At 42.0% G+C, this 144,179-nt stretch overlaps 3 protein-coding genes across 4 annotated transcripts in view; 1 reads left to right on the forward strand and 2 right to left on the reverse strand.

Annotated features, from left to right (window-relative positions):
- Positions 1-9,891: 9,891 nt before the first annotated feature.
- SDCBP (syndecan binding protein) lies at positions 9,892-28,996 on the forward strand. Its single transcript, XM_068397050.1, has 9 exons — positions 9,892-10,024; positions 14,125-14,190; positions 17,263-17,341; positions 19,919-20,028; positions 20,345-20,503; positions 21,975-22,150; positions 26,586-26,757; positions 27,316-27,407; positions 28,272-28,996. The coding sequence occupies exons 2-9, from the start codon at positions 14,140-14,142 to the stop codon at positions 28,324-28,326; spliced, it is 894 nt and encodes a 297-aa protein (XP_068253151.1). The 5' UTR covers positions 9,892-10,024; positions 14,125-14,139; the 3' UTR covers positions 28,327-28,996.
- Positions 28,997-31,138: 2,142 nt separating this feature from the next.
- NSMAF (neutral sphingomyelinase activation associated factor) lies at positions 31,139-71,777 on the reverse strand. Of its 2 annotated transcripts, XM_068397047.1 has the most exons (31): positions 71,441-71,777; positions 60,610-60,699; positions 60,433-60,511; positions 60,273-60,340; positions 60,147-60,183; positions 57,897-57,947; positions 55,412-55,483; positions 54,980-55,027; positions 54,808-54,863; positions 54,159-54,288; positions 53,107-53,178; positions 52,143-52,251; positions 49,486-49,662; positions 48,483-48,562; positions 46,977-47,067; positions 46,820-46,883; positions 46,651-46,702; positions 45,492-45,612; positions 45,069-45,200; positions 44,618-44,660; positions 43,975-44,138; positions 42,400-42,508; positions 40,968-41,026; positions 40,196-40,263; positions 38,456-38,523; positions 38,112-38,235; positions 36,406-36,489; positions 35,368-35,518; positions 34,873-34,975; positions 33,741-33,850; positions 31,139-32,754 (listed from the first exon to the last, which is right to left on the reverse strand). In XM_068397047.1, the coding sequence occupies exons 1-31, from the start codon at positions 71,491-71,493 to the stop codon at positions 32,660-32,662; spliced, it is 2,760 nt and encodes a 919-aa protein (XP_068253148.1). In that variant the 5' UTR covers positions 71,494-71,777; the 3' UTR covers positions 31,139-32,659. The 2 variants fall into 2 exon arrangements, with proteins under 2 accessions (XP_068253148.1, XP_068253149.1); XM_068397048.1 differs by lacking the exons at positions 52,143-52,251; positions 54,159-54,288; positions 54,808-54,863; ... (6 more) ...; positions 60,610-60,699; positions 71,441-71,777.
- Positions 71,778-143,912: 72,135 nt separating this feature from the next.
- The window catches only part of TOX (thymocyte selection associated high mobility group box), a 234,374-nt gene continuing 234,107 nt past the window's right edge, over positions 143,913-144,179 (reverse strand). Inside the window, exon 9 of the mRNA XM_068396986.1 lies at positions 143,913-143,949. Coding sequence (XP_068253087.1) covers positions 143,913-143,949 — 37 coding nt within the window. The remainder of the gene's footprint in view (positions 143,950-144,179) is intronic.

Consider the following 144,179-nt stretch of genomic DNA (forward strand, 5'->3'; position numbering starts at 1 on the left):
GATGAAAAGACTTAAGCAACAAGTAGAAAGACAAAAATGAAAACAGAAATACACAAAAAGAACATGGAAATATAGGAATTAAAAACTGATGGGTGAGGGATGACAGCTAGGTGTTGCAGAGAACAGGAGCTGAGGAAGATAATGACAAAACACGAGGTAAAAGACAGAAGCACAGAAACAGATGGAAAGTTTACAAATGGGAATAAATGATTGCTTTTCTTAACAAATTGACAAATATCGGTGCTCCTGTAGCCATATGACTCAAGACTCTGACCTCATAAGTTAAAAAGGTTTGGTGTAGTCAGAAATGCACGGGCAGACTTCCAAAGAAAACACTCCTGAGCTACGGAAAGCATTTGACTTGCTGAGTCAGTGCGGAGACAGCTCCCCAGAAAAGCCAGGGCGCTGTGCCAACACCAAGACGTGCCTTCAGATCAGCTGTCTCCTGATCGCTCATGGCCATTCAAGTTCCCACAACAGTCTCCCCGAAAATTTTCAGGTTGGTCTAAAGACTTCCAGTGGTGACAGACGTGAAAGGGAAATCCTAATTAACTGCTCAGCTGTGGTAATTTGTGACCGAGGAATGATCTGGCATGGAGGGCAAGGAGGCTCAACTGCAAGAAGGGATTAAACTATCTGGAAGCAGGAATGCCAGAGACAGAATAGACTCCTTGCAAGGGAGTGAAGTTTCCCTTGGTGAGGAGGTAAGAAACAGCCTCAGCATTGTCTTGTAACCGTCCTGGAATGGGAGCGCTCAGGGGCCCAAGCTCAGGGGTCACCACTGGGTAGCAGAGCTGGGCTGGGGGATGGACCCACAGCGGGGCTGAGGTGCCCCATGCAACCACTCTCGGGACTGGTGCTGGTGCAAGTGTATATAAGGAATCTGCTTGCGATGCGTCTTTGCAGATTCCATGTAGAACTGCGTAGTATTGTGGTGGGACTCTGCCTGATGCGCTGTTCATTAAATTTTTCTTTTGTATTTAAGTGCAAACATGTGTTTAATTCGCCTTGAGGGGTACCACAAAAATTCTCCAACAGATGCCACAGGTGACCCTTGCTGAAGCATTTGACGTCACTACCGGCCCCAGCTGTCCTTCACCTCTTTTGCCAGAGGTTACAGCCCAAGTAGCCAGAGCAGCGCAAGAGGAGCACCCACCTCCATCCCACCACCCCAGCCCAGAGGCCGGTGTCTGCTCTAATTTATCATTGGCAGTGTTTTAAGACAAAGTGCTAGGCTCCCATTGAGGCATCAGAGCTCATGTTTCCTCATGCCACACTTGCCACAAGCACTTGTGCCCTATGTTCGCAAAGTGTGAAGGAGAGGTGGCCGGGGTGTCCTCCCTGTGCATACTGGCAGCCACCTCAACGTTTACTGAACGATCTCAGTGGAGATTCTTGGTCAGTAGCATTCAAGCCCATCTAAATTCCTGCTACATTTTCACTTTCAGCTGACTCCAGTGTGACTCAGTAAAGGCAGAACACAGAGGTATGCTCCACCAGGCTATTTTATTTACATATATTGAGGGCAGAGGGATCTGTCTGTAGTCCTCTAATCTGGCTCCATGCATCATCTAGACCACAGAATGTCACTTAAATTAGAGACCATAACCTCAGCCTGAACTAGACTGTATCTAATGTGAATGTATAAAATGTTGGTTTAGAGACACTAGGAGAAAGGAAAAAACATTAAATCCCTGGTGAAGCAGTTAAACAGGAAAAATTACCGTTACTGTGAAATATATGCCTTATTTCTACTATGCCTGCCTTCTGTTTCTAGTCTTTACAACATGAAAACGAAGAATACAGATTTTTGAACATTGAAACATGTACGTCAGAGATAGGAAAGAGCTGTTCAGGCTATTTAAGTCCTTTCCAGCGAAGTCCCACTTGTGGATAAGGCACAGGAAGAGCACAGTCACCCCTCCCGCCTGCCTGCGTAGAGCTCAAATCCACCCCTTCGTCTGCTCTCTTTCCTGTCTCCTCTCTCCTAGGACTGATGCAGGGTCGTGCATGAAGGAGCCTGTTGTCTGCAGGACCTCTGCCTCATCTGTTGTGAAGGTTGGAAGGTGTCTAATGAATGAAGAGAGAGGAACATCTTACTGCTCACGCCCTGGATGGGCAGGCTGCAGAGTTGGATGCTGTTCCCACCTCTGCAACAGAGCTCTCCTGTGGTGACAAACAAGTCCTCTCGCCAGGCTCTCCACAAGCAGTTCTTGTATTTTCCTCATTTTCCAGTTGCCCCACAGAGGCCCTAGAGTCTAATTTGCAGAAGTGTTGGGCGCACGCAACGATAAGTGAAGTCAGGAAGTGGTGATTTAACAAAAAATATTCTGTATTCTCACAAACATGAGACACAAGTTAGTAGAACTGAGAGCTCACAATAATGCATTATGAGCATATTCAACTTAATTCCCTGTGTCCTGGGAATTATGATAGAAAATTAGTAATTGTTTGCACAGCGTTTGGACACTAGAGTGTTACTTAGAAAAGATGGTGACAACATTAATATTTCCATCTTTAGAGCAGAGCTTGAATAGCAGACAGGAAATCAGGCATGAAACTGCCAACTGAACAGTGGAAAATTATACACTCACCGAGCACCATCCACCCTGTGGGCTGAGGAGGGAACAATGAAAGTAATACATTATATTGCCCTTAAAAGATGGGGTCAAACATATATGAACAGGGAGTCAGAGCAAACTGACCCAGGCAATTTTAATTCCAGCAGTTTCTATTGTTAAGTACCTTACTGGAGCAAAGATCCCGTAATGTAATTTCTTCTGTACAACAGGGTTTTATGCTGAAATTCTCATTTCTATACGCAAACTCCAAAAATTCTTGCTTACTAAGTCTAGAGGTGTATCAGCACAGCTGAGTGCAATGCAGCACAGTTACTGAAGCCTGTTTGAGGCAGGTTTGTTCTAGAAATACAAACAATACATCAGGACACTCCTTGCACCTGGCTTAGAGCAGGACCCGTTAACTCCCTCATAGCTACCCCAGATACAGAATTGCTTTAATACAATTATTCTACTTCCAGTACTGACAGGGTGTTATCTTGCACAGTTTGTACATGTTTTGAGTGACCATTGATAATGTCTCCCTGTTGAATGGGTGGAGAGTTTCCTAACGAACAAAAGCACAACTTGTTTCCAGCTTCAAAGGAGAAATGTGAATTTTTGGGTAACAACCATGTACTATTTTATTAAGATTTTGCAACAGCTGATACTGATCAGTAGGTGATCTTTGAATGTTGGCACAAGATTAGTAAAAAAACAACAAACAGTATATTGACAATGGAAAATTACCACACTATTGCCCATGGGTGTTCTAATTTCAACCAGCAAAATCTGATAACTTGGCCATTTGTTCCACCTCTCTCAAACAATAGATAATTTTTTTGCAAATACCTCAGGAACTAATCAAGAGCCATTTGTTTGGGCGATTCGCCTCTGACTCTTTAGAGCTCCCCAGTCTCGCTGGAGTTCTTAGAAAGATACGGGAGGCCCTTCTGCTGCCCCCCTCCAAACTCGGGGGCGCAGAAGTATCTCCCTTGTCCCAGGTCCTCAGTTCACGTCACACAGTGACTGAGGCACGTGCCATCCCCTTCCAAGCTTTGGTTTCCCTGAGAAGGAAACAAGACTAGAAGAGTAGCTGGAATTGCCTTTGGTCTGTGCGTTTGAAGGATGAGGACTCTGAGACATGCCAGACTGCACTGGGTGCACAGATTAGACACAGCCATTTTCCAGCAATTAGTCTTTCTGGTTTACTACATTTTGTGCCTATATTTAAACGAACAATACTTTTGAGAAAGCTTTTCAGTACACCAAGGTTAATCTTTCTCTGTCCAAAAACTGTTCTTAAGCAAGAAGCAGCAGCCTCATACTGTTCTTCAAAATCTTTATTGAAATTGTGTTTCATGATACATTTGGAGATGAAGATGATGAGATTCACTTTTGTTACCAAGGTGGATGTCCTCTAGGTGGACGTGGTGCCAGAGCTACTGCCTGTAACCTGGACTTTGTTCTTAGATTACATATTGGTAATAGTACACACAGAGTACGCCCAACAAGTAATAGACTATATGGAGCCTAGTGTTCAGGTGAGGACATCATCATAAGCAAAATGAAGGTCCATTACAGCCTCATGGGTAAAATCAGGAAATGTGCACTGATAGTGCAGGTCTGACACCCACTGACAAAGGCTGCTACCTTGATAGCAGGCTGTCTCGAAAGACCACGACAAGAGATAAAGCAAAGCAAAAAACAGCAAATAACAACCTAGCTTTCTCAAAAAAAGAGCAGTGTCTTCTCAATAGGAGGGGCATACAACGTCAAACCAAAAGAAAACATTCCCCTTCAGCTGTCAGCACCAGCGTCCAGCAGAATAGCATCACCTGGTCAACTGTCAACTGCACATCCATAATTTCCATGCTATATGGACACTACAGCAGTCTTGATTCTCCAGGGTGGGTACAGGGCTTCACCGCACTGAGCTCGTTGAAGGATGAAGAGTTACACCCTTGTACTGAGCATGCAAAGTTTTAAACCTTTCACTGCATTTATGTTAAAAATCACTTTTGGCTATGCAGAAAATTAACACTACAAAAGCAGTAATCATCTGCTGTTATTAAACCAGAGCTAGATTCTCTCCCTCCCTCCTGGCCCGGAAGGCACCTAAGACAGGATTTTCATGAACTCATACCCGAAGCTCAAAATTGCACTTCATATATATTTAATGATCTGTAGTTGCATGACTCAGTAGCCGATGGTTCAGGCACTGGCATACAGGAAGGTGCTGGGCCCGGCTGATCGTTGGATATAGAAAGAGGAGTCTTCTGAGCAGCTGGAGAGAGGCTGTACCGCTCTGCTGCGGCTGCTACCCCAATCCTATGCACCCCTGTGGTGCTCACCACAGATGCTGGCAACTGCAGAGGATCAAGAAACTTATGAGGACAGCGGCGGCAGCAGCGAAAGCGGCGGCAGCTACTTGAGGTTAGTGCGGGGGCGAGGGCGACATCGGGCTTAACCGGGCGGTTTTTCATACTCTGGGCCCCCCCTGAGCCCCCCGCGAGCATCAGCCCCGAGCTGCTCCCCCTGACCCCGGACCCGGAGGTTCCCGGCAACGAATCAGGAGAGGAGGGGGCGTAGCCGGAGGCACTGCGGAGGCACCGCGGGCGATTTAAGCGATTTAAACGCTCCACCCCCTGTTATCGGGTGATAAAAAGTCTCCTGGAGGACAGGGACTAGTCCCTGCCCAGAGGGGAGTGGGAGACTCAGCAGTGCCTGTGTGAGTCAGCAGTGACTGGGTGTGTCCCAGGGCAGGAGAGGCTCCTCCAGGGCAGGAGAGGCTGCAGTCCTTTGCAGCTCGTTGGGGAGGGCACTGACTCCCTCCCAGTGCACAAGGCGAGGAAGGTGCCAAGGAGCTGTGAACCAGGGGTGGCACCAACAGGTATTTCCCAGTTCAGTGGAAGAACAATGGTATCTACCCGGTGGAAGAAGACCAAAATGGATGTGGGAACCCAGACAGAGCTCCCACGGAAGGAGGCGATGGTGCAGGTTGCCGGCTGCAGGGAATGCTACACCGTCTCTGTGGTGTCAGGGGGCTGTGTGCGCTGTGAGCAAGTAGATGATCTGCTCGGCCGAGCGGCACAGCTGCAAAGCCAGGTTGAAAGGCTTCAAGCCGAAGTAGAAAGGCTTAGGAGCATTCGGGAGGCTGAAAGGGAGATAGACTGGTGGAGCCAGGCTCTGCCCTCCCTGCAACAAAAATGGGAGCACCTGCCGGAGAGCTCCCAGGATCGAGGGACCCCTGTACTCTGCCCCTCTCAGGTGGAAAACGATAACCTAGAGGAGAGGAGTGAGTGGAGGCAAGTCTATGGCCGTGGCAAAAGGCGAGTGCCCTCCTTGCCTACCTTGCCTCCACAGGTGCCTCTGAGCAATAGATATGAAGCCCTAGTGGAATACAGCCGGTCCAATGGGGATGGGGTGGAGAGGCAACCTATATCAGAGGTCCCACCACAGTCAGAAAAACCTGACGGGCGTATAGCTACCTCCTCCACAAGGAAGAAGAGAAGAGTTTTAGTGGTTGGAGACTCCTTCCTAAAGGGATCTGAGGGCCCAATATGCAGAGCTGACCCCCATCACAGGGAGGTCTGCAGCCTGCCTGGAGCCCGAATCAGGGATATCACCAGGCAACTCCCCAACCTGGTGAAGGCCACAGACTACTACCCCCTGCTGATCTTGCAGACAGGTGGGGAAGAAGCTGCATCCCGTAGTCTGAAGGGGATGAAGAAAGACTACAAGGCCCTAGGACGGTTGGTGAAAGAGTCTGGGGCACAAGTTGTTTTCTCCACCCTCCTTCCATTTTCAGGTGATGACGTGGGATGGAATAGTAGGATTCTCTCTATTAATGCCTGGCTACGAGACTGGTGCTACAGGCAGGGCTTTGGGTTCTTTGATAATGGCTGGTTTTATAAGACAACAGGCGTGACAGTGATACATGGGAAAGGTTTATGTCGTAGGGGTCAAAAGGGTTCTGGGACAGGAAATTAGCAGGGCTCATTCGGAGAGCTTTAAACTAATTCGAAGGGGGATGGGGTAGTAGCTGGGCTTGCACCACTGGGGCAACGCTCTAGTGTTGAGGTAGACCAGGAGGTCCCCCCATCCCCCTGGGGTGAAATCGGTGTGCCCAGCTCGCTCCCTGAAATGCCTGTACACCAATGCACGCAGCATGGGGAATAAACAGGAGGAGTTGGAAATCCGTGTTCGGTCGGGGCGCTATGATCTAGTGGCAATTACAGAGACTTGGTGGGATGCCTCGCATGACTGGAATGTGGTCATGGATGGCTATGTCCTGTTCAGGAAAGACAGGCCGCTAAGGAGAGGTGGTGGAGTTGCTCTTTATGTGAGTGAGCAGCTAGAATGTATTGAGTTCTGTCCAGAGGCGGATCAGGAGCGAGTTGAGAGTTTGTGGGTGCGAATTAAGGGGCAGGCTGGCAGGGGTGATACTGTTGTGGGTGTCTATTACAGGCCACCGGATCAGGATGAGGAGGGTGATGAGGCCTTCTACAGGCAGCTGAGAGCAGTCTCGCAATTACAGGGCCTGGTTGGCCTCAGAAGAAGTCAGGATAGAGGAGGAATCTGTCTTGGTTGATGAGGGCTGGGTCAGGGACCAATTAAGCAACCTGGACGTCCATAAATCCATGGGCCCTGATGGGATGCACCCGCGGGTGCTGAGGGAGCTGGTGGAAGTCATTGCTAGGCCACTCTCCATCATCTTTGCTAAGTCGTGGGCAATGGGAGAGGTGCCTGAGGACTGGAGGAAAGCGAATGTGACTCCAGTCTTCAAAAAGGGCAAGAAGGAGGACCCGGGTAACTATAGACCGGTCAGCCTCACCTCCATCCCCGGAAAGGTGATGGAACAACTTGTCCTTGGTGCTGTCTCTAGGCATATCAAGGATAGGGGGATCATTAGGGGCACTCAGCATGGCTTCACCAACGGGAAGTCATGCTCAACCAACTTGATAGCCTTTTATGAGGATGTTACCCGGTGGATAGATGATGGTAAAGCTGTGGATGTGGTCTATCTCGATTTCAGTAAAGTGTTTGACACGGTCTCCCACAGCATCCTCGCAGCTAAACTGGGGAAGTGTGGTCTCGATGATCAGGTAGTGAGGTGGATTGTGAACTGGCTGAAGGAAAGAAGCTAGAGAGAGGTGGTCAATGGGACAGAGTCCAGTTGGAGGTCTGTGTCTAGCGGAGTCCCGCAAGGGTCGGTTCTGGGACCAGTTCTATTCAATATATTCATTAATGACTTGGATGAGGGATTAGAGTGCGCTGTCAGCAAGTTCGCTGATGACACAAAACTGGGAGGAGTGGCTGACGCGCCGGAAGGCTGCGCAGCCATTCAGAGAGACCTGGACAGGCTGGAGAGTTGGGCGGGGAGAAATCTAATGAAATATAACAAGGGCAAGTGTAGAGTCCTGCATCTGGGCAAGAACAACCCCATGTACCAGTACAAGTTGGGGGCAGACCTGTTGGAGACCAGCGTAGGGGAAAGGGACCTGGGGGTCCTAGTGGACAACAGGATGACCATGAGCCAGCAGTGTGCCCTTGTGGCCAAGAAGGCCAATGGCATCCTGGGGTGTATTAGAAGGGGTGTGGTCAGCAGGTCGAGAGAGGTTCTCCTCCCCCTCTACTCTGCCCTGGTGAGGCCGCATCTGGAGTATTGTGTCCAGTTCTGGGCCCCTCAGTTCAAGAAGGACAGGGAACTGCTAGAGAGAGTCCAGCGCAGAGCCACGAAGATGATTAAGGGAGTGGAACATCTCCCTTATGACGAGAGGCTGAGGGAGCTGGGTCTCTTTAGCTTAGAGAAGAGGAGACTGAGGGGTGACCTCATTAATGTTTATAAATATGTAAAGGGCAAGTGTCAAGAGGATGGAGCCAGGCTCCTCTCAGTGACATCCCTTGACAGGACAAGGGGCAATGGGTGCAAGCTGGAACACAGGAGGTTCCACTTAAATATGAGGAAAAACTTCTTTACGGTGAGGGTGACCGAACACTGGAACAGGCTGCCCAGAGAGGTTGTGGAGTCTCCTTCTCTGGAGACATTCAAAACCCGCCTGGACGCGTTCCTGTGTGATATGGTCTAGGCAATCCTGCCCCGGCAGGGGGATTGGACTAGATGATCTTTCGAGGTCCCTTCCAATCCCTAACATTCTGTGATTCTGTGAAAATATACATTGCAACAAAATCTGTGTTTAGCTTAACTAGGGTCATAATTGTGCAGGCAGCTTACATGATAAAACAGCCTGTTAGTGCCAGAAGGAAGGGAATCACCCTTCTCTCTCATTCCCAGTTCTCCTCCCTCCTCCTCCTTTCTCCTGTTTCCTTGCTCTGTCTGGCGCTGGTGCTTGTGAGATCCTTTCATTGCTGGTTTGGCTGATTAACCCAGCAGAAAAACCTTCATGGTTTTTGGTGGATTTGATTTCTGCTGGAACAGTGAATTAAGCTGTCCCACAGAAGAGCCTGACAACTGCTGGGACTGGCTGAGGACAGGAGAAAGAGCCTGGAGGTGGGAGCAAACCTTCCTCAGTGCTGGCAAAGTGATAAACTCCTTTACTGAACGCTCTGGTTTCTTAGCTGAAGCTTTAGGGCACTCAGCAGATTTAATTATCTGTGTGATGAACAAGGTTTGACAACAGGCAAAGAATCCTAGTGAAGAAGGATTTTAAAGACTGAAAATTGATGCTAGAGAAGTTCATGCTATTAATAAGGCAAACGTGGAATAATTATGGTAATTGAGTATGAAAGCCTCCTTCCAAGCTTGTTCTGGGATTTCCCTGTCGCTGGTGTACTTTACACCACGATTTCTCCCGGGGAGCTTCTCCAGGAGATGTGCTCTGCTTCAGACGCACACCAGTGGGAGAAGGCCCACGCAGGCGCTGGACTGCAGGGCAGGTGACGTGGTCACCCCAGCTCTGGCGTGTCGCAACTGATGCCCATCCGGGAAACACGCAAAACAAAGCTGATACGGGGCAGTCAGCAGAGCGTGTTTTATTACAGGGGGAAAAATGCTGGAAAATGAATGGAAAATTATACCTTTTCCTCCATGAAGATGACAGCTGTGACCTAATGAAGGCAAATGAGTGTCGCAAAGGCGGTGCAAAAATGAAGACTGCCGGTGGCGAGCATCGCATCAGCAGAGCAAGCGACCAGCGAAGAGCGTTGCCGGCCGCGGTGGGGAGCGGGGGCCGCTTCTAAGGGAGCCGGGCCACCACCGCCCGCTTCCCGCGCCTCGCCCCACAGCCGCCGGTGGAGGGCCCCTTCCCCGCCCCGCGGCGGCCCCTTCCCCGCCCGCCGGGCCCGCCCCACTCCCGCCGCCGCCGGAGCATGCGCGGGGCCGGGACAGATCCGCCACCGCCGCCGCTCGCCTCATAGCGGCACTGCCGGGACTTACAGGAGCAGCCGCCGCCCCGCTCCGCGCTGAGGACCCCGACGAACGGCAGCCGCTGCCTGAGCCGAAGGTGAAGACAGGGGCCGGGGTCGGCTGGTGGGGCCCCCTCTCCCGCAGCCTTTTGTGCGCGGGCCCGGGGTGGCGGCCCGTCCCCGGTGGCGTGAGGGGAGGGAGGCGGAGCGGGGGGGCTGCGAGCCCGGCGGCCGGGCATGGCGAAGCGGGGAGGCCGGTGCCGAGCCGGCTGCGGGGAGAGCCTGGAGGAAGTGGCGGCTTCGCTGTGCCGGTTACGCGGGCAGTGTTTGTCCCCGGTGCCGCCGGGGAGCCATGTCGTGCTGCTGCGGGGCGGCGCTGCTGGCCGGCTCGGGCCGTGCATCGCATCGCCGGGCCGCGGGGCCACCGCTCCCCGGGGCCGGCTGGGGGGGCGGCAGCTGCCGGGCGAGGGGCACCGCCTGCCCGAGGGGTCCCTTCGGCCGCGGCTGGAGAAGACGGCGAGTAGATAAACGCCTGTGTGTCCGTCTGTGTCCGCACACTCCCGCAGTGTTGGGCTTGGGGGTGTCTTCTGGCCTCTCGTTCGGGCTCCGGGGTCATTGCGTAAGGACCGTGCTCCTCGGTCGGTTCCTGTAAGGAGGCATTTGTGATACTTTCTTTTTAGACTGGCTAAATATTGCTGCAGGGGTGGGATGGATGTGACGTGCCTTTTCGGGTAAGCGAGCCCTGCTTCAGGTCTGAAATGGAGGCAGCAGATTTCAGAGCTAAATGCATAATGAGAGCAGTTGCTGAGAGGCTAATTAGGTATGTACCAGAAGGGAAACAGTGAGTTACTAGTGGAGAACGAGTCTTGCAAAACAGTTGCTCAGTTCCTGATGTTTCAGCCTGACCTCCAGGAAGTTTTGTCCTGGATCTGCTGTAAAGGTGAATTTTTGGGTGATAGGTTTCTAACTCTTTGGGAAGTGGAAACCAATGTTTCAGTATAGGTGCTGTCTTTGTGATCTGCTGTAATCTCTCCATGAGCCACAGGCAGAAAACACTTGTGGGTGGCTGTTTTGGTGGGTTTTTTTTCCCCCCCTCTCCCCCAGCATTGGCTGATGCTGCTTTCAGAGACAGCAGTTGCTACAGGCTGGCCAGGCTTGGGGTTGAGCTGGATCCCACACCGCCTTCAGCTCTGTCGTCTCTGACCTGGAGGGTGTATCTGGAAGCCCATCTCCTCCCAGCTGTGGCACTGAGGGCAGTTGGGGATCACCCCCACCCACAAGACTTCGTGTTGGCAGCCCCAGGGTGTCACAAGTGCCGCCTTTCCATGGGTCTCCAGCCAGTGGCCCGGCACTTCCCTTTGGCAAACAGGATCCGCTTAGTGGGACATGCTGACTGGTGCTGGTGGTTGGACTTCCCAGCCAAGGGTACTGAGAAACGGGGAGAGGTCTTCACCACCAGGTTTTGCAGGTCACTAGCTGAGTTATGGCTGTCCCTCTTGCCCCACGCTCTTCCTTTGGTTTTCACTCTTGCTTTCCTAAACACTTTTGTTCCTCACAAGACATAGAAATATGGAAATAATCAGGGAAAGTTATTCTGTTGTCAGTGTATCTTTTTAAGAGAGAAAAGGAGGTTATAGTGACTCACATTTTGTGGTAGCCACTCCCCAGTGCCTAAAGCCATTACAGCGCCTGCTGAAACTCTTGTTTATACCGTGAATAACATTGCATAGAAGTCGTGGACAGGTTCTTCCTGCGATTACTGGTGGTCCCTGAGAGTGGCAATTGTTATTAAAAGGTCATATTTTAAACTAAATACAGTATTTTTATGGATCTTGCTTTACCTAACGAGGATTACTTGCTACAACTGACTGTGCAGAAGTTGAAAATGCCATATACGAAGTTGGGAGCTCACTGAATGCAGTTACAGTGGTGACGGTTATTCTGGCTATTTAGTTGGAAAACCAAAAATAGTAACTGGTGAGATTACGAGGAGGGAGCTAGCCCGGCAGCTCCTTGGTAGTGGTGCCAAACACTTGGGTTTGTGAGCCCTTGGCTGGGGAGGGGAGGTGGCTCAAGGCAGTTGTAAAGTGGCAGGATAAGCTGCTGGAGTGTCGTCTTACGTGAGCCGAGAACGAATACATGTTTAGCTTTGCTAATACTTTTCTACAGAAGCGTCACGCTCCTCTTCGTAAACTAGAGGAAGCTTGCGGTTGCTGGTCTGTGAGAAACGTCACCAGTAATCGTGTGCAGAGTGAGACTGGTCTGTGGAGGAGAGCTAAAGGTGTAAGCACGCCGGGGTTTGCGGCGTGGAAGTCGGTCACTGGGACCAGGGTCCCAGCAGACCCCGTGCTGTGCTCCGCTGCTGTGCGGTTTGTCAGAGCTCGCCATCGGCAAAGTGCTGCTCCTGTGCCCCTCATCGCCCTGTGACGGGTGACTCCTTTGGGAACACGCCGTCCTTGGCCTGCCCTCTTTTCCTGCCTGCGCGCTGCTGGGTTGTGCTGACTTTGAAGGTGTGCCAGTGCTTGGACCAGCACCTGAATGTACTAGGGCAGCTGTAGCATCGAAGTAAATGGTGAGTCTGATGCTGCGTGTGACTTGGCTGGTGTTAGCAGCAGGATGCAGCGTCCGGGCACTGCTTACCTGAGCGAGGGCTTTGTCGGGCTTGGACTTGCGTTTGCTATTACCCATTTTGGATGAGCAAAAGCACTTAGTTGTTTCAGGCCAATGCTGGATTAAAACAGTGCTTCAAACTGGTATTAAATGTGTATGTTTAACTTACAAAGCTTCCAGGCTTCAACTGTATTTAGTTTAGTTGCAACAATCAGTCAAAAATGTCAGTGACAATTAATTATTACAACATAACTGGCCACACGTTCGCAGTTTAGGTCTCAGTCACATTTAGGGCATGCTCTTTTGAAGTTTTAAGTGTAGTCTGACATGATACTGGAGCTGTCAGGTGCTCTGCTGAACAAGTGGAAAAGCTATTGATGACCTTAGTGTAATATGAAGAGATGTCTATTGTGTTACTGCAGTATCACATCAGGCGTCAGTGTGTGTGGGGTTTTTTTAAAAACCAACTTATCTTGGCATGTAGAGAAGCCGTAGCTCGAGGATTTGTGTAGTGTCACTTTTAGTCTGGAATTATTGCTAGGTTGTTACAGTCTTTGGATGGGAAAATGAACCCCAAACTGAAAGCTTTTAGTAAGGGCTGCCTCATTAAGTATGTTCTCAGTACCTTGTATAACTTCCAAAACTGTATCACATTCTGTAGCCTTCTGTTTCTGTCCCTCTCCCCCCCCATTAAAATGTTCCTGTATGTTGGTGTAAAATGTTTTATTACGGTTTTGAAAAGTTCAGCTGACCTCACTGAGAAGGGGAGTGAAGGAGCTCTGGAAAATGAGATTTCCTGAAGCCTCAGGTGCTCGGCTCTAGCCGAGCTGGGTGTCAGCTTGGTGCCTTAGAGGATCATGTGAAGCTGGAGTTTTTTTTGTTTGTTTTTGCTTGATTTCTTTTCCGTGGCTATTTTGTTTGTATTACTTCCTGATAAGTTGTCATAGGGCTCTCCCAACATCACATGAGAGCCATGTGTTTTGAAACTCACCACTGACTGAATCTGGCTGCTTTATGGTCTCTTGCTGCAATTAATGTGTTACAAGTGGACATGGGAAGCCAGTTCTCTTTAGTGGCTTCTTACTGGAACATCAGAACAAATGGAAGTCTTTAGAGACTTTGGATGACAGAGTGAAAGCTTCTGCAGTTGTATATAAAATACTGTTGCAGTTGGGAGGAGAAGCAGGAGGAGGGTGATTAGATTTTTTTCCTCTTCAGCCCTCATCATCATTGTATCCTGGCCTCCTAAAGTCTGTCTTTGCAATACTTGTTGTGAAACTTTTTCTGTATAGGCTTTCTCATTGTTGAGACCTAAACTTTGACAGTGCTAAGTATATTAAATAAAGCCTATTAGGCAAAGGCTATTATGATAATAGATTAAATGGGTAGTCTTAATGGAATTCATCTGCAGTGCCAGGTATCTGTAGTGCTAAGACTTGTAGGTCACAGATCACTTATTTAATGCTCTATGTCTGCTTTCTTTTTATTTTTTTTTTTCCAACTTGTAGTCCTAAGTAAATATCTCTGATGGCTAATGCTGTTGTTCGTTTGCTTTCCTGTTTTTTTTGGTCTTCCCTCTACCACCCAGTGAGACTGCATCAAAATGTCTCTCTATCCTTCCTTGGAAGATCTGAAGGTGGACAAAGTTATTCAGGTATGGTGGGCTTTAATAAGATGAGTTTTGATGACAATAATATATCTGATGGTATTTAATCCAAGGAAGGGGAGACTTATTGTAGGTGTGAGTTTGTTTTACCATCACGCTCTAAAAGGGGAAAGACAAACTGTTTACTTTGTAGCTTGATATAATAAGATTATTGCTTATTTAACCACTGTTGGGTATATTTATTTTGTTTGATATATTCATTTATAGTCATTTGTCTTTAATGTGTTGATTTTTTTTTGGAGTATAGATACTTGGTCTTAAGTAGAAAAACGTAGTCAGTCTCTTCTCGTAATTCAGCTCTGATGTGATGAACAGGTATTGACTGAACTAACAGACTTGCTGTGTCTCACTCGTGGTGTCCAGACCTGTGGCAGAAAGCTTTCACGGTCAGTTGGGCACAAAAAAAGAGCACTGGCTCTCTTAATGTCATCTGGAATCACAGACTTGTCCTCTGGCTATTTCATGGTAGTGAGCAGTTCTCTCACTCTACTTCCAAGATTATCAAATTTGTGTAAAACCCTTTATGTGTAAGAATATTGGTATTCTTTAAGCTTTATTGGTAGATGGTATGAAGATGAAAAAAAAAATCTGTGAACCAAAATAAAGAAAAACATTTTAACGGATAAAAAACTTAATGAGAAATTTGACATGAATGTATTTTACGAGTTTCCTTGCTTTCTTCAGTATTTTACCTAGCTTTCATTTTTCTTTCCTAAACTTAAACTGGATTCCGTCCCAGTTTAAACAACAGCAATGAGATATACTGCATTTTAAGGTGGCTGCTGCTTCTGTGCTTGTCGTTCACTTGGGAAGCAATCAAGCAAACTGCACAGAACAGCTTATTCGCTCTCCTGTGCTGTTCCAAAGTGGAGTGCCTCAGTCTCACCTGTGTTTGTATGTGTGCGGTGGGGCTCTTAAAGTTGTGGGCGCTGTGTTGGGATTTGTCCTTGTCCTGTCTGCCCACCCCACTGCCCCATTCTTATCTTTGTGAAGTCCTTTATCTACAGTCAGGTAATGCTGAACTGAAAAAAAAAAAAAAAAAAGGAAAAAAAAATATCCTGGAGCCGAGAATGTGCTCCTTTGGCCTTTTAACGACCAACTGCTAGAGTTTATGTATTACAATTAAAGATATTAAATGTGGTCTTTCAACTACTTAACTTTTGTGACCACTGAATGAAGCAGTGAGGAAATGGAAGCAGGGTATGTCTATGCTGAGTCCTGTAAACCTTGGACCATAGGTACACGTTCTGTCATTTTATAGAGCAAGGACTCTTCTTGTACGTTGTCTTGCCCATACGCTCAGTAGGGTTTATGAACTTGAGCAGAACGTCTTGTTCATGTGATTACAGCTGTAGTCTGGTATGGTGTTTCACAGACTAATAAGAGTAAACTATATGGAGGTTTCTGTAGGGAGCATAATAAATTGTTCTGTTAAGCTAGTTTTATCCTTGTTGACACTGTAATCTCAAAGTTCTGTTTTCTGGAAAAAACAACAGCTCATGCAGGACAGGTGTTTGCTGTTGTGCTTAAAGATGACTGTCCACTCAAAGTTTAAATTAGGATTTCACAAAGTTCCAACACCTGATGAGTGGGATGTCAGGCAAGACAGCCTATGAGAAAATCTGTGTAGGGCTGGGAGAGAAGGGAGGTAGAGTCAAAAGCATTTGGTTACAGATCCCCAGTGTAGAAGGCTTGGGACCGTGGCAGGTAATGGGCTGTGTCCTGAGTGTAGCTGTGAGCGAGGGGAAGTAACTACTGTCACTGCAAAATACCATTATTTCAAGAGCAAGCCATTCCATTTTCACTAATATTTTTGGTAGCAAAGGCTAAATTACTTGCCTCTTCCAAAAAGTGCATTATAAAAATGCTGTCTTTTAAATACATCTGAGAGCACTCTTAGGAGAAAAGGGGGCAGAGTACTGAAAGACAGTCTGTATCCACAACAAATGAGTGAGATTAAAATGACTGCTTGTTAAAACAAATGGACTTGTTACATTAAATATTCTAACCTGTTCTTTTTGTTCAGCGTTTGAGTTGGAGGCTATTCTTCTACATACATCTGATACTGATAAATAATGAGTCATTCTTACTCTGAAACTTTTTTCTGTAAACAACTTCCTGGAGAGTACAGGACTACGAAGTCTTCTATTTTTAAGTGTGATTTCCTTAAAGACATTATGTAATTTGACCGTCATGTTGTGTTAGATGATTTATGTGTCCTGTTCAGCATAATGTTTCACTATGCATTAGTAATTTCCCCACCACCACCTTTGACATTCAACATCAGGAGAGCCATTGGGATAGCTATTTCCATCACGCTTAAGGGCCTCTGTAAGGCAGTGTATTTCACTGGTCATGATTACACAAGGCCAAAAAAGTAGCAGCTGGGGTATTGAGAAGGAAGGAAGCTGGCTTACTTTAATACAGTCTCTTACATTTGTGAGTCAGTAAGCAATATAGAAACCAAGCTTAGTGCATTCACTAAGTGGCAGCTTCTGTAGAAAAATCATCATAGAAGGTCCATTTCTTTCAGAAGGTATTAAACTAGTAGCATTGGACTGTGTGGAACTGAACTTACAACCTATAAGGGACTCCAGCAGAATTCATGAATAACATCTGTAAATGGTGAAGAGATAAAAATGGCTGCTATCCAGCTGAAAAAAGTAATCACAAAACACTCTGCCAAAGGTCATACCTTAAAACTTAAAGTTGTAAAGCTCTGTCAGCCAAGTTTAAAATGTCTTTTAAGGAGATCTTATGCACTTTAACTTGCTTAATGACAAAACCAGAACAGACTGACAGTGAAGCCTTTCTGTATTATTACTGTAGCCTTGTCCCTGAGGAAGGTACAAGTTGATCTACTGAAATAGTTTGATACTATTACAGCATATTGTATTGAAGTTATTTATTTCAAAGAAAAAGATTGACTTCAGAGCTTCAAGATGAACAGTAACTAGCATGCACAAGAGAAAACAAAATATTTAGTATCCTGGCTGCATATTAAAGATTTCATAGATTTTTCTTGTACAAGATAACGTATGTGAGTTTCTTTGCTTTTAGGCTCAGACTGCCTTTTCTTCAAATCCAGCTAATCCAGCAATCTTGTCTGAAGCTTCTGCTCCTATTCCCCCTGATGGAGGTAAGCTCATGTACTATATAGTATCCTAATGTTGTGGAAAGCAGTTTTGAAACCCTAAAGTTAACAGTACAGTCAAAAATACCTATAAATATGTAACCTTGTTTACAAAGGGTGAGACCATGCCTTTTTGGAAATGCCAACACCCATCTTGGTAAGGTGCTATAGGAGTCAAAAAACAATGCTTGCTTATAAAAGGAAGTTGTGGCAAACACTAACCCTTCTTCTAACTTTTCGAAACCTTTTCCAAATGAGCCTGATTTGGTGTTGGTACCATTTGAGCTCTTTTTGACTCTTACCTCAGACAGTTGTCCTTATTTATCACATGTATATTTCTAAGCTTTAGAGGGCAGCATGAGTCTGAGTGCCTTCCCTCTCCATATGAGTTTGCTTAGGAACAGACAAACACAAATCTCTGTCAACAGAGAAGTGTCCAGGAAGGTGGAACTTAATCTTTTCATTCTATCAACAAAGCTTCCAGCAGATTTTGGGATCAAATGTCCAGTGGGAAGTCTATCAGACTTAAAGCCGAATGACTTGTACCCATCTCCCCTCCTTTTCTTCCATGCACATATACATCCACAAAGGCACACAGGTTTGTTTGGGTTCAGAGCTCTGGGCTATTAAGTTACACTTGGTCTAAAAGGCCTAAAGCCTCTAACGAGCATGAGCAGCAGCAGTGTTGGAACAGCTGTCAGGAATGGTGGTGGATCAGATATTAGAGCTTGGTGGATGTAACTTTGTGTCCAGTTCTCCTCCTGGGGCTGGTGTATCTACGATGACTTTAAGGCAGGAGTTTGTATAGCTCACTAGAGAGCTGCCTCTCGTAGATCCTTTGTGGAATAGGTACATACCTGGCCTAACCTCACCAGACCAGATCTGAGTTTACTTCAGCAGTCCCTTCTTGGCAGTGTTCTTTCTGCTGTCCAGAGTTTAAATTCTCCTGTAGTTTTTGTGCCTGCTGGCCAATGACATAATTTTGACATCAGCTTGTGCGTGAATTGCTCAGGAGCTGTGTGTGGCTCAAGAATGATTAATCACCTAATATATCCCAAACAAAGGGACGCCTACACCATCTATAGGAAGTGCCAAACCCACTGGGAATCCCTCTGTCCTGGCAGAGGCAGGAGAATGTACAACATGAAGAGCTTTCAGATGTGTTCTGCTATTTGGAGGTCTCTCTGTTTTGAATGAGAATGTAATACAGCCAGCAAAGATGCATACTGTGGTGTGGTCTTTGATAAAGAACAAAAGAGAAAAATAGAGCAGCTGCAGAAGTCTTGGCAGTGTTAATTGTGTGTAATCCTAGGGGCTTGAAAATGCAAGCAAAAATAGAAGAAATATTCATTAAAAGCTTATTAATTAATGTTGGAGAAACTATAAGCTGATAGATCAATCCAGAAATAAGATCAGACAGCTCTTGTGAAGCAGTATGCAAACATGACCACTGAAAGTATTAAGGAGCAAAAAAGTCTCTTTTTTTGTACTGGAATTTGCCTTGAAATGACCTTTGTTCCTTCCCAGAAAACTTACTTTCTGTTTCTGGTCAAATGTGGTTTCTTATAACAGCTGGTTTTATACATGTACCCATAAATGAAAACTAGAAACCTGAGCTTTGTGAACTGGGGAGCCTACTTGCTTCCAAGGCTGTCCGTTGCACCACCTTGCTCTCTGAGCAGCCTTTTCTGTCCTCACCAATTTGGTGAGAACGACAGGTGGACTCTGGAGAGATCTCGTAACTGCTGCTTGTTAAATGGCACCAGCTAATTATCTCTGGAATGTCAAGAGCAATATCAAGCTTATTTCCAGAGTGGTTTGACTCAGGGTCTGACAAGTCTGTCAGTTTAACTTCCTTTCCTCCCACTCCCTGCACCCCAGTCCTCTTGGGCATAGAGGAATCTCCTGCTGGATATTTTAAGGGCCGTGTTTATTTTGTCTTGTTGTGAGAAGCATATCTAAAATGACTTCATTTTGAAGCTATGAGAAAATGACAGTTACTTTCTTATCAAGACTGTTAAAGCAGGCTGCACTGTGGACCTTACAGCCAGGAGGCTGTCTTCTGCAGAAACTTTACCATGCCTAGGATCTGACACGTCCCTGGCATGGATGCCTCTTGCAAGTGCTGTCTTGTACTTGGTGGGGTGTTACTCTGGGGGTGTGTTCTCCAGCCTATGTGGTTTGCGGGTGGGAGGGAGAGTAGTTCCCCACTAATTGCCAAAAAGCTTTGGACTAAGGGCATGTCTTCATGGACTGCACAACATTGTTTTGGAACTTAGCAGGATGTGTATAATGCTTGTGCAATGAAGGATGAATTAAGAAACTGAAACTAAAAGTTCTCTGTTAGCTCTTTATCTCAGAAGTGCTGCTTATCTGGTTACTTTTGGAATCTGGGCTAGAAAACCAGTCCTGATTCCAGTGGGTCTTCCATCACAATTTTTGAAGTGAATTACTGTAGCATAAGATTTGAAGTAATTGTACATATGAAAGCAGTAACTGCTCATTCTGTTAAACCAACAATTGTATTGATTTTTTTTTTTTTTTGTGGTGTGTTTGTTTTGTTTTTTTTTTTTTCTCCTGTAGGCTTATACCCCAGGCTGTATCCAGAACTTTCTCAGTATATGGGCCTGAGCCTCAATGAGGAGGAAGTGCAGAGAAACTTACCAGTGGCAGCAGCTGCTCAGCCACAGGGTGTAGGTACCAGTCAAGCATGTTTTAGAAAGCAAAAGTATAAAGACTAAATGTATATCTAGCATTCTAGATAGTAGACTACTATTTGTCTTAAGTACCATACTTGACTGATAAATGAAATTGTTTTAAGTAACAGTGCCTATTTTTCTCTGGTCTTAAACTGAACAGTATATTTCCAGTGTTGGAGGGTGGGGAAGAGCCTGTGTTGTGACTTAATTTTTGTGTTGATTTTGTATTATTAAATATCACTTCATATAAACTGACATAGCTATTTAAATAAGTTGAAACTAAGTTGTCTGGCTATTTTGTTTTAATCAGCAACTGGTAACACGACCTTCTACTAATTACATGGTAGCTCCAGTGACTGGAAATGATATCGGAATTCGCAGAGCAGAAATTAAGCAAGGCATCCGCGAAGCGATTTTATGTAAAGATCAAGATGGCAAAATTGGACTTCGCCTTAAGTCTGTTGACAATGTAAGTATAGAAGTTTGCTTTTGCCTATAGAGATCTTACTGCTGGATTAAATTAGTGAAGTTAGTGTCTGGTCACAAATTGTCTTCTGTATAATGCTTGCTTATCCATTATCTGAATTTTAAAATCCTTCATTAGATCAGTAACTAGATTTCCAGCTGTCTGGACTAGGATCTAAAATTTACACCAACAATTTACTTGCATATGTTTTATAACAACTGAAAAATACTTGTTTTTTTTTTTTCCACTTTAGAGCATGAAATTGTCCTTGCAGAGCTGCTGTGATACTTATTAGCAGTTCAAGACTTCTATCTATCTTTGTGGAAAGACTGGGCAGTACTTAAAGTTCAGCAGTATGCAGAGGAGTGCCAATGGCTTAGAAGTAGCTCGTCTTTTATAGGTTCTTGCAGTGTGTTGCTGGTGATAAAAGTTAGGATACTGAGGATGTCATCTTACCTGTGTGTAGAGAGTAATTTCAGAGTAGGCTTTTTCAAGTTTCCCTTAACATGAACATAGCTGCAAGAAGACCCTTAAAGCTCTTAAACCTGCTCTGGAGCTTCTCCGTTTTAGTTTTTTGTTTTGTGTTTTTTTGTTTTGTTTTGTTTTGTTTTTTTCCCTTGGCAAAGCCATTTAATCTGAATGTTTTTAAAAAAAAAAATTTACTCAAGGTTTCATATAGGGTTAAAGTGCTTTTGTAGTTCTCCTAACCCAGGAAATGCTGGGGTTTTCTTAGAGTAGCATGTTTGGGTGGTTTTTTTGTTTGTTTTGTTTTGTTTTTTTTTTTTTACACCCCTCCCCCCCACTCCGCAAAGGTATTATCTGCAGTTTTCCTTGATGTGCTTTACTTGGTTTTTAGGGGTACTTTGAGTAGAAATAGTTTTTTAACACCTTGTTTTTTCACCTGAGGTGCTGGCAAGTCATAATCAATAAAAAGTTGAAAACTAATGGGGTTGCAAAAGAAGGAAAAATCTGCCATAGCGATCCTAGCATTGCTGTTCTGTTTCTCCAGCTATATATAGACTCTGATGTCTGGCAAATGAATTACTAGTTAATTGCACAAGGAGATAGGCAAATTTATCAATAGTCTTGTCTTGATCCAGTTGTTCAGATTTCTTGTTAAAACAGAATAGTATTTACCCCTTCGAGTAAGGCTTTAAAGTTACGCTCGTGTCTTTTTTTTTTTAATGCCTAGAGATCTATACAGAACAGATTTGCCCATTTCCTAACTTTATTCTAGCATTAATTACCTGTTAATCTCTTAAAGACATCTAGAAACAGACTGAAATTTCAAAAATACCTCTTAAGGAGAGATAATTAGCAAATCCTTCTATCTGGTTGGTTGGTATTACATAAAGAATGGGAAACTTTAAAGGGCTGTGTGTTCTCTCACTGGTCTTCATCTTTAAGGAAGAACTTCATCTTTCTCCACTCCTGCCCCCCCCCCCCGCCCCTTTTTTTTTTTTCTCTTTTATAGGGTATATTTGTACAGTTAGTTCAGGCAAACTCTCCAGCATCCCTTGCTGGTCTGCGGTTTGGGGACCAAGTTCTGCAGATCAATGGTGAAAACTGTGCAGGATGGAGTTCTGATAAAGCACATAAAGTTCTGAAACAGGCTTCTGGAGAAAGGATTTCAATGATCATTCGGGACAGGTAAGGCCAACTGTAGATACAGATTGTCATTATCCATCTCAGAGTAATTATGTGGGGTTTGGGTCTCCCCTTGCTTGAGCAGCACTGCAGGCATAACAAAATCTGTTTGTCCAGGTACTTCAATAGTAAAGGTCCTCAGAAATGTTCCGATTTGTGGGGAACAGTCAAAATGGTTGTTAACTTGTAAACTTCCAGTGCACACTTGCCTGGGTGTGATGAGGCATAACACTTTTCAAGGTAAACCAATGAGTGATAGCACAAGTCAAATTTAAACGCTGAATTCAAGAGTTCTGTGCTTTCTTCGGACACAACTTGACTTTTGTGTATACTAATTGAAAAAGAGATAAAAGATGGTACCAAAATATTTGCTGTATTAATGAATACATTTGCATTTTTATTTAGCATGATAGTTTTCTTGTGAACTCTCTTACTTACCTGTGAATTAATGCCAGTTTCACTAGAAGTATGCTTGCTGAACCAATGGAGATTTTTAATTGTATTAAATAATGACCTTGTAGCTAGTTGTATGGGGTAATAACAGGTCAGATTCACCATAAGGTCTGTAGGCTATGAGAAGACAGATGATACATGATATGACTAGGTATATGTCTTGAAGCTTTTTCAATGTTTATTCTTGTTTAAGAACCAAGTTTGACCCAGTGGAGGACACGCTACTTTTATCAGGGCAGCTACTTCTATTGTGTATTGAATCAAAATACTGTGGTAATACATGGGAAAGGTTTATGTCGTAGGGGCAAAAGGGTTCTGGGACAGGAATTAGCAGGGCTCATTCGGAGAGCTTTAAACTAGATTCGAAGGGGGATGGGGTGGTAGCTGGGCTTGCACCACTGGGGCAACGCTCTAGTGTTGAGGTAGACCAGGAGGCCCCCCATCCCCCTGGGGTGAAATCAGGGGGTGAATCTGGGATGAAATCGGTGTGCCCAGCTCGCTCCCTGAAATGCCTGTACACCAATGCACGCAGCATGGGGAATAAGCAGGAGGAGTTAGAAATCCGTGTTCGGTCGGGGGGCTATGATCTAGTGGCAATTACAGAGAGTTGGTGGGACGCCTCGCATGACTGGAATGTGGTCGTGGATGGCTATGTCCTGTTCAGGAAAGACAGGCCGCTAAGGAGAGGTGGTGGAGTTGCTCTTTATGTGAGTGAGCAGCTAGAATGTATTGAGTTCTGTCCAGGGGCGGATCAGGAGCGAGTTGAGAGTTTGTGGGTGCGAATTAAGGGGCAGGCTGGCAGGGGTGATACTGTTGTGGGTGTCTGTTACAGGCCACCTGATCAGGATGAGGAGGGTGATGAGGCCTTCTACAGGCAGCTGAGAGCAGTCTCGCAATTACAGGGCCTGGTTGTTGTGGGGGATTTCAACTACCCTGATATTTGCTGGGAGGCCTACTCAGCCAGCCATCCCCAGTCCAGGAGGTTCCTCCAGTGCGTTGATGATAACTTTCTGATGCAAATGGTGGATGAGCCAACTAGGAGAGGAGCGCTGCTGGATCTGATCCTCACTAACAAGGAGGGTCTGGTTGAAGAGGTGAAGGTTGAGGGCAGCCTTGGTTGTAGCGACCATGAGATGGTAGAGTTCAGGATCTCATGTGGCAGGAACAGAATAGCTAGCAAAATCACAACCCTGGACTTCAGGAGGGCCAACTTTGGCCTTTTCAAGCAATTGCTAGGGGAAATCCCATGGGACAGGGTACTAGAAGGTAAGGGGGCCCAAGATAGTTGGTTAGCATTCAAGGACTGCTTCTTCTGAGCTCAAGATCAGAGCATCCCAACAGGTAGGAAGTCAAGGAAGGGTACCAGGAGACCTGCATGGTTGAACAGGGAACTGCTGGGCAAACTCAAGTGGAAGAAGAGGGTGTACAGATCGTGGAAGGAGGGGCTGGCCACTTGGGAGGAATATAAGTCTGTTGTCAGAGGATGTAGGGAGGCAACTAGGAAAGCTAAGGCCTCCATGGAATTAAACCTTGCAAGAGAGGTCAAGGACAACAGAAAGGGCTTCTTCAAATACATTGCAGGTAAAGCCAACACTAGAGGCAATGTAGGCCCACTGATGAATGAGGTGGGGGTCCTGGAGACAGAGGATAAAAAGAAGGCGGAGTTACTGAATGCCTTCTTTGCCTCTGTCTATACTGTTGGAGGCTGTCCTGAGGAGCCCCGGACCCCTGAGGCCTCAGAAGTCAGGATAGAGGAGGAATCTGTCTTGGTTGATGAGGGCTGGGTCAGGGACCAATTAAGCAACCTGGACGTCCATAAATCCATGGGCCCTGATGGGATGCACCCGCGGGTGCTGAGGGAGCTGGCGGAAGTCATTGCTAGGCCACTCTCCATCATCTTTGCTAAGTCGTGGGCAACGGGAGAGGTGCCTGAGGACTGGAGGAAAGCGAATGTCACTCCAGTCTTCAAAAAGGGCAGGAAGGAGGACCCGGGTAACTATAGACCGGTCAGCCTCACCTCCATCCCCGGAAAGGTGATGGAGCAACTTGTTCTTGGTGCTGTCTCTAGGCACATCAAGGATAGGGGGATCATTAGGGGCACTCAACATGGCTTCACCAAGGGGAAGTCATGCTTAACCAACTTGATAGCCTTTTATGAGGATGTTACCCGGTGGATAGATGATGGTAAAGCTGTGGATGTGGTCTATCTCGATTTCAGTAAAGCGTTTGACACGGTCTCCCACAGCATCCTCGCAGCTAAACTGGGGAAGTGTGGTCTCGATGATTGGGTAGTGAGGTGGATTGTGAACTGGCTGAAGGAAAGAAGCCAGAGAGTAGTGGTCAGCGGGACAGAGTCCAGTTGGAGGCCTGTGTCTAGCGGAGTTCCGCAAGGGTCGGTTCTGGGACCAGTTCTATTCAATATATTCATTAATGACTTGGATGAGGGATTAGAGTGCGCTGTCAGCAAGTTCGCTGATGACACAAAACTGGGAGGAGTGGCTGATGTGCCGGAAGGCTGCGCAGCCATTCAGAGAGACCTGGACAGGCTGGAGAGTTGGGCGGGGAGAAATTTAATGAAATATAACAAGGGCAAGTGTAGAGTCCTGCATCTGGGCAAGAACAACCCCATGTATGAGTACAAGTTGGGGACAGAGCTGTTGGAGAGCAGCGTAGGGGAAAGGGACCTGGGGGTCCTAGTGGACAACAGGATGACCATGAGCCAGCAATGTGCCCTTGTGGCCAAGAAGGCCAATGGCATCCTGGGGTGTATTAGAAGGGGTGTGGTCAGCAGGTCAAGAGAGGTTCTCCTCCCCCTCTACTCTGCCCTGGTGAGGCCGCATCTGGAATATTGTGTCCAGTTCTGGGCCCCTCAGTTCAAGAAGGACAGGGAACTGCTAGAGAGAGTCCAGCGCAGAGCCACAAAGATGATTAAGGGAGTGGAACATCTCCCTTATGAGGAGAGGCTGAGGGAGCTGGGTCTCTTTAGCTTGGAGAAGAGGAGACTGAGGGGTGACCTCATTAATGTTTATAAATATGTAAAGGGCAAGTGTCAAGAGGATGGAGCCAGGCTCTTCTCAGTGACATCCCTTGACAGGACAAGGGGCAATGGGTGCAAGCTGGAACACAGGAGGTTCCACTTAAATTTGAGGAAAAACTTCTTTACGATGAGGGTGACTGAACACTGGAACAGGCTGCCCAGAGAGGTTGTGGAGTCTCCTTCTCTGGAGACATTCAAAACCCGCCTGGACGCGTTCCTGTGTGATATGGTCTAGGCAATCCTGCCCCGGCAGGGGGATTGGACTAGATGATCTTTCGAGGTCCCTTCCAATCCCTAACATTCTGTGATTCTGTGATTCTGTGATTCTGTGATTCTGTGATTCTGTGATTCTGTGATTCTGTGATTCTGTGATTCTGTGATTCTGTGATTCTGTGGTAGTAGATTCCCTGCTCTGTCTACCACTTCTGTGCCCAACTCCCCAACCCCTTCCTGGATTTACTAACATTTTAATACACAACTTAAAGCTTTATTATCTCTAAGGCAGTAGAATTGTTCTTGGGGAAGCCTTATACTCCAGAATCCTGTGGTCTACCTACAGTTGCTAAAAATGCCTGCACTATTTTAGCCACCTTTTAACATTTGTAGATAAAACTTAATTTTTAATGGCCGTTTGTGTGGATGATGTGTGAGTTTTTGTATTATTATTAATCAAAATGGTGGAATATCTGTAGAACAGGGGGAAACATGTAAGGTTTAGAAACAAGTTTACAAATGCACTGTGACTTCAGCCAGGAAAGAGGAGATTAAACTAGCAATTAACAAAATGAAATTAAACCAAACTACTTTTCATTGTAGTTGATGTATTAGTCTCTTAGAGTACAATTACTTTTTGTAAATCAAAGATGCTGAAATAGTGTGTGGTTCTGTCTGTGGTTTAGTAGACTGAAAAGATGTTTTTGCATTTTAAATGTCTCTTACTTCTTACAGGCCTTTTGAACGAATTATTACTATGCATAAGGACAGCACAGGGCATGTTGGTTTCATATTCAAGAATGGAAAAATAACCTCAATAGTGAAAGACAGTTCTGCTGCGAGAAATGGACTTCTTACAGAGCACAACATCTGTGAAATTAATGGCCAGAACGTAATTGGATTGAAGGTAAAATAAGTAGTGTGTGGTGGGTGTGGATAGCTGTGAACTTTGTGTGTGTGTATAGTAATTGTGTTTTGGAGCAGGAAAAGGATTATAATATGTTGGTGAACGTTCATAAAATAAGAAAATAAGTCATGAGAGGTAATTTGATTGGAGATACATGTATGTTTTGAGGCTTCTTTGCAGTTTTGTATCTGTAGGCAGGGCAGCTCATTCTCTTCCTCTCTGCTTCTACCTGGCCCTCAGTTTTTAATCTTTAGTCTGACTTTGCTGGCAAAACGTAAAGAATAAGCTTCCTCCTGCCAGCCTGTGTCAAATTCTAGTAGGAATCCTGTCGATTACATCTCTATCCCGTCTTTAGTCAGTTCGTGTAAGATCCCGATAACCAAACATCTGTGAAGTGGTATTGTAGGTTCAGTGATTTGCCCTGAAGGTTAAATACTCTAAGCAAGGAGTTGTGGGTCTCTGCAGCTGCATGAAATATCTCTAGAAAAATCTCTCAGACTGCTGCTTTATTAGTCAGCTTGAGTAATGTTGTTCATATGACTTCTTGTTTAATAACAGGACCCCCAGATTGCAGACATCTTGGCAACAGCTGGAAATGTAGTGACCATTACCATCATGCCTTCAAGTATTTATGAGTATATAATAAAGAGGTAGGTAAAAAACAAAGCAGCCAATGGTGTTAATTATAATCAAGTTGACAGTGACTATTTTTTGTAGCTTAAATGTATTCATGGTAAGACCTAATTACAAACTTAACATGAAGGCTGGAGAAGGGGTGGAGGGAGTTGGAAAGCCTGCTTAATCTGATGTTTTAGTCAGACTGGTGTGTTTTGGTTCTGTTTTTAAGCTGTTCATATGTTAGTGATGCTTCTTTGCCTTTTCTGTTCTTGAAAAACTCTTTTCTTGACATAATTTTACTAAACTTAAGTTTTGAGAACTTGCAAGTACATGGGTAACACAAGTATTTGTTACCTTGTAACTAAAATGTTGTTTCTAGTGCAACTAATTCTGGTGACGTAAACATGATTCTTGGCAGTAGTTGTTTTTTTTCTAATCCTTTGGCAGCACTGGCTTTCTACAGCTAAATCTCTCCTGCAAAAATGTTTTTGAAGTTGCTAGAAATTAATAATGCTTCAGCTATTAATTGAGTCTTTTTCTTCCACTTGCTGCTCTTTCTACAAAGCAGTTTTCAGGCTAACAGCCACCTTTCCCCTGCCCTCCTTCCCTCACGCTTGTGATACTACTCTGCTTGCACACATGCCTGCATCCTGGAAGATGTTGACGACACAGCTCAGTTACTGATAAAAACATGAAGTATCGTGGGCTTCTCTTCTGCGTGCGCAGTTTCGTGCAGCTTTTCTATAGCAACGTACTTGTTACAAAAAATGGTGGAGTAAAAGGCCAACTTTTAAATTTTATTAAAGGGCTAGCAATGACAAAGATGCAGTGATCGGAAGCTTTAGCAGTCTTCTACAGTTGTCTTACAAAACTGAGTGCCTTTTCCTTTTCTTTAGGATGGCAACTAGCATTATGAAAAGCCTGATGGATCACTCTGTTCCTGAAGTCTAAACTTGCATCATGTATGTGTGTGTACATATATATAATGATGATTCCACTAAACTTGGGCTATTATACTCAGTGATTTCTTTCTTCTGCACATGGGCCTTTCTGGAGGCTAAGAGAAGATATACTGCATCAAGCATTTGCATCAATAATGGCTGGGAATGTTACCGTTCAACATATCTCGTTTATTCACAAACTATAAAACTTGTAGCCTTATATGCTTGACAAATGTGAAATTCCAGTTGTGTTATGACTTCTTTTCATAGGTCTTATTTAGTTTACTACTACTATAAGCCATTGCAACTCAAGGAACCAGATATCACTTGCAAAGTTACGTGTTGTTACCTAGAACAATGCTGTGCTTTGTATGTTTAAGACAAATGAGTATTTTTACTGCTTTCTGTTTGCAAGAGTAGATTTGAAATAGCATTATTAGAAGTAGGGCTAGTACTAGTTAATTTTTTGTTCTAGTAAATACTGTTTACAGGAGAATGCCAGCTAAGCTGAATATAGCCAAAGGCATCTTTCAGTGAGTAAGCATATTAAATAAAAGCAGTGTACAGACACTCAAATCTTTTTATTACTTGTTATACAGATTGTAACTAATATGCTTATCTCTTGCCTTAACTGTGTTCTTAAGGATTCAGAAATAACCAAATAAATGACTGGAACTTTAGATACTCTGTGTGTGTGCATACATACTTCTTAAGATGAGCTAAGACAGGCTTGTTTAGTTGAGGTCCATTTCAACCAACAATAAAGACAAGATAGGAAATACAGTTTAAAATAGCTTTCTAAATAAGCTTACTGCCTACAATGTTGAACTGTTTTAAAAGGGTAGAGCTGGGATACTTTAGACAAGGTACACTTAACTCTTTTCATACCTTTGGCTTAACATGTGGGACAGCAGCCTAGCTGTTCTACAAGACATACATACTAATTGTAGAGTTGCAATTTTATCTTAAAGCTGTTTGCAGCTTGCTGGGTCTGCTTGGGATGGAGTTAACTTTCTCCATAGCAGCTGGTATGGTGCTGTGTTTGAGACTTGTGACTAAACAGTGTTGATAACACACTGATGTTTCTGCTATTGCTGAGCAGTGCTTGCACAGTGTCAAGGCCTTTTCTGCTTCTCACTGTCCCCTGCCTGCAGTGAGCAGGCTGGGGGTGGCCAAGAGGCTGAGAGGGGACACAGCTGGGACTGCTGGCCTAAATTGACCAAAGGAAAACTCCACACCATTTGGCATCATGCTCAGCAATAACTTGGGGGGAGGGGAGGCCTTCCCCAGTAGTTGTTGCTTGGAGGCTGGCTGGGCATCAGGCTGCTGGGGGTGGGAGGTGGTGAGTGATTGCCTTTGCATGACCTTTATTTTTTTTTTCCTTCCTCTTCACTTAGTAAACTGTCTTTTATCTCAACCCACAAATTTTCCTAGCTTTTGCCCTTCTGATTCTCTTACCTGTCCTGCTGTGGGGCAGATTAGTGAGAAACTAGGTGTGTGGGCTCAGCTGCTGACTGGAGTCAACCCACCATGCTAGGTCATAGGCATGTTCAACTGGGACTTTAAGAAGTTAAGTGATCTGAAGTTAAATACCAGTTTTGGTGAGTGATTTCCAGGTTTCAGCTGTGCAATCTAGGATTACTGAACTTCAGTGTACTGTTAAGTTTAGCAGTGCCTGTCAAGAAGAGTCAGTCTGTCTTGTGGCTTCCTGTTTCTCAAATTAATTTCTCAGTTATGGTAACTGAGGGAAAACCATTACACTCCTTCAGGCTGCAGTGGTGATTAAATTCATCCTGGGAGCCATTTTAATTGGATTGTTTGGTTACTAAATGATATGTTTTTGGAACCACTGTGGCAAGCACTTACTGGCAGTAATTGGTGACTTCATGTAGTGTTGGTATGATTCACCCTTATGGGCATAGGACCTGTGGCCTGTAGCAGTCACCTCTAAGTTTCTGGCAAGCTGGTTTGCTTAGCTATGAAATCCCTGGAGTCACAATAATGTATTATTGAAATGCTGATCTCTGCATTTACTTAGGAGTAGGTGATTGATTCAGCAGGGGTGAGTGGAGATCCACTGGAAATAACAGTACAAGTACTGTTCAGTACAAGTACTTAGTGTTTTCCTTCCAGCTGTAGCATGTAGCAAGCAGAAGTGAAAGAACTAATCAAAAAAACCCTCATGTTTTCAAGCAGAAATGAGCTTGCATTGAAGAGTAAGTAAGCTATGGTTAAATGTATGTACACAGATAAACTTTGAGTTAAGCTGCAAGAAAATACTAGTCTATATGTAATTCCTTGCACACATATGATATTAAAAAAAACCCCTAACATACTGATGATATAACCTAGTAAGAGGGTTAACCTAATTCCCCTGCTCTAAAAAGCTAAGGCTGCTTTAGGCAATGAAACAGCTGGCTGAGGGCTCTGTTTTGTGAGCATGCTTTACAGCAGAAAGCAAACTTCAGCTGCACTAAGAGCTATGCATTGTATGCATCCATATTTAACCAGAAGAAAGTTAAGGGTATTTTCTCTCTGTGGTAGCTTAAGTCAATTCAGGGGTCACAAACCTCAGGTTCATTTTCCTCTGCTGTAGATCAGTAGGAGGCTTGCTAGGGGCAAAGGGCACAGGTGTGCCCAAAATTTAGGTAAGACTGCATCAAGAAAGCAGCTGTGAAGGTGTGTGGTTTACTATTGCTCAGGTAGTTCCTTTGATTTTTCAAGCACATGGGAGTGTAACTTGAGTTGCAGACTTGCACAGTTGCAGGAACAGAATACAAAAATGGGATGTGCTAAAAGGTAAAACAAGTGAGAGTGCAACATTTAAACTTGAGCTGGTACTGTAATGCAGATGACGTAAGCCTTGTGGGCCAAGGACAAAATACAATAGGGTGGAGGTAAACAAGCAATGATCATCATGTTTAGAACAACACATAAAAAGCTTTTAACGTAATCCAGAAATCATCTAAGGCATTTCCAGGCAAGTGTAGAATGTGATTTTCTATCTTTTCTTTGCCCACACACAGATACAGTTGGGAAATAAATATAACGAAAGGTGAAGAAACAGCAAACACCACACGTGCTGCAAGGTTAAGACTAGTAACAGCAGGCATGCATGATATGGCTTAATTTTTTGCCACATGTACCTTCACCACACACACACTCATTGATTACATAAAAGTTCAGCTATTATTTGCTAAGCCAGGTGAATAATGCATCTGAAATACCAGTTTGCTTTCACATCATGCCATTACCTCATTGAAAAATAATAAGTAAGTTCAAACTCCTGCATAATAAAAAGAGGAATAAAAAACAGCCCCTAACCATAAAAATATTGTTTTACAATGCTAAAGAAACAGCCGTGCCCTAAAATAGGTGTTAGGTGTCTGTGGACAAAGGACTGACTGAACATAATGTAGAAGAATGCTTGTGCTGGGCACATTGACAGGGCATCTTAGTACCAGCAGTAGAGAATACCATCAGAGAAATAAATATTGATCTTGGGTCACAGTGGGGCAACATCACAGCTGCTTGTTGCTGTAATAAGCCATTTAAAGACAATTTCAAGTCTTTAACTTCAGAACAGCTCCTTGCAGGAAAACATATCCTTAAGGCCTACAGCGAAAGTAAGCCTAGTGCAACACGGCTTTGGCACTGGGCGAAGAGAACATGGGATTGGACAAATCTAGGAGCTGTAGCTCTGTTTAAATGCTGTATTTAAATTCCATGTCAAAGACAATTTGAATAGGAAAAAGCAATATAGAACATGTTCTTATTCTTGTCTGTGCCTTTGCAAATAGCCACATTTGGAGACTAAATACTAGACCAGACTGACCACTGCTCAGAACAACAGCCGCCTTAGTCTTTGAAGTAGTATTTACCATCGTATGCATCTTCACTAGGAAGAAAGGTTGACTACACAAGAGGTACATATACATTATGTCATGAGACATGGCACTAAGCCGCAAGCATCCTTAAAGACTTCTTAAGTTAAGAATGCAAATGCTGCTTCTTTGAAACCAGTTCAAACAGCAAGCTATGACACATTCTATGTAAATCAAACAATGGCAGCAAGTTAAGAGCTCTTTAATTACAGAAAAATAGGTCTTTAATTTCATCTCAGATTTCACTTTAGACAAGCATTTTCAGTATGATAGTCCATGAAAAACAAATGTATACACTATGGAAGTTAAGAGCTCTCAGTGAAGTCACCATAACATAGAAAGTTGAACAAAGCTTCCTATCTGGTTGAACTTCAGCAGCCATCATTGCACACAGTTAAGTTCCTTTAAAAGGTTTGGTTTAAAATAAGAGTTCATTTAAATGTCTGGAGGGAAAGGCACTTAGTATTGCAGTTTCCAGAACATGATTTGTTTGTCTTCCCCTCCTGTAATAACGCTGTTGCACTGTTCATTCATCCACATGGATGTTACAGCACCTGGTGAAAAAAAACCAACCAAACAAACAAGTGAATCCAAATGCAAGTAAAAGTGGTACTCAAGATGATGGAACAGATCTTTTTAAGAGAGTTTAGGATCATCTGATCATTAGTTTGGATTACATTGACACCACATACGCTAAGAGGAATTTTAGTAGGGTTCTAGGTGGCTGCTCTTATTCACACTCAATCATCTCATGCTACATTGCCTCAGCACACTCTGGGTACTAGACAAACAGTGCCAGTTGCAGTGTAGAATGCAGATGGCACACTGGCAAAAGGATTCATGGGGGAGGAGGTTTCTCTAGAAAGCGAGGTTTTTTTTCACTCTGCCATTTGGACTTCTCATATTAAAAGTGTATTCACATCTTCCAGCATACACCTAGAAGCCCGCTTCTAAAGATTCCCCTAGCTACAGAATGATCTCTAAACAGGTCAAGTTCCAGAGTACAAGCTTTTAAAATAACTGTTCATGAAGGCAGCCTTAAATCCAAACTGAAGAAAACTGAGATGATGATAGTTTTTCCCGTTCACACATCCTGGTGGCTAACGTACTAAAGACTATACAGATACATTTAAGAAGCCTATAAATCCCCATCCAAAATGATTTCTCTAGTGAACTTCACTTAATTTGTTGTTAGACTCACAGCCTGGACAGACTTCGACAAAGTATACAGTGCAGTCTATACTACCATTTATTAGGGCTATGAGGTAGGAAAACACTGACTTTTGTGATGTTGTGTGAATTAGAAAAATCCCAAGTCATTTACCTATGGTCAGTCTTGTAAACAGCAATATTCCTCCGTTGTTTTTATATTTCCTAGGAGGCTCATGTGGACCTACTTTTAGTTCTGGTGTTCCAGATAACACTAACATCAAGAACAGTCCACTAACTGAGCAGATGACTCTCAAATTTTTCAGTACTAACAGAGCTGGAAAATAGGAATCTTCCATTCAATATGAGAATAGAAACAGTTCACACATACCTGTATGTCCTTTGATTCTTTCAGTAACTTTTCCTCCAAGAAGGTCCCAAATCAGTAATTCACCAGACTGACTTCCTGATAAGATGGTATTTCCATCCCACTTGAAGCACCTGCAATTAACTCTGAAATCAGTTCACTTCAAGCTTTTGTATAACGAGAGCCGAACATTTCCAAACTGACTAAGCCAAAAAGAATTGAAAATGGAAGTACGAAGCTGAAGGAAACTCTGCCCCTTTTAACACAGTCTTTCTGGAAAAGTTATCCCCAAATTATTTTAATGGGTCATGACCCAATCTGGCTTCTCTGACTGTATAGACCCAGCCAGACCTTCCCCTGGCAGAAGGATGAACGATATTCCCATAACAGAAGAGGACCCAGTCAGCTGTACATATGTATGGTACCCAAGTGCTCTCATGAACCACCACTTTCACTTCTGTCACTTCATGTTCCTGAAACAATCACTTGAAGTGCAAAAAGGTCTTTCAGGGAAATAACTAAGGAAAAGAAATATATACACATGCATACACATAAATATTTATGTATACACACACACACACAAGAAACCAACAAGTGTACTCCATGTACGGCTGCTATACTTTTACTCCAGTAACTGAGTAAGCATTCCTTCTGTTTACCTGATAAACCATACAGAACTGTATGCATTTTGGTTTGTGGGGAAAAAAAAAAAAAAGTGATCACTTTAATTAGAATAGCCAATCTCTTCCTAGATTATCAAAACAAAAAGGAAGCATTGCAAAAAAATAATATCAAGATTATTGACAGAGTTACTCAAGTTTGAGAACTGTCTACTTGTTAGAAATTTCAGTAGCTCAGCTGCTGGAAGAGCTGCTTAGCTACAGCTCTCATCATCTTTTATGGAAGTTAAAGTTGTTGAAAAAAAATGTGAGTTATTTACTTAGATACTTGTTTGTTTCTCTCCCAGTTTGGACAGCTTGATCATAATGCACACAACATGCTAGAATGTCAGCCTTTGCACTTTAAAATGTAATTCAATAAAACAAAGTTGCCAGTATTACTGCCCTTTCTGTTCTGCTGTCTCCAAGAATCAAGCATTTCCACAGTTAACCAAGCTGGCCATGCAGCTTCACAATCTGCATGTTCTCAGGATTACCTCTGTGGCTCATCAGCAGTTACAGAAGATATAAGCATTCCAGTTTGTACATCTATTACTTTAAAACAACAGTCCTCTCCTGCACTGAGTAGATGCCTGCTGTCTGTACAAAAGAAAAAAAGCAAACAAAAAAACAACATCAAAAAAGCATGTTTAGACATTCAGTTCTAGTTACCAATGCAGTCTGTGATACAGCATATTGGATGTGACATTGCCTGACCTACTTATTTATAGCTAATGTACTGTAAATTAAGTCTCCAAGCAAACAATGATAAACAAAATTGGTTTAGAGTCTAGATCACCGGTCTACAGTCTAGTATGGCCTTGTATACAATTAATAAATTCTTTATAATGGAGATGTGTGTCGATCCAAAACATGCCACCATTCCCCTTAAGGTAGTAATTCCAGTAACTAAGGTATATGACATGAAATCAGGAATAAGAATCCCTTTGAAACTCCCAACAGTGCATATTAAAAACTGAAATCCAACGTACCAGAACTAAAAGCAGCACCAAACACGGTCCCAGAATGACATGGCAACTGGTGCAACACTGTTGCTGTAGTAACATCCCAAACAGTAATGGTACCCTCTTTGGTTCCAGATGCTAGTACAGTATTTGCAGCATTAAGGTCGATTGTATTTACCTAGGAAGTTAAACATCCCATGATTTTCCTATTCTTTCACGTGAGCTATCTTGAGACAGAATCAGAAATGCAAATCAACATTTCAGACAACTTTTAGTACCCAAACTCTCCGCCTAAATGCAAGACTTTACCCTTAAGGGTGAAATTCTAATTTACTTTTAAAGAACTTCCTAGTCACCAGTTGTTTCTGATTCTCTTGGGTACAGTTCTTAAACGTTATCAGAACTGTTTCAGTAAATGTCTATGTTGTGACCTGTTAAAAAACTATTAAGAAGGTTTGAAACACAGTAATTCTAAATATCCTACTAGAGTGACATCAGAGGCTATAAATAAGAGTGTGCAGTTACACATTTACTATTTAGTGCACACAATGTGTTTATATATTTACAGTGAAATTCAGTAATATATTTTATAGCATGGTAAACAACGTGGACAATTTCTTTTTCATTTGCTTGTCTTTGACAAAGATACATTAAGAAGAAGCTGTAACAATGAAAATACTTGAAAAACATTAGTCTGTTTTCAAAAACAAAGAAGCTAACAAAAAACCCTCAGTCACCCCCAGAACTTTGTGCATACAAGCTGAGCAAGACCAATTAAAAAAACCTCTGTTTATACTGTTGCTTCAGTCCCCAGGAGTGGACCTTTCAACCAGGGAAGCAGGGGACACTGGCGCCAGGACACATCTCAGACAAAAAAAAAAACCAACAAAAAAACACCAAAACAAAATGAAACAAAAAAACCCCTACACACACACTTCCCAAAACAACACACCCTCTCAGGCCCCTAAACCAATCCTTGTGCTTTACCACTAGATCTAGACTTTGATTTTAACGAGCAATTAATCTTCATATTCTGAGATAATATATCTCTATCCACATACTTACACTAACATCGTGTTCTAACTCTGCGAGCAGTTCAAAGTGGTGTTTTTTATTGCTCAAGGTCTCTCCAGGAACACAGTGCCACACCTACAACACAGATATTTAAGTTTGCTCAAGGAAGTGTTAGTACATCTCTGGATGAGTTTCTTCAGTACTGAATTCCCACATTACAAGGAGGGCTGCTTGTGTTAACTGTGGGCCTTGCCTACGTGGCAGAATAATACAGCAAATAGCACCTAAACTCGTTTACCCAAAGCAGAGCCATGTATTAAACATGACTATACTGATTCCAGATAGCTTACAGAAGCCTAACTAAGTACAGGCACTGCACTGAATGTATACTTACCAAAAGCCATACACAGAAGGCTTTGGGAAATTCATTCCTGTCTTTAACTTCCAAATTATCTTTCCACCTAACTGTAGGCATGCTCTTAGATTAGCAAGTTCCTGGTCCCCTTAGCTGAAGAATATAAGCTACATAACTATTAAACGTCAACATTTGAGAAGCCTATTCACAGAATCACAGAATGTTAGGCATTGGAAGGGACCTCGAAAGATCATCTAGTCCAATCCCCCTGCCGGAGCAGGATTACCTAGACCATATCACACAGGAACGCGTCCAGGCGGGTTTTGAATGTCTCCAGAGAAGGAGACTCCACAACCTCTCTGGGCAGCCTGTTCCAGTGTTCAGTTACCCTCACTGTAAAGAAGTTTTTCCTCCTATTTATGCGGAACCTCCTGTGTTCCAGCTTGCACCCATTGCCCCTTGTCCTGTCAAGGGATGTCACTGAGAAGAGCCTGGCTCCATCCTCATGACACTTGCCCTTTACATATTTATAAACATTCATGAGGTCACCCCTCAGTCTCCTCCAAGCTAAAGAGACCCAGCTCCCTCAGCCTCTCCTCATAAGGGAGATGTTCTACTCCCTTAATCATCTTCGTGGCTCTGCGCTGGACTCCCTCTAGCAGTTCCCTGTCCTTCTTGAACTGAGGGGCCCAGAACTGGACACAATATTCCAGATGCGGCCTCACCAGGGCAGAGTAGAGGGGGAGGAGAACCTCTCTTGACCTACTAACCACACCCCTTCTAATACACCCCAGGATGCCATTGGCCTTCTTGGCCACAAAGGCACATTGCTGGCGCATGGTCATCCTGCTGTCCACTAGGACCCCCAGGTCCCTTTCTCCTACGCTGCTCTCCAACAGGTCTGCCCCCAACTTGTACTGGTACATGGGGTTGTTCTTGCCCAGATGCAGGACTCTACACTTGCCCTTGTTATATTTTATTAAATTTCTCCCCGCCCAACTCTCCAGCCTGTCCAGGTCTCTCTGAATGGCTGCGCAGCCTTCCGGTGTGTCAGCCACTCCTCCCAGTTTTGTGTCATCAGCGAACTTGCTGACAGTGCACAGAATCACCAGTCGAGGTCACAAAACATTCCAGTTCCTTCAACAAATTGAGTTTGCCTCCAAAACGCCCACATTTAGGGTAAGTTAGAATGAATAAAATGTCTTTAAAGTAACACTTCAGCCTTGAAACAAGAGTTGAGATAAATCTAAAGAAGATATTCTAGAAATAAACTTACTGTGGTACTAGCTAAGTTATTACTCTAGTACAACAGGTACATCCACTCCAAAGCATTTGACTGTCTGAATGTTAGGAAGTGCTACCTATAACTAGTTATTGAAGTATAACAAATCCATATACAAACCTTCACAGTGGAATCCCAAGATGCAGAATATAAATGCCCATCACGCCAACAGATCTTACTGACTGCATCATCATGTCCCATTAAGATGTCTTGCTGTCTTCCAAATGCAATCGAATAAAAATATCTAACAGGAAAAGATTATAAAAGCATTATGTCTTCAGAAAATTTAAATGAAGAAAGTAACTTTGCTTCTACAGTTTGTAACAGAAATCTACTGAAAAAAAGTAGAAATATAGACACTGTGTTTTAACAATGAATTCCTGTATCATCATCTAAAACCACAAATGTAATGACCAATTACACTCAGTGTAATTCAATAAAGTCAATAGGAAGTAAATACGCACATATGATTGTCCCATGAAGAACTTATGACAGTGGTGTCTCCTGGTAAGATTAGACAAGATGACAAAGCCTGTAAGGAAAAAAAAAAAAAAAAAAAAGCAGTGTTCAATTTCTTACCCCAAACCAAATAGAAGTACATTAACATGCTTTTGATGAAGAAGAAGCATTTTAATCACAGCATTTTAATCTTCTATACACACAACATACAGGTGTTATATGAACACTAATCAAGAAAAACCTTACAGATTCAACACTGAACAGCAAGAATACTTAATCCTTGGTAAATATAAAGGTAGCAGTGGAGTTCTGAAACACATGCAGAACTGATGGATTTCCTTTTTCAAAATGCTGGTATTTCAATGACAATGGTATGTAATTCCTCACTCAGGAGAAACTGGGTCAGCTCTTCATCTTCGAAGCTGTTGTAGATCCTAGATGCAAACGGCTACCAGAAACTAAAAATGAAGGTTTCCTTTGATGTTTGTTCTCCGTGACAGCTACTTATCAGCTCAGCTCTTTCAAACAAACGTAACTATCTAATTCCTACTATTCTCAACAAGAAACATTCTTTACAGACAGCTGCTCAGGTACATTACCATCACTGGGAGCAGCAAGGAGGAAAAAAAAAAAAAAATCAGCCCAGTGCTTCTACTAATATCATTACTGGTCATGTTTCACATCTGTTCTAAAAAACAGTAAGCTGCTGGGCTGTAAAAAGACTACTGCTTCTAGCATTGCTATAACAGATCAGCACTAAAACTACAGAAAGGAGAATTAAAAAAAAAAGTATACAAGGCCTTCTCATGAAAAAAATGACTTTTGGCCTAGGAGTCAGCAAAGAGCTCCCTTTTACAGTGCCAAGAAGTGACATTCCTAAGTTTGCCTTGGCTAAAGCATTAGGAATTGTTGTGTCTAGATTCACCTGCTAGTGTGTGCCATGGCAGGCCATAGGGTCTTGATCCTGCAGCTTACTTGGGGGACCTGTTAGAGCATGCTACAGCTTCTGCCTGGGCAATCCACTTGCCTTTTTTTGTTCCCCCTAGAGATGAAGGTACAGAGAAGACTGCTATATCCTAGTGTCTTGTCTCAATAAAGGACTTTGAACATGACAACTGGGAGTGAATCTCTGTGATCCAGGTCTGGCCACAGGACTCAAGCACAGAAAATCAAATATAGAATCCCTTTCCAAGTTCTGTTTTGGAAGCAGGGGAAAAACGTTGTTCAGAGGTTGCTGAGATCACTGCTCATTGAGGAAGGATGGCTCAAATTCACCCAGCACAGATTCCACTCCCTGTGCTTGGTTTTCCTCTGCCATCTGACTCTCAGCCTTTGAACGCTTGGGAGCAATAAGGCAATGCTGGATGTGAGCACATGGGTGGAATTTAAGCTTTGTGATTCTGGTTGCAATGGCAGTTCAAGGTTGTTCAGGAAGATGCCTCTCCTCATGCCAGACTATCTTAGTCTACCACAAGCCCTTCCCTGGACAGCAGGGCAACTCAGAACAGGGCTAGCACAAAAGTAAAGTGCAACCATTTAATGCTCCCTTCCCATGTTCGCAGAATGCGCTCGGTCTCCCCTGGAGGCCTGACAGGGTCTCAGTTCACTCCACTAAATTATTCACACACAATACGATTGAGTAGGCAGAGGAAGAAGAGAAGCATTGATGTATGCTAAGAGCCATTTCTGCAATTAGCTTTCAGAAGATTCCCAATGATCTCGTTTTTATTTTGACAGCAACTTACCATGTTTGAAAAGGACACGCTTCTCTGGATTGTTTTCGATTCTTTGGAAAACATCTTCAAAGTTGAATCTGGGGATAACGGACAAAATAGAATATAAAAGGACTGTTTTATATTATAGAAGCTAGTAATTTTGCTCCTGTTTGAATATTCAAATATCTTACTATGAAAAGCAGGTATAGGTTTCTCATAGTCTTTCAGAAACTCTTTACAAAGCTTGTGACTTGAGCCTGAAACTAGCCTGTTTTGCACCAGTTACAGATGGACTCCCCCATGCCCATCAAACTCTAAGAGAACTCTGGTATCTAAAGGGAGAAATTATCACCTTCCCAAGCCTAGATACAGATAATACTGAAATCTTTGAGTCAAAATGATCTAAAACTTAACAAATTCATGTACTTAAGCTATTTCACTACAGGAAATATACATTTAACTTAATTTCTATAAGTGGCTTGCAAAGGTGACAATCCAAAAGTAGTCTTCACATACGAATACTGAAATTCCCTCAAACAGCAAGAAGGGATTGAACATGAAGTCAAAACAAGAATCTTGCATTTGGCAGAAGATTAGGGCCACTCCCTTCATGACTGTAAAAACAACAGAATTCAGTGATTCCAGAAATACCCCATTTAATGTTGTCTTCATTTTGCTCTCAGTGAAGATATTCATGGGGTTCAATCTTAACTACATTTCAGTTTCATGCTATTTTGTTCACAAAACATTAACCTGCATTTACACTGCAGGTTCTAGTAAATACCTCTGCAATAATACTTACCCTGGGATGTAGTGAAAACAGAAGACCCATTGCAAGTGACTGCTATTCCAGTAATTGCCCTGTTTAATACAAGTAAGCTTATAGGTGATTTCATAAGTTTTGAAACTTAACCACCATACTGTAAATTGACTATAGTTGAAATTTGTTATTTGATCTCTATAAGAGCTAAGACATTCAAGGAGATTGAAAGCACCACAGTGGTGTGTTATATGCCTACAGACAAAAATATACCTTTATATAATACGTGAAACACCAGTACAGGTTCCCCATACTGTTCTGCAAGAACTTCATCCTCAACAGAAAGGACATGCCCATGTGAGAGTTTCACATTCAGTCCTTCCAATTTGGGATTAGCTAAAAAAAAAGAGTCAGGAACCTGCCTACAAGCAGATACTGAATACCTCAAGTGTCAGGAATCAGAACTTGCATGTCTTTTCTCCTCAAATTGACATTGGCAAAGTCACTATAGTCTAGAAATTAAGACATATAGCTTATGTCAGGGAGTTAGTTGTTAGGGAGCACAGAGCATTCTGCATAGCCAAAATTCTGTTATACAGACCTGCTTCTAATTTTTTTCTCAACAGTCTTCAGTGAAAAAAAAAAGAATCAGAAGCTGAAATTCCAGTCTGTTTTCAGGATCAGGATTTCTCTAACCCTAACAATCTGGTAACAGAGGCCCTTTCTCACTACAAATATTACCTTGTTTTCTGGACAAGAGAATGTTTCTTTTCTAGATTGGGTTGCAGTCACCAAGAAAGTAGTTGCATTCAAGATAGTAAGAAATCCTCCTACTAGTCCAGCCCCTAGGACAAGGCATGGGGTTAAAGGAAAATCTGTTCTTTAAAATATAGCTGCTGTTGTTCATCGTTAGGTATTTTCAAAGTTCACCCGAAGTGCCCCTGCTGACTCATGGCTCCCTAGGAATCCAACAGAACAGTAGTTTGGTACCTGGATTAACTGAAAACCTATAGCTGGACACTTGGCAAACTGCTCATATAGCAGCAGCTCGATGTGTACAGCAGTTGAACTTAAGGGGTTTAGCCTTTCAAATCAAATGGGATGAAAAAGAAGTTAGGTCCTCCTGGGGTTATTAAATAAATAAATAAATAGAAGTCTTTATCTGGCTGCTGCTATCTGTTTTAGAGAAAGGTAACCAATATCTGCTTCAGGTACTAAAATGATAATGAACTTAGCACTAGATCTGTATAAGGAAAAACAACAACAACAAAAAACAAGCTGACAAATACATTTTCTGGATTGATAACCCATCATGTACTCAAAATCATCTTGTGTAATCAAATCAATGAGCTGTCTCACAATGACAAGTATTTACCTTAAATCCTGACCCATCATTCAGATTGACACACAGATACTCCCACCCCCCCAATTAAATGGAATAATTTTGACATGAAAGGAAAAGAATAGTACCTACTCTTTGTGAATTTTATATTGCTCATCTAATTTTAGTTTGGCAATATTGTTCCATGCAAGTGTTATACTTTCTTCTGTCAAATCTTCAAATGATTCTTCATTTGGAGAAACTGCAATAAAATGCCACAATAAAGTTTCATCACAAATAGAAAATAAAAAGATAGATTTCAAATAACTAGGTAGATGAAGTTGCAAACATAAATATGAAAGTACAGAAATCATGCAGAGCTCCAGGAGTAAGAATTTTTGGCTAATGCAGAGAGTGACAAGATCACTACCTTTTTTCCAAATCTCTTCCTGAATGCATTGGCTTACATAGCCAAAAACACATTTTTTTCTCCCAAAACCAGGGCTTTTAAACTGGAGACTTTACAGAATACATTTCCAAAATGGGAAAAAAAACAAAACAAAACAAAACCAAAAACCCAAAAACTTTTCTGCAGAGATGTTTTGGTGTTCCATTGAGATGTCAAGAGCTTTCCAAATGGAAAAGCACCAGGAAAGCCATCTTGCTACAATACAGTATATGCTTTTATTATTCTATTGCATTCTGTTAGGAATGGCACAACTTCATTTCACTGCACTGTTGCAAAAGTTAAAGGATAAAAACACAACAAAATTGAGACAATTAGATGTCAATTACTATAAAAAGGCCAAACCCAACAGTAACTGTTGATCTGTGAGTTAATGACTTAGGCAGCATACCACCATATCTATTTAACACATATGAACATTATTATCACCATATATAACTTTCAAAGCCACTCTTGCCATTTGGATGCTACAGGTTGCCATGCTAAGTAGCACTCATCTTCACTTCTCTGCTTAAAAATGAAAGTCATCAAAAGGTTTGTAAACGGAAGACAACTGAGAAAAACCTTTCCATGTGATACCTGGGCTGAAGATTCAGTTCAATTTATAGTAGACCACTATACATATGATGAGGACCATAGCATTTTAGTTTCAGAAAAATGGTCTAAGTTCCGCATTGAACGGAAGCCTGTGATGGCATTACATATTCTTTTCTTGAAGAAAGTTATTCAATCAACATTGTCCCTACCGTACGTAGGGAAAATAAAGTAATTTCTTTACAGATTTTAATTCGTCATGGAAAAGGAAAAAAATCCAGATGCTTAATTTAAGTTCTTAGGGTTTATTTAGACCAAGCCAATCAATCACCCCAAAGACATCCCTATTCAAAAACTGAACAAATCTTTACATCATTCAGAATGCCTGCAGATATGGTCACTGAAGCTGTTGTCATATCAGCTTGATTTTGAAGTGTCATGAAAGGCCAGGGATAATAGCCCTCCCACAGCTTCAGATGCAGAGGCTGAACAGTCCCAGAGAAGACCACCGGAACAGAAGGCAAAAATCCAGGACAACACCTGTATTTTCAAATTTCAAACTGTTCTTGCCAGTTTTTCTTTAACAGTTAGTGCATGGATTTATTTTGAGTTGGCTTATAGGGAAAGTGGCCAAGAGAGTTGTATAATGAGATCCTGTGGGAGAAAGATACAGAACTTCTCAAAATTACAAATCCGTTACAGTGTAGGTTTATCTGTTATACATTTACCTGGAGACTCAGTTACGGAAACACTGTGACTAGATGTTCGAGACAAGCTTTTCAACTTCGGTATTATCCTTTGGGGATGAGGAATTGTAAACAACTGTTTTGGCGTCTGTCCAAACTCCAAGATTTGTGTCAGCAGAGCTACTTTTTCATTGGGGTCCATAATACTTTACAAAACCAAAATATTTAATTAAGACAAGTAGGTGAGAACTTCTTTTCCTCCCCTGCCCCGAAAGCATGGGCCTGCACATGCAGTTACTACAGCACTATACGCCATCACAAATTCTTACAGAACTGATTTAGCACAGATGTGATGGACGCCCATATGACAGCTTCATAATTTTGTTTATGTACGATGACAGTATGCTCATCAATTAAAAAAAAAAAAAAAAAAAAAAAAAAAAAAAAAAAAAAAAACAACACAATTTCACAAAAGCCAGACTGAAAAAATGTTCAAGTAACAATCTTTCAATGCATGCTAAAAATGACAACCTGATGCTGGTTTTCTGCATATTTGGGAGTATAAAAATGGAAGAGCTACACCATTCATGTACAGAGCACTTTTACAGCCAGCAGAGAACCTGGAGGGATACTGAGAAATTTAGCTAGCTGCTTTAACAAAAACATTCTGATTCTTGTTAATTACCTGTTTAAATCCACTCCTCCTTCATATGTTAATGGGTGAAACACTGGGGAAAAAAAAGTTTATTTGTACAATGTAGATATACAAGGCTCATTTTCTTTGTCTTGCATACCTACTATAAAAAAAATTTGTATTTTCACTCAACTTGGTTAGATTTAAGCAACTAAGCTATTTTAGCAGACTATGGAGTTTGAGATCTTGTGTCTTAATCCTGGATTTCTCACCTGAGAAAAGTTTAGGATTTCTAAGAGAGTCAGAGAAAGTTTCAGAAGAAATCAAACCTTTCATAAAGGAAGGATGACTTATTTAAGCTTCATTAAATATTCCTCCCAAATAAATAAAAAAAAAAAGCACAGTTGCATATTCAAGCATTACAGATATACTGTTATTTACCATTCCTGCCTAATTAAAGCATCTCTGTTATTTTTGCTATTTCTATAAAGTGTTTATTTACCATTGTGAGCTGCAATTGCTTCACTTCCTTTCTGCTTGTAGCCAAATATTATGTCAATCCATTCATGAAGATGTTCTGATACATACTGACTTTCTAAAGCCTCTTGGCTCTTCTGAAGAAAGTCATCAGGACCTGACAAGAGAAACATTAATTAAAAGGGAAAATATCCCATGCAGTATTGGTATCCATCTCTGTTCCTCTTTCTTCTTGAAAAAGTAACCAAACAAAAAACACCCAACCCCACAACAAATCTCAAATTTGCTGTAAAAATTCAATGCAACTATTAATTATGTCAATGTTTTAAAGCAAAAATTTATTCAGAAGAAGAAAATAGAATGGGTGTTTTTGAGAGAAGAACCACCATCCCAGGTATCTAGATAATCTTGAATTAATTCATAATACAGTAAGTTTGACTACTATTACCTGATGCCCAAGGAGGAAGCTCTACATCTTCAACCATCTTTCCACCCTGCCTTTTTCCCAAGTCCAACTTCAAACTGTTCACTAGAAAACTAGAATCATTTTCATAAAATTCTGGAATCAACTGGAAGAAAAGAAAAGAAAAAAAAAAGAAGTTTTGAGATTAGCTTAGCTTTGATCACTTAAGTAGAATATAGTCAGTAAAAACTGAAAGTTATCAAAGTTCATATGTCAAGCCCTAAAGTAGGGTAGTAATTTTTCCAGGCTTTCTTCTCTTTCAGTAAAGAGGGACTGGAAACTTCCTCCCATTACCATTCCAACTACTTTTAGGCTTATTGAGTACCTACAAGGCAATTCTCTGAGCTAAATTCAGAGTGACATAAATATTTTTAACATTTAATGTGTGACATAAGAATCTACAATATCTAAGGATATCTTCAGAACAATAATTGCATAGCTACCTTCTTATTTTTAAGACATCAGTTAAGAGTCAAGCCAAAAATCTAGAATAAAACTAGAATGATGACAAAAGTTTCAGAGGTTAAGTCAATTTTTTAAAGACCACGTGGCTAATCAACCTTAATTCCATTACCATTAACTATAGACTTTTTTTAAAAAAAAAGTATCAGTATATTAAATTCCTTTATCAAAGAAACATTATTTAACAGCACCACTATTTGACAGTTAATCATTCTCAAAATATTCTACAAGTTATGGTGTTTATAGGGCTCAAAAAACTAAGATAAAATTTCTATAGTTTAACCTCTCCAGATGTACTGTTCTAATACAGCCAGATCCTTACAAGATTCCAGCAGACAACACACAAAATTGCAACTTTTCAGCCTTAATCCACTCTGATAATTCCCACTTATTTCAATAACATATTCAAAGTGACACTTCTGTTAAAGCCAGAAAGCAGACACAGACAAGCAATCATGGAATTACAGAGAAGAAAGAAGTAAAAAACATTGAAAGATTCATAAAATGCAGTCAATAGCCTTAAAAAACTCCCACACAACTAAAATCCACAAACAACAAAACAAAAAACTAAGCAAACACACCCCACCTCCACCCCAAACTCTCAAATCAACAGGAGACATCCAAGAACACAAAGCTTAGCACAGATACCAAGAAGGACTTGAATCATTTTCCAGCCATTTACCTCTTTGAAATCTGTTGCACCATCCAAACAGTTTTTCCAGGTTTCTGCAAGACTGGATAAGACATATTAATCACAGATTTGTTAAAAAAATATTTTTTAAGGCTTTGCACTCCCTTGATGCATATTTCAAAACAAAACTAACCTAGTTATAGACAAAATGTAAACAAACCTGTTGAACATTCTGTCAGCATGATCAAACTTTCCATTCTGCAGACAGAGCATGTATTCTGGAGCTAAGGAGAAAGAAAAAAATCATCAGCTTGCTCCATACCTTGTCCACTTTGGAGGTAACTGTCTGCTCAGAGAGCCTATAAAAGCTGTCTTACCAACTCTAACGAGATAAAACAAAACATAACCCGGAGATGAATAATGGCTTCCATACATGAACTTAGGCTCTGGCATTTCCTGATAACGTGTCTGCAACATATGAAGAAGAAAGAGAGGTCTGTTTAAAATCAGCACCCCTGCTTTCCTTCAATAGTGAACACATACACACTCTTTTTTTTATTTTAAAGACACAGATTAGGACCACCCTCAATATTTTTTTTCTAACAATAAAACAAACTCTAAGTTCTAAAAACCATGCAGCTTTATTCATATCGTAAATCAATAAGGCAAAAAAGTTACTACAACTTATCATCCAGAATTATCAGGTTTTCAGCTTTTTGTTCCTTGTCTCACTTTCACGTGTAACTGCAGTGACTCAACTTCAAAGGAGTGCAAACAAATACTTCCTTCTTGTCTTTCGCATGAAGTCTAATGAGAGTATGGAAGAACATACTGACTTAATTCAACCTGGAAGATTCCCTCCTGTCTGAAGCTCCTATGCATTATCCCTAAAACCTCTCATAATCTAAATAAAATTACTTTTACTGCAGTGAGCATGAGGCAGCTAACAGTTTGAGGAAACAGTCAGATCTTAGAAAGAAACCTTTATTTACTGTTATTGAAAACATAATATTGATCATGTTCTTACCTTCTGCAACCTTAGGAAGCTTTACGATTTTGAAATATTTACTCTTTTTTGTCAATATAATGCAGTTAGTCTGGCAATGTTTTTTTTTCTAATGCTTCGTTAAGAACTAATAAATGTTCCAAAACATTAAATATAGTTATGTTCTGCAAATGATTTTGGAATAATTAACTTACCATAGGAGACAATGATTTTATACAAAGAATTAAAAGCCAAGAAACTGAGGACCTTCTAAGCCTGAAACTATGTGTTTGACTGCTTATTAAAAGAATGCCTGACTACTTTGAGAAATTGAAAAAGTTTGTGCACCGTTATCTGCATGTGGAAATTTCAAGTTGGTGCTCTGATCTCCATGGATCCAGATTTCCTCCCTTTGAAGTACTCTCGCTCAAATTCAGCATTTTTTCTTAAATGGAAGTACTGAAGATTTCTACTACTTTGCCTTGTTTAATTCATACACATGTTTTGCATTACATATTTGAATCCATTAGTCTTGAAGTTTTATATTTCCATATATGTTTATAGCATGTCAGTGCCTGCTATACAAATGCAGTTACAATAGTTTAAAAGAAAAAAAAAATCCCCAAATCCATTTAAGTGAGGTAAAACATTTAAAAGCATACACATATGAAACAGTAGTAAGAGAGAAGAAACAGATTCAAATAATTTAAAATTAGTACTGATGAAATCAAGCTGAAAATAAATGTGGTATGTTTATAGGTAAGTTTGCTTCTGAAAAGATTTACAGTTAGTTTTAGATATCTACATAATTCTGAAACCTTGCTTGACAAAGCTCCCTTTATTGCCAATACGTACAAGGCCCAGAATGTGCAGCACATAAAAGCCAAGATGTACATACCAATAGTCTATCCAGCCGTTCCTTATTCAGGGCACCAATTGGTTTACTAAGGTCACGGAATGTTTCAGCCTTTGTCAGATCTAAAAAACATAGTTAGACTCTATGCATTCTATTAGACAGGAATGTATTCTAATCAATATTTAAAAACAAAAGAAAAAAACCCCAGCAACAAAACAAACAAAAAACACCACAGAACCCCTCCAGTAATTTTCTCTGCTCCCTAACTGCAAAAGAATAAAGTTTTACTGTAAATGGCTACTCATCTTCTTCCTTCCGAGTAGATGTAATCTCATACCTCTTGCTTAAGTACTAATAGTTACAGGTACATGACAGCTATTGCAACTAACATCACCTAGTCAATACAGGTCCTGCTACCTGAGGCACGAAGGCAGCTGGTCTCATCTTCCTATTATTCTGTCAGGCTACAGTTAAGTCCTACCAAACAATCAGATTGAAGTGTTTGAGCGGGTGCTGACGAATACCATGAGATTCCCCTACTCTACTCCTTGTAGAGGGACACAATCCTCAAAAGGACACACTTCCAACACAAACTACACTAAGACCTTAATCAAGGAGCCTATCTGGGCACAAGCCTTGCTAGCCTCTTCCTTTCAACTTGCAATGCTAAGAATTGTAAAAGAACACCTGGATTCTATACATTTCAATGCATCCAACTTGTTCCATAAAATGTCATTTTACTGGTTCTTTTGCACTTCCTAGAATCACAGAAAGTCTTTGAATGCTCAGTACTGCCAATTTTCAAAGTGACCAAGCAGTTGCTTGGAACATATTCTGTATGTGAAGAGTGAAATATTTAACAGAAAAAAAGGTGAGGTATTTTGTCCACTAAACTCCAGAGGAGGGGTAAGTGCAGAAAAAAACATCCAAGATCACTAATACCAGGTTCATTTTGATGTAACCATGAACTTTACGCAGTGTAACCCGCCCCGAGACATTTCAGGTTGGACATGATGCACTAACATGCCTTTTTGTATACACATACCTAACACTGAGCTAGAGTAGTCTGCTATGATCCAGGGAAATACAGGATACTGGGAGAGATCATTGCAGCTTCTATCAGCCAGATTGTTGAGATGAAGAAGATACTGGTAATTTGATATATGTCCTCGCTGCCATTGCAACATATAACTTTCAGCTGTATGTTCTGTAACATGATTTTCTAAAATAAAAGAAAACATTACGAGTTTTAAGGTTTGGAGTTCCAGCCCCAAATCATACTGTGATTAACATTATGCAAGGTAGTGTAAAATAATTAAGGGCATAGTTGTTTAAAAGAACAAGTCAGAATTAAGTGGTAACTTCATGTTTCAATAGCTACAATACTTTATAGATTTTTAAAGATCTGTTCAAACAGGCCTAAATCGCATTCAACAACACCAAAAAAAAAAAACACTCAAAAGGAGTGCTGAAACCAAACACAGAAACAATGGATGGGAAAGAACTTGAACACTTACGGAGGTATAGAAAAATATTTGCAGACCATGAACAGCTCTTTTGGCACTCAGGCAGCCTTTAAGATTTTAAATTTCTAAAAGTAGTTCTGCTAGAGTCAAGAAAAACATTAAATATATTTTCCTACTGGACAACTAAGGATGCCCATTAACAATGATCTGTGGAAAGAAGTCATATATGTATGTAAATAAGATTCAGTTTCAGAACCACAGAAACAGAGAGACTACAGGAAGATATAAAAAAAAGAGAGACTATAGGAAGATAAAAACTTGACCACCACTCAAGAGTGTAGGAATTATGCACCTGGAGCTTCTGTTTGAAGCATTAGGCTGGGGCTCAAGAAATTCAAAACTGCACTACTCTACTCAATAGCTATAATACAAAGGTATGCTTCTGGACAACAAAATGACCTGGAAATATTGATTTCATTCTGTCCCTCCACCTTAAAATGAAATTAGAGGTTTCTTTGTTATCTTAGTCTGTCCTGTGTGTGGCAGGTTTACCAAGAGAAACGTGTGGGGCAGGGGTGGTTTTGCACAGGGGTTTTTTTTGATTTGTTTTTTAACTGTTCCTTACAGTGATTCTGTTTACAGCACCTTGGCAAGTGCCTGAAATAGCAGAATTGAAAGACTGCAACCATGGCATGATGGCAAGAAACCATCCAAGCATCCTCCTCATGAAGTAATCACAGTGAAACCACATCCTTGCCATACAAAGTATATAACGGCACACTCCTGCATGCTTGTTTTATTGCATCTGTGTTACAGGCTGCTCTCCTCCACTTAAAAGTCTTTAAATACCTTTTACCACATGTGCTGCTGAAAGGCTACAACACAAAACTAAAGAACTAGGATTTCTATGGAACATCAATATTTCAAATAGTATCACTACAATTATTAACGAGAAGGAAAGGAATTCAGATTAGAGATATGTGGGCCTCTATATTAGCTCAACATAGGCTGGAAAAAACATATTCCAACCCTTCCTTCACCTTAGTACCTTAAATTCTACAAGTAAAAAACTATTAGCACCTTCAAAGAGAGGATCTTCTGTTTGTCAGAGACAGCTACTGAGTGCTACAAACACCTTTAGAGAAGGGCCCACCCTTTTTTTTATTTCTAAGCTCCAGCAACATCATCATCCTCATCATCATCTGCACCTTGAAATTTCATCTTTGAAAGTTATCCAGAAACAAAGTCTGAAGCAGGGTAACAGCATGGCAGTTATTTCAATACAGAGAAAATCATGTCAGAATCTATTTCCTTTTCAAAAGGAAAATCTAAAAGACTAAAACAATTCTCAGGGGAAGTGATCGTTCCTTTGTGGCCTTTCCACTTTGCTTTGTGAATAGTAGGGAAAACGTCAACTGATATTTAGAGCAAATTCATTAACACGGAACTAGAGCTCTTGATACAATAACAGTACAGAATTTACATAAACACTTTCAATATCGGCAGTAAACACAGGTTTCAATGGGTTCCAGTTGGCAAAGTTAGCATTACAGAAAAACTATTAGGTTTTTCTCCCTGTTTTTCCAGGACACCACACTAGCCTTTCAGAGAGTTTCTGTTCATGATCTGCAAAAGATATATATCGCTTCCTAGGAATTAATGCATACAACATCTAAAAGACATGAGAATTTAACTGTTCAGAATGGTAAATTTTCATCAACACTGCTAACACTGAGGAAAGTTCAGGTATTTATGGGTGGCACTGGAAATCCATCCATTGACAGGAAACTTTCTCAATAGGATTTTTACTTGGACTTAACTGGGGGCCAGGGGGATCCACCCACAAGTCAGTCTATATTCTTTCAGCAAAACACAATTTAACTGGGTGGATCTTATTTACCCCTTGCTTTGAAGACAAGTGTTTTGTGGGGGTTTTTTGGTTGGTTGTTTTTTTGAGGGGGTTTGAAACAACAGTACATATCAAGTTGCAAATCAAAAAGAATTAGTTTCACCTTAATAATGATATCTCAGCTTTCATACTCAACTCTTCAAAGACAGAACAGAATAGATGCAACTTTACACACATTCATTCTGAACTTTGCTTACTTCTATCAAAATATTTTTAGGGCTAATACATCCGTTTATTCTTCTCATCCTTCCCACAAATCAACAGAGCAAAACCCAGACAAATTTCCCCTTACAAGGTACTACAGACTAATAAATAAATACTGCAAACCTATATATGTTGCAATAAGGAAATAGAGCTCATCTCGATCTTGATAGTTGTAGAATTTCAAGTAGATATCAGAACATAGATCATTTTCTGTGCAAAACACTTCAAGTCCCTTAGAAGTTAAAGAGGGGGGAAAAGTAAATGAGAGCAATTACTGACAAGCTGTAATATTCATGTTTTTTAACAGAATATTCCAGTTACTAATATCTAAAACCTAAGACTCTAAACTGGGTAGCAGTTTTGGCCCACAAAGTCTAACATTTTTGATCTTCCCATTTCCAATCATAAAAGCACTCAGTTTACACCTAACTGAGCAAATAGCTTTACAGCTGTCCATAGATTGGCTCTGTCTAGACTGATTAAGCACAGGTAATATACTTTCTTTTGTCCTAACTGAATGGAATGAGGCAAAGAGTTAAATCTATATTTAGTTTAACTATGTTTTGAGGCAAAAATTTTGTTCAAAACTGAAATTTCAGCGCAAACACCGAAAGGATGCAACTGAGGTTCCACTGCAGCACTCTCATTATCCTGCAGTCATGTACAGCGGGACTCATCACTCTACATTAGTCTCAATCTGAACCAGTGATCAAGCTCCCTCCATGAATCAATCCAGAGAGAAAATACACCATGAGAGAGCAATTCATTCTATCCCAAGATAGGTGTTTGAGATAAATGGAATGAATTGCTCCCTGAAGGTACTCCCTTCTCCCTTCCCCTACGCTGACTGCTTATGAAAGAAATTCTTCATCCTTGACAGAGTTCACTCTTCCTGTTTTCATCTTTTTGACAACACAGGGAGCTAAAACACTTAAAAACCCAGAAAGGATCATTTGAGTGCTGTTCACTGCTTAATCTAGAGTTTAAAAAATGTGTATCTTTTACCTAATGATTCACACAGTTTCAGCTGGTCATTTTAAGAAACAATACATACAGCAAGACATAAAAAAAAAATATTTGAACTTACCAGTGGCATTAGCCCATGTCTTCTTTTATAGATGCGACGCACATTTTGCAGTGTTATTTGTACTACTGGTTTCTGTGGGGGGTGAGGGAGGGGAAAGAAAAGATGGACACAGTCTAGACGGTATATGTTCTTCTACATTAAGCTCTCTAGTCAATCTGAAATTCCTCTTGACTAGAGATATTAGCAATATGAAAACAATATCCATCCATGTCATTTTAGCAGTGGAAAAATGGTGCTAAGCAGTTAGGTTAAAAAGAGGAAGCTTGTCTTTGCTGTTGGTTCTTGTCTGAGTAGCAAAGCAGTTGAAGAATAAATAAAGAATAGTGTATTATCACCCAACTCTGTCGCCAGTTATAATAATCATGCAAGAGGAGCAGAACAGAAGAAACCATAATTAAAAATAAGGAAGCCATTAGGCTACTGGGCAAACTGTTTGCCAATGGTGCCACCCGGTGGACAGAAATTGGATGGCGTTTTGTCATCGTCAGCTGCAAAACACGTTTTCCTTGTCTGGACATACTTTTAGCATATCATTGCCTACTAGACTATCGTGTCTATTTCTGTGACAAAGTTCTAAAGCAGTAATCTGACTGCGACATGCACTCAGTTTTCCTCCAGAGAAAGAAAAGATCAGTTTAACAGAAAACCTATCTGAGATCTTCCAATATAAACTAAATGTATATAAAGCTCTCATTAGGTAGGAATAGCATCACAGAGTAAGATTAATAAATTTATCTTAAATGAAATGTTACAAAAAGTGATCTTTAAATATTAATAGAGAATGAGCAAAGGACATTTTGAGATTTGTCAGTAGGAGGTCAACTTTAAGCAAGTTAGCACAGAATAAAGCCTCAGAAGTAGAGACACACTGAATGCAACAGAGCAGCAGAGATCAAAGGAAAACTAAGGAGCTTCTGATTATAGCTGAAAATAGAGTCTTCTTGGAGATGTGCTCAATGTGCATTTAAAAGGAATAATACAGAAAATGACAACTGTCCACTAGAGGTGCAGCGTGCTCACATCATATGCAAGACCATCTATGAGGCACTTACAGGATATCCATTAAGAGGCTGGAAGTACAAGTTAGCATCAGTAACACACACATGCCCTGGATTAGTCACCAGTGGCGTCACCATTTCTGCTTTACATTCCATATGCAGCGTTTCAGAAATGCTTTGAAATCTACAAGTGAAGAAAGGGAGTAAGTTTACCTCCAGTTCTTACTTAGGTAGAACTACCCTTAAATTCTTTAGAAAGGTTTAGGTTAAGCTTATAACCTTGGGGATATCAGAATGGGGACTTCACAAAGCCTATTTTAGACATGAAGAAAGTTCTTTGTTGAGACCTCTACTTCAACAGGCACTCCAGAAAGGAAAGTTGCTATGTTCTGCACCAGTCTCAGAACAGTAAGCCAGCTCACTTTTCTATACAGAGCTTTATTTAGCATATATTGATGCCCAATTTGCAACAAATTCACAGATAAACTGAACAGTTTGGAGAGAGAAAAAAGTAACATGCTCATCTTCACAACACAGAATTTCCCATTCTCCATTCCAGATGGTTCAGAATACAAGAAAGATAACTCTCTGAACTAGAGAACTTATGCTGCCCCAAAAAAGCACATATTAAGTACCGATGCAGTAGACTAATCAATCAACAAGCTGAAAATAATTTCCCAGTAGAAAGTGATTAGAAAGATACCTGTTTTTATCAAATGAAGTTCTCAGCCAAGCGTGACTGGCAAATATAGCAGTTATCTAATGTGGGGGGAAAAAAAAAGTTAATATGGTATATGATTCAAATGCAATTAGAATTTAATTATTAAACAGCGATATCAGAATTTCATTATTAAACAGTGCTGTCAGATACTTACCATGGCAGCTTGATCTCCCATCTTATCTAGACAAGAAGCCCTGTAAAGCTAAAGAACAATGAGCTTTAAGTGAAATAGCACAAACATCTTCCACACAGCTCATAAGTCAATAGAAACAGGGGAGGCTTTGGCATTCTTGGTGACAGAATACTAAAAGAGGTATTATTATTTCTTTCTAAAGTAGGACATCTTTGTTCATTGCTACTGTCATGTTATTACTTTATCTATATACTACTGCCCTGCACAGTACAAAGCTAATATGGGCAGCTTACCACAGCTGTCAGAACTAGATGCTGTGTTCAACTGCTATGTTTTAAAAAATAGATACTCCAAGAATTTTACCTAGAGAATAAATATCTAAAGAAAGCTCTCCATTAAATATCAAAAAAGATGCTGTGATGAAGTATGCAGTGATAACAAATAACCACATACCTGATGAAGAGTTTGCACAACATCTCCTAGTTTTCCAGCAACATCCAATTGGAATAAGTGCTCTGTTCTACCCTAAAACCAAAAGTACATTTACTACAAATGAGTTTAAAATTAAGCTCAGTGAAAAAAAAAAAAAAAACCACACAAACAAACAAAAACTAAAATCAAAATTCTCTAAAGCCTGGTCAGTGTATTTTCAAAAGCTGCAGTATACCTGAAACATTTCGAAGACAGATGTTAAACCTGAATTTTTTTTTTCTTTACAAATATATCTTCCCTGTGGTAAGCTCTTTGTGCAGTATTTAGTCCGTTATTTAACACAATGCAACATAATAGCTTTGAAGTGAACAAAATAATACAGCACAAACATCAGTAAGTGTAGAACTAGTACCTGCTCTATCTATTTTAATATCAGGTAAACATACATGAATATAGAACTAGTAAATGACATGTTACATTTAAACAGCTACTGTGTATCTTTTAGACAAAAGATACCAGCCCATCAAATCTTTAAAGACTAGGATATAAAAGTTACCATTCTCCTCTACATAAATAGTTTGTAGCTGAAAGATCCCAAATCCAATCACAACCTGTTTTGACTAGTCATTTATAAAAACCTCACTAACACATCACCCAGCATATGTGGCATACTCATTTTTTCCTCTACAAAGTTTTCCCAGCTGTCTTAAGTGTTGTTTCACAGTACATATTTCTGGTTTTGACTTAAGTATATTAAACGTATGTGCATGGATCAACTGATATTAATTCTTATACATAACTCATTTATCAAAGGTGGTGGGATCCCTTGATGACCCCTCAATGTAGTATAAAACTGCATCAACACATTTCTGTACAGTTTTGTAATTTCTCAGGCTAGATGTTAAAAAAAAAGTGATCAGTAAGACTACATCAAGGCATTGATCAGTGGATACAACTGGATTAATTTAAAACTGAAGGAAAGACGACATGGAAATCTAGACAACCTTCAGTGTAACATATGTGATCTGAGCTGAACTGACAGCAATCCAAGAGGAAAGCATGCTTCAGGAAGCAAATGGAGCTGGAGTAAAGGGAGACAAGAAATTCAGTAGCAATTTAGATAAAAGCCTCGTAACGTTTCACCCAGAGCACCATCTTCCTTCAAGAGGGAAAGCAAGGCTCTCAGAAATCCTAGTGGATGGTCTACAAGGGTTGCTTACAGCCAACAATGTAAAAGCTTTTGTGAGGAGCTTTCTCTCTCTCTCTCCAGACATACACAAAGACAATCGCTCAGTATTTTGTAATTGATCTGAAACAATCAATGCAAGACATGGAAGATAAAATGCACTACCAAATGGCAGCACTCAGTGACGCATCTGGAACTGGCAGTGATCCAAGTAGAAGACATTTAGCAGCAACAGAAAAAATTCTGAAGTGACTGAAGGCAAACTAGATTTCTTGTTTTAATATGCACAAACATAGCTGCGCTTTTGTGAAGTAAATTGTAACGTTTAACTGTCAGGAATGTTTTAGGTATGAATGAATCTTGGCTTAGGAGAAAAAGTGAAAAGCCTTCCAAGCAGCCCTTTTGATTCTTTTCTTTTTCACATTGTTGGCAATGTCATAAAATATTTGTATGATAGTTAATAAATCTTGCACATGGAGGCAAAACAGAAAATAGAAGGACCAGAACAGAAAACAGGTTCAACACATGAAAAATTAATGGCATAAAGCAAACTAACAAAGAAAAATAAAAAAATCATAGTTTAGAGACAGATCTAATCACAAAACCAACCCAAAGCAGTTAGAGAGAACAGAGATCATCTCTTGCCTCTTTGCTGTTCATTACAGTAACGTAAATTTATGGACTCCATCATCCTTGAAATTTCTCACTTGAACAAATTATGTTGAGAAATATAATTCTGTTTCAGTTCTTGGGCAAATATGGTACTTAATGACTCTACATTTTCATTTGGTGTTTGTGTCTTAACCCAACTCGCGTTCCAGGTGAAAACCCCTTACTTTTATGCCTTGAAGCCTCCAGGCTAAGAATCAAAGCATACCCACCCCACCAGCAGAAAGCAACGAGAAGGAAACTCCGATTTCTGCTGTGAGCAGCCTTATCCGACATTTCTTTGAACTGTGAAGCACTCAGCTGGGAAATATAAATTAGCAGTCTCTCATCTCAGGTGTGAGCAGAACTGAGGAGAAGCAGTGTCCACTGAATACTAGCAGCCAGCTGACAGCTCTGACTGTTGAGCCCGCAGAGCTGCACATCAAGATAAATAGCAAGTCTCAAGTCTGCAGTATGTCCTCCAAGAAATATCACAAATCCATTATGGAAGAATTCAGACACTTGTTTTATCAATATGCACAATTACTTTTTTCTTTTAAGCTTTATCGTCATATTCCTCAAATGATAATTATCTTACTCTTTCAGAAATGAAAACATAAATCCTTGCAAAACATTAGCTTGCTAAGAATAGCGAAAAAAATATACACTTACTCTTACTGTTTTATAGGGTGCAATAATGTTTCTTTCTTTAATGAGAAAAACCTGAAAGAGATGATACAGTTCCAGTCCTTAAAAAATAATATAATAAATCAGAAGTACTGGTAAAGACAAAGCTAAGAACGCTGTTTAAGCAAGCAAAACACTGGGTTGCAATATCCTGCTTTAGCTACCCCAGATAAACTGCAGAAAAACAATGACCTTTTACAGCAGCTAATTGCAAGAGGGGTCTCCAACTTAGTTCAGAGGCTTACTTACTTATGTAGTTTATTAGTGGGTTTTTATTCTAATCATATGACCTTCAAGGAGTTGCAACATTAAAGCCAATATGCACAGCTATCAGTCTAATACCATTCAATGGAAGGATTCTCCCCCTCTTTTCTTCTGGTGGCTCAAGCCCTTAGGGTTCTGTCCTGATGGGAATTAAGCTACAGGGGCAACTCACAACAAACTACTGTGTAAACCTTCTCAAATGAACCCCTTCTTCCACTGCCCAACATTTTGCTTCCAGTTCCACAGTCTAGCCAGAAGAAAGCGAGTGGTATGCTTAGAAGCTTACAGGCTCAGCATGCCTCTCTAAGTCCTACACTAAAAAATAAAGGCAATTAGTGCCCTTCATCTGACATCAACTTGTACAGAACTGATTCAGGCCTAGGAGATTAAGAATCAGAGACAACTGCTCTACACTCGGATCACTCTTCTGCATGGTAATTAAACAGTTTTCTACACTGAGAGCCCCAAATTACATGAAAAAGTAGACAACACAAAAAAAAAATACGGCAGCAGAGCAAAAACTTTAGAACTTTAGCACACTTGCAGGATTTTCCTCCAATTTTATCTTGAGAAAAAATACTGAAATAAATGTCCAATTATTATTTCCATTTGCTGTATTTTATAGCCATTAGTTTCTAAGTTGCCTGTTACGTAAAGCAAAGCTTCTTATCCAGCTATGTATTAACAATTTTTTTTGAGCCTGAAGGCAAACATGTTTAAGATGTTCCAATTACTCCCTATGTGCAGTTTCCTACAAGACAGAACTTCTATTTAGACAAAATATTTATAATTAGATCATGATTTGTCATAAGTACAACTAGTGACTACTTCACACTCGAAGTCCCCTATGCCTTTTATACAAAATACCAGCATTTATCATGCCATTCAACTATTTCAGAATGTTTCTGCAGAGACAGAAGGATGACTGGCAAGCTGCACATGGGAGGGGCAGGGAGTGGAGGGTGCTAACCACACTTGCCATTTTAGAAGTAAATTCTCCTTTGCTATGAGATGTTTTTATAATAATTTGTTCTTCAGAACATATACTAATGATGTATGGTGGAACAATTGCATGGAACAATTAGAAATACCTTTTTTAAAAACACTCAATACACAAAAAAACCTGCCAACACAAGAAACCTTGACTACACAATACTCTTCACAGAAGCAGTTTCAAGATGAAATCAAATACATCAATTACTTTAACACAGTCCACAAACTTCTCCAGCACAGACAATATTAAATGCTTGAGTTTGTTTTTGACTGCAGCAGTACTTAACTGAGCAAGGCTATCAATTTTAGGCATTGTTAAAGACAGATTTTACAAAGATACTAGAATGTTTAAAAGGATATTTCCCACCTCATCTCTGTTCTTTCCTGAAATGAAAACATGAACATTTTTTGGAAACTTTTACAGCTTTGGAACACCTATCAGATGCAGTTTAACAAAGCTTGAAGTATATCCTCTTGGTTAACATTATGAACGTATCCAAGTTAATCACAACTCATGACTGAAACTTGAACCCAATATTTCAAGACAGCTACTGAAAATTATTTGGTGGACATACAGCACAGTTCAATGTTTTCACAAAGCTGAACTGAAAGGATCAAGATAGCTTTGCCATTACCACTACATGCTGCAGAAAGTAGCAAGACCAAAACAAAGATGATTAATAACCAGTTTAATTTCATTCTATTCTCCTTTTTCATTCAATTCTAAAATTGCCCTAAGGTCCATTATAAAATGTACAGTGCAAAAAGTTCACTTTATCAAATTAATGACTTAATGAAGTCATTAACAGTTTAAAATTTCCAGCATCAACAGCTTCACATTAACCTAAGTTTTTGACACAAATTAGTTTTGTTTCCAGTTAACCCCTCACCCTAAGACTCCAGCTCGGAGAAAGACACCCTTAAAGAACATAACCTCGCTCATTTATACATCAAGAATCTGTTATATGCAGGTCTTACCTGATTACATACAACAGAAATCCCTCCAGATGTATCCCTAAAATGTAAATAAGATATTTGAAGAGATGGGTGTTTCAGCTTTAAAAAGAGTTAAGAACATAGATACAGTAACTCAAATTCACGTACCGTGTGAAAGGGTTATTTGCTTCATTGTCTTCTGGGGCTTTTATACTGTTGCAGTCTCTCAGTGGTATCTGCAGCAAGTTATAAGAATACATACTCCTTCTTAAAAGCTTTTTAAAGAGAATCTTAAATTACCAAGAAATTGTGATGTTGAACTGCTTACCTTGATAATGGGTTGGATATTGTCATCAGGTTCAAAAATGATTGACTTTGAACAGATTTTTAGAGAGCCTCTGAATTTTCTAAAAGGAACAATAAAAAAGAAAGTAGTTGTGTATGTGTTAGAAATACACGAGACTAGAATGACTCCAGCAAATAAGTGTATGTAAAAGTTCTGTACCTTTCATCTCTGCAACCTTTATTTATAATATGATTAGCTGTGTGCTGTTCAAAGTAATATTCTTCCAGGTTAAGAAGCAGCAGTGAAAACCTACAAATAAATAAAAATTATGTATTCAAAAAAACCCCACCATAAAAGTTAGTATTCTTAATAAAATACATCAAGTGTTTGGGAAGTCTTCATTGATTTCTGTGCGGTGCCCCACATCCCAAGAATGAATTAATTTAAATTAACTTTTTAAAAGAACAAACCCATATGGAAAATATGTGTACACATGAAGAAGACAGATTGATGCTCTTCCAACATACAGAGGGTTAGATATTTGATTCTATTCACATCTCAGGTGGGAACTATCCTAACATAGCTAGGCTTTCCCCCCAGTAAACATTAGTTTAGCCCTGATCAGTGTATGCCACTCAAAATATTCAATGACATAAAAGGAGGGGCAAGAACTAATCACTTGCAATGGAGGAGATTAGATCTTTCTGAAGCAAAGCCAAATTACATTGGTCTAAAGTGTTCAGTGAAAACACAGCCACGGTTTTTACAACACAGCTGAGCCACTCAATGGGTACCCTCTGAGGAAGCACTACCTTCCTCTCCAACCACATTTCTGCACTTCCTCTGTGCCAGTGCCTATGCAACCACACAGGAAGCCTGTTTATGGACTAATCCAGTAGACAACAAACCTCAGCAACAACAACAAAATAATTTAAAAATTGAAGTATTTTAAAGTATTTAATTGCAGGATCATAGTAATGCCAGTGCTGGTACAAGGTAAACGCAAATAGGCTAGATCAGATATAACATGAAACTGCACTCGCGAATGACTTCACTGAAAAAACTGCTACAAGTGGTTAAAACTCACCAACTTTACGAACAGGGTGAACACACGGTCACCTATGTGTTTCAGCTGTGGGGAATGACAGGGGGTATTGGCACAGCAGGAGGAGCAGAAACATCTTATATCACTTCAGCTGGAAGTACAACAGCTTGTTTGTGTGCAGCACTGGCCTGATCTGCAGAAGTACTTAGTATTTATTCACATCCATGCTTTGAGCTTTTTGTACTGTGTTTGTGATGTGCTTCACACAAAATGCCCATGACAATGCTAATAAATGCCAAGTGTCCTCAGAGCAGTATTCAAATAGCAGTAAACATGTTGAGAGTTCACAAAATGAACTCAATGTACTGAATAGCCTGCTCGTTAAGAAAGCATATTTCACGATAGAAAAAACAGCACTATTGGAAAATACATCTTGTTCAGGTAAGATTTGTGTTGTGTCTGTGTTATATTAAACAGAACATAACAATAAAGATTTACTGTAACTACAAGTAACAGTGGGTCCATATACTCAAACCTGCTTGTAACTGATGTTAAAATGTTAGAAAAACATACACACAAGAACAGTATATGCCATACAAAACTCCTTAAGAAAATTCAACACAAATCTCAGTCTCTTCAGCCTCTTCTCCAGTTGCTGTTATTGTATGTTTCTTCACTATCTCTAGTTTCCAATGGAGTTTTAGGGGCTCTGCCTTTACGTAATCTTTCTCAGAAGACATAACTTCAGTTGCCTTCTGTTTCTCATAGAAGTCTGTTCTTCAAACTTACTGCCACTTATGACAGCATGTCCTATCAACAGGTGTAAACTGAATTTCCAAGTTTCTGAGGCCTTGGTGCCTTTGAAGGAGCCAAATCATTCATTTCATATTTATTTTGATCTCTTACCTTCAGGAAGCTAAAACAGGTGGTCTAGCTCTGTATTTTGAGGGAAAAAAGCTTCACTAGGAACAGTCTATAAGTTAAGGGAGAAGAGCAGTATGAAACCATAGCAGCTTCCACACAGTTACCATTAAATCCTACTTTTCAACGCATTATCCAGTTGAAATCATCTTGGACAAACTTAAAATTTCCAGGATTTTGCTAACTCAGATCTAGCAAGTGCTATCACATTTTGATTGAAAACTTTTTAATAAAGCTATGTTTGGATATATAAAGAGCAATTCACCATCAGAATGCTCTTCTTTCTAGTATATATAAGCATATACATTCAGCTTATTATCCACAGGTCAAAATATTTAAATAAAAGATGTTAAGAACAAAGGTGATACCTAGATTTGTTTGAAAAATATCTTCTACTCTCTTTCATCAGGGAACAGACACTATTGACAATACAGAACCATCAGCTTCACAGCAATGATGTTCATGGTCCCACAGGTTTTCTTCCAAGAAAACTGGTAACGCCTGGTCGATAGAATTAATTTCTGAAATTCTTCATTCTTGGGCTCCTTCCTTTGCTTCCACCTATTCTTTTGACAAACTCCCCATGTTTTTACACTCTTTCCAAATTCACTTGTTGGCAGCACTGATAATTACTAGACTTTCCTTTTACGTTTTTGATAAACGCAGGAATCCTTCATACATTCAAGATAAGCCATGTTTTTACATCAAAACATTGGCTCTGTTATTCACAGTAACTACATAATGCTTACATAAGCCAAAATACATAAACCAAGAGATTCTCTTTCAAATTTTTCAGGATAACCATCCCCTAGAAACTGTTGATCTTTATACTCCACACCTTCAGCACCAATTCATCTTCCCAAAATTAGAAGCTGTGGGCTACTGGGAAAGATTTGATGTATGCTTCCCCCGGCATCATTCTCACTCCTGCCAAATCCCATGACTTCATGAAAAAATAATGCACAAGGTACATGCAAAAACTCAAGGTAAACTCTTCATATAGTCTAACTAGGTACTGTGGGAAACTGTAGGTTTCTTCCTGTTAAATACAATAGTAACTAGCAGCATCCAGTTTACCATTTTGCTATTAGTCTCTCTGTGTCTTTTCCACATGTCTACTCACTATCCAGTTCTACAGAGACAGCAATGCTGTAGAACTTGTTGCTGGACACCAGCGACCTCCTACACTGTCATCTCATGCTCACTTTCTGATGTCAGCTTTTCTGTCTTGAAAAAGGGTTGTACTGCTGGCAGCTGTTACAGCATTTTTCTCCAAACATTGTACGTCATATAGGCCAAGCACATTTTCCACATTTTATCTTTCCCTCCATGCAGTTCTGCAGTCTCTTCCAAGCATTTCTGTGCTTGTTGCTACTCTCCTACTTGCAAGTCCATTTACTCTAACTGCATTTTCCTATGTTTTCAGGCTGCAATGAGTAACTTCTGCAGGTAGACAGACAGAGACATCAAATCTCCACAAACACAGTCATCAATCTCTGATCTTCTCAAGCATGTGTTACAATTGCGACAAACTTACGCCCTGTCCAAAGATTCTGTCACAAAAACTGTACCTTTCAAAATTCCACCTTTCTTGGCCATACAGAATCCCTCAAACCACATGACGTCACTGTCTGCTTCTTCACCAGGACAAAAGAACATCATAAGCTAAGAAGTAGTATTGCTGGTCTTCTCCCTGGAGCCCAGCTGCTTGTGTACACAGATCAAGACTGTGTTTTACTCTTCTTCATGATACTGCCAGTGTATCCCAGCTCCCTGGAGCTTTTCGCATGTCTTTCTCTTGCTGTTCCCTTTTAATCGCTCGTGACAATAGTCCCTCTTCACCTTCATTCTACAAATAAGTTTTCAAGTTCTAGTTACAATACCATAAGTAGAAACCAAATTGTCAAACTTACATCTCAATGACTGGTTGTGTTTGGCTAACAAATCTAGACCAGTTCAAGTTACTGCTAATTATAAACATTGGAGATCATGAAGCATGGAATATCTCAACTCATGTCAGTCCTGACAGTGCAAGTATTTAAATTTCATTTGTCTGTTAATGATCCATAGGGTTATCAAAAAAAGGAAAAGTCAAATTTCATCAGATGTTACTAGAGTACAGTCATAGCTTTTTATCTTCACAGAACAGACTTCTTCCACATAAATAAGTAGAGCCACTGATAGTTATTAGATCAACAGGGTCCCTCTTAAGAACCATCACTGCATAGGATGATACATCAGGCTTGCCAGGAGGTTTAACAAGTATTTTCAGATAGCAAGGGAACAGAACAGTCTCTGGTGTGTTGCATCAGTAGGCAAACACAGTGTTGTGAAGGCCTGAAAAAATAGGAAACCAATCACAAAAGCTATAAAATTAAAGCAATGGGGATCTTCAATATGCAACTAAGCAGTGGGACTTTAAGCTGATTGTCTTCCAAAGAGCTAAAGAAGGCATTCCAAAGACACCTGTGATATCAAGATAACTGACATACAAAATTTACGTAATATCAACTGCTGCATAGTCCTATGACAGGAATTTGTACACATACTTGGTATAGATCTAAAAATAGTAATTTAATTCTTCTGCGCATGACAGGAAAAAAAACAAACACAAAAAAACACCCAACAACCAAACCACCAAAACAAACTAACCAGTCAGTAGGAAAGGAATGTATGATACCTTGTATGAGAAACTGATTAAATCTGTAACACTGGAGAACCATATTTTGGTCTCAAGCCATTGAGCAGCTGTACTGTTCCCTGTGCTGAGTAATTAACAGCACACGCTGTAAGCCTGTGACTTAGCCCAGAAGAGCAGCCAGATCACAGAGCCAATGTCAAGTCAAGTAAGACTCAAAGTCTGTTGCCAGTCTATCCTCCCTTGCCTTCAGGTCTGACCACAAGACGTCAAAAAACTCAACCTTAGCAATTAGTCAGGCAAGCTGGTGTTCCAGTGAGAAGGACTGGACAACTTCAACAATGAAATTGGTTCCTCCCCAAAAAAACAAAGAAAAAAACCTATAACAAAATACCATTCACCCCCTCCCTCCGCCAAAAGCAAACCGTAAGTGTTAACTGGGAAACGTATGACAACACTGTCGTATCTAAAATGAAAAAGATTTTTTTTTCGTCCTTTTAAATTATCAGCAAGAACCAGTATCTGGAAAAACAGTTCTGGTTTTAACACAAACACTTGTGTTTTTTAATAAAAAGGCAAAGGTATCTTCTGTATGTGCCTGCTGCTCTCAAACCTTGTATTCCTGTAATACAGTAATAATTTAATATAAAAAACTACTCCATTTCAGACAAACACAAAGGATCAAGTATTTTTCTTAGCATCAGCTGGTGGCTCATTTTAATCCATTTTCAAAATACATAACCCAATCATTACTTGAAACTTCCTAAGTATAAATGATTTAATTAGCATTTATTAAAAATCTACTTAAGAGAAAGGTAATGTTGTATCTTATCTTGGAAAGAAACTCAAATATCTGATGATGCAAAATCCTTTGAAATCAAGCAATAAAACTCACACCTTACAGTGTATTACAGGAAATTTTTTATGCTGGCTTCCTAATAAAGACACATTTCACAGGTTTATGTTCACAAATTTTGTGGTCACCATGGCATTTAATGGCTCACAACAGACTGATGAAGTTATTAAGTCACAGTCATGTCTTCAAGGATCATTTACCATTTTCTTTTGTGTATTGAACTCGACATACTAGACTATTTTTAAAAAAGCAATATATTATTTCGAAAATGACACAGACAAATTAGACAAGATTTTCAAAGAAAGCTTAAACCCCATGAAAGTACCTGTAAGGGGTGAGAGTTTGAAAGATGTTCAATGCCTTATGATATAGCTTCTTAACAATGTGGTCTTTATCCTCAAAGTCTCGCCAATAGCAAACAAGATTTCAGAAAACTTCTGAGATTATATTTGCTTAATATATGTGATAATTTGAAAATCAGAACTTAAGGAGGAAAAAAAAAAAATCTTCAGTAGCTTTACAGTTCCAGTTGAGCCTACCAACTTGTAATGCCTCAATAACTACTTACAGTTGTGGAGACAATCCACTTCTAACTGAAGAAGCTATCACATTAGTAGACAGAAAAGACAAGCTTTCATTCAGAGCTGTGGAGTTCCTTCAAGACAGTTCTGCGCACGTTTAGTAACCTGAATCTGTCCATGGAAGGGAACAAGACGTACCAGAGACAGTACAATGTGAAGGGGTTGGGGACAAGAACAAGGTGGCCAAGAACGAGACCTTACCCCCGTGGAGGGCAGTAAGCCTGCGCAGCCGCTCTGCTGTCAGAGACACTGAGAAAGAGGCAGTTTCACTTTCCAGGATGAAGTGAATTGGTAGCCCGCCACCAGGGCAAAGCCTTGAGCTTTAGGGTGGGTAGAAGGGCACTTAAGCTGTTACAGCTCAGGTTTAATGCACACCATGTATCTGAAATCAACAGCAGAAGCAGCTGGGGTGGAGGCAGGGGGCACAGAGAGAAACATGGTAGGTAAGGGAACTCTATTGTAACAACTCACATAGCTGGAAAAAAACTGACAACTTTAAAGAACGCAAGGACTTTCCCAGGTCTGAAACAGAAGGAAGATTGTTCAGCTACAGCTGTGTCAGTCCATCTAGGGGTGTATGTTGGTGTGCAGGGAAAGGCTGTGGATAATCAGTATAACGTAGTCATACCTATCCCCCAGATAACTTCAATGAAGGCCCTGAAAGCTTCTGTGTTGGAACATCTTCAATTCCCACCCAGTGTTAGAAGTATACAGAACCCAGTGGAGTAAAGAGTTAATCTTTTAATAGTGTATGACAGAACTGTTTGAGCTTAAAAGATAAGCACCAATACTTAAGGTGAGAGGTAAGTTAAATCATGCTAATATAATTTTGCTTCAAGACTTATTTCAAATTCTTGTCCCCGTATTGTCCCAGAAAAATTATATTAAGAAAATCTGAAAAATTCATACGGAAGCGATGTGGAAGGTATTTTCTTGTGAAGGGAACCAGTATTGGTTTGAGAAGCAGCTTTGGCGGGGGGGAGGGGGGGGTGGAGAAGAAAGCAAGCACCTTGCCAAGAAAAACCAAACAATGTACAGCAGCAGAAAGATATGGTTACCACAGGTAAGGCTGGTAAATGAGCAAAGCAGTGAAGAACTCTGGTTGCTCTTTTCTAAATGCAAAGTTCAAAGTGATTTGTTTATTTTCGCCTTTTTCAAAAAGCTCCCATTTAATTGACGCTCAGAAAAGGGCTGAGGAATGAGTCAACACACCCAACACGCATAAGAAAACTAAGCATGACACTAAGTAGCAGGAAAACACTTGCAAAGCTTCACCTCATATGAGGTCATTCCCTATACACAAGGTTTGGGAACCCAAATGGCACCCAAACATTTCTAGCATTGTTCAGAGTATGCAACAAAGAAGTGAACCACACTTTACAAACTGAGGTTTATAAGTCCTGCCAAGATGCTATCAAATGTCCTCCAAAGAAAGAGTGTGTTGTATCAGGCTTAGTCTACCTGAGGGTTTTACTGTTACTTTGCTTGATGTGCATGTCCCTCTATACTTCAATTTGAAAAGACCTCATCTGAGATCCAACAACAAGGGGAAAAAAAACCAAAACCAAACCCCAACAAAACCACAATTTATTTTATATACCAATGTCACCTACCAACTGAAGCACTGGACTTGTTCAAATCAGACACAGGAATGAACGTGCAGAGACCAGTGTCTTGGCAAAATCCCATTTACAGCATCCAGAGGAGGAGGTACCCCATTGATCCTGCTTTAAATTCTTAATCTGTGATTGGATTTTTATTATTTCCATCACTTCATCAGAAAAGTACACACCGGAAATCTACTGGGACACAAGGGTTTCAAGTGGTCGATCTGACACACCTTGCACAATCACTTGACCTGGTACTGAAAAGTACAATCCTGCTAACAGAAGGACATTGCCAGGGACGAAAAAGCAGGCCAGCCCAAATCAGCAGCAGCCCACAGCTATGGAAAACCATTTCTAGAATTAAACCTCCTCCTAACAAGAGCGAAGTATCTATAGGCCAGCTAGTGGGACTCATTTGCTGATGTTTGACTAAAAGCCTTCATTATGTATATTTTGTCCAAATAGAGTAAGATAAGGCTACAGACTGAAAAAAAAAAATACCCAAGTACCCAAGCCACCGTCACACAAAAGATCCACTTGCAGGACCTACATGCTGCCAGTAGGTCTCTTCCTGTGAGTGACGTTCCCAGCAGAAGAGATGAACCCCTCGAACAGGAAGCAGAGCGCTGTGCAAGACAAACCAGCAGAACTATTTTATAAAGAGCCTCTGTATCACGTGTTAGACCTGGCCACGTTTGGGCACACCACCAGCAGAACCGAGAACTCCATTTATAAACAGAGCAACAACCTGAGCCAAACACCACACCATTTCATTTGAACTTTTGTAATTAAAATTGTTTGTAAAAAAGGATTCCTGTTCATGAATGCTGAATATTTTAGGGATGAAATAAAAGGTAAGCATGCATGCAACACTAATTAAAAAGGGACGTAATATCTTAGCTTTCTTTACTCTGAACACCTGAGCAAAGAGAAAATAGAGATGAACACAGTTGAAATAGAGACAGAATACAGCTGAATTTGAAGGGAAATTCCTGACACAATGAACCCTGCTCAGTGGGGACATGGGTTTGTTTAATCAAATGTAAAGTAAAACTCGCTCCTTGTTCTCAGTGTGTGCACACAGGACATTTCAGTATTTTCTTGTTTTCTTCTAAAAAACTGCATACAGTCAGAGAAGTAGGTTTATGTAATCAGATATTAAAGCAGTCCAACTAATTAGTTAAGAGGAAATAATTTTTCCAGATCACTTAAAACCAATCTGATCTTCCTTCCCCCAAAGCAACTGCCTAAGAAGATTAACGTTTTACCTACTAAGTTTCACAGTACTCTTAACCAGAACTTTTATAGCTTACACTTTTGTAGAAAGCAATGTACAAATAACAACAACAAAAACACCCAAACAAACAAAAAACCAAACCACACATGAAATGCAGTTGCCACAAAGTTTCAAAAAGTCCTGGTCATCTCACTAGGAAATATCTACACCAAGATTATGTAAATCAAATAGAAGCTTTGAAGCAGGAGTTGGTGTCTCTGTAACAATCACCCAGAAAGAAGGCAATAAGAAAAGCTCTCAGAGGCTATCCCTTCAATTAAGCGATAAAGAGCTGGGGTTTTTTTTGCTGCTTCTTTAAGGCAGGACTATAAGGAAAACAGGAGACAAAATTCTACATTTCTCATTTGATATTTCAGAGCCTAAAATCTTTTAAATCACTTAAATGTTTTTAAGATTTCCTAATTCAGAAAAGCACAAGAAGAGAGGGTACAAAATTTACTTTTATTTTACACAAACATCAGTTGTTAGGCAAGGGGAAGAAACAGTTAAATGAGTTTGCAGATATTTGGACAGGAAAAGCTACCAGTGCAAATGGGAACAAGACTCATCTTTCATGAAGTGCTCAAATTACAAACTCAAATAAGATCCTAAAATGCTTCCAAATATGAGCAAAGAAAAATATTTCTCATTGGAGACTTTCAATAACTGCAGATCAGTAATGCTGACAGACATTGATATGTTGGGTTTGTTCTCAGGGCTTTTTAGAAGAGATTTAGATCTCACTTGCATTCTTTAGGACAAGCTTAATGAGTTTTGGCCTTTTTCTCAGCTTCTCAAAAACAAGGTGACTATTTACATTAACTCCTTAACAGAGCTAATACAGGCATTCTTCTAGCTGTTCCTATACTGAAGATGTTTTACTTCAAAAATCCTTCTCTTCTCCTACACAGGCAGTTTCCCCATTCTCCTTGCAGCCCCTCATCCACAACTGAAACCACAGCAGCCCCCAAAAGCAATGAGAAGAAGATATACAAGAAGACAAAAAGTGATCCAGAATATGTTTGTACTTCAAAAACACTTCAAAAGCTGTAGTAGCTTTACGGGCTGAATAGCTACGGATCAGAATTTATATGGACAAAGTGAGCTGAGCTCTTTGTCATGTGGTTTTCTCACCAACAATAAACAGTGCTGCGTAACCAGCAACATCAGGAATCTGCACAGGGCTCGCATGGGACCAGTCTGCTGTCAGGCCCCTGTGCCTGCTGGCTCCCCTGTTTCTGCAGTGGGAAGCAAACAGAAAGCCCTGCTCCCACCAGAGAAGACACCTGTGTCCCTCCACTGCGCAATCCACACTGACCTATTGCTCTCACCTTATAGCCAGTTCCTACACGGCAATATTAAGACTGCAAAGGGTTTTGAAACTTTGTGACAAGTCAGATGCAGATAAGCCATGTAAAAGAAAGCGGGACACTATGTAAAAATAAGAGAGTAAATTCAGGATATACTCAAGCACGTGTGATAAGCCTTTTTTTGTATGTTCAGTTAGCCACAGGCATACAAAATAGAGGTTACAGTCAGAAAGCAGGAATGGGGAAACTTAATTTAACACTTTAATGAGCGTCACAGAGTCTGTAATTTAAGGGCTGACAACACGATGATTATAATGTTCAGAAAAAGAAAATAATAAATTCCATCTATATTGATGCAGAGCTGTAACTCCATGCCACTAACACAGCCGAGAACAAAGAAATAAACAAAAATCTACACTTGCTATTTTCATGCAGTTTACACAAGGCGAGCGGCGTTCATTTTTTCCCAGCTCTGTTCTACAGCCTTTTTAAACTCTCGGGAGTCGGTAGCCATCTAATTAAAACAGTAACACCAACGAGCACGAAGTCCAGCACGGCAGCTGGCCCCGGATCCCGGCGCTCCGCCGGGCCCTCCGCCTCCCCGCCCCGGGGGGGCCCCGCCGCCCCTGCCCCCGCCCCGGCGAAGGGGACAGACCGGGGGCGAGTGGCGGTGTAGGCCGAGGCACCGCGGCAACGGGCCCCTCTCGCCGGCGAGGCCGGCTCAGCCCCGCGGGAGGCGCTGCCACCCCCCGCCCTTGCCGCGGGGGCCGAGGCCGAGCAAGGGGGGGCCGGGGCCGGTGGGGCAGGGCCTCTCACCTCTCCTTGGAGTACAGCTCCCGCTCCAGCCGCCGCTTGCGGACGAAAGCCATGGAGCCGCCCGGCCTAGGTGTCGCCGCCGCCACAGCAGACCAGACCAGACCAGACCAGACCAGGCCAGGCCGCGCCGCTCCTCAGGGAGGCGGGGAGGGCGGACCGGCCCGCGGCCGCAAGGCAGGCAGCCGGTCTGACGGGCGCGGCCGGGGGCGCCTGCCCCGTTTATACCGCCAGAGAGGCGGCGGAAGGTGGCACAAGCAGCCGGGGAAGGGAGCCTGTCGGCACCGAAGGCTCTGCGCCCTCGCCCGGGCTGCGGCGTCTCTGCGGCCCTTCAGGGCCTCCGAGGCGAAAGGGCCTGGGGCTGAGCAGGAGCCGCCAGGCTGCCTCAGGAGGGGCCCTCACCACGGGAACGCAGCCGCCCACCCACGCCCCTCCCTGCATCCCTTTACTTAAAGCTTCTGGCGTTTTATTTTTATTGTTGCTGGCACGGAGGTGCCACCCGAGTGTGTCCACGGCTCACGGCAGCAGGGGCTGGGTGTGGAAACGCGGCACCTGGGGGCCCGGGACGACGCGGGGCCCAGCTGCATCCGGGAGCATGATGCCTGGGCTGAACGTCACGTTCGTGTGCGCAGGGAGGGAAGCGCAGGCTTTATTACATAAAAAGTCTATTTACTTGCATTTAAATAAAAATTGTAAACATAATGCCATTGCAGTGAGATTCCATCAGCCCATAATGCGTGTGACAGATGCTGCCCGGGCAGGAGGTGAAGTTCTGCCAGGTGTTCAAAACCTTTAAAAAACTATAGAAGGGGGAGGTAAATAAAATCCCTTAGTTCATATAAAACACTTTAGTTGATATAACTGCCATTGTATCTGAACAATTTATAATGTGTTTACTGACATGATCTCTTGTGAGGTAGAAAAATACTACTTGCATTTTTATAAGTAAAAAAATTGATTCACAGAGGGAATGTGGGGGCTGTGTGCGCTGTGAGCAAGTAGATGATCTGCTTGGCCAAGCGGCACAGCTGCAAAGCCAGGTTGAAAGGCTTCAAGCCGAAGTAGAAAGGCTTAGGAGCATTCGGGAGGCTGAAATGGAGATAGACTGGTGGAGCCAGGCTCTGCCTTCCCTGCAACAAAAATGGGAGCACCTGCCGGAGAGCTCCCAGGATCGAGGGACCCCTGTACTCTGCCCCTCTCAGGTGGAAAACAATAACCTAGAGGAGAAGAGTGAGTGGAGACAAGTCTATGGCCGTGGCAAAAGGCGAGTGCCCTCCTTGCCTACCTTGCCTCCACAGGTGCCTCCGAGCAATAGATATGAAGCCCTAGTGGAATACAGCCGGTCCAATGGGGATGTGGTGGAGAGGCAACCTATATCAGAGGTCCCACCACAGTCAGAAAAACCTGACGGGCGTATAGCTACCTCCTCCACAAGGAAGAAGAGAAGAGTTTTAGTGGTTGGAGACTCCTTCCTAAAGGGATCTGAGGGCCCAATATGCAGAGCTGACCCCCATCACAGGGAGGTCTGCAGCCTGCCTGGAGCCCAAATCAGGGATATCACCAGGTAACTCCCCAGCCTGGTGAAGGCCACAGACTACTACCCCCTGCTGATCTTCCAGACAGGTGGGGAAGAAGCTGCATCCCGTAGTCTGAGGGGGATGAAGAAAGACTACAAGGCCCTAGGACGGTTGGTGAAAGAGTCTGGAGCACAAGTTGTTTTCTCCTCCCTCCTTCCATTTTCAGGTGATGACGTTGTTTGGAATAGTAGGATTCTCTCTATTAACGCCTGGCTACGAGACTGGTGCTACAGGCAGGGCTTTGGGTTCTTTGATAATGGCTGGTTTTATAAGACAACAGGCGTGACAGTGATACATGGGAAAGGTTTATGTCGTAGGGGCAAAAGGGTTCTGGGACAGGAATTAGCAGGGCTCATTCGGAGAGCTTTAAACTAGTTTTGAGGGAGGATGGGGTGGTAGCTGGGCTTGCGCCACTGGGGCAACACTCTAGTGTTGAGGTAGACCAGGAGGCCCCCCATCCCCCTGGGGTGAAATCAGGGGGTGAATCTGGGATGAAATCGGTGTGCCCAGCTCGCTCCCTGAAATGCCTGTACATCAATGCACGCAGCATGAGGAATAAACAGGAGTTAGAAATCCGTGTTCGATCGGAGGATTATGATCTAGTGGCAATTACAGAGAGTTGGTGGGACGCCTCGCATGACTGGAATGTGGTCATGGATGGCTACGTCCTGTTCAGGAAAGACAGGCCGCTAAGGAGAGGTGGTGGAGTTGCTCTTTATGTGAATGAGCAGCTAGAATGTATTGAGTTCTGTCCAGAGGCGGATCAGGAGCGAGTTGAGAGTTTGTGGGTGCGAATTAAGGGGCAGGCTGGCAGGGGTGATACTGTTGTGGGTGTCTATTACAGGCCACCGGATCAGGATGAGGACGGTGATGAGGCCTTCTACAGGCAGCTGAGAGCAGTCTCGCAATTACAGGGCCTGGTTGTTGTGGGGGATTTCAACTACCCTGATCTTTGCTGGGAGGCCTACTCAGCCAGCCATCCCCAGTCCAGGAGGTTCCTCCAGTGCGTTGATGATAACTTTCTGATGCAAATGGTGGATGAGCCAACTAGGAGAGGAGCGCTGCTGGATCTGATCCTCACTAACAAGGAGGGTCTGGTTGAAGAGGTGAAGGTTGAGGGCAGCCTTGGTTGTAGTGACCATGAGATGGTGGAGTTCAGGATCTCATGTGGCAGGAACAGAATAGCTAGCAGAATCACAACCCTGAACTTCAGGAGGGCCAACTTTGGCCTTTTCAAGCAATTGCTAGGGGAAATCCCATGGGACAGGGTACTAGAAGGTAAGGGGGCCCAAGATAGTTGGTTAGCATTCAAGGACTGCTTCTTCCGAGCTCAAGATCAGAGCATCCCAACAAGTAGGAAGTCAAGGAAGGGTACCAGGAGACCTGCATGGTTGAACAGGGAACTGCTGGGCAAACTCAAGTGGAAGAAGAAGGTGTACAGATCGTGGAAGGAGGGGCTGGCCACTTGGGAGGAGTATAAGTCTGTTGTCAGAGGATGTAGGGAGGCAACTAGGAAAGCTAAGGCCTCCTTGGAATTAAACCTTGCAAGAGAGGTCAAGGACAACAGAAGGGCTTCTTCAAATACATTGCAGGTAAAGCCAACACTAGAGGCAATGTAGGCCCACTGATGAATGAGGTGGGGGTCCTGGAGACAGAGGATAAAAAGAAGGGGGAGTTACTGAATGCCTTCTTTGCCTCTGTCTATACTGTTGGAGGCTGTCCTGAGGAGCCCCGGACCCCTGAGGCCTCAGAAGAAGTCAGGATAGAGGAGGAATCTGTCTTGGTTGATGAGGGCTGGGTCAGGGACCAATTAAGCAACCTGGACGTCCATAAATCCATGGGCCCTGATGGGATGCACCCGCGGGTGCTGAGGGAGCTGGCGGAAGTCATTGCTAGGCCACTGTCCATCATCTTTGCTAAGTCGTGGGCAACGGGAGAGGTGCCTGAGGACTGGAGGAAAGCGAATGTCACTCCAGTCTTCAAAAAGGGCAGGAAGGAGGACCCGGGTAACTATAGACCGGTCAGCCTCACCTCCATCCCCGGAAAGGTGATGGAGCAACTTGTCCTTGGTGCTGTCTCTAGACACATCAAGGATAGGGGGATCATTAGGGGCACTCAGCATGGCTTCACCAAGGGGAAGTCTTGCTCAACCAACTTGATAGCCTTTTATGAGGATGTTACCCGGTGGATAGATGATGGTAAAGCTGTGTATGTGGTCTATCTGGATTTCAGTAAAGCGTTTGACACGGTCTCCCACAGCATCCTCGCAGCTAAACTGAGGAAGTGTGGTCTGGATGATCGGGTAGTGAGGTGGATTGTGAACTGGCTGAAGGAAAGAAGCCAGAGAGTAGTGGTCAGCGGGACAGAGTCCAGTGGAGGTCTGTGTCTAGCGGAGTTCCGCAAGGGTCGGTTCTGGGACCAGTTCTATTCAATATATTCATTAATGACTTGGATGAGGGATTAGAGTGCGCTGTCAGCAAGTTCGCTGATGACACAAAACTGGGAGGAGTGGCTGATGCGCCGGAAGGCTGCGCAGCCATTCAGAGAGACCTGGACAGGCTGGAGAGTTGGGCGGGGAGAAATTTAATGAAATATAACAAGGGCAAGTGTAGAGTCCTGCATCTGGGCAAGAACAACCCCATGTATGAGTACAAGTTGGGGACAGAGCTGTTGGAGAGCAGCGTAGGGGAAAGGGACCTGGGGGTCCTAGTGGACAACAGGATGACCATGAGCCAGCAGTGTGCCCTTGTGGCCAAGAAGGCCAATGGCATCCTGGGGTGTTTTAGAAGGGGTGTGGTCAGCAGGTCGAGAGAGGTTCTCCTCCCCCTCTACTCTGCCCTGGTGAGGCCGCATCTGGAGTATTGTGTCCAGTTCTGGGCCCCTCAGTTCAAGAAGGACAGGGAACTGCTAGAGAGAGTCCAGCGCAGAGCCACGAAGATGATTAAGGGAGTGGAACATCTCCCTTATGAGGAGAGGCTGAGGGAGCTGGGTCTCTTTAGCTTGGAGAAGAGGAGACTGAGGGGTGACCTCATTAATGTTTATAAATATGTAAAGGGCAAGTGTCAAGAGGATGGAGCCAGGCTCTTCTCAGTGACATCCCTTGACAGGACAAGGGGCAATGGGTGCAAGCTGGAGCACAGGAGGTTCCACTTAAATAGGAGGAAAAACTTCTTTACGGTGAGGGTGACTGAACACTGGAACAGGCTGCCCAGAGAGGTTGTGGAGTCTCCTTCTCTGGAGACATTCAAAACGCGCCTGGACGCTTTCCTGTGTGATATGGTCTAGGCAATCCTGCTCCGGCAGGGGGATTGGACTAGATGATCTTTCGAGGTCCCTTCCAATCCCTAACATTCTGTGATTCTGTGATTCTGTGATTCTGTGATTCTGTGAGTTTAGCTCATCTTTTTTTTTGTTTGTGCTGAGTCCGTTTCTTCCATGTTAGTTTCTTAGTCAACCAGTAATCACTGTTGGGATAGCTGCAGTTCAAATTGTTTGTTAATCGTGACTCATCAATCAAATAACAGCATTTCTGTGCCTGCACTAAATGAATATATGATAACTGCCATTTCAGTGTATGTGTTTGGGTATTTGAAATAACGAGTACTGGAGGGTCTGACCTACGAGGAACGGCTGAGGGAGCTGGGGTTGTTTAGCCTGGAGAAGAGGAGGCTCAGAGGTGACCTTATTGCAGTCTACAACTACCTGAAGGGAGGTTGTAGTGAAGTGGGAGTCGGCCTCTTCTCCCGGGCAACTAGCGATAGGACAAGAGGACATAGCCTCAAGCTTCGCCAGGGGAGGTTCAGGTTGGACATTAGGAAGAATTTCTTTTCAGAAAGGGTTATTAGACATTGGAATGGGCTGCCCAGGGAGGTGGTGGAGTCACCATCTCCGGATGTGTTTAAGAAAAGACTGGACATGGCACTTAGTGCCATGGTCTAGTTGACAGGGTGGTGTCAGGGCAACGGTTGGACTCGATGATCCCTGAGGTCTCTTCCAACCTGGTTGATTCTGTGATTCTGTTGATTCTGTGAATGTAATTTTTCACATAGGAATAAAAAGAAATACAGGCTTGTAGGCCTCAAGAGATTGTCTAATCTAATCTCTGTGCTGAGGCTGAATCAGGTATATGTTGATCATTCAAACATTTTCAATTTGTGGACCCATAACATGAGTATGAGAAGTGTTATATATACTGAGAAGAGGTTTGCTTTTGCTAATTGTCTTTCAGGGACCTCTTAGGAGTAGTTCACAGAATCTAAGGAGACGACAGATCACAGTTTGAAAATCCGTGATATCACCCAAAGGAATTATTTGTCTAATCGATTTGTAAAAGCACCTGTTTGAAGGAAATCTGCAACACTTGCGTGTAGCTTGTACATATGTCTAACAGCGTTTATGAATATGTATTTGTCCAATATCCAACCTGAATTTTCTTTGCTGCATTCCTTGTTGTCATACTCCCAGTGGGAATGGACCATATTTGTTATGTTGTTCACATATGTTTTAATAAATATGTGTGTGTAAATCTATATGTTTATTGATACAATTGTTTAGATGTGTAAATATGTATATAATCTTCTCACAGACTAAACAATTTGTTTTACTTTCCTCATAGACTGCACTCATAAATGATTTATTCTTACAGCTTTTCCCTGGCTTCTTTCCAGTATGACTTTTATCTATCTTCAGGTATAAGGCCCCTTATAGCAGTTCAGTTGAGGCATCAACACTAACTAGAACGCAGTAATTATGTCCCATGAATTACACCAGAGGAATGTCTATAAATACATCCCAGAAATATCTTGCTTTTCTTCTTGTGACAGAAACTAACTTCTGCTCAGAACCTTTTCTAACATTGCCACCTAGTTCTCCCCATGTTATTTTGTACGTTTGAGTTCTTCTCAGGTGTAATATTTTGCCTTAGCCTTGGTAATTTCATCGTGCTAACTTTAGACATTTATCCCAGTTATGAAACTAGTTTTGAGCTCGGGTTCTGTCTTCTAGCTCCCACGTTGGTGAAAACCAGTATATCTATATTCTGTTGCATCTTGCAGATCACTAATGGAAATATTGAACAGAACTGAAATGACAACAGATCCTTATGGGATCTCGCTGCAAATGCTCTCCAAGTTTGATTTTTGCAAGCATCATGCCATTTGGTTGGTGGTTTCAAGAAAACTATATTTCCTTTGCTTTGTGTTTTAAGAAAGCTGTCAGTGTCTAAATTATGCTAAACTCAAGATCTATGATACTGTTTCTCTTTTTCTACTGAATCAGTGAAACTGATTGTAAAAACGGGCATTAGATTAGTGTGAAAGCATCTGTTCTGACAAACCTACATTAACTCTTCATCATGGAATTTCTTCTAGAATATCCCTTGGGATCAAAATTAGTCTGGATAGCTTTGGACCTGCTTTCCTTAGGTAGGCACACGTTGTGCTTTTCTAGTCGTCTTGGACCTAAATAGTCTTTTAGCAGTTCAGAGATTATTTTTGCTATATTACTAAGTAAAATTCTTCAGGCCCTATTCACTTGAATACATATAATCTAAATAGTTTTTAACCCATTCACAGAATCACAGAATCACAGAATGTTAGGGATTGGAAGGGACCTCGAAAGATCATCTAGTCCAATCCCCCTGCCAGAGCAGGATTACCTAGACCATATCACACAGGAAAGCATCCAGGCGGGTTTTGAATGTCTCCAGAGAAGGAGACTCCACAACCTCTCTGGGCAGCCTGTTCCAGTGTTCGGTCACCCTCACCGTAAAGAAGTTTTTCCTCCTATTTATGTGGAACCTCCTGTGTTCCAGCTTGCACCCATTGCCCCTTGTCCTGTCAAGGGATGTCACTGAGAAGAGCCTGGCTCCATCCTCATGACACTTGCCCTTTACATATTTATAAACATTCATGAGGTCACCCCTCAGTCTCCTCTTCTCTAAGCTAAAGAGACCCAGCTCCCTCAGCCTCTCCTCATAAGGGAGATGTTCCACTCCCTTAATCATCTTCGTGGCTCTGCGCTGGACTCTCTCTAGCAGTTCCCTGTCCTTCTTGAACTGAGGGGCCCAGAACTGGACACAATATTCCAGATGCGGCCTCACCAGGGCAGAGTAGAGGGGGAGGAGAACCTCTCTTGACCTGCTGACCACACCCCTTCTAATACACCCCAGGATGCCATTGGCCTTCTTGGCCACAAGGGCACACTGCTGGCTCATGGTCGTCCTGCTGTCCACTAGGACCCCCAGGTCCCTTTCCCTTACGCTGCTCTCCAACAGGTCTGTCCCCAACTTGTACTGGTACATGGGGTTGTTCTTGCCCAGATGCAGGACTCTACACTTGCCCTTGTTATATTTCATTAAATTTCTCCCCGCCCAACTCTCCAGCCTGTCCAGGTCTCTCTGAATGGCTGCGCAGCCTTCCGGCGCGTCAGCCACTCCTCCCAGTTTTGTGTCATCAGCGAACTTGCTGACAGCGCACTCTAATCCCTCATCCAAGTCATTAATTAATATATTGAATAGAACTGGTCCCAGTACCGACCCTTGAGGGACTCCACTAGACACAGGCCTCCAACTGGACTCTGTCCCGTTGACCACCACTCTCTGGCTTCTTTCCTTCAGCCAGTTCACAATCCACCTCACTACCCGATCATCCAGACCACACTTCCTCAGTTTAGCTGCAAGGATGCTGTGGGAGACCGTGTCAAACGCTTTACTGAAATCGAGATAGACCACATCCACAGCTTTACCATCATCTATCCACCGGGTTACGTCCTCATAAAAGGCTATCAAGTTGGTTGAGCATGACTTCCCCTTGGTGAAGCCATGTTGACTGCCCCTAATGATCCCCCTATCCTTGATATGCCTAGAGACAGCACCAAGAACAAGTTGCTCCATTACCTTTCCAGGGATGGAGGTGAGGCTGACCGGTCTATAGTTACCCGGATCCTCCTCCTTGCACTTTTTGAAGACTGGAGTGACATTTGCTTTCCTCCAGTCCTCAGGCACCTCTCCCATTCCCCATGACTTAGCAAAGATGATGGAGAGTGGCCTAGCAATGACTTCTGCCAGCTCCCTCAGCACCCACAGGTGCATCCCATCAGGGCCCATGGATTTATGGACGTCCAGATTGCTTAATTGGTCCCTGACCCAGCCCTCATGAACCAAGACAAACTTCTCCTCTATCCTGACTTCCTCTGGGGCCTCAGGGGTCCTGGGCTCCTCAGGACAGCCTCCAGCAGTATAGACAGAGGCAAAGAAGGCATTCAGTAACTCCCCCTTCTTTTTATCCTCTGTCTCCAGGACCCCCACCTCATTCATCAGTGGGCCTACATTGCCTCTAGTGTTGGCTTTACCTGCAATGTATTTGAAGAAGCCCTTTCTGTTGTCCTTGACCTCTCTTGCAAGGTTTAATTCCAAGGAGGCCTTAGCTTTCCTAGTTGCCTCCCTACATCCTCTGACAACAGACTTATATTCCTCCCAAGTGGCCAGCCCCTCCTTCCATGATCTGTACACCCTCTTCTTCCACTTGAGTTTGCCCAGCAGTTCCCTGTTCAACCATGCAGGTCTCCTGGTACCCTTCCTTGACTTCCTACCTGTTGGGATGCTCTGATCTTGAGCTCGGAAGAAGCAGTCCTTGAATGCTAACCAACTATCTTGGGCCCCCTTACCTTCTAGTACCCTGTCCCATGGGATTTCCCCTAGCAATTGCTTGAAAAGGCCAAAGTTGGCCCTACTGAAGTCCCAGGTTGTGATTTTGCTAGCTATTCTGTTCCTGCCACATGAGATCCTGAACTCCACCATCTCATGGTCACTACAACCAAGGCTGCCCTCAACCTTCACTGCTTCAACTAGACCCTCCTTGTTAATGAGAATAAGATCCAGCAATGCTCCTTTCCTAGTTGACTCATCCACCATTTGCATCAGAAAGTTATCATCAACGCACTGGAGGAACCTCCTGGACTGAGGATGGCTGGCTGAGTAGGCCTTCCAGCAAATATCAGGGTAGTTGAAATCCCCCAAGACAACCAGGGCTTGTAATTGTGAGACTGATATCAGCTGCCTGTAGATGGCCTCATCACCGTCCTCATCCTGATCCGGTGGCCTGTAATAGACACCCACAACAGTATCACCCCTGCCAGCCTGCCCCTTAATTCATACCCACAAACTCTCAACTCGCTCCTTATCTGCCCCTGGATAGAACCCAATACATTCTAGTTGCTCACTCACATAAAGAACAACTCCACCACCTCTCCTTACTGGCCTGTCTTTGCTGAACAGGACATAGCCATCCATGACCACATTCCAGTCATGCGAGGCGTCCCACCAACTCTCTGTAATTGCCACTAGATCATAATCCTCCGATCGAACACGGATTTCTAACTCCTGTTTATTCCCCATGCTGCGTGCATTGGTGTACAGGCATTTCAGGGAGCGAGCTGAGCACACCGATTTCACCCCAGGGGGATGGGAGGCCTCCTGGTCTACCTCAACACTAGAGTGTTGCCCCAGTGGTGCAAGCCCAGCTACAACCCCATCCCCCTTCGAATCTAGTTTAAAGCGCTCCGAATGAGCCCATTCCTTCTCTAAATTCTATAGTAAGATAAACTTAGCTAAGTATCTGGGCACTTCTGGTATACTTTCAGAACATTTCCTTGTTGCCCTTTATACCTCTTTTTACCTGTCACTCATTTTGTACTGTAGGCTTTGTGCTTTTATTCTTTTATTCGTATTCTTTTATGTTACTCTTCAGTTATATCCCCTTATTGTGACTTTTTTTGCAAGTCCTTGAAGAGCTCTTAATGTGATGTTAACACAGTCTGCTTAAGCTTCCCCTGCTTCCTTTTGTTCACATCAAGATAGCTTGCTATTTTATGTTTAATTAAAAATGAGCCTATTGTTCTCTGTAGAAAATCTAGGTTAGCTTTAAATGACTGAGCTCAGGCCTAGACCACACAGAAACGAGGTTAATTAACTCATGTAGAATGGTATGCTGTTATGATGAGCCTGCTTTTAATACCCAGACTAGCTTGATTAAAGCTAGCTTAACTATTTCTACATAACAATGCAATACATAGTTGGCAGTGCACGTGTGCTTTTTCTTCCTCTTTTTCTTAAGAGTAGGGAAGCCTATTTTGGTAAAATGTGTCACAATCACTTTCACCCAGTTTACCTTCTGCCTTTAAAATCAAAATGAGCTCCTCTCTACTTGTCATTCCATTTGAGTTGGTAATGCCTCTTATAACTTCCTCTGTCCTGTGAAGCAAAAGATCATCCCTAAAATATTACAAGAATCAATGGACCTTTTATGTCCTGCCATATTGTTTTTCTAACTGGGATTCAGGTAATTGAAATCCACTGTTATCTCATGGGCAAGCTTTTTGAATATCTTTATTAGTTGCTCAGAATAAGTCAGAAAAAACATCAACTTCCTCCTTTTGAATACGGCTATAATCTATTATGAAAAATAGACCCCAATCATGACATACTTTTACTTCCTCCTTTTAATTTTCGCAAAGAACAGTATCTTTTGTCTCTTCCTGGATTCGATACAAAATGAATCATCCTCCCCTGATTTTCTGTGCTAATTTTCCTTGGCATTCTTATATACAACTATCACTGAAGTGTGCCACCATATCTCTGGGATGCTACTAAACCCATGTTTTTTCCATAGGTTCACTAGATCCGTGGCATTTAACTTCAGATATCCCAAGATGTTTTTCATTACTTTCTTTTCTCTCTTAGTGCCTACTTCTTTATTCTCTCTTCCTCTCTAAGATTCCTTATTTTTAGCTCTTTGTAACTGACCTCTTTCAAAGTCCCTTTCTAATGTTTTTAAAAGGTCACCTCCCCATGTCTGTGAGTCACTGTCCTCAAATGCTCTTTCCTGCCTGTTGAATGGACATAATTTCTTTCCAGTAATACTTATGGAGCAATACCCCACGGTCAAGTAGTTCAGACCCTCTGCCAAACCATCCACAAAACTGTGCCGTTAATCCCAGTATTTGTCATGGAGTGGCCAAAACTTAATACTCCCCATATAGATATTAGTCTTTCTTCTGTCAGTGATGTTATAATCCTGTCAATCTGGCTAGTTTCCTCCATTCCAGATTTGTGCCAGCATCTTGCTAATGATGTCCTTGTCTTTGCTTGTGTGTTCCCCTGCTCGTTTTCCTCTTCCTGAAGAAACTGGTGGAGAGCAAATAATTGAAAGAATTACAAATTACACGACCTAGAACCATTGGTTAGCGGTTGGACTCGATGATCTTAAAGGTCTTTTCACACCTAAATGATTCCATGATTCTATTATATTTTCACACCGTAGTGCCACCTTAAATAAATAAAGGGTTCAATTCAGGCAAAGCCCACATATCAGCACGAGCTTAAAGATGTACATAGATTTTTCTTTCAGGAATGAGGTAGTACATATGAATGTATATCGCCCACTATATACATTAATGTCATTGTTAATACAGGATTCATGTCTCAGGTGTAGTACTATACTTACCAGGCCAACAGTTTTATTAGGGAAGGTTTTTACAATAGTGGGTTTCTGGGAGGTACTCTTCAGGGTATTTATCCGGTAAAGCTTTGTCTTTCAGCTACCTGAAAAGCTTGACGAAATACAATGCTCAAGTGTTCCATGTCAATCTGTTCTATTATATTCAGAATTTTTAGACATGTTCAAAATAGGCTTAACCTCGACTGTTGGAGTCAGTGTGAAGTTCCCACTGAATTGTTGGGAGCATGAAAGACTCCTGAGTGTATTTCAAGGATTTACCCAATAATATATTTATTCTGCAAGGTATGTCGATGGCCAACCCATGACACATTAACCAAAAGCAAAGCTAGTAAAGAATACTTTAGCTTATTGCTATTAGAGCTAGTGAGAAAACAGAAGCACATTTTTCTCATAGAAAATAACATAGTCACCTCTTCTTGTTTTTCAATGACATTTAAACTGTTTGAAATAAGTTTGCAGTTTTGTAAAGTTAACATTTTTTAAAAGATAGAAATGAATAGTTTTGCTTTCAGCTAAAGTCTAGGGCAGGCTAAATTCTGCAAAGCAGATACTAGCTCTAAGTTCTTTGTGGCATATGTTATTTTTTCATTGTATGTGTACTCACAGCTTAGAATAATAGATTCTTAACTGCTACATCTTGCTTGCACCACAGTAACAATAATAGAATCAACAACATCAGCAACAACAGTAATTATATATGCCATGACTTACCTATTGCCCTGATCTCATTGATGACTTAGAGGTACATGCAGAAGTTCCACTAATTTAAAAATAGTCATATAAAGGTTACCCTGATCATACCATTGCAAGCTCTGGTGTGAACACATTTAAACCAGTTTGTAATCGGCTTATTCGTACTAAATTCTGCTAAGTTTTTTGAGCTAGTTGCAAATCAGCTTATACGTGTACACAAAGAAGTTTGTAAGTGTTTAACTGATTTCAAATCAATTTTAATTAAACCAATTTTTGTCAATAAACAAATGCATAATTTGCGATTTTACCTGGAGCAAAACAATCCTATAGGCAGATCTGCGGTGTCAGCATTTAAAGCTGTTCTGTAAGTAAAACTGTGAAGGCAAGGAAGAGAGAATTTTGTACAAGTATTTACTCAGCAATTTAAATTGGCGATTTTATATAAAAGTAATCTTTCTAGTGAAATCCCTCTGAACTACACCCATGATTAAATTGAGTGTTTGACTATAAATTGTTTTGATTTTAGTACTCATTGAAGGATTAGGTAGTTAATACATCTCCTTTAGGCCTGCGTATTCCTTCGCTAGCATTACTAACAGCTCTTTCTTGTCGGTTAAGCCATGTAGAATTTGAGGGCAGGATTCTCAGCCTCTGGTTTGGTATAAACTGCTCAGACTGATCCCTGCACTTCATTATGGAAGTAAGGACTCGTAAAATAGTGCAGGGTTTATGGTAATCCAGAAATAATCTGGTACACTTTTATATATCTGCACTGCTGGGGAATACTAACTTAGTCTGTTTAAAAGCAGGTAAGATTTAAAGATCAGAGACAAAATTTTAACAGAAAAGATTATGTTTACTTTATTAAAACAGGTTTAGAACTCATGCTAACTATAGTGGAAAAAATGGCTGATTATGTTCATCGAGTAAGGTCCCTTCTCATACCTTCAGTGTCCCAGCTACTTTATGAAGCTGATGACTTGGCTCCCCTCCAACACCCATACATATTTCATGTCATTAGATGCGTAAAAGTCACTCTGCTTTGCTGTATAGCTACTAAATATGGTACCACAAATGTTAATTTGAAAAACGGATGAGTGGTTGAATCATTTCTCTGTATAGCCAGTGTTTTAAGGAAAGGCCTTTTAGTAAACTTGTTACCTATAGACCACAGGGCAATGGAGCTGTATTTCATATAATAGTAATGAAAATAAATATGGATGGTGATGGTGAAAGAAAAACCAAAAAGTCTTGAGCAGGGAGAGAACATCTATTGAGGACAGATACATTGTACAAAAGTAGTATACAAATACAGCCTTAAAGATTAAACTCTGATTTCCATTTTATCCACAACCATAATATGTCACTTAAACGGAAATTTTAAAAGTAACTTGTAATGTCGTTGGTTTTTCCCCATTTTTCTATGGGCAAAGTTGATTTGTTGGCAGAACATTAGTTTGCTGATTCATACATCGTTTTATTTCTTTCCTTGTGAGCAAGTGAATGTGACTATATGTTTAAGTATGTATGTGTAAAACTCTATGGCAAAGGGAAGTTTAGATCCTACTCTACAAATGCTAAATCACAAGTCTCCCTTTTTTGGTCAACAGGTTCAGCGTTCTGCTAGGAAGTACCTTCCCTGGCAGGGGTGGTTTGCTTGGATGTGGGGGAGGGAAAAGAAAGCAAAAGAAGAACTGAGATGCAGGACTAAACTGTTTAATTTGCTTAAGTAGGTTGCCTTTAAACCTTTTAAAAAGTTACAGGTAAAAATATTTTAAATGCCTGTATTTTTTCCATAGGTCATAGTCCCAGCCATGTTAGGCCGTTTATTTATTAACTACTTCTACTCTGTATCCAACAGCATTCTTGCTGCAAAGAAGAGCTGAGATATAATGATATTCATGTTTCCATTTCAGTTCAGTAGAACAAATCCATAATTTAGATTAATTTTCAGACATACACACAAGCATGTAATGTTTCTTTGATATATATTTTATATTACTGGTTGACTGTAACCTGCTTTCCATAAATCAGAACCCAGTTCAGCAAAGATAAAGAGCAAACCTATGATAACATAAGTTCTGTATAAAAGCTAATACTGTGTGATGAACTGGGGAGATGCAAGATCAGCTCAGCCAAAGCCTGAATAAACAAATTAGACTGCTTGCCCTATACTGAAGAACACACAACAAATGTATAAAGGTCCTTCCTTCTTCATTCCCATCTAGAAAACTTGACACATTTTGTATGATGCGTAATACAGATGTTCTATGAATATATTTCTGAATGCAAGACTAGATTTTTTCTTAACTGGAAAATGCTGTCTCCTCTGTCACCAGTGAATAGAGTTATATTTTATTTCAGAGCAGCTGGAGAAGGTCTTTAATGTCAAGACCGGTTGTCCTCAGGAGACTCGGCCCCCAGAGCCTGAAGTTAGGGACGGGGGGCTGTGTGAACCTCCCGTAATCCAGGAGGAGATGGTTAGTGACCTGCTGTGCCAGTTGGACACCCACAAGGCTATGGGCCTGGATGGGATTCACCCCAGAGTAATGAAGGAACTGGCAAATGAACTTGCCAAACCACTCTCGATTATCTACCGGCAGTCCTGGTTAACTGGAGAAGTTCCAGCTGACTGGAAATTAGCAAACGTAACGCCCATCTACAAGAAGGGTCGGAAGGACGATCCAGGGAACTATAGGCCTGTCAGCCTGACCTCAGTGCCAGGCAAGGTGATGGAACAGATCATCCTGAGTGCCATTACACGGCACATGCAGGACAATCAGGGCATCGGGACCAGCCAACGTGGATTCATGAAAGGCAGGTCCTGCTCGACCAACCTGGTCTCCTTCTATGACCAAGTGACCCGCTTAGTAGATGAGGGCAGGGCTGTGGATGTAGTCTATCTAGACTTCAGTAAGGCATTCGACACTGTCTCCCACAGCATCCTCCTGGACAAACTGGCTGCCCGGGGCTTGGATGGGTGGACTCTTAAATGGGTTAAAAACTGGCTGGATGGCCAAGCCCAGAGAGTGGTGGTGAATGGGGCAAAGTCCAGCTGGTGGCCGGTCACTAGCGGTGTTCCCCAGGGCTCAGTTCTGGGGCCGGTGCTGTGCAATATCTTTATAGATGATCTAGACGTAGGGATTGAGTGCACCCTCAGCAAATTTGCAAATGACACCAAGCTGGGTGGCAGTGTCGATCTGCTGGAGGGTAGGAAGGCCCTACAGAGGGATCTGGACAGGTTAGATAGATGGGCCGAGACCAACGGCATGAGGTTCAACAAGAACAAGTGCCGGGTCTTACACTTGGGCCACAACAACCCCATGCAGCACTACAGGCTGGGGGAAGAGTGGTTAGAGAGCGGCCCGGTGGAAAGAGACCTGGGGGTGCTGATCGACAGCCGGCTAAACATGAGCCAGCAGTGTTCCCAGGTGGCCAAGAAGGCCAATGGCATCCTGGCCTCTATTAGGAATAGTGTAGCCAGCCGGTCTAGGGAAGTGATCGTCCCTCTGTACTCGGCACTGGTGAGGCCGCATCTTGAGTACTGTGTTCAGTTCTGGGCCCCGCACTTCAAGAAAGATGTTGAGGTGTTGGAACGAGTCCAGAGGAGGGCAACCAAGCTGGTGAAGGGTCTGGAGGGTCTGACCTACGAGGAACGGCTGAGGGAGCTGGGGTTGTTTAGCCTGGAGAAGAGGAGGCTCCGAGGTGACCTTATTGCAGTCTACAACTACCTGAAGGGAGGTTGTAGTGAAGTGGGAGTTGGCCTCTTCTCCCGGGCAACTAGCGATAGGACAAGAGGACACAGCCTCAAGCTTTGCCAGGGGAGGTTCAGGCTGGACATCAGGAAGAATTTCTTTACAGAAGAGGTTATTAGACATTGGAATGGGCTGCCCAGGGAGGTGGTGAAGTCACCATCTCTGGATGTGTTTAAGAAAAGACTGGACATGGCACTTAGTGCCATGGTCTAGTTGACAGGGTGGTGTCAGGGCAACGGTTGGACTCCGATGATCCCTGAGGTCTCTTCCAACCTGGTTGATTCTGTGATTCTGTGAAGTGACAAATGAATACAAACAACTCTTCTATTCAGGGCAATTGTTTAGAACATAATTTCTTCAGGAAATAATTGCACTTGAGGCACTAAGGATGGATTCTTCTCACTTAAATGTAGCCAAATTTTTAAGGTAAGCCTCTAGTTTGAGATAGTCTTCCATTATTCTACTATACATCATGGAGACAGGTGAGTGATTCACCGTTCTTAACTCAGACATCACACCTAAAGAGATTGAATTGCTTCCTGTAGGATCTCTGTTCACTATGAAGAGAGTCCAGATGACAGTCTTAAATTTAAGATGGGATCATAGTTACTGGCTGAGCATAGCTGCAGAGGCCACACCTCCTTGCCATCCCGCCAGATGCCCTTTGGGGTAACCAAGTTGGCCTTCTGCCTCAGTGAGAGTTATGGTTACTTCCTCCCTATCCATAGGCCTCACCAACCTATCGATAGTATTTCCTATGGTGAAAAACAGTCCGGCATGTTCTGTGTATCATTGCCAAGGGCATGATCCATGTATCATTGCCTGTCCCCAGGCCCACGGGTGGTAATAGTTGGGCAAAGCTGGGCGACTTGTGAGGGTGGGTTGCTTAAGCTAGGACAACCCTCACATGGACTGTGACACATGGCTTTGCGATGTCAGGATGGAGGTGCCCTTCGTCGGAAGCTGCACGCACCGACAACGCCCATCTTGGTCACCGGAAAAGATGCTCCAGCTGTTTCGGCATTCAAAGGAGATCCTGCATGTGACCCGAGGGGATACCTCCTGCCGTGCCGGCGTGCAGCGCAGGTTCCCAACGTCTCTCCTACGGTGAGCCGGGATGTGGACTGTTAGAAGTGCTTACCGATCATGACTGCCGATTGTGACTATTCGATTGTGACTACCATATCGCGACTATTGTTACCATTGTAACCTAAGCTTTGTACCTTATCCGCTCTGTAACATCTCTGTAACATCTAACCTTTATTAAAGGTTCACGGGTAAAGGGGACTAACACGGGAATCTCGTAATGATTACTTTTTATCATGACACTGTCACATACCGGACTTGATGATAGGTGGACGGGCCACCTTTACTTAACCCGGAATAGGTGCATGTCTCTGACAGGTGCTCGATAACTAGACATTCAGTTTTAAGGTAAAATGAGCCATGTGCTGCAGGAGGTGCTTTTCAAAGAAAAGTCATGGATTATGTTACGTTATTTGTTAACAACCTCAAAATTGCCCCAAAGGTTAAACTCACTTATTGCCATATCAGACACATGCAGGAGTAACTTCCAGCACATTTTAAGCATGTCAAAATCTCTGTGGCCGTGCTGATCTCATGACTTATAATGACCAGGCATGACTGGATAGGCTGTCCACCAGGCAGCATAGTGGAGGGAAAGTTCACCAGACATAAAGCACACTGCTCTTATAGCTGATTTGTAAGCTGTGCTTTTAACTGTGGTGGAAACACAGCCACTATCAGGTGTCTAGTTAGAAAGAGAGAAGAAAAGCAGTCTTTTGCATTTTAAGAGGACCGCTTTTAATTCAGGAGCAGACGTAAAATTCTAGATTCTTGTGTGCTCTGAAAAATTTCCAAAACCAAGCTAGCATTTCTGCTCAGTACTCATAAGCATATGGTAATTTTTACAGTATCACATTTAAAGTTCCCACTTGGTATGATATGAAAGAGAAAAACTCAGTATTTGATATTGCTGCCTCATTATAATAGCCTGACTTCAATAGCCTTCTGTTCAAAGAATTGGAACAGAATGGGGTGTGAGAAACTACTTAGGACTACATCACTCAGTAATATGCAGAAAATAAATTGAACAGCTTCTCGTGCTGTATGCTTTCCAATATTTAAACATTTTTTAAAAATTCCTAAAGGGAAAGACCATTAAGGGAAGAAGCTGTTCAGCTTCAAGGTACCTGATCACTTCTTTCAAAAGGATATGGGAAAGATGGTTTAAACACTGAAGCAGTATGTGGTTTGTCATTCTTGGGTGGTAAAGATTAAAGAGTTCATATGCTGCAATGTCATACTTCAAGTAACTAAGAATTTTAAAAAGTTTAAAGCAAAAAGCACCTGCTCTTCTGAGGTTTTGAACCTGAAATCCGTTGCTTCAGAGGAGCCTGTGTGCTCAGCATCTCTAATACTCAGGCATTAAAGGAGGCAGCACTTTGGTTGACCACTTAAGCAATGAGCTGTGGTGGTCTGGGAAGAAGGGAACAGAAGGAAAAAAAGCCGTCACTACATGGATCACCACATCTGTGTCCAACAAGTGGGATGCATTCTTCCAGCCAGCTGTGCCTGGGAGTTGGATGTTTTTGACTCTGGTTATTTTCCTTCCTCTGACTGTAAGGATTTGTTACCTCTTTATGTAAGTAAAAAGTAAATTCTTTGGGAAAAGGAGCAGCATCTTGTTGTGTTTGTATAATATGTAGCAGGATATTGTGGTCCATGACACTAAATCAATTACAAAAATAGAGCTACATTAGTTGCTGATGATGATGGCAAGTGGACTATAAGAAAGTCAAGGAAACCAGCAAGACCCCAAAAGTCTAAATTAAGTTATGAGGCCATAAGCAGATGACATTAGCAGAAAATAAATGTTATGATGGACAAGGTAAAATTCTACCTGTAAGTTACTGACAGCATTTGGTTGACATTCAACTTTTCCTCTATTCTGACCACTGCTTCTCAGTCAATGAGAACAGTAACCAAACCCTTGCAGAATTTGAAACCTTGTAATTTAGGGGTGATGTTTAAGTGAACTTGTCTCTTCAGAAATGTTTTTCAATTTTTGCCAGCATATGCATATCTCTTTGCAGCTGGTACAGAGGTTTCTCTGGCTTCTCTCTGCTGCTAGCTGTGCTCTTGTCACTGTCACATGTCTGCCGATATATAACAGCTCTTTTCTCCATAACCTTTTTCTGGAGAGATTTAGAAACTTTATTAAGAAGGAAATAGTTTTTAAATTATAAATTTTTATAACTTCACAAGAAAGTGAGAAACAATGCAGGAGGAAGTATAATGAAAAGACAATAAATTATCACACATTTAAATATGCATTTAAAATGTAGATAGTGTCTAAGTGTGTGAATACTGATTGCACAGCTCCCAGTACACTTGGGACACTCCCAGCCAACACATGAAACCACTATAAAAGCTAGAGGGTATGTGCAGAGCTTTCAATTCTTGCAGGTTTTTCACAAAATAGATCCAACTGTAAACCACAGGCTCTTGTGAAATACCAACACCACAAAGGTTTGTTCTTCTGTATTATTTCATCAGAAGCTATAACCACAAGTGCTAACTGACTACACACAATATAGGAATTAATTTGTAAGGGAAGAGATGCGGTGAACTATCAAGAAAAGACTTTTACAAAATCACATATGGTATTATTTCTGCTTTTGGGACTACCAGGTAACAAGCATGATTTGTAGCGATATTTCATTCTGCTCTCAACCACAGCAAGCCTTGGCAGACCAGTGTTCTTGAAACTTGCTTATTACTCACCAAGGCATGACCTGGGATTCTTGAAATGCTTGTATTTAGTGTTGAGGCTCAGCCCTTGCAACTTCTCCCTTCGCTCTCAAGTGTGTTTTATAAAATGTTCGCACTGCCTTTCTCCCAGCCCGTAGGGCTTAGTTTTACCTGGCGGCTGCTGCACAGCTCTGTCTGCTGGGCTAAAATCGGTACGACAAACGGGAGAAAACCCACTCCACCTCAGAGAAGGCTGCTTTGAGATTGGTTCCCCCCTAACAAATCAGAAACTCAATTTGTATTTAGCTATTGCATTAACGAGTGTTTTGAAATTAATCTACGTACATTTTATATAGATAAAATCTGGAAAAAATAATTTGTTGAAGTGTTTTCTTAGAAGCTTACATTACTGTCCTGGTTTGGCCCAAACCAGACCAATTAGTCTTAGAGAAACCAAGGTCACTGCTAAATTCCTCACTGCTTACGAGTGAAGAGCCGAAGGGGGTTGTACCTGCAGGGAGGAGTGGACGGGGCAGGTGACCCAGGATTGACCGGCAAGGTATTCCATCCCATACATGTCATTCTCACTTTCCTGCTTATCACTAACCCACTGCCTCCTGGAGGTGGGGCCCAGGAGGGAGGGGCCCTCCTGTCTCCCACTGATTGGTACCAGCTTTGCCAAATCTCCAGTTAAAAGCCTGCAGGTGTGATGGCAGGGAAGCTACTGCATTTTCCCCTCTGCCTGTGCTGGGGAGAGCTATTGCATTTTGCCCTCTGCCCGTGCTGGGGGGAGGTACTGCCTTTTCCCCTCTGCCTGTACTGGGGGGAGCAACTCTGCCTGAGGAGGATTTCCAAGCTCTCAGTCTTGGCTTTGTATATATTTGTATATATTTGTATATATTTGATTATTTCTATTATTATTGTTATTATAGTCTTTTTCATTATTATAGTTTATTAAAACTGTTTTAACTTTTCAACCCATAAGTCTCTCTCCCTTTTCCCTTTCCCTTTCCCTTGGCGGGGGGGAGAGGGTTAACAGAGAGCATCTGCCACCTGGTTAATAGCTAGCCCAGCTTTAAACCGTGACAGATTTATTGGTGCCCAACATGGGGCTCAAGAGAAGCTCCAACAGGTTGCTCTGATAAGTTGAATCCTGGCTCTGGTGGGAGGAGACCCGGAGAGCTCAGCTGAGAGAATATCAGACTTCTTCCTTTGAGATTTACAAGGGGTTGGAAAGTTAAAACAGACAGTGAAGATGGTGATGTCATTTTTGAATGCTGTGTTATCTCATCTTTTTATGGAGTTTCTTTCACAATTGAGTATTGCTATGATGCCTTACCTGCCGTGGGCAGTGTGTTATTGCTTGCTTCTTATGAGTGTTTACATGCAGTTTAGCAGTGGGCGCTGGTCGAAATGTATTGTTTTGGTATGGGGTTTGATACTGATTTATGCTGTGATAAACTGGGCAGTTAATATTCCGATCTCTTATCTCTATGACACAATGATGGGCAGCTTTAATCGCGAATCAGTAGCAGCGACTTCATCTGCACGTTCCAGGCGTCCTTTAGCAGATTCTGTTAATGATTACACTTCCAGTTTTACTTTAGGAAATAGTACCTTCTCCTTTTCTGCCAAGCTGATTCCACTAGATTTTGCGAAATTAGGATGGTGCTGTCTAGGTGGCATGTTTTTATTTTTGGTTGTCCTGAATGTGTTTCTGATGTGGGATAAGATTAAATATCGGTGCAGGGACAGTTGTAGGTGTTATGCAGCCACCTCAGATCCTACAGTGTGTACTGCCGCTACAGCCTCAGATCCTACAGTGTGTACTGCCGCTACAGCCACTAAACCCACTGAAACCTCGGCAGCCTGTACCACAGCTGCTACACCCCCCAAGATGGCCACTGCAGCTACTCAGACTCTCAGCACTCCCACGACAGCCACTGCATCTACTCAGACCCCAGCATCTATCGAATCTTTACCAATTGCTCCTGTAACCAGGAAGAAATACCAAAAGAAATCAGCTCGTGAAGAGAAGGATGATGACTCAGAGCCTTCTAAGGCAGAGCCATCATATGACCCAGGTGAGGGCCCTTCTCAGGCAGAGTTAGGGCCTGACACAGATGGGGGTTTCCTCGATCGTCCTTTTAAAGCAGACCCATCACAGAAGAAAGGTCCTTCTAAAGCAGAACTATCACAAGAGGACTCAGATGTAGAGATAACCTACCACTCCTTATCCCTGAAGGACCTGAGAAATATAAGGAAAGACTTCAGCCGTTATGACGGTGAACCTATTATTACCTGGTTGCTCCGATGCTGGGATAATGGGGCAGATAGCATGCAATTAGATGGCAGAGAAGCCAGACAATTGGGATCCCTGTCCAGAGATGGTGGTATTGATAAGGCGCTCGCAAGAAAGTCAAACACTGTCAGTCTCTGGAGGCGACTCTTGTCAGCTGTAAAGAGCAGGTATCCCTATAAAGATGATGTTATGAGCCACGTAAGCAAATGGACCACTATAGAAAAAGGTATTAACTACCTTAGAGAACTAGCTGTGCAAGAGATCATTTATAGACACCCACGGGACATTGTAGATCCTGTAGATCCTGATGAAGTGGAATGCAACCGATCCATGTTCCGGAAGGTTGTGAAGAATGCTCCACCGACATATACCCATACATTGTCAATATTAGTATGGGGAGAAGATGATATGGCACGTTCTACTGTGGGCAAAATGGCTAACTGTATGCGACAGTATGAAGATAGTATTTCTTCCCCACTGCAGGCACGCATCTCGGCTGTGGAAAAACTGACTAAGGAAAACAAGGACTCATTTAAACAACTGTCGGACAAACTGTCCAGGATCGAGAATAAACTTGACTCTCTACCTACACAGACGCACGTTGCAGCTGTTAAAAGAAAACGTTCTCCTACAGGACCAGCTCAAAGGAAACGGAACACATCACGAGGTATCCTGTGGTTTGCCCTGCGTGGTTATGGGGAGGACATGAGCAGATGGCATGGACAACCTACCAGTACCCTACAGGCACGAGTACGTGAGTTGCAAGCTAAAAGAAATACCAGAGAGAATTTTTCTAGGAGGATGGCTGCTCCAGTTACCAGTGAGCAGGACCCCAGCCAGGGTAGATGGGCCTCAAATCACTTTTTCCCAAGTGTGAATAGGAGAAATGAAGGTCCAGTCCCTGTGAGCAGCACGAATCCATTTCTTAATTAGGGGGGCCCTGCCTCCAGCCAGGTGGAGGAGAGGGACAACCGAGTTTATTGGACTGTGTGGATTCGATGGCCTGGCACATCAAAACCACAAAGGTATCGAGCCTTGGTAGACACTGGTGCACAGTGCACCCTAATGCCATCGGATCATAAAGGGACAGAATCTATCAGTATTTCAGGAGTAACAGGAGGATCTCAAGTGTTATCTGTATTGGAGGCCGAAGTGAGCCTAACTAAAAATGAATGGAAAAAGCACCCCATTGTGACTGGCCCAGATGCTCCGTGCATCCTTGGCATAGACTACCTCAAGAGAGGGTATTTTAAGGACCCAAAAGGGTACAGATGGGCCTTTGGTATAGCAGCTGTAGAGACTGAGGACATTAAACAGCTGTCTACCTTGCCTGGCCTCTCAGAAGATCCTTCTGTTGTGGGGTTGCTGAAGGTTGAAGAACAACAGGTGCCAATTGCTACTACCACGGTGCACCGACGACAATATCGCACCAATCGAGACTCCCTGATCCCCATTCATAAACTGATTAGACAATTAGAAAATCAAGGAGTGATTGGCAAGACTCGCTCACCCTTTAATAGTCCTATATGGCCAGTGCAAAAGTCTGATGGAGAATGGAGATTAACTGTGGACTATCGTGGCCTAAATGAAGTTACGCCACCTCTGAGTGCTGCTGTGCCAGACATGCTAGAACTTCAATATGAACTGGAGTCAAAGGCAGCCAAGTGGTACGCCACCATAGACATTGCTAATGCATTTTTCTCTATTCCTTTGGCACCAAAGTGCAGGCCACAGTTTGCTTTTACCTGGAGAGGTATCCAGTATACCTGGAATCGACTGCCCCAGGGGTGGAAACACAGTCCTACTATTTGCCATGGACTGATCCAGACTGCACTAGAAAAGGGTGGAGCTCCAGAACATTTGCAATACATTGATGACATCATTGTGTGGGGTGATACAGCAGCAGAAGTTTTTGACAAAGGGGAGAAAATAATCCAAATTCTTCTGCAAGCTGGTTTTGCCATAAAAAGGGGCAAGGTCAAGGGACCTGCCTGGGAGATCCAGTTTTTAGGGATTAAATGGCAAGATGGGCGTCGCCAGATCCCGATAGAGGTGATCAACAAAATAACAGCTATGTCCCCACCAACTAACAAAAAGGAAACACAAGCCTTCTTAGGCGTTGTGGGTTTCTGGAGAATGCATATTCGAGATTACAGCCAGATTGTACGCCCTCTTTATCAAGTGACCAGAAAGAAGAATGATTTTCAGTGGGGCCCTGAACAACGACAGGCTTTTGAACAGATTAAACAAGAGATTGTGCATGCAGTAGCCCTTGGACCAGTCCGTACGGGACAAGATGTTAAAAATGTGCTCTACACCTCAGCTGGGGACAATGGTCCTACCTGGAGCCTCTGGCAGAAAGTGCCAGGGGAGACTCGAGGTCGACCCCTAGGATTTTGGAGTCGAGGATACAAGGGCTCCGAGGCCAATTACACTCCAACTGAAAAAGAGATACTGGCAGCGTATGAAGGAGTTAGAGCTGCTTCAGAGGTAATTGGTACTGAAGCACAACTTCTCCTAGCACCTCGATTACCAGTACTAGGCTGGATGTTCAAGGGTAAGGTTCCCACTACCCATCATGCAACTGATGCGACGTGGAGTAAATGGATTGCATTAATTACACAGAGGGCTCGAATAGGAAACCCTAATCGCCCAGGAATCTTAGAAGTGATCATGGACTGGCCAGAAGGCAAAGACTTCGGAATGCCACCAGAAAAGGAGGTGACACGTGCTGAAGAAGCCCCACCATATAATGAACTACCAGAGGATGAGAAGCAGTATGCCCTGTTCACCGATGGATCCTGCCGTCTTGTAGGAAAGCATCGTAAGTGGAAAGCTGCTGTATGGAGTCCCATACGACGAGTCACAGAAGCCACAGAAGGACAAGGTGAATCAAGTCAATTTGCAGAGGTAAAAGCCATCCAGCTGGCTCTAGGCATTGCTAAACGAGAAAAGTGGCCAAGGCTGTATCTTTATACTGACTCATGGATGGTGGCAAATGCCTTGTGGGGGTGGTTAAAGCAGTGGAAGCGAAGCAACTGGCAGCGCAAAGGGAAACCTATTTGGGCTGCTGAATTGTGGCAAGATATTGCTGCTCAGCTAGAGGAACTAGTCGTGAAGGTACGTCATGTAGATGCTCACGTACCTAAAAGTTGGGCAACTGAGGAACATCGAAACAACCAACAAGCGGATCAAGCTGCTAAAGTGTTCCAAATAGATTTGGACTGGGAACATAAAGGTGAACTATTTTTAGCATAAAGGTGAACTATTTTTAGCTCGGTGGGCTCATGACACTTCAGGTCATCAAGGGAGAGACGCAACATACAGATGGGCTCGTGACCGAGGGGTGGACTTAACCATGGACTCTATTGCACAGGTTATCCATGATTGTGAAACATGCGCCGCAATTAAGCAAGCCAAAGGGTTAAAACCTTTGTGGTATGGGGGGCAGTGGTTGAAATATAAATATGGGGAGGCCTGGCAAATTGACTATATCACACTCCCTCAAACCCGCCAGGGTAAACGCTATGTGCTTACCATGGTGGAGGCGACCACCGGATGGTTGGAAACATACTCTGTACCCCATGCCACTGCCCGGAACACTATTCTGGGCCTTGAAAAGCAAATCTTGTGGCGACACGGCACGCCAGAGAGAATTGAGTTGGACAATGGGACTCATTTCAAAAACAGTCTCATAGACAACTGGGCCAAAGAGCATGGCATCGAACGGGTATATCACATCCCCTATCATGCACCAGCCTCTGGGAAAATTGAACAGTATAATGGGCTGTTAAAAACTACCCTGAAAGCAATGCGGGGGTGGAACCTTTAAAAACTGGGATAAGCATCTGGCACAAGCTACCTGGTTAGTTAACACCAGGGTATCTATCAATCGAGCTGGCCCTGCTCAGTCAGACCTTCTACATACAGTAGAAGGAGATAAAGTCCCGGTGGTGCATGAAAGGAATCTATTGGGAAAAACTGTCTGGATTCTTCCTGTAACGGGCAAAGGTAAACCCATTCGTGGGATTGCTTTTGCTCAGGGACCTGGATGTACTTGGTGGGTGATGTTGCAAGATGGTGAAGTCCGATGTGTCCCTGAAGGTGATCTGATTCTGGGTGAGACTACTTAATTCTGAACTGCATGTTGTTACTGCATAAGTGTCTTTCAGGTTAAGACAGTGGTGATGAGACCGGAGATAGCTTCATCAAGTGGCGTCCAGTAACCTCCTCGAGTCTGACATCTTTAACCTGCAACCCGTGGGCACGAACCATGACAAAAGAGAGACTGCTAGCCAGAAAGACTGCTGACAGACTGCTAACCAGATGGAAACCCACAATCCTGAACCAAATGAACTTGATGGACTTTTTGCATAAAGATGAATCATAAACTAGTGATATGTATATCTATATTTGAAAATGAAAAGGTAGTGGTGATCTGAGTATGACATGAATGGTATGGAATAAGGGGTGGAATGTCCTGGTTTGGCCCAAACCAGGCCAATTAGTCTTAGAGAAACCAAGGTCACTGCTAAATTCCTCAGTGCTTACGAGTGAAGAGCCGAAGGGGGTTGTACCTGCAGGGAGGAGTGGACGGGGCAGGTGACCCAGGATTGACCGGCAAGGTATTCCATCCCATACATGTCATTCTCACTTTCCTGCTTATCACTAACCCACTGCCTCCTGGAGGTGGGGCCCAGGAGGGAGGGGCCCTCCTGTCTCCCACTGATTGGTACCAGCTTTGCCAAATCTCCAGTTAAAAGCCTGCAGGTGTGATGGCAGGGAAGCTACTGCATTTTGCCCTCTGCCTGTGCTGGGGAGAGCTATTGCATTTTGCCCTCTGCCCGTGCTGGGTGGAGCTACTGCATTTCCCCCTCTGCCTGTGCTGGGGGGAGGTACTGCCTTTTCCCCTCTGCCTGTACTGGGGGGAGCAACTCTGCCTGAGGAGGATTTCCAAGCTCTCAGTCTTGGCTTTGTATATATTTGTATATATTTGTATATATTTGTATATATTTGATTATTTCTATTATTATTGTTATTATAGTCTTTTTCATTATTATAGTTTATTAAAACTGTTTTAACTTTTCAACCCATAAGTCTCTCTCCCTTTTCCCTTTCCCTTTCCCTTGGCGGGGGGGAGAGGGTTAACAGAGAGCATCTGCCACCTGGTTAATAGCTAGCCCAGCTTTAAACCGTGACAATTACCTATGCTTGTTTATGCAATGTTTGATCATATAATAAGTGGACATACTAAAACCTAAACATTTTCCTTGATGTATCCATTTCAATCCATTTAGGATGCTTGTTTCTTACAGAGCTAGCTTCTGCATTTCAGAAACTAAAACAGGGATTTATACACCCACTTTATGATATCCTTCATTAGAAACGCCTCTATCAGAGCCTCAGGATACCACCAAGCAATAAAAATTGTTATGAGTTTTCACCTAGGTGAGACCTCCTATTGAATTCTGCACAACGAAGATGTCAGCTGGAGAGGTGAGTGAAGTTCTTCAAAAATTACAAACTGAGAAAACAGAGGAGGCCTTGATTTATCAATGAATGCAAGAAATTTTGAAGCTAACTTTGGGATTCTTATTAGAAATGCCCTAGAAGTAGACCATCTAAAGCCTGTGAAGCTATTTGCCTGTACTTTTATCAAAAGGATAACAGGTCATCTTAAAAAAAAAAATCTGAAAAAAAAACAAAATAGAAGTGCTGTTTCACGGTTTTGGTCACTTGATGGCACTAAACTAACACTGTATACATATTAATCACCAATAGCATAAGAATATTTCTGTGCCAGTGTATTTTTTTTTAAGGCTTGGCCTGATGCAAGTGTTTTGTTTTGTTGAGGGCAGATTTCAGATATAAAAGAGATTGAAAAATAAACAAACATAAACCCAAGAAACAGTTGTGAGATCTGGCTGACTGTGTTCTGTCTGTCTTGTTAAAGTTCATGACATACTACAAATACCACGAGGTAATGGAATACATCATAGCATTTCTGAGCAAAACAAAAGTCAGTTTTTCAACATAATACACCAAAGACCAAACCAAGCCTTCCAGCTTAAAATCTGAGAGAAATATCTGCAAACTCTGGACAGTGTTGCTTCCACCAAAATCTGTGGTCGTCAGCTGGCCACCTACGTGAGGCAGAGCACGTGGAGATCCTGGCCTTTTACATGTCTTGGTATCTACAGGGAAACTGCCAAGGTTTCAGGGCTAGATGTTGGGTTTATTGTGTGAATGCAGAGGTGAAGCAGGGAGAGCTCTTCTTGGATGGTCTCAGTCATGTAATGGGAAGCTCCTGATGTGACGACTGAAGAAGGGATTGCAGCCCACTGTGTCTGCCAGTAAAGGCACCTCCTCATGATCTGTCCAGCAAAATGTCTGTATTAGCTTTATTTGTACTTAGAAATCTGGGAACTGAGAAGTCCTCAGCTAAATGGAGCCTTTTTTGGGACTTTTCAGGATGTGATTAACATAGTAAGGGAAGATTTTTATTTGATTGTCAGAAGTTTTGAGCTTTCAAAATATTTTCCCCTCCTACAAAGGGAGGAAAACCACAATTTTTGAAAATTTCATCAGCAATCAAAAATGCTTTCGTTGGATCAAAGAATATATTTTATTCCAATAACGCCTTTTCTCTGGATGCTTTTAACTTCTTTTTCAACAGGAAGTTACTTAGATTTTAAAACCTCTAAGTTTTGGAAGATTTTTTTGTAACCTCCAAAGGCAACATCTTATTTTGGAAACCTAAAGGAGAATATTTCAGCAAGTTAGAAAGGTGGAGAGGGGATTTTTTTTCTTTTTCAAACAGGGATTACATTCAAGTCTTTCCCATAAATAGGTTTTGATGAATCAGTAAACACAACAATTCGCGGCACAAAATTCCCAGGCAGCTCTAGAAATGATGCTGCAGACTGCAGCCGCTCTCCCCCTTTCTCGCAGCACTCCTGAAAGAGCTGTTGTGGCCAATGGAGCAGCGCTTGCATAGAGGGACTTTCATAGAGCTGAGTATGGGAAATCCCATGACGTCACATGTGCCTGTTCTAGCTTAAAGGGAAGGAAATGTGTATCTTAAAGGCAATGTTTTTTCTATTGTTAGTTTTCACAGTTAGAGCCTTTTTTTAATGTGCTCCCAGTCTTCTTTTATTACCTATTACATTTTTATCTGCTTGCAGTATGGGAGACTTAGACTTGGATGGTACTCATCCTGAGGGGAAAAAACCTCCTAGACTTCACCACTTCTGGAGCACTGGAGCATTTATCTGCAGGTTTTTTCATGTTGTCATTGTCTGACTTCTGCAGAGAGAGGGTCGTGTTGGACATCACTTTCTCATATCCTCGTACTTTCCTACCTTCAATAATTGTACAACTTTTGAGAAGGATGGTGCTTTCTGGGAGTTTTGTGGACTTTACAATGTCTTCAGTTAAGTGGTAGATTTGCAAATTGCCAGCCAGTGAATCCATTGGCAAAATTTTGGTTGTAATCTCGTATGTCCTTAACCATGTTAAGTTTGAGGAAAAGCATTGCAGTGATTTCCACAGTATGCAAAGCCAATTTCTGCCTTCCCTTCTACTCAAGAAAGCTAATGGCTTTCCACAGGAGGTAAACGAGGACAAACTTGGCTTTCTTGGCTTAAAAATACCTTGTTTTCATGGCTATCTGATTATGTACTCGCTAAATTTAATCCAACTACAACAAACTGAATCTGTTCATGAAGTTGGATAAATGTGAGCTAAGCTAATATAAACCATGTGAAAAATCACACTGTTCTAAGCAGTACCAGTCAAACGGTATTTGAAAAATATATGGAAATATAGAAATAGGTATGAAAATCTTTTCAAAAATAATAGATGAAGGTCTAGTTTTTACAAGCAGATCTAGTTTTTACATGATAAATAAAACCACAGGATCTCAAACCAAAATTCAAACTCGCAAACTCACTGCCAGAGAAACAAAGAGAAATGGAGAAAAGCTCAAGAAATCGTCCTTTTGATGTCGTACACTGTCATATAAGTTTTCCACTATTACATGTCTTAGTCTCTTATGCTTCCCATACATGTGCAGGAATCACATAACACAAAACCTAATTTTTTACAGGCCTGGTAAAAAATTATCATGATTTTAATTACATGTGAAGGTTGATTATGGTTGGATGTATGTAACTCAGAAACCGCCATCTCCTTATGTTGCTGAACTGTGATCACTTTCCAAGTTGTCTTTTAGCCATCAGCATAAATAGAGTTATTTCTTCTTTTATAAGTTTCTAAAGGGTTTTAAAAACATTGCATAAGTCTGTAAAGATTTGAATCAAAGATCTAGCATTCACTGAAAGAGCTACTAGAGGGCCTTTCAGGAAGACGGACACAGGGAGACTCAGTGGGTCTGCATGGCTGAGGGGTGAGTTTGCTGCCTGAATGGCAGGGGCACTGCTGCCTAGCCCCTCTTTGTCTTCATGGAACCTCATGATCCTTATTTAAACAGATTTGCATTGCATTTCTACCTGAATAAAATGGGATAAAATGCAGAGATGACTGTGACGCAATCAGAAACACTCCTGGAAGCTCCTAGGGAGTCCTCTCATGTCCACTCACTCCACTATTTATCCCTTTTAGCCCTGATCAGCCATTAGCTACCTAACTGGGCAGATCCACAGCTCTGCTGTATTCAGTTCTATCTTCTCTCTTATAATTATGTACACTCAGGTATGCTAAGATTTATGCATCTGACAGATGTTTAGCCTAACTAACTCTTCAATGCAAAGAATTTTAGTTATAGGCCTTACTAGTTGGAGAATGTGCTCATCAGAGCTTCATAATAAAACTAAAGATAAAATCTTGGTCTCAGTAGATAGTTTCACATTGAATCCTGAGGGGCAGCCCTAGCAAGGCTCAAGTTTGCAACTCATCCATTCAGCAAACCTGGCCCCAGCAGTGACTCCCCCAGAATACACAGGAGCCTGCTTAATACTTGTTTGCTTGTTAGATGCAAACATTAAAAACAAGGATTTAATTAATTATTAAATTCAAGGAAGTAGATGGCAAAGGGATCAGCAGGGAAAGCAATCCATGTGTGTCAACAGTTAGGGAATGGGCAGATCAGGGAGTTTGATGTGGCCTCAGGCTGCTCTTAAAAGACATAGGTGTTGAGATTGATGGCAAAAATCACATTGTTGTCACCTTCTAATTCTGAACAGTCTTGTGTCTGAGTCTAAAAGAAGGAAGGAAATAGTTGCATTGTCTTCTGCCTTGTAGAAACCGAAGAGACTGTCCATATGATTTTGTTCATTCTCTACTCTGTCAACATTTCCACAGACTTCAGTAGAAGTCTAAATCAGGGAAGTCCAACTTTAATATCTTTTATGTCTACAATCTTCCCTTCACAGAGCCTACTCATTTCCGCAAATTCACAGTCTATATTTTTACTTATAATAAAAGAAAAAGACATTTAGTTACAGACTTCAAACAAGTTATTAGTTCATGAGTACTGAAGACTGAATTCAATACAAAGAGAAAAAAGGTTGTCAAGCCAGATACTAAGTTAATGCAGCTTGGCATAGTTCCCTTAATGTCAGCGAAGCTCTGCTGATTTACACAAACTGAGAATTTGGCCTGTTAAAATTTAAAAATAGAACTACAAGTACCTACTAAATTTGAACTTTGTACTTTGAAATATAAGGCAGACACTTTATCCACGGGTCTGTGCAGTCTTTGGTTAAAATCTACTGGAATTTAGACATATTATTTTTGGCCACTGGAAAGTGCTCATATTGTTCCCTGAAAGAAACATAAACATATTGTGAATTCAAAAGAAAAATTAATAGAAAAGTTAAAAAAAAAAATTAAAATAAAGAAGGCTATGGGGTTCACACAAAGTGCATTCCTTCATCCCAAATTAACAGCTGTGTGCATGAAGATCTACTCGAGAAGTCAGACTCGATTTAGTTGTCTTCCCTTAGCAATTGAATGTGGTAACAGTAGCAAAGATGTTCTTTCCCCTCTTTTCTGACTGTTCGTTTTCCTTTTAAGCTCTTAATTCCAGTCCTGAATAATGCGTGAAATTTTGAAAAGACTTAGTCTTTACCAAAGAAATGCAATTACAGTCGTGTGTGTTGATGGCGCAGTACCTCAATGATAACCATCCTCTCTGCCTTTGCAGCTCCTCTGCCTGCTGAGGGACTGAGGGACCCCCCTCCTCTGCAGCCCCATGTACCAGCTGAATGGGAGGCTGTGGGGTCCTGGCAGAGACCATGACTGTGGGCAGATGGGTGCAAAGGCTCTCTAAAGAATATATCCCTGGAAATGTTATACAGGTAAGATGAACTGACCTGCCAGACCATGGATCACAGACTGGGTATGTTTATGAGGCAACACGCAGCCCCGTACCTCAGAGCTGAAAAAAGGGGTGGTTTTCTCGTTATCATGGGTTAAGCATGACAAAACGGGAGTTTTGACTTTTCAGTTGGCCGTGGAAATCAGGAATAATTAAATCAAAGTTAATGGTCTCAGGTGGAAAACAAAACAGAGGATGCACGTACCCAGATAAACATACATGCCCAAACCCTGCACTCTTCAACCACTGGAAGCCATGGAGATGTTTAACACATGTCTACCCGGCTACGTAACAGGAATCATGGAGAAAACTCATAATCTCATCATCCGTGCTTCTTGATTACTCAGTAGCCCGATGGCATGATTTTGTCCTGTGCCAACTAGCATGTTCTGGCATAATGGTCTGATTCAGATTTGGGATCTGGAGGCGTTAAGGACCATTCCCAAAAGGGCAGTATGAACAAGAAGAGTGACAAGACTTGGCTCCCTCCACCCTTCTTAGTTCTCCAAAGCTCTGCTAGTAGCTTTCGTACCTCAAACATGTCAGCATATCAAACCCAAGGCATGCAACCGTAATTTTATTTTCATGCTGCAAAAGTACTGTTTTTGTAAGCCGCAATACACTTTTTTATTACTGTGAACATTTTGAGTGCACACTCATAAAATGATAATTATGTGTTAGAGCCTCAGGGGTACCACACCAAGCCTGAAGGAGACCTGAAGGCCAGGTGGTAGCTGGTGTAGACAGGATCAGGCCAGGCCACTTTGCTTCAGGTCCAGAGAATGGTCCCTGAAGGGGTGTTATTTAGCAGTACAGCCATAGTCACAGCGACTGCAATATCATGTTCAAAAAATGAATGTTAGTGCTGCAGAGTAACTTATTTCTGTGAACTGAAATGCCACCTCACAGAACAGAGCAGGTACAAGCATAGGAAAGGCCTTTATCCTATACATGCTTTGGGTAAGCACATTAATGTAAGGATATAAAAATAAACTAAAATATCAAAGTATAAATCAGTCTGGCATGTGTTTTTCATTACAATAATTCTTTTCAATAATGTCCCTTTAAAAAAATGTCCTCAATTTTTAGACAAGTGCAACTCATTGCTATGCTGTATTACATCTAGCAAACCAGAACACAAAAATAACAAAGCCCCGTGTTTTATTGGACAGAATGCATAATGCAGCCTTTTCCATCTAGAGACGTTCATCTTTTCTCACTGGGATGAAGTAAGAATATGAATAATAAACTCAGTGGTAGTTCTAAGAGACCGGTGCTCTTTCTCTCTTGTGGAAGTTAGAAAGACAGAAAACAGGAAAAGCATCTTGCAAGTGAGAGATGGCTATTTTTGAAAACATTAGGTACAAGGACGTTTAAGTCCAAGTAGCCATTACTCAACAACACTCACGCAATTCCTATTGTCTTAAATGTGTATTTAGTGCTGATCGGAGCACTACAACACTCACATATTCATGTTCAGTTATTGAGTGTAAATATTCTTGAGACAGACTGCTCAAGACTCACTACGGAAAACTCACTTCAAGCATAGCTAAATAAACATTACAAATCCTGGGCCAGGAGAGACACAAAGCATCCCAGAAATGAGAAATATATATTCAGAATGGCCTTAAGATATGATGCAAACTTTAAATTAGTTTCTATTGTGGTGGACATTCTAGTCTATAAGGTTCAGATTTTCTTAGGAACTGGGAAACAACCTGAGACCATGGGACTGTTTCCCACGGTGCAAGTCTGATGAAATGGTGTTGACATTAATACAGAGGCAAAGTCACATTCTGCCAACATAAGGACAAAGGCAAAGGCTCACTAGCTGTGTTAGACAACTCGTTTGGGCAATAATTTGGCTAATTGCTGCATGTGTATGTGGAAACATCCTTAGAAAATAACAAAATTCTGTTCGACATTTTATCAAAGATCTTCTGCCACATTGCAAGAAAACTGTTCTTAGGACTGATGTCTGCTCTCTCCATCTGCTGCCCCCATACAGTGTGGGATGTATGCGGGAAAGTGTACAGGGAAAGTAAACTTGCTAGAACGCTTTCTCCTTTTAGGGACAAATAGGTCAATGTTTTCAAATATTGGCTTCTAAGGTTAGGCACCTGAGTCCCCAGCTCAGCATGTAATTTTAAGATTCTTAGTCCTGGTTGCTCCAGTGAATTTGAGAAAAATCAGTGATACTGTCTGAGGCTTAGGTGACTGGTCCTTTATTCACCTTATTTTTTAAAATGGAGACACGCTTCTCCACTGGAGCATGGCTCACTGTTCCGCAGATTATGCATTTGTAGCAGGTTGCATTTGGCCTTCAGTTATTGATTACAAGCAGTAGAAAGCATGTGAGTTTACATATATAGGTTTAACTAAAATAACAAAAAAAACCTTTCTTGATACTGTACAAGGCAGCAAATGTTAACTTAAAAAATTTCCTTTTGCCATATGGTCTTTAGGTGATTTGATGTAATTCAAAACAGGCATTCAGTAGCCTAATAGTTTTACCATATCACAGATGTATGCGTTCCCTTGAAATATATTTTTAGTTTGCTTCTGAGGCCTTGAATCTTCTGCTGGCATTAGAAGCCCAATTACAGAAGCAAAGCAAATTCCAGATTCAGTCCACAAGCCTACATTATCAAAACCCTCTCCACTGGAAAAATATTCATGTCAGGCTTGAAATACCTTAATCATTTTTCTCTTCTTCATCCCCCAACACTGCATATGAGGATATGATGTAGAAAAGCTAGAAGCTACTCAGGAAAAGCTCTTCCCTCTGTTGTCTGAGTCATTTCAGAGAACTGTGATTTAAGTCTGAGCTTAGGCTCATGGGTTCACAGTTTTAACGTGATTATGCACATGCATGACTAGCACCCGTACTCGAGTGCACATGCTGCAGATTTTAAGTCAGTGGTTTCAAACACATCTTAGTTTGTTTTGTTGCTATGTTGAAAAAAGCAATGATAGCTCTGTGAGAGGCTTTAGGGAAAAGGGTTTTTTTCTTTGCTGCTTTGATTTCTTACAATAACAGAAGTATTAGTGTGAAACCTTTGAGCTCAGGTGGGAAAATTTTCAAACCGAATGACTATGTATTCATAAACTGATGTTTAGATACCAACTAAATATGTGTCTGAAACCGTAGATGGGCGAGTCCACTTCACTTTGCTCAGCCATTTGTTTGGGCTCCTGTCTAGCAGTTGATGCACAATCTTTTCCTCTCCAATCTACCTCATGTAGATCTGAGAGATTAAATAAGAAAGGTAGTGATTCTACAGCATGAACTTCTTCTCTAAGTGTGGCCAATGTGACCTAAGCAGTCTGTAGTTGACAGGTAAGAATGTTTTGTTCTGTTTTAACAATATGGAGCAAAGATTAGTGTAAGAGACATCATAGCTGGAAATCCCTTATAACATCTTTTCTATCAGTTGCTGACTACTTTTCCCAGCATTATATCCATTTACATCTAGAATATACTTCTGGTGGTTTTGTTTTAAATGACTGGATTTTAAATGGGATTATTTCAAATGGCTGGAAAGATGATGGAATCACTGGTTCTTTTAAAAGATTTTCAGACTGCCCCCTAAAACACTTCCAGAATCACCATTAGTGAAGTGGGAGTTCAGACACACCAACTCACCAGAGGCAGTAGTATATACTAAAACTGCTTGTGGTGGTGTTAGCATGGTGAAGGACTAAGTATGCTTTATGAGAACTAGATATTGCCAGAAGGCTGAGCAGACAGAGCTGTAGTGGAGTAGCAGCACGGGACATATTAGCAGAACAAGGGGGACACACTTCATGAGATATGACAGACTCATGTCTGAAATGAGCTATTGCTTTGCCGAGTTGCAAACCCTGATAAGATGTCACTGCTCTTTTTACGTTAGCTTTTATTACATTAAAGCTAATGTGGGTAAGGCTAGTGCTTTTGTAATCGTACTGTCATGTTGCCATGCTGTCACACCACAAGAGCCAGCACATTTTAGACATGTACGGTGGGCACAACAATCTTTTTGGCATAGTGGTCATTCTCTTGGAGAGGCTGGCCGGGAAGAGGGTGGTGCTACCACCTTCTGCGGCTCTTTCACTCTTTTTGCAGGTCAGCAAGTATAACCAGGATCATCTTAACTGCTCAAAGGTGCCAGGATAGTAGTTGTGTCCCCTCTTAGATCCAAGCACAGAAAAAGGAGAGCCCCTTCACTCTTTCTCACTCTTGTGTGTATGAATAGTTATAAAGCTCTTGACTTGGGTGGGGCATGAGTTCTGAATCATCATGAATGCTGCTTCTAGGTATCACACACTCCTTTTTCAGTGCTAACATAGGGATACTTACGGGAACTATGATGAAACTGAACACTATTTCTAACCTTTTATTAATGAGATCACAGTTCCTAGTTCAAAGCAGGTTAAACAATAAATACTTAGTTTGAGCAGAGAAACTTAAATGGTATATGGAGATTCTTATTAAATAAAAAGTAAAAAATTATATTGCAGACCTGTTGCTTCTTGCCAAGCTCTTGCTGGTGTTCCAAGAAAAATTAATAACTGACCTACAGCAAAATCCTGTTCTCTTATTACTTACTTGAAGTTTTCATCACGAATAGATATCAAGTGTGTTGGATATTTCTGGTTCTTTTGATGATTTGCTGTAACATTAATCTCCACAAAGCAGTTGTGTTAACACCTGCCCACTGCTAAACCAAATTTCACCTTGAGACAGAGGGGGACTGAATTTTTAGACAGGGATAATCCAGGACTCAGCAGTAGTGGATTTTGGAAAAGTGAGTGAAATATAACCCAAGCTGGGCTGACTCAGTTGGCAGGCTGAAGCTGAGACATCTTAACAAGAAATGAGTCTTTAAAGATCCTGTATGTTAATACCTCAGTAGTATGTTACTTTTCTGAAACTTTTAAGGGACATTATGAGGACTAGAAAGCACTATTTCATGGCTGCAGAATAACAGATTTTTTTCCTTAGGAACAAGGGAAGTCCATGTCAATCATTCTGGCCCATCAGCTGCTCTGACACCATTGACCATTGAGCCTATAAAAATGGCTGCAGATTCCCTTTTCTTCAAGAGTGCCTAGACATTAGAGTTGAATGTTTGCTCAGGTGTTACAAAGTTACAGGTAATACAGTGATATGAGTTGTATAAGTTTGATATATGGATCCACAGGCAGATAAACATAGGGATGTCCTCAGAACCTAAACAAGACCCTCAAAAGTTGATGCCATCAGTATGCATATGGCATCAGTTTGATGTAGGTGAACCTCTCTTCAGGCTGCAGTCTGGATAAGGGATTGCTTGGATGAGGCTCTACTAACAGAGCTGCAGGATGTTCACTGGATAAGAGCAATTCCTGAAGGGCACAAGGGAGGTGAAATCTGAGCTATAGTTCTCTATAGCCATTGCAAATGAAGTGGGAAATCCATCTAGTTACTGGTACCTTAGCTCTAGTTACAGGAATAAACTACTATGGTGGTCCATTGTCATGGGAATGTAACTTTTCCTTTCAGCTCTTAGAACAGTTCATTATGCTTATACATGTATATACCTATATGCATGTATATGCACTATATAGCGATGTGTTCTGGGTCAGCCTCTGCTTGGAAAAAAATCTAAGCAGAGACTTCAACTAGCGAATGTTATAACGATGTGTTTATTTTATGTACCTTGTTTGTGCAAAAAGGTTCTTGCATTTGCTTATTTTTTGAAATAACTCAGAATGTTCTTTGACCTGAAAAGCTCTTTGGCTACACCTATATTAGCAAATGCACGGATGAGTAGGAGTGGTTCTGCAGACATTCATATTATATGTGTTTCAAAAGGTGTTACTCTGGGCTAATTCTGTTCTAGTCATACGGGCTGAATGCCTGTCAGTGACTGGAGTGCACTAGATGTGCTGCTGGAGTTGTGTTTGTTTTTTTTAAAAAAAAAATCACTTCTACAAGTGTCCACAGTTCTGAATGTCTAAGTATTATCCTTTAAACATTTGACAGATGGGTCTCAAAGAGCTTTATAAATCTTTGCAGCTGCAGAGTGGCTGAAATAAATGCTGCTATCATTGCTTTATAACTAGGGAAAGCAACATACTGAAGTATTGCATAACTTGCCAACAAAGAAAGTCTTTGTTTGAACCAGGAATATATGCCGTGTCTATTGCCTTCCAGATAATTTTTAAACTTCTCTTCAGTAGTTTAAATACAGTCTCTTTCAGAACAACAGATGGCTGTAGATTTGTACCTCAACCTGGGCAAAATAATATTGCTTATCACCTAATGGACAAAATGGGCAAGAAATAGCTGGGCTACATCAGGTTTGTTCCTTGTGACCACAGGATGTGAAAGCAAATGCCAAACATAGCCAAAATAGAATGGTATTTCAGTCAAACCACACTCACTTTGTGGTACTCTAAACATCTACGCAACATGCAGGGTTATATAAATCAGGCATGCAACTTGTAAGCAAAGATATTCACCAGCAAAATGTTGTAACTGTCTTGTTTAAAATGAATGAATAAATAAGAACCAGACTGTGCAATACATTAAGACAGATTTTCGACTTTGTAAACAACAGTGACATATCTCTGATTCACACTTATTTTTATTTAAAAAAATCTTTTAGATCTTCTCTAGGTTAAAAATATTCATACAACAACTTTTTGTCTTCTGCCAAAAGCCTGCCCTCTATTAGATCAATGACATTTCCTTTGAAATACGCATCTGGCTTCTGAGACTATAGTGTCCATCAATGAAATTCCTGGTTGTGAAAGAGCAACAAGGAGGTGATATAGCAGATAAAGTTACTGACATATCTCCAAGTAGAATTTCTTCTGTGGTAATTTTGAATAGTCAATTTTGAACACTTATAAAGAGTTTCACAAATAGACAGTGAAACTTTGTTATCTTCAACTGGTAAGGAGGTAGGGTATTCTAGAGTGAAATAGATGGCTACCGCATTCAATCTATCATTCTGCCTACAGATGTGCTCGTTGTCTGATTGGAAAAGTTTAAAAAAAAGAGTCTGCACAACAAAACCAAAATACACCTGGCCACTTGTGAAGTGCTGATTTCCAAAAATATATTCCTTCCTGACTTCTGTAAGTAAACCGTTTATATCAAGAAGCGTGACGTTTCATTATACTTAATTATCTTAGCATAATTATAAATGCTAAAGGTCACATAATTACACAGAATCACACAGAATGGTTAAGGGTTGGAAGGGACCTCTGGAGATCATCTAGTCCAACCCCCTGCCAAAGCAGGTTCACCTAGAGCATGTTGCACAGGGTTGCGTCCAGGCAGGTTTTGAATATCTCCAGAGAAGGAGACTCCACAACCTCCCTGAGCAGCCTGTTCCGGTGCTCTGCCACCCTCAAAGTAAAGAAGTTCCTCTTCATATTCAGATGGAACTTCCCATGTTTCAGCTTGTGCCCATTGCCCCTTGTCCTGTCACTGGGCACCACTGAGAAGAGTCTGGTCCCCTCCTCTTCACACCCACCCCTAAAGTATTTGTAAGTGTTGATAAGATCCCCTCTCAGTCTTCTCTTCTCCAAGCTGAACAGACCCAGCTCTCTCAGCCTCTCCTCATAAGAAAGGTGCTCCAGTCCTCTGATCATCTTTGTAGCCCTTCGCTGTACTCTCTCCAGTAATTCCTTATCTTTCTTGAACTGGAGGGCCCAGAACTGGACACAGTACTCCAGATGTGGCCTCACCAGGGCCGTGTAGAGGGGCAGGATAACCTCCCTTGATCTGTTGGCCACACTCTTCCTAAAGCACCCCAGGATACCATTGGCCTTCCTGGCCACAAGGGCACACTGCTGGCTCATGGTGAACTTGTTGTCCACCAGAACATCCAGATCCTTCTCTGCAGAGCTGCTCTCCAGTAGATCAGCCCCCAACCTGTACCGATGCATGGGGTTATTCCTCCCAAGGTGCAGGACCTGCTTTGGCAGGGGGTTGGACTAGTGACATTGGCCTTCCTCCAGTCCTCAGGAACCTCTCCTGTTCTCCATGACCTTTCAAAGATGATAGAGAGTGGCTGGGCAATAACATCTGCCAGTTCCCTCAACACTCATGGGTGCATCCCGTCGGGGCCCATAGATTTGTGGGTGTCCAGTTTGTCTAAATGATCTCTAACTTGATCCTCCTCAACCAAGGGAAAGTCTTCCTTTCTCCAGACTTTCTCTTGTACCTCCAGGGTCTGGGATTCTTGAGGGCTGGCCTTAGTAGTAAAGACTGTGGCAAAGAAGGCATTCAGTAACTTCGCCTTCTCTGCATCCTCCATCACCAGGGCACCCTCCTCATTCAGCAGTGGGCCCATGTTTTCCCTAGTCTTCCTTTTGCTGCTGATGTACTTTAAGAAGCCCTTCTTGTCTTTGATGTCCCTTGCCAGATTTAATTCCAAGCAGGCCTTGGCCTTCCTTGTCTCCTTCCTGTATACTCTGACAACATTCCTGTATTCCTCCCAACTAGCCTGTCCCTTTTTCCACATTCAGTAGACTTCCTTCTTCCATATTCAGTAGACTTCCTTCTTCCATTTCAGTTTTGTCAGAAGCTCTTTGCTCGTCCATGCAGGTCTCCTGCCCCCTTTACTTGATTTCTTACTCATAGGGATGCACGGATCTTGAGCTTGGAGGAAGTGATGTTTGAATATTGACCAGCTCTCATGGACCCCCCTGCCCTCTAGAGCCCGAACCCATGGGATACCCCCAAGGAGGTCCTTGAAGAGGCCAAAGTCAGCTCTCCTGAAGTCCAGGGTTGTGATCCTACTTCTTGCCCTGCTTCCTCCATGCAGAATCCTGAACTCCACCATCTCGTGGTCGCTACAACCCAGGCTGCCCCCAACTTTCACATCTCCAACCAGACCTTCATTATTTGTTAACACAAGGTCTAGCAGAGCACCTCTGCGCGTTGGCTCCTCCACCACCTGTGTCAAAAAGTTATTGTCAACGCTCTGTAGGAACCTCCTGGACTGTGGGTGCCTAGCTATGTTGTCTTTCCAGCAGATATCAGGGTGATTGAAGTCTCCCATGAGAACTAGGGCCTGTGATCACAAGGCTACTTCCAGCTGTCAGTAGAAGGCCTCATCTACTTCCTCTTCCTGATCAGGTGGCCTGTAGCAAACCCCCACAACAGTGTCACCCTTGTTAGCCTGCCCCTTAATTCTTACCCATAGGCTCTCTACTTGTTCTTCATCCTTCCCTAGGCTCAGCTCGATACATTCCAGTTGCTCTCTCACATAAAGGGCAACTCCACCTCCTCACCTTGCTGACCTGTCCTTCCTAAAAAGTACGTAGCCATCCATGACAGCATTCCAGTCATGAGAGCTATCCCACCATGTCTCTGTAATTGCAATGAGATCATGGCCCTGCGACCTCACATAGATCTCCAGTTCTTCCTGTTTATTCCCCATTCTGCATGCATTGGTATACAAGCATTTCAGAGAGGTAGCCAGGCACGCAGGTTTCCCAGGAGAGGCGCAAGAGGATCTGTGATATCTAGCCAGCCCTTGAGGCGGCTGGCCTTCTTATTCCTATCTTGGGAGGCAGCTAAGGAACCTTTCTCCCTGCTCTGATTGGCCTGGCTTATTCCCCCAATAGCGGCAATGTCATGAGCATTACCGTTCTGGACCCCTCCCCCTAAGTCCTTCAGTTTAAAGCCTGCCTCACCAAGTTGGCCAGCCTGCTGCCAAAGATTCCCTTGCGTCTTTTAGACAGGTGGATCCCATCCCTCCCTAACAGGTTACAGTTGTCAAAGAGTGTCCCATTGTCATAAAAGCCAAAACCCTCATGACAGCACCAACCACAAAGCCACGAGTTGATTTCCATTATACGTCTATTTATGGTTGCCCCCTTTCCTCTGACGGGTAAAATGGAGGAGAAGATAACTTGGGCACCATTATTCTTCACTTGCACCCCCAGGGCTTTGTAGTCTTCCTTGATCCTACCCAGGTTCTGGCTCATGGTGTCATTCATGCCCACATGAAAGAGAAGCAGAGGATAGTAGTCCAATTTCTTAACAAGTTGTGGCACCCTCTCAGCAATATCTCGCACCTTAGCGCCTGGAAGGCAGCATACCTCTCGTGATTCTCTGTCAGGTCGGCAGATGGGCGCCTCAGTGCCCCTCAACAGGGAGTCACCCACCACGATCACTTGTCTTTTCTTTTTACGGTATCCATTGTCTGCTGCTGGTACAGTTACACCTTGTGGATCTTGCTTGTGGGTATCTATAGCTGTTAAAGCTTTATATCTGTTTTTGGTTGTGATACTGGAGGGTGGAGACTGAGGCAGAGTCTTGCTTTTGTGGGTAACCAGGGTCCAAGGAGCCTCTTTCTTAGTGGTGTCTTCTAAGGGGGCATGGTGCTGATACCACCTATCTATCTCTGCCTCAGCTCCTCTAATACTGCGCAGCCTTCTGTTTCCTTCAACTCAGCCACTTCACATAACAGATCATCAACCTGTGCACACTTTAAGCAGATACTTACCTTTTCACCAGGGGAAGGGTTGGGACACTCGTTGCAGCCTACCACCTGTACTGAAGTCTCTTTCCTTACTGGCTCCGTCTGGGTGAAAGCATCAGACTTCCCAGGGGCCTTCTCTGTAGAAACACTGGTTTTGGCTCTGAGGCGAGTGCACACTCAAAAGGTCTCTTGAGGCTGTAAATCCCATATTTTGCATGAAATAATATTTCCTTGATTTTGTTCTTCATTTAACAGCCTTTAATTACACCATATAACCTCTGCTCATATTTTGGAACAGAGAAAGACTGGGTGCTTGTCATAGTTTTATATTAATATCACTACATTTCTGTGCTCATTTTATAAGTTAAAACCATAAAAGAATACATAAAAACCTAGTGAATGTGTTGATGACAATCATAGAAAATGACAAGCTCTATAAGCGCTATTACAACCACTACCTTAAATCATCATGCAAGCAGTCCTGTTCAAAAATATGTCTGGTCTGCAATCAATCCCAAGTCAAAGTATGTAGGCGAATACTGAAGAGAAGAATCCAGACTTTAGGACTGTGTGATAATCCCATTGTGCAAAAGGCACCATAGAGAAGTCCTGCATAGTCTGAAACTGTCAGACAGGTCTCACAGACTCTAAGACCCCAGACCACTTAAAAGGCTTCATAATCACAGATGGATAATTAGCACTTTTTTACTCACACCTTCATTTTAATGTCTCTGTTCTGGGCAGCCCTTCTCTTGCACCACTGCCGATAACAGGGTGTTGACATTGATGCTGGTGAGTGCTGGACTCACACCAGCCCTTCCTTCCCGCACACAGCTCACCGCTGCTGCACCAGTTAATTCCAGTCCATCCCTGCAGGTTGTTAAAATCATTACATTTTTCATTTCAGAAATCTGTCTGTTACCAATAAAGCCCACGATGGGGTCTCTTGTCTTTAATTAGCGATATGGGGAGTAACGCACCTGCATCAAGCAGAGCAGGGAATACTACTTATTGTCCTGGGATCTTTGTTTTTCCAGCCTGTCTCTGATCGCCACTCTTAATAACTACCTTAGCTGTCATCTCCTCTTTTCCACATTCGTATATCTCAGCAAACAGGCTCCTTGTCTCCTCATTCTTCAGCATGCTCCGTTCTTATCTCTTCCACAGTGTGAACTAGATCTCCTTGCCAAAACGTGACCTTCAGCATCTTTTGGAATGTTTGTACTCTTAATCCACCACTCGAATGAAGACAGCAGCACTCACGTGTTCTGCAAGGCTTTGCTGGTTAGGCAGAGGCCTAAGCCCATATTTGAAGTTTCACAGACCCTCTAGTGCTCTTCATTTTCTTGTCTTGCACTGGCATCTAACCCTGCACCACTGAAGTTACTGAGAGCATCTATTAATATAAATTCAAGCTGTACACCATAAGCCTGGGCCTAAATGTCAGTAAAAATCACATGTGACAATTAATAAAACTGTAGCCTATAGTTCCTACAGCTGGATTAGTGACAGTACTGGCAAATAAAACTAGATAACAGTATTTTAGCTGTCCCATTTAAAAGCAAGGATTCACTGGTCTGGCACAGAAGCAGGAGACAGACTGCTGTAAGATACATCAGCAATCATCTGCGGTGTGATGCAAACTATCAGCAGTACTTTGGGTATAAAGGAAAGTGTGGTTAATACTCCAAAGATTTTAGGCACTGAGAAAATGGGCTCTACTGTCTTGCTCATTTTGATCTTAGGCTAACATAGCAGTGTTGTGCAATTTTGCTGCTTGCTATATTGCCCGAAAAAAGCAAATCCAAGCAATTATTTTATCATCAAGACTAGTTCTTGGCAAAAAGAGGTCATCTTTAGCTGTTTAGAAAATAATATCTCAGAGGATAAATCAAGATTTATAAGGCTCAATACTCCTACAACCAGCTAGGAGTTTACATTACATTTCAAGAGTATCCCAAGTTTTTAATCCTGTATTTTCTCACTTGTTGTCTGTCCTTCTCCTGTTTAAAAATTGAAGTCACAGATATATTTTAAAAATCACAGTCACAAGAATAGCTGAGTTTGGAAGGCACCTCTGGAGATCATCTAATCCAAACCCCCTTGCTCAAGCAGGGTCAGCTAGAACAGGTTGCCCAAGACTGTGCCCAGCTGGATTTTGAATATATCCTCTCTGCTCTGCTCTCCTGTCGTGTAGAAAGAGAGACCACATTTTTACACCCATAGCCCATGAGCCATCTGGATGCAAAATCTTAACTTACATCCAACAGACAAAATATTTTATCACAGATTTCATTTATGATTGTTTATCACTGGTTTTGATACGATACAGTATTTCCACATGGTTGTGAAATCCATGGTGCCAGCTATAGATCCTGAAGCACCTATTTGAGGAAGAACATGCTTGTTATTTTCTTTGTTGTCATGTAAAGTTGTAACACATGAATAAGGATTATGTGTGTGTCTATATATACACATGCATATACATAAATATGTATGCATGTTTATGTGTATGCACGTATAATACATGTATACACATATAAAAGGTGTTTCCTTTGAGTACATGTAAAAAGTATTGGCAAAACCAATTTTACTGTTTTTTCCCTTTCATCACAAATAAAAGTTGTTCCCCTGTGCACAAAAGCACAGGAAAAAACACAAACATCTGCCCAGCTGCAAATGTTGAACCAAATAAACATTGAAAACAGCAACAAGCAATAGAAATAATTTCATTTCTGTGCTTTGAGTAGCACAAAGAAAAAAATAGCCTTTCATCTTCTGATGTCAAGCAGATTGCAGAACAATTATGTAAGCTGAAAAGAAATTATTTGCTTATAGACATCATTCCACTATGAAAACCACAAGGTAAATAATTAAAATTGGACTATGCAAAGTCAAATAAACAGCATCAGAAGAGCTATAAAACGTACCATCGATGAACAATATCTTTATTATCATGCTCATGAGTACTTCCATTTGCAGGGACGATGGGTCAGATCACCAGGTAAGTGGAAGAGTATACATTCAATTGAAATCAATGGATGTACTTTGGTTGCATATAAACTGCTGCTGTTCGTTCCCTTACTGCTTCTGCCCTTCTTCAAGTGGTTATTAATAAAGCTTGGCAACTCTCATGGCTGGTGAAGATGACAGAGTGAAGCAGGGAACACTGGTAAAGTGTAGCTGAAAATTATAGTATAGCTGTAAATCTGAACAAACTTTGTGATCAAAAATTGTCATTTTGAGTACTCAGAAAAATACATAATTTCTGAGATTCTTTCAGATAGTCTTTCCTTGGCCATCGTATGGCATCTAGGAACATCTAGGAGCAGGTGTGAGCAACCCAGCAAGGTTTACAGCAGAAAATTGTAATCCTTTTAAAATTTATGTATCCCATGGGTTGATCACCACAAATGGTGATGAGATAACCATAATGCCTTCTTCACAGTGAGCAAATCTTCTACGCTAATAGTGTGATGATGTAATGACTAGATGACTTCTTCCCAGAAGCAGTGTCAGTACTGGGTTGAGAGTTCTTTATAGGAGAGATTTTCCCAAAGATCATTTTCAGTTCTGAAGAGGCATCAGCTTCATTCAGAAGTTCTGTCACTGAAGCTACTTCTGATCAACTAATATCTAGTCAGAGTGCAAAAATTGCTTTCTTGACACAGCGTTCCAAATATTCACACCTCTTGCATAGCTACACTGGCTCCACTTTTTTTTTTCTTACGTTGAACATAAGATACTTCTATTTGCCTTCATGACTCCCTCCAAAATCTCTTCATTTTAAGGTCATCAATAAACTGATCTCAATCCTAATAATTTGTTATATTGCACGTTGCCTATTTGTTACATTGCATGGCTGTGTAAATGTACAGTTTGAGGAAGCTAGAAATACAGAAATAAGTAATTTCCAAAAATTTGTAAAAAAAGTTCTAGTAAATAATTGATGTGAATTATTGATTGCAAATATTTGTGAACATTGTGTGAAATAGCCCAGAAGCCACATTTCCCAAGTGAAAAAGAAAAGCCTAACTCACTCAAACACACTTGCTTAAAGAAAGGATTAAAATTGTCCCTCTATTTATTGGGAGAAATAGAAAGGAGAAATTGCTAGTAATAAATATTAATCATAACTGAGTTTTTTTGAAAGAAGCACAAACTAAAGAATAATACGATTCTTTCTGAAGTTTATTAATGCAAAAATGTTTAAGTTCTGTCAGTTCAATAGTACTGTAAAAAAAGGGAAACATTTCTATTTGTATGCATGTACAGCATATAGCATAGAATATGTCAGTGTCAAATATGTACTCTCCAGTTGTAACTGAAGAATATGTTAGAGAACAGCTGTGGAAGAAGATATTTTCAGATCAGCAATCTGGTCATCCCATACCCATGAGTTTTAAAAGAGCTGGCAAAGGAACTCAGTGAACATCAATGACGAAATTTAGTCAGTCTCAGAGCACTAAAGAAATTCCATTAGACATTTTTAAAAGTTACCATCGTGTTTTAATAGGTAAGAGGAATAGTCTAGGCAATTATGGGCCTATCAGCCTCTTCCTGTTCGAATAATAAACAGCTGACATAGAATAAGCAAACCTAAGTGCTAATACAGTTCTGTGCTACAGTTCCTTTTAAGTGCTAATATAGTGCTGATCTAGTTAACGACAATTCACATGCACAGATGGAAAACAGATCCTGTCTGACCAACCTGATAGTTTTTTTCAGTGAAGCTGGGTGATAAACATAATGATGCTTGACTTTTAGAAGTTTCTGACAGGGTTCTGCACAACTGTGGGGATGAAAGCTGGAATGATAAAAAGGAATGTGGCACATGTAACTGGTAGAAAACTTACCACTCCTTGCAAATGTGGGGAACATCTTGGGCAGAGTTATTCCCACTGAGAGAGGATCTGGAACGATTTCATACCTCTATCATTGCTGTTTGCGTTTGCAGATGAGGAGGAGACTGTAGGAAAGTCGAGTGATGAAGAGGAAGCCGTGAGCTGCTCAATGTAAGCAAGTCTTTTTTTCAGACAGTCACATATAACGTCACTCAAGTTAGCCTTCTTTGTGCAAAGGCAGTCACCAAGTTGTGAAAAAATAGCTCAGTTCAGTACAAGTGCTTATTGTGTGGCAGTGGGCTGTGGTGCTGATGTGATCCCTGGGCTGTAAGCAGAGTGAACTTAAGAGCTGAAAAATTATATTCCCTCTTCATTTGGCATAAATCAGACTGTTACTGCAATCCTATGTAACTGTTTTCTCCACAGCCTGAGGAAAATGTTTACTATTTGGAGAGGATTCAGGGAACAGTCATGACAGATACAAAAGGACAAGTAAACATACCTTGGAGAGGGAGAGGGAATGCAAGAGCTCAGTCTGTTTAGCTCAACAAGGAGCAGATAGGAGGATGCCTTTGGTCACAGTCTACAGCTGACTGCAGGGGGAAATGGGTCAGAATAGAGGGTTCTTCGGTCTGGATATAAATGCATAACAAAATCGAGCATTGAGAAGTTAAGGACACATACACTCCATGGTGGTTAAACACTTGAATTGTTTACCGAAATCTATGGTGAAGTCATCTGAAAATATCTCAGTTAAGATCACATGTTCTTTAAAGTGTTTTTCATTACAGGCAGGAATTAACACAGTGAAGTCCTGTGGTCAATATCTGAATGCTGATCTCTGAGTCAAATCCTACCCACAACATTCTTCCTTCTAGTCCAGCATATTTATTTCACTGGCAGGAGATGAAAACCCACCATTTCAGTACCTTCTCCTACATTTGCATGGGATAAGCAATTAGTACTGGAGTCATCTCTCCTATGCCATCTGCTCATGGTTGGGCACTTAGGACTGCGCCTGCACCTGCACTAGGGCGTAAATCAGATAGGCTTGTACAATACAGAAAGTAAAGCAGGTTAAGTAATCACAATGTTTTCTTCTCTCTACATAATCTTTGACTCTAGTTAAACAAGACTGCGTGACTTTATTTAGTATCATTCTTTAGCATGACTGTGGATGGCACGCTAAGGTCTACTTACTTAGTGGCACCAGAGGCAGCCTTATTTAGACAGCCTAAGAGCAGAACAACCTCACACACAACAAAACACTTAATTCTCTTTTATCAGAGTGCACTCTGAGTGCACCAATGGGCCTTAGATGCCCTTACAGACTTAGTGCCCTGACAACATTTTTCCTGATAACTTTTCCTTAACCATAGACTGGGAGATGATTTAGATTCAGTGGACAGACCTTTTCTGGGAAAAAAATACCTTTAAATCTCCTTCACTTTTATCTTTATACCTCTGTTGTATTTTTCTTTATTTACTAGTTCCAGAAAGTGTTTTATGAGAATTTATTTTCTCCTCTCAGTGTCTGTATCTGGTTATCACCACATACAATCTTTGTACACAACAAGCACAATAGTGTTTTGGGCAGTTACATTAAGGACTTGATGCTAGTTATCTAGTCCCATCAAATATGAATTTCAGCTAAACACTTAGCTGTTGGAATAAAAGAAGATTCTTTCGTAATTTCAGTTTTCTGAACATTTTGTTCATAGTATAGTAAGAGCCTGTATTCTCCTCAGCTATTTGTCTGTACTGTTGTAAAGCCCAGCTGTTCAAAAGACAGCTGGACAATAACATAGTGTTGCTTCTCTAAATCACTCAGATACAGGCACAAAGGATGGCAAACACACCACATTGCTTTAGTAAATGCTTTAATCTCAGAAGGGTGAAAAAGGATCTCTTGAAAAGTTCTGTTCTTTGGCCAAAACTGGGAAGAGCATTCAGACTGAAAATTGAAAAGGAAGGTTACACTGAATTCTGCACAATTTGGGAAGGGAAGAATAGATGTAGGTAGAAAATTGGGTTAGATTCCCAGTCCAGCCTAATTTCCAAGTTAAACACTGCAGTCAAATGTTGTGATAGTGAGGTCTAATCCCAAGGGCACCTGCACATTTGCAAAAATGGTTCCTCAGAGCTAGAGCTTCAGTTCAGGGGCATCATCTCCACTACTTCTACTGAGGGAAATATTTTAGTCCTGTGTTTGGGACATTGTGCCATGGGTGGAACAATGGGTTGGTATCATCTTTGGAAATGGCAGAAAATGAACTCAGGTCTTCCACTTTCTGTCCAGAAGACTGCTGCTGCTGCTGTCACCTGAGAAGAAGGATTGGTGCCTTCTGAGTAATTTTAGAAAGTGGTTTGGAGAAAACCCAGGGAAGTTGGGAAGTGTCTTCTGGCAGCATAGAACCACATGCCACAGGGCAGGAGAGGGGCAGGAGTTCAGACCTACCTGTCCTCATCTTCTCCTAGTAACTGCCTGAACTCTCTCAGGTTGCTAACTTCTGTGAAAGCGGTTCTGAGACACCTAACTTGCCCTGCGATCACACAGTGCTTACCTGCCTAACTCCGCACTAAGGCTTTCATTTCAGGAGTCTAGACACATAAAACATAGGAACGTACTTCGGCAGGCTGCTGAGCTTTGTAGCTTCAGTCTCCCTCTATACCTCATTAAAAGCACTGTAGCAGAAATCATGCTTGCTTGCTATATCAGAGTGCAGTTTTTGTACTGTTCAGGTAAGTAAAGTAAAGCCTATAAATGGACAACATTCATTAATATTCTGTGAGGGAATGGCATGCTGACCATGGCCCTGAAGTGAACAGCCATGCCATTTCATCAAATACACCAAAGGGCTTGAAATCCTTTGTCACGGTTTAAAGCTGGGCTGGCTATTAAACCTGCGGCAGATGCCCTCTGTTATCCCCTCCCCTCCCCCCAGAGGGAAAGGGAAAGGGAAAAGGGAGAGAGACTTCTGGGTTGGAAAATTAAAACAGTTTTAATAAACTATAATAATGAAAAAAAAAGTATAATAATAATAATAGAAATAATCAAATATATACAAATATATATACAAAACCAAGATTGAGCTCCCCTGAAGTCAGCCACGTCACCACCGGCACTGCAGGGCAGGCTCCGGGAAGGCCCAGCCTGGGCCTAGCGATGGTCGAGAGCTGGATTCAGGAACGCACGGATCGGGATCGGGGGCAGCAGGAGAACAGACGGAGTCCTCCCTGGACACCGGCCATAGCAGAAAGAGAGCGAGACCCTCGTGATCCCCCCACTTTATACCGAGAATGACGTGTATGGGATGGAATACCCTCGTTGGTCAATTTTGGGTCACCTGCCCTGTCCGCTCCCCCCTGCAGCTGCGACCCCCCTTCGGCTCTTCACTCGTAAGCAGTGAGGAATTCAGCAGTGACCTTGGTTTCTCTCAAGAACAAGTACAGCAAGAGCCTTTCTGCACAACATCCCTACCTGTGCCTCAGTGATAACTACAAACTTCGAGCGTTATCAGTCCTGGAAGCAGACACTGTCCGCAAAAACATGCAGTTAGTTTCAGAAAGTGCAGTTACTTAGAGGAGACTTAGCTGAAAGTAAAAATCACTGAAAGGAAAATCGGCCTGGTTTAGGCCAAACCAGGACATCCTTAAAGCTCTAATAGAATACAAACCAGAAAAGCTAATTCATTACATGGAAAAAAATTCAGGCTTGCCCTTTCCCCACTGCTGTTTTGCTGAGTAGATCCTTTGCTCCAATTTTGCTTTTTGTTCCAGCAGTCTTCAGAGGCTTCCAGAGTTCCCCAAGCCTCATACACTCTTTCTTTTTATGGACAAAACATGAGTGTCCATATAATGTCTCACCTACTAATCATGTTGCTTCTTTCTACATGTTGCTATCAGATTGCCACACCATAGTACAAATATGTAACAAAATCTGTTTTGTGATTTTTTCTACACTGTGGGATACTCAGTGTGAGCAAATTCCTCACCCCAAAGTTTCTGACATGTATGGGCGTCTTTCAAGAAGGCCAGGGATTAGAGAATGACCAGCTTCATCAACCCACCCTTTGTAGACTACTGTCTGCATCCTGGAATTAGGTTTATGTGCTACGATGACTGATGCTTCGCAAATACACAAATTTCTACGTTAATTCTCTGCCTTTCCTGCAACACTGAACTGTGTGCTCTTTGACAGACCCTTGAGCACAGACACGGTGCAGCATGGTCTCTTGGTAACAATGCCATTAGTGCATATGGCGATGTCCCCACTGCACAGTCAGGGAGTTAATTTTTCGTTGAAAACTACAAATCTCTTTATTTGGATCAGACTTGGATTAATTTGTCAAACCAGACTCACAGGGCTGGCTATTATCCTTTCCAGGGGATGGTGATTAGATCTGTACATAGGTTGGGGGTCTAATCACTGTCTTATACAGTAATAATAAATATTATAACCTTCTTTGCTTTATGTTTTTCTAGCTGTGCAATCTGTCAACCAGTTTATCTTCTTCACTAATTAGTCTGGGGGCTTTGGGAGGATTTATACTGTAACTCCTAAATCTCCTTCCTGATTAGGTCTGTGTTTACCTTCATCATTTGATTTGATAGTTATTACTATTATTTTAATACAGAAGAATACAATTATTAATACCCTTGGTGGGGGCATTGGTACCTTGTCCGTATAACGATGGTGTCAACTGCTACCTCCCTCCTGTGCTTTCCCAATGCTGAAAGTGTCTTTAAATGTCAGTAGGAGAACTGCTTCTCTGTGCTTCCAGTTAATGCTTATAAGTAACTGTCGAGGGGACTGCTTTCTCACTTGCATTACGTTTCCAAAAAGCATAAACAGATTTGTGTTGTACGTGTGGGGATTTATCCCCTGTCGAAGCACTAGCAATGAGGACTGAAAGGCTTCTTTATTACACCAGGAGGGGAGTTGTTGGATGGAGTGAAGGCACTACGCGCTGGACTGCATGGTCCCTGAAGTGAATCAGATCCATCATTTGGGTGACTATCAGTTGGTGACCATTGGATTTTGACTTTGATGGGAAGTAGAGGAAAAGGTTCCTGAGCAAAACTTTTGCCCTCTTTCTTTGGGAACTGAGAACTGTAAGCAAGGGACCACATAAATACTCACTCTTTGAGGAACTGAAGAAGGTGGAAAAAGCACTCTGAGGAAAGTTTTCTGAGTTTAAATTCTGAGGTGATGAAAGAAAGTGACAGACTGCACATAAAAAAATTTGGAAGAAAATATTTTCTATTTTGCTGATAATAGCCAAGGTCAGTGCTTAGATGAAGTAAGCAAAGGGTGCTCTGGAAAATGGACATCGTAAAAATGCCCCCTAACTTAGGAGTTCGTATCCAAAGAATCAATAACTTTCTCAAATCAAATAACTCCATGTATTTTCTTTTTGATTTTTTATTAAAAAAAACCAAACCAAAACAAAACCAAACAACAACCCAAAACAGGAAAATGAATGCAAAACCACAAAATCTGCGTAGGAAAAAATTAAAAATTCAAAGGAAGCGAAAACTACATTTCCTACTGAAACAGTGCCTTGGCTGCAGGGAAGATTTACAAATTCTTCTGTGTTCTCTTTTTCTGGTTAAATGAGTATCTTAATATGCTGGGGTTTTTTTGTGTGGTCAACAGCTATGGGAAAACATACTTCAAGTATATTGCAGCCAACTAAAAGTTACTATTGAAAGCTTCATTTTTATATTTCCTGATTTTTTTTAAAATTTGAACTGTGGAAACTTAGCATAATATTACTACAGCTGCTTGGATTTAATAAAGATATGAAATGACACAGAATCAAATGACTTGTGGCAAAGCCCTGTAAGTGATGCTGGTCTAGTTTACAGACGAAGGAAATGTGAAGAACTGGGGGAGCACGATCATGAAATCCTAGTTTGGGGAGCTTAGCTTAATTGTGAGCTTAGAAGTAGCACTGAAGCCAGGGCCACCAGGCAAATGAAGGGTTTGCTCTGCCCTAAAGTACACCCATCTCTGATAGTTGCAGGAGTAAGAAATTATGGTTGGTGGGAGCAGGGTGTGGGGCATGAGGGAGCACAGCTGGGGTCATGGGGGTCTATGTTGGAGCCAGTGTCAGTACATGCAGGAGACACTGTCCTGTTGTACCCAGAGGACAGAGAAAAGAGGAAATTGAAGGTGATATCTCAACAAGAAGGTCTTGAGTACAGTGGATACTCCAGTAGATTTTAGAGAATTTCTTCCTCGGGTCCAAAATCTAATGGATTTGTAGTAGCTTCAGTCAGGGCAGCTTAAAAGTTCATCAACAAGGCGAGCTTGGGGGTGAACTAATCCTAGAAAGGAAAGAGGAGAAAAAAGTTCCTCAGACCAGCTTGTGTGTACTCTGCCCAGCTTGCTGCCTGCAGGAGGGGTTGAAAGGGAGACAGAGAGCTGGAGATGGGGAGATGGAGATGGTGCCTTCCTGCAGGCAAGCAAAAAAAGCATCTCTGGGACCAGACAGGAACAGCAGGACTGCGAGCACAGGAAAGGCGCCAGAGGTGGGCGAGCCAAAAGGAGCTGAGAGGTTTGAACGTTCAAAACTCTCCATCATACTGCCTTGACCACGGCCAGTCAAATCTAGGGGTTTCCAATTAAAAAAAAAAAAAGAAAAAAGGAGAGAGATTGAACCACCTAATTCTCAGTGTCTGTGATAATGAGGGTTTGGATAAACAAACAGTATTTTGAACTTAAGCTTCTTAGAGCATTAGGGAGAAGAAATCCTCAGATGTCACTGTAATGTGCCCATTTATTCTTTTTTAACACAGTATGTCATGGAAGTGCAGCGGATGGCTACTCTTGCGTGTAGTTCAATAGACCAGCACACTGAGATGGCCATATGTGGGGAAATAAACATCTTAGTATACTCCTTGGCATGTGACCAGTATTGAGTATAAATCTACAGAACAAGAAAAAGCAGCCCTTTGTGCCACAAGATTATTTTAAACTTGAGCTTTCAAGTAGCTATCAGAGATTGCCTCTCATCATTCACAGCATGAATTTCATGTCTGTATTGTTAGGAAATACAGAACAATATGGAAAACAAAAAGGAAGAAAGGAGGAATTAAAGTACCTAAATCAGCTGAGTCATGGCTGAAATACAAAAAAGGATTTCTGAAGGGTTGAGAAAGAAACAGTAATGAAAAAAATCCCTCATCTATAGCTATGGGTTTACTTACTACAGTGTTTTTCATGGGAATTATGACAGGGTTCCTGGGGACTCTCTTGCTTCAATTAATTAAACTCACACCGAGAAGACTACTTCAGCCCTGAAATGATTATTTCTTTTTTTCATGGGAAAGTAGGAAAAGTGATTTGAAAATAATTCGGTGAGCCTTTTTTTCCATTTCCTGATGTTGAAGGCTTTGAGTGGAAACCAGAGCTCAAGCCACAGACCTGAATCTGGAAGCAGAGCACGAGGTGAGAGGTGACAGGCATGGAGGGGAGGGCAGTTCTGCAAGACAGAACTGTCTTGTGGGGGCCCTGGAGACAGAGGATAAAAAGAAGGCGGAGTTACTGAATGCCTTCTTTGCCTCTGTCTATACTGTTGGAGGCTGTCCTGAGGAGCCCCGGACCCCTGAGGCCTCAGAAGAAGTCAGGATAGAGGAGGAATCTGTCTTGGTAGATGAGGGCTGGGTCAGGGACCAATTAAGCAATCTGGACGTCCATAAATCCATGGGCCCTGATGGGATGCACCCGCGGGTGCTGAGGGAGCTGGCGGAAGTCATTGCTAGGCCACTCTCCATCATCTTTGCTAAGTCGTGGGCAATGGGCGAGGTGCCTGAGGACTGGAGGAAAGCGAATGTCACTCCAGTCTTCAAAAAGGACAAGAAGGAGGACCCGGGTAACTATAGACCGGTCAGCCTCACCTCCATCCCCGGAAAGGTAATGGAACAACTTGTTCTTGATGCTGTCTCTAGGCACATCAAGGATAGGGGGATCATTAGGGGCACTCAGCATGGCTTCACCAAGGGGAAGTCATGCTTAACCAACTTGATAGCCTTTTATGAGGATGTAACCCGGTGGATAGATGATGGTAAAGCTGTGGATGTGGTCTATCTCGATTTCAGTAAAGCGTTTGACACGGTCTCCCACAGCATCCTAGCAGCTAAACTGGGGAAGTGTGGTCTGGATGATCGGGTAGTGAGGTGGATTGTGAACTGGCTGAAGGAAAGAAGCCAGAGAGTGGTGGTCAATGGGACAGAGTCCAGTTGGAGGCCTGTGTCTAGCGGAGTCCCGCAAGGGTCGGTACTGGGACCAGTTCTATTCAATATATTCATTAATGACTTGGATGAGGGAATAGAGTGCACTGTCAGCAAGTTCACTGATGACACCAAACTGGGAGGAGTGGCTGATGCGCCGGAAGGCTGCGCAGCCATTCAGAGGGACCTGGAAAGGCTGGAGAGTTGGGCGGGGAGAAATTTAATGAAATATAACAAGGGCAAGTGTAGAGTCCTGCATCTGGGCAAGAACAACCCCATGTACCAGTACAAGTTGGGGACAGAGCTGTTGGAGACCAGCGTAGGGGAAAGGGACCTGGGGGTCCTAGTGGACAACAGGATGACCATGAGCCAGCAGTGTGCCCTTGTGGCCAAGAAGGCCAATGGCATCCTGGGGTGTATTAGAAGGGGTGTGGTCAGCAGGTCGAGAGAGGTTCTCCTCCCCCTCTACTCTGCCCTGGTGAGGCCGCATCTGGAGTATTGTGTCCAGTTCTGGGCCCCTCAGTTCAAGAAGGACAGGGAACTGCTAGAGAGAGTCCAGCGCAGAGCCACGAAGATGATTAAGGGAGTGGAACATCTCCCTTATGAGGAGAGGCTGAGGGAGCTGGGTCTCTTTAGCTTAGAGAAGAGGAGACTGAGGGGTGACCTCATGAATGTTTATAAATATGTAAAGGGCAAGTGTCATGAGGATGGAGCCAGGCTCTTCTCAGTGACATCCCTTGACAGGACAAGGGGCAATGGGTGCAAGCTGGAACACAGGAGGTTCCACATAAATAGGAGGAAAAACTTCTTTACGGTGAGGGTGACTGAACACTGGAACAGGCTGCCCAGAGAGGTTGTGGAGTCTCCTTCTCTGGAGACATTCAAAACCCACCTGGACGCGTTCCTGGTCTAGGCAATCCTGTCCCGGCAGGGGGATTGGACTAGATGATCTTTCGAGGTCCCTTTCAATCCCTAACATTCTGTGATTCTGTGATTCTGTGAAGAAAGAATGGACAAAACCTCTCGAATATCATCACCCCACATATCAATTTGTTCTCCTCTCTTATTTCTTTTCCGTATTCCTACTGCTTTTTGCCTCTTCCCCTGATTCACTTTTGTTTCTGAGCTGTGATATGCTTCTTTCAAGAGAAATAGCAAATTGTTTTGTTTTGTTTTGCTTATTTATTTTATTTTTAACTGAGGCAAAAGGGTAAGTCGACCTCTCCAGGGAAAAATGAATCACTCTAGCTCCTGTGAGTGCTGGGCAGAGTGATAACTAACTCATTGAAGCCGTATGGTCTTTCAAAACAGTCTGCTGTTCTCCAAGGTATCAGTTTAACTCCTATAGGAGATACCACTCCCCAGATTTTGCTCCTTTCCCTCTTCTCAGAAGAAAACAAGGTTATTTGAAACTATCTTACTTTTTGAAACAAGTCACTCAGCGCTGCAATATTCTTTTCTCTCTTTGAAGTTGGACATACAGTAGTGCATGTGGTAAGTATGAAAACACCACTGGGTGATAAGAACCATACAATTAAGCCCATGAGTGATAATGAACAGATGCTTCCCTCCCACAAATGCTTTCTCATATCAAATGAAGTCTGGCTGCAAGATTTTATCAATTCTAGGAGTTTACTCAACTTCAGAGAAAAATGTGACCTACCTTGATAATATCCCATATGGTTATCTCTTGCCCCAGGGCTTTTACCTTTGTGGGTAAGTTCTTCTTGTTTCTGTTAAACTGATTTTTCCGATCTCGGCAAAATTAAAAACAAAATGACATGTGACTCCTTGTGGGTTTACAATAAACAAAGCCAGAGCACTCACGCTATCTGGTGGTGGATCTTTCGCTATACTTTTACTAACTACTGAGATATTTTTCCTCTAGTGGGAGTGGGCAAAGGTAAACTACCAGTTTGTTTCAGTAACATAGCAAGGAGATGCTGGCAAACTTAGTTTATCATAATATTTGATCCAGGGATGGCCAGGATAGGATGGTCACCAGCAATGATCTGTCTTTAACATGTTGAAACTTCACTTTGCCCTCTGGTATAACCACTAGTATTTATTATTGCACCGCAGGAGTGCCTGGGCAGAGACTGGGACCTGTGCAGGTCTCAAGCAGGCAGGATAGCTATGAGCCCTCGCAGCTGTGGGGTGGTCCATGCGGCCAGGAATGCAGCATGGCACTTGGGCTAGCCTGGTGCCTGCACCCGGCTGCTCTCTGACTCTGTCACTGCTCTGCTGTAGAGCCACTGGTCAACCATTAACTTATCTGTGTACCTGTTTCTTCCTTCCTTTTTACCTGTCCCATCATTTGAGATGGAAACCTCTGTAGGGCAAAGGATCAATTTTATCATGTGTCTGTCGAGTCCCCGTCTTGGCTGGGGAATCTCAGCACTCCTCTGATATGAATAATAATTCCAATGATAAAGGCAAAGCCTGACCATATGGCTGCTGTTATGGTAATGTCTTGCTCCATGACAGTAGGTCACTCTGTGCAGCTGCTTCTCTGGCTCATTCTGTATTGGAAAAGACTACTCTTCAGCGTTGGGCTAAGTCTCCATGACTTGAAGATAGAAGAGGCCTGTGGTAGTGCCACCTGTATGGAGACTGAAAAGAAACCCACCGTCAGAAGGGTATCTCTCAGGGTTGTATGCTGTGATACTCAGCTGCAAGCAACAATTAAGCCACCGGTTTCACCCCCAAAGTGAGTGATGCTTGCTTCTCCCAAGCAACCGTCTTCTCACATCGCTTCATTCATGCCTGTCTGGTGGCCAGATAACATGCTCCATCCCCAAAGAAATGAACTCTCCTGCTTTTATTCAAACATCTATGGGTAATGACAGGATTATGACTTAGTAGCAAAACCCTTCACCTCCCAGTCAGCTCCAGCCCTGGGTCCTGTGATGTGAGCCAGCACAGCAGGGCGCTGGAGTGTCCTCCCTGCCCACCTCACTCCATTTGCTGCTTGCAGAATTGCTCTGTTCCTGGTTGGCATACAGCAGACTCTTCAGTGCTTTGGGAACGAGATATCACTATAGCTGTGAGTCACAAAATGAATCAAAACATAAATTAGAAATTACTTATGAGCTGCATAATTTATGTTGATCAGAGTCTTCAAATGTGGCCTTTTTCATATTACAAGATGAAGCGTGGCTCATGTGATGATAATTCACATTGCTGAATATCATGCTACTGATAATAATATCCAGCAGTGGGAAACTGTCAAATGCTTAGCCTCACTGTTTATCTATTACATTCTCCCATTAGCTGTTTTATTTTATTCCACCTAGAGTTTATTTTAGCTTGTATAATATGTTTGACAGAAGCTACATTAAAAAGTGCTATTGCATTTCCAAAATAATTTTTACTGTCTCAGAGAGATAGCTTGCAAACTCAAAACTGAAATTAAAAGTTTCCCCTCATATGTACCTACAACTCCAGAATAGACTGGGACCTGAGCATGACTGAATGAGCAAGAAAAATTTCAATAGTCATCTTTCCTGCATGGTATGCAAGCACCAGCGCTGCTGTATGGCTGATGCCTTCGTCCTGGTGCTGGCCAGTGTGTCTGCAGGGCCATTTGGTCCCGATGATTCCCTGGGTGAGGCACAAAAAAGGTGAAAGGGATGGATATGTCTCTTTAGCTATGCTGTGGCTGAAGGCACACAAGGAGCCATCCTCAAGGACAAAACTAAGGGGTTTCCATAGGGAAATGGGCTTAAAACCACACCCAGGCCTGGAGTGAAGAGGAACTTTACTCCAACAGAGAGCCCAGGAGTGAGCCACCACTTAAGCAACACAGATATCAGGGCCCAAGAGTGAACTGGTGAACTAAGGTATTTGGCAGTGCTGATACACCCTTTAAATCCTAAAGATGTGCTGAAGCGAAACACAGTTTATTTACCAGTGGTAATTTTACCACTGATCAGGCCAAACTTGCTCGTATCCAGAAGTCATCACAGGCTGTAATTTTTTAAATCCCCATGGAGATCTTGCTGCAGCAGCGTCCTCAGGAGAAAGGCGGGTTCTCTGCATGGCCCAAAGCAGGTGGAGCATTCACATGTCATATTGCAAATTGGATGCTTATTCCTTTGGGAGCACTTCCTTTGTGTGAGGCAAATTAAATCTCTGGCTTGTCTGAGGACAAGGAAAGAAGACTCTGTTTTGAGGACAAAGGGGAATTTCAATCCTTTCTTGAAACACAGCTTAATTCATTTTAAGTGTTTGCTTCTGTGCCTTTACCTATTTTATCTGTTTTCTCTTTTGAAAAAAAACTTAGCATGGAATTAAGACATTCATTCAACAGCATTCTGTGCTTAGATTCACCCATGTATTTCTGCAGTTTAAATTGTTTTTCTACTTCTTAATTCAGTTGTATTGAAAACAATGGCAAAAGTCCCTTTAGTCTTAATGGTAGAGGATCAGGTCTTATTGGAGGAACACCTTCTTAAGCTTCTTGACTTGCATGTGTCTCTCAAGAGGAAATTTTCTGATTCATTTTGGGAAAGGCATAAAAACATTGAGATAAATTTCTTCTCCCAAACAAGATAAAAGGAACCATTTGAAAAGTAACCAGTGCAGGCGAATAAATTACAACAAATTATTCATATGATGAATTCCATTTTTTTCTGTTTGCAAATATGCACCATGAGTCTGATGTTTAGACAGATGAACTAGCTGTTTCTTGATATGCAGCTTATTCATGAACGGTTCATTGTAATTCAAGTCATAGCTCTTTTGAGAGCACGCAGGTCATGGTTTGCGTCCATTTTCGCTGACTGGATGCACATTATTCTCTTAGAATCCGTTTCCCTGGTACAAATGTTCATTATGACAAAATCGTAGTCATGATTATTTGCTGCTATGATGAGAGTTCCTTTCCTTAGAGCACAGGGGGAAGGGAAGGTCTGCTCACCCAAAGCAATGTGCTGAAAAACTTCCATGCAATCGGAATACCAGTCCATACAATCGGAATACAGTTCCATACAATCCCAGCCATGGATATGGTTCTTACTCCATCTCAGATGTTTTGCATGTCATACAATGGTCAGTTTTTTAGGTGTGACTGAAGTAGTTGGCAATGACTGATGACCCAACTTCAAAGGCTGATGACCCATTTGACTTCAAAGCACAGGGAGGGGAGTAGAGATAAGAGCAGAAAAATGCTGGGGGAGAAAGATAGATGAAGAGGTAGTTCAGTAGCTTTGCCCATCCACCTGCTGCTGTGTTGGCATGTTGATGCAGCATTTTGGGTGTGGAAATCCCCAACAAGGCAATTACTGGACTCCTTACCAGCCTGTGAGAGGTATCTCGCAGTGTAGATGTCTGCTGTGCTCCTGGGGCTGGTCTCTGGGAGGGCAAGCAGTGGGGTCAAAGCATTATGGTGGTGCAAGGCTGCTAAGGAAGGGAGAGGCTCTGACCTAACAGGAAATAAAGTGCAACCTTTAGCTGCTGTCAAATGGAAGGCTGAAGGTGTCATCAATGACAAAAGATGTTCACTAACTTTTGACCTCGGCAAATGGATCCACATTTCGCAGTCCAGTGAGGAGCATCAGATGGGACAGTTACCCAGTTCTGGTGTAACAACCACTCCAGGGCGGAGAGCTCTCATCCAGCCCTCAGTGCCCACAGATGTGAATGCCTGTGCCCCAGCTCCACCCATCACTGTAAGTGATGTGCTGATATCTGTTTGGATTATTTTGGGAGAAAAAAAAACAGGCAACACAACACTCCCATTTGCCATTTTCCTATCCAAATTTTTCTCTTGATGGAGGAGGTGCACCGCAAAAATAAGCCTTGGATCAGCAGTTATTTCTGACCCATGGATTATGTTTGCTTTTGTTTCCTATTACAGGGCCTTGTGGCTGTCTTGGCCTGGCTTAGTTTTTCCTGGTGCTGTTCATAGAAATGTTTTATTTTCCACCATTGCCTGTAGGCACTGACATGGATTAGCCTTGGCAGCACCACGTAGGGGGCTTACACACCCTGATTCTCACTAATTACAACCTCCTGAAGATCCTAACAGCTATAATAATACAGTGATATATATATGAAGTCATGGTCTGTCAATGTATTGCCCCTGTGGTGTAAATCCTGCAAGCAATATACTCATGACTGGAAATCCCCTTATTGCATGGAGAGTTTTGTTCTTTGCAGTGGTTTCTATTTACATATGCTCTGGTTCTCTGAATGTCCAACGGAATGCGATACTGCACAAACCTGCATCTTGAAGACACATGGAGATATTATTTCCTTTCTTTTTCCCTTTGTTTTCTTGCTTTTGACTCCCGTACCTTCTTTCTTCCCATAGGTACTTGCCAGTGTTTTTTCTGGCACAGTAGCTGAAGTATCCAGTCCAGGAAAACACATACAAGGTTTATTTGTTTGTTTTAAATCTCTGTGTTAACAGCTAATGCATTTAACTTGCTAAATACCTGTCAGGGTTTAAATCTGAGTTCAGCCACCTAACTTCTGGTGAATTGCTGAGCTGCTGGTGATGAAGTGCAGTGAAGGGGAAGACAGTAAATTTAGTCTTAAGTGAAACCCCTGAACTTCATCAGTGCAGCTGTAGGAGCTTCGGTCCTCTGCAATTCTTCAATCAGCTGATCAACTCTTAATGGGTGGAATTATTTCCCGTGTAGTGCAGACATTGGTATTTAGACTCGTCAAGTACTGTAGAGAAGTAGTTGAAGGAGAAAGGAGTTTTGTCCTACAGAGTATGCACCTTGGAGGTGCTGATCCTTCTCCTCTGACTGCAGAGGGATGCCAGCACTATCAGGTTCCTAACAGTGTGCCTCCATCGGATGTTAAATAGGTCCTAGTACTCTGCATGGCTGAGGGGCTGGGTGCTGGACACCCCTGAGAACCCAGAGAGCTCTGCTGAAATGAGAGGAAATGGCAGATAGTGTCTGTTCTGGATCAACCGTGATGACTGTGTTAATGAAGAGATTCTGGTGTTTCCCATGTCCTGCTCCGCTTGGTTCCAAGTGAGTCCTTTGAATGACAAAGAAAGACCTCACAGAATTAAAATTACTAAAATTACCCTCCTAACATCCCCTCAGCATGTGTATAGCAGAGGCACATTAATTTCATTGTTAGGGGGAATTCCCTACCTCCAGAAATGGGAGTGGATTTGCCTGTAATAGCAATTAGGGCTTCCAGTAGTGAACCCTCTCTGGTTTTCACACATTGAATGTATTCTCCAAAGGAATGACATCAAGACAAAAAAGAAAGATAAAGGGTCTGCATCATTATGTTTGACAGAACATATACACTACTTTTGCAGAGATTGAAATACTCATGACTAAGCTTATGGAAAATTGCAAACACATAAAGGTTGTATGAAAAGATGCATAAATCAAATTTATGAAGTCATTTTAATGCACTTTTTTAAACGTAAATTCTTTTAGAGGACTCATCACCCACATTCTGGTATGAATCTCATTTCATGGTAAGAATGATGATGATTAAAATATTAGACACTAGTGAAAACTTCTCCACTTCTGCAAAAAAAAATGTTAAATCCAAGCCTTGAGGCAAAAATGTTAAAAATAGCCATTTTTTGTATGAAACCATTTGCACGAATGAAACTAATAGGTTTTTATCTAAACCATCTGGTAGAGGAAAAGCATTAAAATGTGAAGTCATGTATTAAAGCCCCCAGAGACTTCTTTTGAGTGCTATATGTTAAAAAAAAAAAAAAGGAAAACTATCTTTTCCTTCATTTATCAGAGGCCTTGCTCCCCAGAGTCCCAGCTTTAACCAGTCAGCTTTGCTTTGGCAACCAATACACTCCTTCTTGTCTTTGCATAAAAGTTGCAATCCCAATAATGCAAACTAAATTCATTTCAGGAAAGTGATCAGTGGGTTAGGGTTTATGATTTGCTTGGGAGTTTTTTTTTTCCCCTTAAATAAACCTCTACAGGTAACTCAGATACAAATGACGTTCACTTTTGCTTTTTCTGTACGTGTAAAACCAGACTGTGAAACCTCAGTTTAAAATAGCACCATTTGCTGTAGTACATGAGGTGTATAACAGGAAGTAACCAACGAGGGCTTTTGCACTCCCTTTCCCAATTTGAGACCAAATAACCATGATCTGCTGGGCTTTCTTTCTATGCCATGTCTAGGGGATTTGGTGTGAAACTGAATCACAGACCAGCCTAGATTGGAAGGGATCTCTGGAGGTTTTCTGGTCTACCCTATCCCCACAGTCAAAACCAGTGCAACTTAGATGGGGCTGTCCGGTTAAGTTTTGAATATTTCTGTGGAGCCTGAGGAACTTCTCTGGGCTCGTGTGTCAGTGTTTTCAACCTCCCTCCTGGTGACTTTTTTTTCTAAGTATGTAATCAGAATTTCCTTATTGCAACTTGTGTCTGTTGTCTCTTGTCCTTCATGTGCACTTCCAGAAAGATTTGGGCTCTGTCTTCTCTATAAAGACCCACTAGACAGTTACAGACTGCAGTAAGAGGTCCCCTTGGCTTCCTCTCGAGACTAACCAGATCGAGCACTCTCAGCCTCTCCACCTGTGTCCTGTGCTTCAGCCCCTGACCATCGTGGTGGCTTCCACTGCATTCACTCCAGTATGTCAATGTTTTCCTTGTACTGGGGTCACTTTTGGGAAGGCTCCCACCTCTGGGCTCAGTTTCCTTCCCAGTCCAAAGGTGACAACAGTACAAGAAGACAGGATAGCCTGTTTCTGGCTTTTGATCAAATTGTTCTCAAAAAATTATCTCTTGAGAGTTTAGAAGTACTCAGCCTTGAAAATCTATCACCGACGTTCTGCAGAAGCATGACCTTCCTGCCAGGACCTCATTGTGCGACTGCTTCCAGCCTGTTTGCAGAAGGCAGCTTCTGCTGGGGACTCAGTGGCAGGACAGTCCTATTCCGCTGTCATGACTGTCTCCTTGTGGGTTCTGAGAGTCTCCTCAGTGTGCAGATATATGTATATGTATGGTGCTTTGTTAAATTTGATGCAGAAAGTCAGAGAGGTAAAGGAGTTTACTGGGTTCTAGGGAGAAATTCTACAAAAAGAGAGAAATAAAGAATTTTGAGGAATATGATCAGTGTAGTCGAAATTCCAGTCTCATAAACTTTGAAATTTTAATCAAAAATTCCAGCAACATGAGACCAGAGATTACTTGGACATCTCTCTCTTGTTTTTTTGACCTTTTTAAAGTTAGTTGAAAGTTGAAAATAGCACTCAGCTGTACACATATGACTTAAAAGTGGAAAACTGCTAAAGACAAATAAAACCTGGAAGTCTCCCCCTATTTATTATTTGTAAAATCTCATCTCTGTTAAAGCTGTCCTTGTGGATCTGAGCACTGCTTCACAGCTGTTGAACTTTAGTTATGACTAAAGCAGAATACTCTCTTTTAAAACCAGATCTCAGCTACTCTTCCTCTAAATTACTCTGTGCCCCTGGGCACATCACTTACCTTCTTTCATATTCATCTCTTTAACAAAACCATGTAACACATGCTTGTATGCCAAAGGAGCGGAGAGGCTCAGCTCATTATTTCAGAACTCTGAGCAGAAGTAGATATCAAAATATGAAGGCTTACTCTACTAATTAAGGCATCAGATAGCCTTATTTATTCAAGCGATGACATGCTTTTGAATGAACTTTGGAACTTCATGTTGCTATCTAAGCCATGCTATACAGACAGCAGGAAAAAAAATATCATCTCTTACATCTTCAGTATTTAACAATATGACTGTACTGATGGCATAAACATGGATCCAAGTGTTTCATTGTGCAGAAAGTCAGTATTACAAAAGCAGCCTCCAGGCTTTGTGTCTGCAGAGGGCTTACATTGCCACAGTTGCTGTGCTAGCATGGTAAGGTGAATATTCCCATTGCAGCTCCACCACCCACCCATACCGGACTTTTTGACTTCCACTGAAACTTGGCACTTTGGGAGCACCAAGATCAGCATATATGCTGTGCACAGAGCTGGGAAGGTTTTAACTTTAGGTATCAAAGCGTGAGAAGCCTCAATATTCACTAGAGGTTTTCTTTTTTATTTTTTTTTTTTTTAAATACTGGAGCCATGCAGGTTGTAAGACAAAACTTCTTAGAAAGCTAATTTAGAGCAGCATCTCAAATGTGTGATTCTTGGAGCCTTCAGAGACTTCTGTGTTACAAAAATTGTGGCCAGCCTGCTGTGAAACAGTGGCACATGGAATATCACCCACCTACATGTTTGATTTAGCTAAAGAACACGTGTTTTACAAAGGTATCCATCCTTGATCTAACATCTTTTTTTCAAGTGGTTGTGCATCCACCATGCTACTTGGTAAATTCAGAGTTAAAAGAAAAAGTACTTTGTTTCCAGTTTGAAATCTTCTGACCTAAACTTCCAGCCTCTGGACATTGCTGTGAGTCCTCTGGTTCTGCCTGCCCTGTGCGCTCAGTGTCTGCCATCCGCATCCTCACTGTTCAGCTGGCTGGAAGTCTGGAAAACATTGACGTTCTAAGGGTTACTGGATTACAATTGTTCTCTGCAAATAAAATTCACATCTGTTCTGACAACTTATTTCAGCCTGATGCAACTTGAAAAGGTCGAGATTAATCCCAGAAAATCAGACTTCTAGTAGAAAGGCCAAATCAACTTTAATTGTAACGCATGGCTATTTGTATTGGCGTTTAGCTGCAGCCGTTTGTCCTCCTTTCCATTGGTATTATTTGTTTCTGAGCTCACTACTAAAGCCTACAATGCAAGCTGAAATGTTTTAAGTAACGTAACAAAAATAACAGCTGACATCTTTCCTTTTACAGGTTTCCATTGACCCAGGGTATTTTGTGTGCATGGTTTTTACGACTTTTGTTTATCAGCAGTCTGGGGGAAAAAATCATAGAAGAAAAAATTGGCTCATTTTATAAAGATTAATCGTGGCTACTGTACTTTCACACACCCTCCTAGCCTCTTGGCTTTATCCATCAGAGCCTGACGAGTGCCCGGGGGGATGAACCACTTGCTCTGGAGTTCTGCCTCCTATCAAACTTTGATTGTGGGCACTAAGGGGTTTAAAACCCCTTCACATTGCAGCAGTTGCAAGCTGTGGTTTTCTGTGTTGGTGAGGTGACTAACAGCAGCACCCTCCCCTTGGCGTGGGGGACAGGTTGGTGTAGCACCTCTCTAACCACCCTGCTGGCTGCCGGTAGCTGCTATCAGCTCAGCCATCGAGCCGTCAACTGACATCTGAGCTCTCAGATCCCCTGAAAAGTGACAGGATGAGAGAGACTCATTTGGCAATACTTTGCTCTTGCTGTTTGGCCTGGAGAAAGATACTCAAAGTGGTAAGATCGTTTAGCAACAGCTGGCAAGCACCCGGGTGTGAGCCTGATTTTCAGACATGACAGGCACTTACAGGAATGTTGCCAGATACAGCTGTTTAAAAGCCTTAATAAACAGCAAGTCAATACTAATCTTTGCCAAATTAATCTTTTCCTTGACAGCCCATCAGAGCAATTATGCTCAGACTTGTTGTAAACACCCAATTGTCAGAGGGTAAGGATCTTCTCCTCAGTATACTGTGGATTTTTTGCATGCAGCTTGTTTTCCAAATAGGAAGGTTTCCTTTTCTTTTCCCCTCCCACCTTTTTTTTTTTTTTTTCTGTTTTGTTTTCTAGCCAATACGTGTTTGCCAGCTTGGTATTAGCCTGAACAAAATTTCTTTGTAAAGTGTCTATTGCAGAAAGCCCTTAATAGAATGTGAAATGATGACAGTCGCAGGATCCATGCAGATGCACATTTGCTAGTGGGTTTCTCTAATTAGGCAGTAACTGTGACAGACTCTGAAATGTTAGAAGTCATTGTTCTCACTTGTCCTCTTGTCGGTGGAATAAGAACTACATTTGAGTTGTGATTTAATGTGCTGCTGGGTAATAATAAAATACATGACTCTGCAAAGGAAAGCAAATGCTGTCTGTCAGACCTGACACAAAGCACCTCATGTTCTCCAAGGTGCTCAGCACCTCCTGCAGCACTGCCAGCACACTGCTGTACTCACTAAATAATATTTTGTTTAAGTGCAAAAGGACTTGCAGACACCAGATAAATAATTAACAGGGCAAAGGTTGTATATCTATCTATCTATGTATCTATGTAGGTATCTATCTATCTATCTATCTATCTATCTATTTATATCTATATCTATACCTATTTCTGTATTTATATCTATACCTACATACTACAGGGAGTTCTGGGGAGTAACTCCTGTATGGGTTACACACAGCTCTTTAGCTACTTCTCACAGTGTGTGCAAAATAAGGATTTTTACCTACTCTGTTTCCCCAGAGCACAGAAAGAGATCTCTGTGGACCTGAAATGTTTACAGGATCGGGTAAGAAATAGGTAGGTACAGTCTTGGAGAGGGTAGTTCAGGTTGAGATGAAGTCTCAGAAGGTTGAGGAAGGTGGTAAGAGCGTGTTTTACCTTCCACTAATGAGCTCTTTTATTGGTGGGTTTCCTGTTTACAGAGGAGACTTGCGGGGAATATTTGGCATAGACACCACTGGAATCAGGAACTGGTATTTGGTGAGAGAGAGAGAAGTGGACACAAATACATTAGGTTTCCTTGTGAATGGCTGGGGCCCTCCATGAATACATTACTTACTGCCTGTGGATGAATGTGGGAAGAAAAATCCTATAGCAGGTCCCTTTGAAGAGCTTCTTTGGGTCAGAGGCAGCACCTGGATGGGATTTCTGCTTGAACCTCTGTGAGTTTGGTGATGGAGAGATCGGGACTCGTTGCCAGAACGAGGCACTTGGAGAGCAGCAGTAAATTCAAAGAGCGTTTCTTTTTCAAAACCTCTGCTTACCTTGGTGCAAGCGAATGGGATTTACATCTTGCAGAGTGCATATGTTGCTAACTTTGCATTTTGCCTAGCACTTTTTAAAAATCATTAAAAAAAATATTAATTTCAACTAATGGAAGACATTATTTCCCTTGGTTTCTATCATTTTGACAGATGTCTTTATCATATTTACTTGCTGTTACTGTGTTGCTTCAATGTGTAGGTCGTTTTGTTCCTGTGTGCTTTTTCATTATCATTGTTATGACAGATGGTGACTTACAACCAGTGACTTGGGTGCATGTGTTACTGTGGTGCCTAGGCCACGGTGCTTCAGCAAAGGGTGGGGCATATCTTCATGAACTCCAGTGGAGTTTCACCTGCTTACAAAAGGATCTCGACCTTCTAGGCTCCATCTATTGACAATTTGTATCTGTCAATACGCAGCTGAAAACACAGAGCAGATTGCCCTTGAACGGCAACCACTGCTTTTTCCCAAGGTCAGACACGAAGAACTGACATTTATGCATCGAAGTTGGATCTTTGCTTTGGAACAAAGTGGCTTCAGTATAACCCTGGCCAAAACTGCTGCTCTTCCAGCTTAGCTGTCCTGTCCGAACAGAGCCCAGGAACAGAACTACGCTCAAACCACCGGACGAGTAAGGTGCTGCACGGTAAACACACCACAGGTTTCCTATCTTACAGACTGAGAGACACCAACTAGCCAGAGGTTCATACAGAATAGGTATTTTATTCATGATGTATTTTTTTTATTTACATTAAAGTTTTCTTGCATTTTGAACTCTGCTTGGATACTGAAATTAACAACTTTATGTGACTGCGTACCTGCTCTAAAAGAAATGGAGATAACACAGTTCTTTTCCACGAAAGAAAAAGGAAAACTGCCTGTCAAAATCAAAGCTGATTTTTTCTCATCACCAGTAATTATCTTCTCATTTTAGAATTAATATGAGTGGAAAATGTAGTTTACTATAACATAACAAATAGAAGACATTGGGTAATTAGTAGTGCTGGTATATTTCTAAAGTACTAAACAGACAAACAATAAACTGTGAATTTAATCACGAGTTCTCATACAGTTTCAAGACAGGAAAATTAGAGCTCTCAGCTACAGTCATTTGAGTAATCACATCTGATCTGCATTATTTATTAGTTATTACATGCCAAGTGATTCCGATTGTACATTGCCTGAAATAATTCCAAAGCAAGCATACCTTTGTTTCTGGCTTGTTTTTTAAAAAAATTCAATGTCATTGCATAATGAGGGTGGTAGAGCACTGGAACAGGCTGCCCAGGGAGGTTGTGGAGTCTCCTTCTCTGGAGATATTCAAAACCCGTCTGGACACGACCCCGTGCAACATGCTCTGGGTGAACCTGCTTTGGCAGGGGGTTGGACTAGATGATCTCCAGAGGTCCCTTCAAACCCCAACCATTCTGTGACTCTGTGATTCTATGTGTATTTTATCCGAGTTGCTTGCTTTATTTCACACAGAAAATACAAATCAGTGGTACTCTCCATTAATTGGACAGGCATCCAGGATGAAATCCTCCAGAAATATATTTTCAGAGCTACCCCTGATCCAAAACATTGACAAAATACCTTCTTTTGGATTTTTTCACCCCTTTCCCTGTGGCTGTTGAACTTACCTTTCACTTTAGGATGTATTTGGGATACACTCCCTAAAACTCTGTAGGACCTTTTGCATGTATAAGAAAATGGCTGAAGCATATTTGGTAATATTTCTGTTGGTAATATTTTTTTTCCACTTGACTAATTAACCAAAACTGATGAATTTTCAAGAAGCAGCATTATGCAGTTTTATTCAGTTAGTTTTGTTGGTTCAAGTCTCAGTTTTGGGCAACTTCCTGCTACAATGCTTTAAAAAGGGAATTACTTAAAACACCTTATTTTTTTCTTAACAACTAAAGAAATACAGAAATAAGTATTGGTTGCCTTCATTTTCTGCCGGTAAAGCAGGTTTGGTGTTATATATGTCACTGTAAAAACTAAATAAAGTATTCACATCGGTTGTGAACAATTTGTGCCAGCAAAAGTTAAAGCGTCAAAGAAACCTCTTTAAAATGCTAACAAATTTACTTACAAACACCTATATTTATTATTTCATAAATAGGCGCAACAGGTTCCATAAAAAAGATTAAATACAGACACAGTATGAAGAAACAATAATACATAGCCATGTGTAAAGGTTATAATTTAGCTGTCTCCAATCTGTTTCTGCATCTAATAAAATATCAGGTATGCATTTGGCAGTTTTATACATAAAAGGACTTAAATGACATTTACTAACCAGTACACATAAAGTGATTTTCTTTAAAAAAAAGAAGCATTTTTAGGCAGTACAAAATAAATCTGTTTGCTCTTTATCAACATTAGGGTTTTTTTCCTCGTTTTTTGTGTTTATTTCATGAGACAAAGCCAATATTTTTAATTAATATCATTTGGGAATATTTTACTTTTTTTTCTCCAAATACTTTGAAAATATAGAACTATTAGTCAGTTGTTTAAAAATGAAGTAAAAATATGAATGTTTGCCAATTTAACCCTTATTGTGAAATCAACAAACTGGAATGAGCCAGTTTCAATTACAATTAGCTACAAAAACATTCACATTTTATACTCTAGGAGAGTGTAACATAGATGCTATTTACAACCTTGCTTTGACTGCTACATCAAGCCATTTAAAAAGTCTTTAGTAGTTTCATATAAACACCCATTATGAAAAACCAATGGTAAATCCAGGACTTTTATCCGAGACATCTACAGTTGCTAAGGCAGTTACTATCGCAGCACTTCACAGCAAAAACCAACATAAAATCTGAATGGTCCAAGTTTCCTTCAAGGAAGAAGAAAAGCAATGTCCGTTAAAGGATGTCAGGGTAGGGGTGGAAAAGAGAAAGAAAGAAAGAGAAAAAAGGGGGGGAGAAAAAAAAAGAAAAAGAAAGAAGCAAGACTATTTTTTTCCAGAGTGGGTGACCCACAAGCTTAAATAGTCCTAAGTGCTTAGCAACTTGTATTTCCTAACAAAATGCAGAACTGCCTTGACTGCATAAAGCAATCCATGATGAAAAGACTTCCCTGCGTTCCTCAGTGGAAAGGAGAGGTGTTTCAGATTTTCAGGTAAGGTAGAGTGCTTTGTCCCTCTGCATGCCCCTGTTCAAAGAGAAAAAGAACGAATGTGATTTTTTAAAAATTTGTAAAATTTTTAGTCCTATTCTTCCAAAAAAACCCCACAACCCTACTGCATGTCATTAATTCCAAGCATATCAGTGAAATATATGTGAAGTGGTTTTGCCAAACCACTCTCTATTATCTACCGACAGTCCTGGTTAACTGGAGAACTTCCAGCTGACTGGAAATTAGCAAATGTAATGCCCATCTAC

This window comes from Nyctibius grandis, chromosome 3 (assembly GCF_013368605.1).
Source record: "Nyctibius grandis isolate bNycGra1 chromosome 3, bNycGra1.pri, whole genome shotgun sequence".
NCBI lineage: Eukaryota > Metazoa > Chordata > Aves > Nyctibiiformes > Nyctibiidae > Nyctibius > Nyctibius grandis.

What these genes read in the sequence shown, in the direction of transcription:
- NSMAF (XM_068397047.1), bottom strand. Translation starts at nt 71,493, where the DNA reads ATGGCTTTCGTCCGCAAGCGGCGGCTGGAGCGGGAGCTGTACTCCAAG. An exon ending in GCTGACAGAATGTTCAACAG is followed by an intron (nt 46,703 to 46,819) that starts GTTTGTTTACAT and finishes TGTCTTATCCAG; the next exon opens with TCTTGCAGAAACCTGGAAAA. An exon ending in CTTGGGATTCCACTGTGAAG is followed by an intron (nt 36,490 to 38,111) that starts GTTTGTATATGG and finishes TCTGTGTTGTAG; the next exon opens with GTGTGGCACTGTGTTCCTGG.
- SDCBP (XM_068397050.1), top strand. Translation starts at nt 14,140, where the DNA reads ATGTCTCTCTATCCTTCCTTGGAAGATCTGAAGGTGGACAAAGTTATT. An exon ending in TCAATGATCATTCGGGACAG is followed by an intron (nt 22,151 to 26,585) that starts GTAAGGCCAACT and finishes TACTTCTTACAG; the next exon opens with GCCTTTTGAACGAATTATTA. An exon ending in TATGAGTATATAATAAAGAG is followed by an intron (nt 27,408 to 28,271) that starts GTAGGTAAAAAA and finishes CCTTTTCTTTAG; the next exon opens with GATGGCAACTAGCATTATGA.